The following is a 144,179-nucleotide window of genomic DNA, read 5'->3' as shown; positions in this document are numbered from 1 at the left end:
GGATCGTCACTCCTCCAGCCCCAGCCTCCTGAGGACAGGGATTGTAATGTGTGCCACCGCACTAGGCTTTAGACCCCAACTTTGGATTTGCGGTTGTAGTTTTGTTTTCTGGTTCTGCTTTAACAAACGACCACTTGGCGACTTAATGAGCAAATCTGTACTAGCTCATGGCTTGTGTGGGTTAAGAATTCAGGCACGAGTTAGCATACTGGGTTTTCTGTTCACCAGACTGAAATCAAGATGTTGACTACAGTTGTGTGGCCCAGTGGGGGTGGGGTGGGGAGGAGGGTGGGAAAGGGGGAGGAGGAGGGGGAGGGGAAGGAAGGGGGAGGGGGAGGGGAGGGGGAGGGGAAGGAGTTGGGCGGAGGGTGTCTCAGTTGGAGTGAGGCCTTTGGAACCACTGCCCAGTTCTACACTGTGGAACTGAACTGTAGCTCCTGAAAACATCAGGAGAAAAAGCACGGATCAGAACATGTGGCATTCTCTATCGGCCAAGAACCTACTTTCTGGGTTGTCACTGTGTCTGTGACTCAGGTTCCCTGGTGTCTTGGGCACACCACTAACTCAGCACAGAGGGCCCCACAGTGCCTAAGTCTAGAAGTCACAAGCAACAGTAAAGAAATGGCTGTCACAGGATGATGAATGGCTGCCCTCTGAAATTTTGATTTGATTCTGAAATGACAGAGCTGGAGTCACCAAGGCAACTCAGCCATCTTCTGGGCTGCAGAGCAGCCCCCTAGTAAATGTGGGGTCACAGCCACCAACCCTCTGGCAGCGGCTGAAACAGCATTAAAAAAAAATCTCTTCTGAGTGGTAAAAATTCTGAAAATCAGGATAATTACAACACGAGCTCGCCCTGATTGGCGTGTCTATTTATAGCCGGGAGACTCTGCAGCTCCCCAGCTCTTGCTCCCTTCCTCCCGAGCTTCCATTAGCATGAAATCCTGTGTGGCTCTTCTCTGAAGTGTGTGCATATGCTGAGTCCATGTGAGATGCCACCACGGGCACTTGTCATAAGAATTAAATCCCTCTCAAGGTTGTTTACAGCTCAGTGCCTGTCACTCTGCTCCCTGGAGCATCATGGCTGGCTGGGCGCTCTCCCCACCCCCAGCTCTGCAGAAGATTTAACTTCTTTCTTTCTTTCTTTCTTTCTTTCTTTCTTTCTTTCTTTGTTTATGTGTGTACTTACCCTCGCAGGTGCAGGATAAAAAAAAAATTGCTGTACCCAGATGTTTTGAATCTGCAGCAGCATATAACTCAGATTAAATAGAAAAATCACACAAGATACAGCAGGCGTTTCTAGAACAGTAGCCTATGGGGTATTTAATAAACCCATCATGTTTTCTTGACAATAAGACTCTCAAATATAACTTCAGGAGCAGAGGAGTTGTTTAAGGCATCGTTAGCTCAATTCATTTACAGGTGACTTTACAATTAAAGTTGTCATTTCAGAGAGGGACTCATTACACGATCCCCATTTTCACTTTGCAAATATCTTCCCGGAACAGAACAGCCTGGGAATTGGATGGAAACAAGGCCTATCACGCGGTCGCAGTTCATTACTGCATTAGTTAGACCACAGGGATCCCAGGCCAGATTGTAGCTTAGCTTGGGAACACAGCAAACATAATCCAAGCTCAAACAGCCCTCTCGCTGCTTGTCGGGATCTGCACTGATACGCAAGAGCCACGCCCCAGTCGCAGATGGATAATGCTTGCATGGATCCCCGGTTGGCTTTTCGTTCACCCTAGGCGCTAGGTTAACTCACTGAACACAGCAACTGTCAGATAAAGGGAGAGACTCTTTCAGGAGAGGAGACACAAGCTTAGAATCCTCAGGGCCGTCTGCCAGCTTCCAGAACTTATTTCCCATGACTGCACGGAGGTGGCTCAGCCCCTTCGGCAGCTAGCAGCTGTAAATATTCCCTCATAGCCAAAATCTAAGCTAGTCATCAGGCCTCTCCGATACCGCCTCCCCGCATGCTACCGTAGTAGTTTCTCTAGGGACCTGTTTAAGGGGTTAATTTTAAAGATAACCTCTCTAGCCCTTTTCTCATTAAGCAAAGACCCTCAGAAATAATGGAGAGTGAGGATTTTAAACTTCCATTTCTTTGTAGGAGGGCTGGCACCAAAAGAGGAGAGAGGCATGCTCCATTTTAACTTCAGCCTTGGTCCCTGGGCCCAGCTGGAAAAGCTGTTATCATCAGTTCTTGGCCCAGAGTTCTGCTTCTGCAAGATCAGAGCTAATTAGCATCATTTCTTACTTGTGCCTCCCAACTCTGCCAACCAGAGACCACGCAGGGATCAGATTCCCCGCGCTGAATGTTCCCTAACTGTCACAAGGCAGGTTTTCTACTTGCACTGAGACCTGAATTCTCCTAGGCATGCTAACAATAGTACACGCCCAGAATTTCGTCTAGGTATCTTCTAAAACTTCAATTAGAACTCACAGAGTGGGTTAGGAATCTACATTTTCTCAAATGGCCCCACGGGAATTATTACTTAGAGTTAGTCAGCGATGGCAGGGTGTGGAAGCACCTAGATTCCAACAAAAATCCTTCTGCCTGAAAACTGTGGACCAGATCTTGGAACAAAACCATCATATACTTTAAACTCTATTTGTATTTTTAAAATTAATTAATTATACATGTCCACTGCAGTTTTCTCTTCCTCCTCTCCTCCCAGTCCTTCCTCCTGCCCCACCCCCATCCATTCTTCAGAAAAGGGGAGGCCTCCTACTGATATCAAACAGCTCTGACATACCAAGTTGCAGCAAGATAAGGAGCATCTTCTCCTATTGAGGCTAGACAAGGCAACCCAGTAGGGGGGAAGGTCCCAAAGGCAGGCAACAGAGGTAGAGACAGCCCTTGCTTCTACTGTGAGGAGTCCCACATCGAGGCCAAACTGTACAACTGTGTACATATGTGTAGAGGGCCTAAGTCAGTCCTGTGCAGGCTCCCTGGTTGGCCTCAGTCTCCGTGAGCCCCTATGGACCAAGATTAGTTGATTCTGTGGTTTTCTTGTGGTGTCCTTGTCCCACTGACTTCTACAATCCTTTCTCCCCTTCTTCCATGGGAGTCCCCCAACTCTCCCTAATGTTTGGCTCTGGGTTTCCGAATCAGTTTCAATCAGTTACTTGGTGAAGCTTCTCTAATGATGGTTATACCCGGCTCCTGACTGCAAGGATAGCAGAGCATCATTAACAGTGTGAGGAGTGGGCTCTCCCTCACCGCATGGCTCTCAGGGAGTGGGCTCCCTCATCGCATGGCTCTCAGGGAGTAGGCTCTCTCTCCCTCACTGCATGGCTCTCAGGGGTAGGCTCTCTCACTGCATGGCTCTCAGGGAGTAGGCTCTCTCACCGCATGGCTCTCAGGGGTAGGCTCTCTCTCCCTCACCGCATGGCTCTCAGGGAGTAGGCTCTCTCACCGCATGGCTCTCAGGGAGTAGGCTCTCTCACCGCATGGCTCTCAGGGAGTAGGCTCTCTCTCCCTCACCGCATGGCTCTCAGGGAGTAGGCTCTCTCACCGCATGGCTCTCAGGGGTAGGATCTCTCTCCCTCACTGCATGGCTCTCAGGGAGTAGGCTCTCTCACCGCATGGCTCTCAGGGAGTAGGCTCTCCCTCACTGCATGGCTCTCAGGGAGTAGGCTCTCTCTCCCTCACCGCATGGCTCTCAGGGAGTAGGCTCTCTCACCGCATGGCTCTCAGGGAGTAGGCTCTCTCACCGCATGGCTCTCAGGGGTAGGATCTCTCTCCCTCACTGCATGGCTCTCAGGGAGTAGGCTCTCTCACCGCATGGCTCTCAGGGAGTAGGCTCTCCCTCACTGCATGGCTCTCAGGGAGTAGGCTCTCTCTCCCTCACCGCATGGCTCTCAGGGAGTAGGCTCTCTCACCGCATGGCTCTCAGGTCCTTCAACTGCTGCTCCGTCTTTACATCAGCACATCCTGTAGGCAGGACAAACCGTAGGTCAGAGGTTTTGTGGCTGGGCTGGAGACCCAGTTTCTCTACCAGAAGTCTTGCCTGGTTACAGGAGGTGACCAGTTCAGGCTCCACATCCCCCAATTGCTAGGATCCTTAGCTAGGGTCATTCTCATAGAGTCCTAGGAGTTTATTCTATTTTATCTCTTTGTCCAAAGTGTCCCATCAAGTATTAATTATTCCCAAGATTCAATATTCTCAAATAATATTCTCAAGGTATGAACTCTTCAAATTACAGACAAATTTTAAGAATGAAATGTTTTGTTTGATTATGTAGTTTAGGGTGACCTTGAACTTCTGGTTTTTCTGCATCTACCTTCCAAGTGCTGGGGTGACAAGCGTGAGACATCATGCCCTATGTCGAGCTGAGGATAAAACCCAGGGCTTCATGCCCGATAGGCAAGCCCTCTTCTTTCTGAGTCGTTTCCCCAGGTTTTACTATATTTATATCATTGTGTGTATATGTATGGTGTGTGTGTGTGTGTGTGTGTGTGTGTGTGTGTGTGCGCGCACCGTACATGTGTGTGCTTGTCACTTGCTCTCCATATTAGTTTTACAGTAGAGATCGCCTTCCTGAATCCCGGCTTGCCCTTGTGACTAGACTGGCTGCTCAGTACAGTCTTCTGCCTCTGTACCCCAACCCTGGGATGAAAGATAGATGTCACCGCACCCAGCTTATTCATGGATGCTGGGGACCCAACCTCAGGCTCTCACGCCTGCATAGCAAGCACATCCACCATCTTTCTAGAACTTTACTATATCTTTTTAATTTATTTTTTGCTAATTCAGTAGATCCTATCATAGGGATTTCAGACAAAGGAACCTTGTACATCAAAACCTTGTTTAAGCAGAGCTATTCACTTCCAGACAGTCTACAGGAGACTAGGCTACAACCCTATTAGACATTAAGATGGCAGGCATTAGAATGTGGACAATTCCTCACTGTGGTATGCAAATGGAGGTGGACTCAGACCAAGATGTGCCTGCTTTCCTGTCCCCAAAATACCTGCACAGCCACATACAGAGACATGCACACACCTAATTACTGGATGCAATGGCTTACGAAAACATTGAAGACCTGCTGAGACTCAGATATACTGACTTGAGAGGTTCATAGCGCAGGCACTGTGTTTCATCATGTGCTGACCAGAGTCATTTCTGCCAGAGCAATGAAAATCATGGAAGGCGTGTGCGTGTGCGTGTGTGTGTGTGCATGTGTGCGCGTGTGCACACATGCACGTGTGCAAACGTGCATGCATGTGTCTGTCTGTCTGTCTGTCTGTCTGTCTACAGCTCGCTGACTCACAGACCACAGAATAAAAGGGCCAGGGAAGCAGACAGAAGACAGAGGATCTACTTGGCAGGGATGAAAAGAGGGATAGAAGGAAATCCAGGGGGAAAGAGGCCTGTGTCTCTGAACCCGGAGTTTGCGGATTTGGCTAGTCTGGCTGGCCAGCAGGCTCCAGAGACTCAGTCATCTCTGCCTCCAAAGTTTTGAAATGACAGTGTGCACTGCCAGGCCTCTGAGGGAGTGTCGGGGATGCCCGGTCCTCATGATGTCACAGCTAGCAGTGTACTGACTGCATCGTCTTCCCAGCCCCCACATGGCCCTTTGTAAGAGACAGAGAGTATCAAGTCTTAATGAGTGAGAAAGTGTTGCTGAAGTGCTTAATCAAGGCTCCAGCTTCTTTCTCACAGCAGTTCGGTTTTTACCTCCAAACATGTGATTCTCAACCCTTCTTCCATTTCCATGTCGGAGCTGGCAAGGGCTGCGACCTGGCAAAACCATGGGAAAGGCTCGAGAGCCTGACAGTTTGAAGCGTGTTTACCTCTCACATCTGGCTGCTGCTTCCTCTTAGCTTGGCCTCACCCTTGTTCAGCACCTGCTAACCGCAGCGATGTGGTTCCTGTCTTGGCCTCCTCTGTTCTCTGACTGTTGCTGCAGTGTTCTAACCACAGCCTTGCAGCTGGGATGCCGCCATCATCCCAGGTATAGAGACGCACGGAGCTCAGTGCAGCAGGTGTCTCCCTCCCTCTTTGCTGCCTTCCCTGGGATGCTCATCACACTTCATCCGGTGCTTATGTGCGCCTCTGCACCCTGCACTGCAAACGGTTTGAGAGAGTGAAGCACCGCTCCCTATCCAGCTTTTATTTTCCTCTCACACTGACTATTGCTGCCATTGGAGGGAGGAAGGAAGAATGAATGAGTGAATGAATGAATGAATGAATGAATGAATGGAACATCTTCAGAGTTGTTTGTTAAATCTTTTAGTAACTTTCCAGTCCTCCCTGGCAACAATCATTCCTGATCATTGACTGCGAGTATCAATAAATTGAAGGACAAAGCCATGCGATCATCTCAACATGGGCAAAGAAAGCATTAGATAAAAATTAACATTTCTGTATAATAAAAAATTAGGCAGAGCAGGAAAGTAGCTCATTTAAAAAAAAGCAGGGGGGAGGATGGGGCATATTCTGTAAGTCTCATCGAATGTGGTGAAAAGCTGGACGCTTTCCCAACAAAGTTTGGAACAGATAGGGACGTCCACTTTCACTACTATGCAAAACCCAACCAGAAGTGTGAGCTAGAGAAATCAGAGAAAACACAGAAAAAAAAAGGCATCCGAGTGGGAAAAATAAGTCACCAGGTTGTCACGCAGCTGTTGACAAGACCTCGGAAACCCCAGGGAAGACCTAGAGAACGGATACATTTGGCAAAGTTGCCCATAGTGAACTATCTGGAAAGGAAATGAGGAAAGCAACCCCATTTACAATATCTGTGAAATGTGTCCAGCCTTAAACTTAACCAGTGAGGAGAAAGACGTCCACACCAAAACTACAAAAACATCAATGATTGTCAAGACCATACATGGAAAGACATCTTGTGCTCATGGGTTGGCAGAAGCAATATTATTTCAACACTCACACCACTCAAAGTAATCTATAGATTCATTGTGATCTCTGCCAAAATGCCAGCTATGTGCTTCTCAGAGCTAGAAACAGCTGCTAAAAATTTGGGGTGCATCACAAAGTACCCCAAATAATTAAAACAACTGGGGTCTGAAACAAAGAAAGTATTGTGCTAGTTGATTTCAATACTTCTAGATCATAGATGAGGAAACCGAGACCAGCCATGTGGTACTGGCATACAAACACCTGGGAGGCAGGGAAACAGGCCAGACAGCCTGGATGTAAACTCACACAGCTGCCACCTACAGATCTTCAGCAAAGGAGGAAAGGACGTACACTTTAAGAAAGTTAATTGCTTCACAGTGAGCTGAAAACATTAGATATCCACATGGGGAAGAGTGAAGTAGCCACCTATCTCTCACCATATATAAAATCACCCAAGATCGTTTTAAAGACAAGGTTAAGACCTAAATCTATGGAAGTTTCAGAAAAATCAAGGAGGGAATGTTTCAGTATATTGGAATTACTGTGGGACCAGACAGTGGTGGTGCATGCTTTTAATCCCAGCATGCCAGAGGCAGAGGCAGTTGGATCTTTGAGAGTTCAAGGCCAGCCTGGTCTTGAGTGAGTTCCAGAGCTGTTACACAGATAAAATCTGTCTCAAAAACAAAACAAACAAACAAAAAACAAGCAAAAATTGGAATGATTGTGGGACAATGGAGGTAAGATTCCATAGTCATAGACAACAAAAGAAAAACTGTACAAATGATGTTTTTTATCAAGCTAAAACACTTCTACATGGCATAGTAAGAGACAATACCTTCAGGCTATACCCTAGATAGACGGCTAATATGTAGCATGAACTGTCCTCAATAGTAAAAATAAAACCAATAATAATCTGAATAAAAAAATAAGTATAACTAGATACTTCTTAAAAGAAGATATGCAAATGACCAGTGGGTACATGAAAAACCATCTAAGTCCCGAGCCATCACAGGCCTGTAGCGCTCATCAGTGGGTGCTGGCACAGAGAGGGAAAATGGGCCCTGGTGCTCTGTTGTACAGAGTAACCATAAGTAACGACAACGTGGTGCATATTTAAAACAGAACAAAAGAAAAACATCCCTAAAGAGATACTCAGTGATTCAGGGAGCTGGCTACTCTTGCAGAGGACCCAGTTCAATTCTCACCACTCACATGGAGGCTTACAACCATGTCTAATGCCTTCTTCTGTCCACTGTGGGCACCAGGCACACCTGTGGTACACATATATACATCCAGGTAAAACACTCATTTACATAAAAATATAAAAAATTAATAAAAATAAGTTTTCATTGCAAGAGGATAAGGAGGACTTATGGAGACTGATGCTTATCCCAATTTTAATGTTGAAGCACCATGTGGTATTCCACAGACTATACCAAACTTTATGTGTCCATTAAATTAAAGCCAAGTGGTTCATGCTTGTAATCCCTGCACCCTGGAGACTGAGGCAGGAGGATCAGGAGTTTAAGGTCAGCTTTATTGGCATAGTGAGTTTGAGGCCACTCCTGGCTGTAAGAGACGCCAGTTTAAAACATACACAAAAATAAATACGTAAGTCAATAATTAGAAGAGCTCTGGATTTCCACTTGTCTAGATGTTTCCCCTTATGTGAACAGGTGACAATGTCTAAGGTGTTTCTTATCTCACCAAAACATGGCATCTTGAACATTTTCCAGGCACTTAGAATCCATTCACATAACTTCTTTGTTTACATGTTTTTTTAACAAATATGTCCATGTTACATTCTGCTATTGAATTGTAAAATTTTGTCTCTTACATGTATTACTTATAAATATTTTGCCCAGTTTGTGGGCCGATTTTTGTTTGCTTTTTTCTTTGTTTGTTTGTTTTTTTTTTAAATTTAGAGAATACTTTATTAGTTTTTGTAATCAAACCCACGTAGATAAGACCTTACATATTTAATACAATGTGTTACCCCTGTACAAATGGAAAAAACTTAAGTTCAACATTTCTAGACCAATATGGCTGTTAATTTCTGTACAGTGCCAACTCAACACAGTAAACGGGGATACTTTTTTCCAAAGTTGACAGCACAGCTAAAGTTTCAAAAAATTCAAATTATATATCTGTATATGTATATATATTTATATAAAAAGACCAATAATAGCAGTGTGTTATGCATCAACAGCAGCAACAGCTTTTCCAGGTTCTGCAGTCATCTGAACAAAACTGTAGAGACATCCAGCACACTCCATTAAAAAAAAAAAAAAGTAAAAAAACAAAACCCGAGGAAACAGCACAGTTCTGTTACTCTTGTGGTACCTGGCACCATTTTTTTTTTTTAAATTAGCTTCTCAATCATCATCTGGAAAGAAAACATTCTGAGCAACATCATTAAAAACAGCTCTGATAAAGCACGGTCACTACTACGTATCATAAAGCAGGTACAAGCTATTTTACATCCACAGAGGTATGATACAGTACAGTCCTACATCTATAATACTAGAGGATACAATTTAAAAGGCATTATTTGAGACTTGATTCTACTTTTCCAGCAGAGGGCCCAAAGGATGGTGTGACACAGCTTTGTAAAGAAACATACTCTAGACAGGATTTCCTTTCACTAGTGGCACAGTTCTAAGGATTCATTCTCTCCATGAATGTCAGCTAAGACCGTTATTAAAAAAATGAAATATCCCTAGAACAAAACCGTATAACCACCAGATTCACATGAAGATGACCTAGTGGAGACAAGCTGGACCTCACCTTACCAACAAGCTATCAAATCTGTTATGTTTAAACAGTGAGACCTCCAAGGAAGGAGATGCCAAGTAGTGCTTCAAAGCTTGGACCACAATCAAACACAGCATCCTTTTCAACAGAAGCAGAAGCTCATCTGAATATGATCAAGGATGCTGACATCAACATTTAATCATCTCCTCACTCATCCAGGAAGAGGGGGAGATCAGTTACTACTGTACTTTATTGTGTTCAACCAAATCACCATGTTACAAAAATAGCAAGCTGCCATAATAAAAAATAAGGCTCATCTATCCAGCACCAGATAGCATCATTTTACTTTCAAGCCTAGAAATTGCACACTTGTATATAAACCAACCGAAGATGAGGATTGAGAGTTCATCTTGGTGGATTTTTCCTTTGATGAATATGAAGTGTCCTTCCTTATCTTTTTTGATGACTTTTAATTGAAAATTGATTTTATTTGATATTAGAATGGCTACTCCAGCTTGCTTCTTCTGACCATTTGCTTGGAAAGTTGTTTTCCAGCCTTTCACTCTGAGGTAGTGTCTGTCTTTGTCTCTGAGGTGTGTTTCCTGTAGGCAGCAGAATGCAGGGTCCTCATTGCGTATCCAGTTTGTTAATCTATGTCTTTTTATTGGGGAGTTGAGGCCATTGATGTTGAGAGATATTAAGGAATAGTGATTATTGCTTCCTGTTATATTCATATTTGGATGTGAGGTTATGTTTGTGTGCTTTTCTTCTCTTTGTTTTGTTGCCAGGATGATTAGTTTCTTGCTTCTTCTAGGGTATAGCTTGCCTCCTTATGTTGGGCTTTACCCTTTATTATCCTTTGTAGTGCTGGATTTGTAGAAAGATATTGTGTGAATTTGGTTTTGTCATGGAATATCTTGGTTTCTCCATCTATGTTAATTGAGAGTTTTGCAGGATACAGTAACCTGGGCTGGCATTTGTGTTCTCTTAGGGTCTGTATGACATCTGTCCAGGATCTTCTGGCCTTCATAGTTTCTGGCGAAAAGTCTGGTGTGATTCTGATAGGTCTGCCTTTATATGTTACTTGACCTTTTTCCCTTACTGCTTTTAATATTCTTTCTTTATTTTGTGCGTTTGGTGTTTTGACAATTATGTGACGGGAGGTGTTTCTTTTCTGGTCCAATCTATTTGGAGTTCTGTAGGCTTCTTGTATGCCTATGGGTATCTCTTTTTTTAGGTTAGGGAAGTTTTCTTCTATGATTTTGTTGAAGATATTTACTGGTCCTTTGAGCTGAGAGTCTTCACTCTCTTCTATATCTATTATCCTTAGGTTTGATCTTCTCATTGAGTCCTGGATTTCCTGTATGTTTTGGACCAGTAGCTTTTTCTGCTTTACATTATCTTTGACAGTTGAGTCAATGATTTCTATGGAATCTTCTGCTCCCGAGATTCTCTCTTCCATCTCTTGTATTCTGTTGGTGAAGCTTGTATCTACAGCTCCTTGTCTTTTCTTTTGATTTTCTATGTCCAGGGTTGTTTCCATGTGTTCTTTCTTGATTGCTTCTATTTCCATTTTTAATTCCTTCAACTGTTTGATTGTGTTTTCCTGGAATTCTTTCAGGGATTTTTGCGATTCCTCTCTGTAGGCTTCTACTTGTTCTCTAAGGGAGTTCTTTATGTCTTTCTTGAAGTCTCCAGCATCATGATCAAATATGATTTTGAAACTAGATCTTGCTTTTCTGGTGTGTTTGGATATTCCGTGTTTGCTTTGGTGGGAGAATTGGGCTCCGATGATGCCATGTAGTCTTGGTTTCTGTTGCTTGGGTTCCTGCGCTTGCCTCTCGCCATCAGATTATCTCTAGTGTTACTTTGTTCTGCTATTTCTGACCGTGGCTAGACTGTCCTATAATCCTGTGTGTCAGGAGTGCTGTAGACCTGTTTTCCTGTTTTCTTTCAGCCAGTTATGGGGACAGAGTGTTCTGCTTTCGGGCGTGTAGTTTTTCCTCTCTACAGGTCTTCAGCTGTTCCTGTGGGCCTGTGTCTTGAGTTCACCAGGCAGGTTTCTTGCAGGGGAAAAGTTGGTCCTACCTGCGGTTCCAAGGCTCAAGTTTGCTCGTGGGGTACTGCCTAAGTCCTCTCCGCGGCGGCAGCAACCGGGAAGATCTGCGCCACTCTTTCCGGGAGTCTCCGTGCACCAGGGTTCCAGATGATGTTTGGTGTTTTCCTCTGGCGTCTGGATGTGCACAGAGTGCAGTCTCTTCTGGTTTCCCAGGCGTGTCTGCCTCTCTGAAGGTTTAGCTCTCCCTCCCACGGGATTTGGGTGCAGAGAACTGTTTATCAGGTCTGTTTCCTTCAGGTTCCGGCGGTGTCTCAGGCGCAGGGGTCCTGCCGCTCCTGGGCCCTCCCCTACGGGAACCCAGAGGCCTTATACAGTTGCCTCTTGGGCCAGGATGTGGGCAGGGGTGGGCAGTGTTGGCGGTCTCCTCCGCTCTGCAGCCTCAGGAGTGCCCACCTGATCAGGCGGTGAGGTCTCTGTTTGTTTGTTTTTTGAGACAGGGCTATTTCTTATACTTGAATTCATCTCTCTTGGGTAAAATTCTGGTTTTTCTTTTATCTTTTCTTTTTTTCTTCTCTTCTCTTCTCTTCTCTTCTCTTCCTTTTTTAAATTTTTTGAGATTCGGTCTCATTCTGTAGCCCTGGATGACCTGGAACTTGCTATGTAGACAAGGCTAGACTTGACCTCGTAGAGATCCGCCCCTGGAGTGTCTGGAATTAGAGGTGAGCATCGCCTCTCTCTCTCTCTCTCTCCTCTCTCTCTCTCTCTCCCTCCCTCTCTCTCTCTCTCTCTCTCTCTCTCTCTCTCTCTCTCTAAGATTTATTCATTTATTATATATAAGTACACTGTCACTGTCTTCAGACACACCAGAAGAGGGCATCAGATCCCATTACAGATGGTTGTGAGCCACCATGTGGTTGCTGGGATTTGAACTTAGGACCTCTGGAAGAGCAGTCAGTGTTCTTTTTTTTTTTTAATACTTTTATTTTTTAAAGATTTATTTATTTATTTATTTATTTATTTATTTATTTAATGTATATGGGTACGCTGTAGCTGTCTTCAGACACACCAGAAGAGGGCAGCAGATCCCATTACAGATGGTTGTGAGCCACCATGTGGTTGCTGGGATTTGAACTCAGGACCTCTGGAAGAGCAGTCAGTGCTCTTCACCACTGAGCCATCTCTCCAGCCCCCGCAGTCAGTGTTCTTAACCACTGAGCCATCTCTCCAGCTCCAAGCATTGCCTCTCTTGACCCAGCTTAATGTCTGAAGAAACTCAATGCAAAGCACTGGTCTTTTGGTGATCCTGCCTTATACCTGTTATCGTCATGATCACAGTACATAAAAATAAACTCTAACAGCAAAAGTTGTGACAGCCCAGAGCAGTGGGAAAGCACTTTGATATCTGACCCCAGCCCATGGCCTGGTGGAGGGGACTTTATTAGATTATTTGCTTAAGACCTCACACACACAGAATCCCTAAGACCTCTAACACACAGAATCCCTTTGTCATTTTTTAATGGTCCCCTCCAAGGAATGAGTGGTGATCGTGTTTAGTGCAGCAAATGATGCTTCTCTGATTGCTTCGCCATTCTGGTTCATTCTGACTGGGCTAGAATGAGCTCATATGCTCCAAATTACTCCGAAGCATGCATTCAAGTAAGTGAACCTTGGCACCTTTTCAGATTGATAGGTGAAAACTCAAAGGCACCTTTGTCCAGAATTGTTCCTTCACATACCAATTAATTAATAATACCTCTGTTTGAGAAAGTGGAAAAGAATCTTGTTTAATAACAGTTAAAATATGAAACTTATTTGTCTGAAGACCTGCTGTCTGGGATTTGTTGTTTTTAATTTTGGCAGTGATAATTTTTGAAAAGACAGCATGTTATGTAGCCCAGGCTGGTCTTGAACTATCTGCAGCTAATCTTGAACTATTGATCTTCTTGTCTGCTCCTCCCAAGCGCTGGGATTACAGACGTATACCGTGAAGTGCTATGGATAGGACACAAGGCCTCATGCTTGCTCCATGACTTAGGGTTTTACTGCTGTGAACAGACACCATGACCACAGCAACTCTTATAAAGACAACATTTAATTGGGGCTGGCTTACAGGTTCAGAGGTTCAGTCCAGTGTCATCAAGGTGGGAGCATGGCAGCATCCAGGCAGGCATGGTGCAGGAGCAACAGAGGGTTTAACATCTTGTTCCAAAGGCAAACAAGTCTGGCTTCCAGGGAGCTAGGATGAAGGTCTTAAATGCCACACCCACAATGACACACTTCTTCCAACAAGGCCAGCTGCTCTAATAAGGCCACACCTCCTAAGAATGCCACTCCCTGGGCCAAGCCTATTCAAACCATCACACTAGGCAAGTACTTTCCCAAGTGAGCCACACTGACAGCCCCAGATCTCTCTCTAGGAGCAGACTGTTTCCTATGGCCTTATGCCACTGTCTTATGGGTTACATTTCTAAAACACATAGCTAGACCACATTTTGAAATCTACTTGGCAATCTCTGTGCTTTCAGAAGATCCTTCTGAGGCTCCGTTTCTCCTGATCCTTCATGTTTACATTTTCTCCACCACATCAGCTTTCTCCAATTTCGTTTGCTTTTATTTGCCTGTTGGTTTGTTTGTGGTTGTTTTTTCTAAGTTGCTTGAGATTTACTTTTTCTTCCTCTACCTTTTTCAAGTTAATGAGCTACATGATTGAAAAACTTAAACCAGTCACTATTTCCTCTTTTAAAACTATTTTAAATTGATTAAGAGTTTTTTTAAATGTATATGAGGGGTTTTGCCTGCATTTATGGATGTGTACCGCTTGTATGACTGTGATCCTGGAGGCATCTGACCCCCTGGAGCTGGAGTTATGGGTGGTTGTGAACTGCCCTGTGGGTGCTGGGAACTGAATTTGGTCCTCTGCAAGAGCAGCCAGTGCTCTTAACTGCCAAGCATCTCTCCAGTGCCTCACTACATCCTCTTAATAACTTAAGACTGTTGTAGTTTAAATGCAAAATGGCCCCCGTACATTCACGTGTTTGCATATTTGGTCTGTAGCTGGTGGGCTTGCTTTGGAAGGCTGTGGAAACTGTAGGAACTGGAGACTTGTTAGAGACATGGGTCACTGTTGGTGAGCCTTAAGGCTTTACAGCTAAAATGATAATTTTTAAAGGCTTAAATAAGTTTTATTATAGTATTATCATTATTATATTTCATTGTTTGTCATTAAAATATTACTCTAATATATTAATTTATTATAGCTATTTACTCATGGGGGGATAAGGTAGGGTAGGATTTGGTACTAGACCTTTGTGGTTTCAGGCTTCTGTTGTGAAACTTAGGCTGTGTTCTCTGAAGGACAATATAAACCCCATTTGTCCCCATTTAAGGAACCCATTTGTCTCCATTTTGAGGACCAGGCCTGATTTCAAAAAAGGCCATACGGCACCAGCTTCAGGAACTAAGTCCCAGAAACTAGGTCATAAGACACTAGCGCTAGGAACAGACCATAAAATTCAGAACAAGATCATAAAAACCCCCTCCCAAAGAACAGCCTGGGGAAAACCACAAAAATGGGGAAATACCTCACAATGGGTCATCTGTACTGGGCAACCCTATTTCATCACATGATTGAATGCTTGTGACATAGAAATGTAGACCACTGATCACCTGTGACCCCCTAGCACCCACCAATGAAATTTTAGATTACCTAATCCTTCCAGAGAGTTCCTCCGGCTCCTCACAGGAAGACCTGCATGTCTTTATCTGGGGTTGCCATTTCAAAGGACGGTTGACCACTGAACGCTGGTTGTTTCTGCACAATAAACACTGTTTTTGCACACGATCTGAGTCTGCAGTCCTTCCTTCAGCAACTTCAGACACAGTTAAGGGGGAGCTACTGCCAAAGGCATCGAGGGAGCCAGAGGGAGGATTTACTCAGCACAGAATTCCTCTGGAGATAATCATTGGGCAATGGTTTTTTTTTTCTTTCTTTCTTTCTTTCTTTCTTTCTTTCTTTCTTTCTTTCTTTCTTTCTTTCTTTCTTTCTTTCTTTCTTTCTTTTTTTTTGGAGCTGGGGACTGAACCCAGGGCCTTGCACTTGCTAGGTAAGCGCTTTACCACTGAGCTAAATCCCCAGCCCCTGGGGCAATGGTTATAAACGGTGAAAATGTAGTCACCGCCACTGAATAAGCATTTGTTTAATGCATACAGTGGTAAGGTTTGTACTGTGTGTTATCACACACAAACACCACTATTCAGTTAAAAGCAAGTCTGGTTAAGGTCCTAGACTGCACCGCCAAATTCTAGGAAAAACAAGAAACCAACCAATGTCTTCATCAGTGCTATGGGGATGGAATCGTTTCACAACTTAAGAAACACAGCCAACTCCAACCAATCTGTTTTCTTCAACAATAAAAACCCATGGGAGGAAAAAGGAAGAGAAACAGGAAACTGGATTCTTAAAATTACTTACTTTTATTTTATGTGGATGAGTGTTTACCTGCATGGATGTGTGTGTGCCATGTACATGCAGTGCCCATGCAGGCCAGGAGAGTGTCAAACATCCTGGGAAAAGTTACAGGTACGTGTGAGTTGACATGTGGTGCTGGGCACAGAACCCAGATCTGTAAGAGCAGCAAGTGCTCTTAACTACTGAGCTTTCCCTCCAGTTCTGAACTATAAAACTCTTAGAAGAAAAATGTTATGATATCAGATTTGTCTATAACATCAAAAACATAGGCAATAGAAATGAAGACGGACAAATTGAACTATCAAAATTTAAATTTTGTAAACATTCAAAAATACAGAACAAAAATAAAACATTCAAAAATAAAGAACAAACCGGACCATATAATAGAAATATTTTGAATAAATTATGTGATAAAGTATTAATATTGGTAATTCAAAAGCAATAAAATAAATAGAAATTAAAACGGAATTAAATAGGCACACCCCTAAAGAAGATCTAGAAATGATCAGAAGACACTGCCGAGCATGTTCGATATCACCAATGATCGTTGGAAACTTGAGAGCACATCTTATGTCCATCAGGATAACTATGACTGAAAAAGATTCAGCATATCAACAACGGCTGAAAGATGGGAGCCACTCAAATACTCACCACTGGGCAAATGAACAAAATGTAGTAGGTGTAAACAATGGAGTCCTGTCACATGCTACGTACAGTCTTTGTGAACCTAAAGGCTTCTGTGGTGATCTGAATAAGAAGGGCCCCCAGAGAAATAACCTTGAACACACTAGTACAGGAGACATTTTCCTGAACAGAACTCCAATGGCTCAGGCTCTAATTTCAACAATTGATAAATGGGATCTCATGAAACTGCAAAGCTTCTATAAGGCAAAGGACACTGTCAACAGGACAAATCAGCAGCCTACAGCTAGGGAAAGGATTTTCACCAACCCTACATCTGACAGAGGGCTAATATCCAAAATTTACAAAGAATTCAGGAAGTTAGACACAAAAAAAAAAACCCCAAAAACCAAAAAAACAAAAAAAAAACAAACAAAAAAAAAACAAAAAACCCCCCAACAAATAACTGGATTAAAAAAATGGGATAGAGAGCTAAATAGAGAACTGTAAATAGAGGAATCTTGAATGGCCAAGAAGCACTTAAAGAAATGCTCAACATCTGTAGTCATCAGGGAAATGCAAATCAAAACAACTCTGAGGTCCACCTCACACCAGTCAGGATGGCTAAGATAAAAAACTCAGGTGACAGCAGATGCTGGTGAGGATGTGGAGCAAGAGGAACACGTCGTCATTGCTGATGGGGTGCAAGCTGGTACAACCACTTTGGAAATCAATTTGGTGGTTTCTCAGGAAACTGGGAATAGTTCTACTTCAAGACCCAGCTATACCACAGTTCATCTATACTCCTGAACATATACCCAAAAGATGCCCCATTATACCACAGGGACACTTGTTTGACTATGTTTAGAGCAGCTTTATTCATAATATGCAGAAACTGGAATCAATCTAGATGTCCCTCAACAGAAGCATGGATGGAGAAAATGCAGTATATTTACACAATGGAGTACTATTCAGCTATGAAAAATAAAGATACCATACATTTTGCAGGCAAATGGAAGGAACTTGAGAATACCATCCTGAGTGAGATATCCCAGTCCCAAAAGGACATGCCTGGTATATACTCACTTGTAAGTGGATATTAGCCATAAAATACAGGGACCACAGACCCAAAGAAGCTAATCAAGAAGGTTCAAGCGAGGAAGCTTGAATCTCACTTAGAAGGAAGAATAAAATAGTCATAAGAGGCAGGTGGAGGGAGGGAACTGACAGGGTGGGTAGAGGGGGATGGGAGTGAGGATCAGGTGTGGGGAAGGGTAGGAGAGATGGCCATGAAAATGAATGAAAATCTGCAACTGATAGGAGTCATGAGGTGGGCGAGGGCATCTCCAGGATGAGACAGAGGCCAGGATAAAGGAGGCAGCCAAGAATCAATGGGGATGACTTTAGCTGTGACTCCCGACATTGGGGATATAGAATCTGAAGAGGCCACCTTTTGTATAGTCAGCCGGGAACCCCAGTAGAGCAATAGAGACACCAACCCACCCACAAAACTTTCAACCCCAAATTTATCCTGTAAGAAATGCAGGCACAGGGGATGGAGCAGAGACTGAGGGAATGGCAACCAATAACCGGCCCAACTTGAGACCCACCCTACGGGCAAGCACTAATCCCTAACACTATTTTTTCCCCTTTTTCTTTTTTTTTGGAGCTGGGGACCGAACCCAGGGCCTTGAGCTTCCTAGGCAAGCGCTCTACCACTGAGCTAAATCCCCAACCCCAATCCCTAACACTATTAATGATACTCTGTAATGATTGTAGATAGGAGCATGTTGTTCTTTTAGAAGGGAATAAAATAGTCCTAAGAGGCACATAGAGGGAGGGAACTGGGAGGGGGAGGAATGGGTTAGGGTTAGGGTTAGGGTTAGGGTTAGGGTTAGGGTTAGGGTTAGGGATGGCTCCACCCAGCAGCTGACTCAGACAGATACAGACACCCACAGCCAAACAGTAGATGGAGCTTTGGGATTCTTATGGAAGAATAGGAGGAAGGAGGGGTCTAAAGGGATAGGAACTCCACAGGAAGAGCAACAGAGTCAACTAACCTGGACCCTTGGGGCTCTCACAGTCTGAACCACCAACCAAATATCATACATAGGCTGGACCTAGGCCTCCCAGCACATATGTAACATATGTGCAGCTTGGTCTTTATGTCAGTTCCAAACATCTGGAATGGGGGCTGTCCCAAAAGCTATAGCCTGAATGTGGGATATGTTCTTCTACTTGTGCTACCTTGTCTGGCCTCTGTGGGAGAGAGCAAGAGCACCTGGCCTCACAGAGACTTGAAGTGCCAGGGTGGGGGATATGGTGGGGTGACTCCCACCTGCTCAGAGAAGATGAGGGGAGATGGGAGGAGGACTGTGGGAGGGTATGACCTGAAGTGGGGCAGTGGGAGGGATGAACATGAATAGCTAAAAAAAAATGACCCCCATTGGCTCACATTGTTCCCAGATGGTGGATCTGTTTGGGAAGGATCCAGAGGTGTGTCCTCAAAACTCAAATTTGTCTATTAACTTAGTTGTCATGTAGTATTCCTAGCAGCCACCACAGGCCAAGACAGAAAAGCCCCCAGAGGCACCTGAGGCCCTCTGTGGTGGTCTAATTGTTAAGGGTTTCAATAACGTGACCCCAATGTGAGTTTCTGAGCTTTCACTACCTACAGATCCTGAGTCGATGCTGTGGATACAGAAAAGAAGAAGCAGCGACCCTCTGTTCTAAGTCTAGTATAACAAGAGTGACTGTGGGCATCAGAGAGAGGGCTTTCCTACTGAGGGTTGGCCAAAAGGCAACTTGAAGCAGAAAGGGTTTATTCATCGTACACTTCCACAGTACTATTCATCATTGAAGACAAGCAGGACATGTTGTAAAATATAAAAAATAAAGAAAGTATGATTGTCTTTTACCTCGGTAGGTTCGGCACGGCGGTGCCCCAAGATGTCTGCTGGATATCTTGGCGGAAACACATCCCAACTCCACAGCACACTTTGCTACACTTAAATCGCTACATGAAAGAACACACAACACAATAACCTTTGTCCCAATTGATAAGATATAATTGCCCACCTAAACATACAAAGCCCAGTACCATCCATCCCTTAAAAATATTTGTAACAACCTGTAAAGGTACAGCGTGGAATCAACGTCACCCGCCATATTCTCCTGCCACAGCTTCACCCCTCTCCTCCTGTCTCCTCCTTTCTGTTCCAGTCTCCTCCTCTTCCTTCAAACTTCTCTCCCGCCCATCCTTCCTTCTCCTCCAATGACAGGCCTCCTTCTATCCTGAACCTGCCTCACCTGTACTTTACAAATTCAATGGGGAAAGGGTTCTGGTGAAGACACCTGATTCCTGAGAATGTGACTAGGCAGCTGTCCTTGGGGCAGTGGAATTAGCATCAAATTACAGATAACTCCAGGGCAAACCACAAGGACAGGAACTCAAACAAGGCTGATGCAGAAGCCATGGAGAGGTGCTGCTTACTGGCTTGCTTCCTCTGGTTTACTCAGCTTGCTTTCTTATAGAACCTGGGAAAGGCCCATCAGCCCAGAAGCAGAACCACCCACAATGGCCTGGGTCCTTTCTCATCAATCGCTAACTAAGAAAATGCTCTCCAGCTGGATCTGACAGAGGCATTTCCCATGAGGTTCCTGCTGTTTAGATGACTCCAGCTTGTACACATTAATATAGGACCAACCTGCACCGGGGACTATCAGGTTAGGTCTTAATTTCTTTGGATTACATTGTACTGGACACTTCAAAACCACTCTGACCATAAGAACAGTTGAGTAGTTTGGCATGAACTGGGCTCAGAAAGCTTCCCATAGGGAATTATCTTTCTGGGTCAATCCTAGCTAGGCTAACGAAGCAGGCAACTCTTTTCCATTGCTCCAAGGTGTCTGTCTGTCTGTCTGTCTCTGTGAGCACCCACAAGACTGAACTGCACCAATGACCCAGTTTTGAGAATAAGAACAGCATGGATGTGGAGTCCTTCCGACTGACAGGCGTCTGCACCTCGTCTTCTCTTCCTGTCAATATGGGAAATTGGCTTGGATTATTTTCATCCCCCAAATTACTAGTACAACCTCGGGTTCAGATTAGTATTCAAGATTGCCCAAACTCTCTCTTCAGAAGGTGACAAAGGAAATTCAGGGAAAGAGGGAATATGACACTAAATGTCAGACACAAGGAAGAAACCAAACACATTGGACACATCTCCAAAGATGGCCTATGTTTGTCTCAGTTGGTGAAGTGCTTGCTTAATATGCATGGGGCCTGATGGTCCAGCCCCAGCACCACGTAAAACTGGGGTTGGTAGATCACACCTGCAATCCTGGCATTGGGAGGAGGAGGTTGGGAAGATCAGAAATTCAGCCATCTTCAGCTACACGAGTGTACTTTGGGATACACACATTCTACTGTGTAATACTTGTGATTATCCTACAGATGTATAGATGCAGATACACATACATAATATATACATACATGTGTATATATAAATAAGATGTGATATATATTTGTGTAATTATTTTTTGAAAAGCTCTAATAATTTTCAAAGTTAACTAAGCATGCAGAGTGAAAAAGTACTTCAAAATATGTTTGTGTGTGTGTGTGTGTGTGTGTGTGTGTGTGTGTTTTCTCTGATGCCTTCCACCCTGTCTGGAGTGGTCAGGTTTGAGTGGATGACTCTTGATTAGAAGCAGAGACACATGTGGCGTCAGTGTTAGGGTGAGGTGAGAATGTACTGCTGGTGTTTCCCATTCCGCCAGGCGCATCTTCTTAGTAACTATGGTGGAGCGGGGCTACACTTGACCAGCACGTACCCAGATTCACTCAACTGCTTGACTTTGTCTCTGACCTTAACACAGATGATAAACAGATACAAATCGCATATTTTGAAAATGAAGGTTGTAGAACAAAACATTACAAATTCAGCAATTATATCCATGTGTTGAGTTTATTCTTGATGCCAAATGACAAAACAGTGGCCATTGAGTGTGCATCAATCCAGACCTGGCACTTACTTACTCATGAATGCTACACTTAGTTTCCCCCCTAACTCATGAAAGGTTTATAAGCATGCAATCAGGAACACACTGAAACGTTTGTTTTTAAATATTTAGTAATTGAATGGCAAGTTTTCAAATTGTGCTAGAAAATTAAAGTCATCTTTCTCGTAACAAACCTGCATTAGAATTTCGAAGTGTTTTTCTGTTTATGTTTTTGGAATCTTTCCTTGCATGAGGATATGGGGCTCATGTAAAACAAAACTTCTCTAGAGTTTCACTTCCTCATCCCAAATGATCTGCTTGGTCATTCTTAAATTCCAATTATAAACAACATCTGATCAGGGCTGAGAGATGGCTTACTGGTTAAAAGTGCTTACTGCTCTTGCAGAGGACCTGAATTCTGCACGCAGCTAGCTTACATCCCTCCTATAACTCCAGCTCCAGAGAATCGGAATCCCTCTTCTGGACTCCATTCGGCACCTGACCTCAATGCACATATCCCCGACATACATATATACATTTAAAAATAATAAAAAGACTTTAAAACATGCACCTGACCATTTAGATAACCTTGAGGACAGTTCAGAGTTTTAAACCACGTCTTTGACAGAGTCCTAATGGGGGTTCTCAGCACGGCCAATGGCAAGAAGTAGTAAAGAGGGTTAATTTTAAAGGACAACTTTACTACCCATGAGGGTACTGCCCTTGTTATAAGGATAAACCAAGGGAATAAATTGTGAGTTCAGAAATATATATATATATATACATATATATATATATATATTGTGTGTGTGTATGTGTATTTAAAAAAATCACATATATATGACAATCAACCATTTTGAGATATACAGTCCACAGCATTTATCATTGTTAAACTTTCGCATGATTTATCTATAGAATTTCTTTTATCTCACAAAACTGAAACTTTATACCTTCTTTTGTTTGGTTGTTTTTGTTTTTGTTTTTAAGACATCGTTTCTTTGTATGATCCTGGTAGTCCTAGAACTTGCTCTGTAGATCAGGCTGGCTTTGAACTCACAGAGATTCATCTGCTTCTGTCTCCTAAGTGCTGAGATTAAAGGGGTGCACCACACTTTAAATAATGATTCCAGAGGCTGAGAAATGGCTCAGAATGTCAAGCAAGTGTTTTCTGTGTGTGAGGAACTGAGTTCAGATCCCAGGATCTGGCACAGTGCGTCTGCATGTAACCTCAGTGCTGGGTGCTGTGGAGACAGTTGGATACAGGAGGCTCACAAGTTAGTCAGCCTGGCTGAATGGGCAATCCGCAGTTTCAAAAAACAACAATGTCTCCAAAAAGGTGGTGGAAAGGGGACCAAAGAAAAACATTGTGATGTAAACTTTTGGCTTCCCTGCTTGCCTGTATGGATAGGTGTGCTCACAGACACAGGTTTTAATCACACAAAATTAATGTTCCTTATTAATCTTTTTCCTAAGCTTCTTGACACTGCCATTTTTACATACTCCCTCTGTGAATTTTAATACTTCGTACAGACTCATAGAATATCTGTATCTTTGTGACTGACTGTCTTAATTACTATCCTTTTGCTGTGAGGAGACACCAGAACCAAGGCTACTTTTAAAAGAAAGCACTTAATTGCAGGCTTGCTTACAGTTTCAGAGTTAGTCCGTAATCATCATGGTGGGGAGCAGGGTGGCAGGCGGGCATCGCATGACATTGCAGCAGGAGCCCAGAGCTTACATCCTGATTCACAGGCAGAGGGAGAGAGGGAAAGAGGGAGGGAGGGAGGGAGAGGAGAGAGGGGAGAGGACAGGAGAGGAGAGGAGAGGAGGGAGAGAGAAGGGAGAGAGAGAGAGAGAGAGAGAGAGACAGAGACAGAGACAGAGACAGAGAGAGACAGAGAGAGACAGAGAGACAGAGAGAGAGAGAGGCAGAGAGACAGAGAGAGACTGGATTTGTTGTAGGCTTTTGAAACCTTGAAGTCTGCTCCCAGTGATACACCTCCAAGGCCACAACCCCTGATCCTTTGTAAACACTTTTATCACCTGGGAACCAAGCATTCAAATATGTGAACTCTGCCTCTTCCTCCCACTCCCATTCCCACTTTTTTTTTTGAGATAGGTTTTCTCTGTATAACAGCCTTGGCTGGCCTAGAACTCAATTTGTACTCCAGGCTAGCTTCGAACTCACAGGGATCAGCCAGGATTAAAGGCATGTGCTACCAGGCCCAGCAGTATGGGAATTATTTTCATTCAAACCACCACCCTGACTTATCTCACTGAGCATATTATCTTCAAGAGTCATCCATGTTGCAGCATGCATCAACATTTTCTTTGTCTTAAATTTAACTTTTAACAAAAAAGAAAAAGAAAAAGAAAAAAAAGAAAAAGCAATCCTATTGCAGGTGATGGAGAGATGGCTTATGGTTGTGTTCACTGTCCATGTAGAATTCTAGAGTTTGGTTCTGAGCATCCCTGTGTTCATTACCCATGACTCCAGCTCCAGGACATCCAGTGCTCTCTTCCACCCTTTGTGTACACAGCACTCATGCACATACATGCACATGCACACAAATGTGCACACAAATGTGCATGAGCTCAGCACATAACGAACAATCAAACAGATCACACGTTGAGGTAAAATGAATACATACCAAGAGAACAATGTTGACAACCTAGTGAGGTTGAAGGTGTTCACCCCTGAAACCACCTCTGCAGCCAATGTTGCTGTCTTTGTTGGGGTAATTAGTGTGTATGTGCTAAGCATATGTCCTAGAAAATACATTTAAATTTACAACTTGGAGTTGCTAGCTAGAAGTGCTATTCTGTGCAGGTGTTTACTCTCTTAGGCATCCAAATTCTAGCCTTTTCTGGAACTTTATGCAACTTTAGCAGTATCAGCACATTTTGGCATCTTTCTACCCATCTGGGAACGACATGTCTTCTCTGTGTTCCTACAAACTACTTTATTTTAGATTCCTGGTACAGGCTGTGTGTCCCTTAACTGAAATGCTTGGGATACAGAAAGTTTTCAAAATATTGTTATAAGCTTGAGATGCCTGGAAGATGAGACTAAAGTCCCTATATGAAAACCATTTATTTATTTATTTTTGAAAACCATTTATTTTATACACACACACACACACACTGATTGGCTGGAGAGAATTTTATACACATATCTATCTATCTATCTATCTATCTATCTATCTATCTATCTATCTATCTATCTATCTATCTAATCTCAAACATTGTATAGGAGGCTGTTTATCCTTTGGAAGTGCTCAGAGAACCATGCTGTGAGCTTCTCTTTTGTAACCGGAGGTGAGGTGTGAGACTACCCATTCATCTGAAGCGGCCTATCAGCTCACACTTGATTGTAGGCCATTTTGGACTTCAGACTTTCAGATTAGTGGGGTTCCATTTGCATTCTCTCTCTCTCTCTCTCTCTCTCTCTCTCTCTCTCTCTCTCTCTCTCTCCCTCCCTCCCTCCCTCCCTCCCTCCCTCCCCCACCTCTCCTTTCTTTCTTTCTTTTTTTTTTTTTTTTGGTTCTTTTTTTTTTTTTCCGGAGCTGGGGACGGAACCCAGGGCCTTGCGCTTCCTAGGCAAGCGCTCTACCACTGAGCTAAATCCCCAACCCTCCACCTCTCCTTTCTTTTGAGGTGTAATGGATCAAAACCAGGGTCTATCACACTCTATGTAGTTGGTGCTCTGACTAATGTCAACTCAGAAGTGAGTACATACCATACGTGTCTTTCTAGCTCTGGGTTATCTCACTCAGGTATTCTCAAATTTCATCTATTTGCCTGCAAAAATGCATGGTGTCTTTGAATAGTACTCCATTTGTTTGATATACCACGTTTTCTTCATCCATTCTTCAGTTGAAGGACATTTAGCTTGTTTCCAGTTTCTGGCTACTATGAATAAAGTTGTTATGAACATAGTTGGACAAGTGTCTCTGTGGTATAGTAGGACATCTTTTGGGTATATGCCTAGGAGTGGTATAGCTGAGTCTTGAGGTAGGACTATTCCCAGTTTCCTGAGAAACCATCAAATTGGTTTCCAAAGTGGTTGTACAAGTTTGCACATCCACCAGTAATGGAGGAGTGTTCCCCTTGCTCCACATCTTTGCCAGCATGTGCTGTCACTGAATATTTTTTATCTTAGCCATTCTGACAGGTTTAAGATAGAAGCTCAGCGTTATTTTGATCTTCATTTCCCTGATGACTAAGGATGTTGAACATCCTTTAAGTGCTTCTTGGCCATTCAAGATTCCTGTATTGAGAATTCTCTGTTTAGCCCTGTATCCCATTTTTAAATTAGGTTATTTGGTTTTTGGTGTCTAACTTCTTTCTAATTTTTTGGATATTTGTCCTCTGTTATATGGAGAACCAAATGACAGTGTCCTTTGCCTTACAGAGGCTTTTCAGTTTCATGAAATCCCATTTATCAGTTGTTGAAATTAGAGAATGAGCCATTGGTGTTCTGTCCTGTACACTTTTTATTTATTCTTATTTTTATTTTTTTATATTTCTTTACTTATATCTCAAATATTATTCCCTTTCTCGGTTTCCTGTCCATAAGCTCCCATTCCCTCCCCTCCCCCTCCCCATATGGGTAATCCCCCCATACATCCCCCTTAATTCCCCCTCCCCCATATTCCCCTGCACTGGAGGTTCAGTCTTGGCAGAACCAAGGGCTTCCCCTTCCACTGGTGCCCCAACAAGGCTATTCTCTGCTACATATGCAGTTGGAGCCCTGGGTCAGTCCATGTATAGTCTTTCGGTAGTGGTTTATCCCTGGAAGCTCTGGTTGGTTGGCATTGTTGTTCTTATGGGGCTGCAAGCTCCTTCAACTCTTTCAATCCTTCCTCTAATTCCCCCCAAGGGGATCCTGTTCTCAGTTCGGTGGTTTGCTGCTAGCATTGACCTCTGTATTGGACATGCTCTGGATGTGTCTCTCAGGAGAGATCTATATCCCGTCCCTTTCAGCATGTGTTTTTTAGCTTCATCAACCTTACCTAGTTTTGGTGGCTGTATGTAGATGGGCCACATGTGGGGCAGGCTCTGAATGGCCTTTCCTTCATTCTCTGCTCCAAACTTGGCCTCCATATCCCCTCCTATGAATATTTTTGTTTCCCCTTTTAAGGAGTGAAGCATCCGTACTTTGGTTATCCTTCTTCTTGAGCTTCTTGTGGTCTGTGAATTGTATCTTGTGTTGGAATTTTGATGGGAATTGTTTTGAATCTGGAGATTGCTTTTGGTAAGATGGCCATTTTCACTATGCTAATCCTACCAATCCATGAGCATGGGAGATCTTTCCATCTTTTGATATCTTCCTCAATTTCCTTCTTCAGAGACTTAAGTTCTTGTCGTACAGGTCTTTCACTTGATTGGTTAGAGTTACACCAAGATAGTTTACATTATTTATGGCTAAAGGGTGTTGTTTCCCTAATTTCTTTCTCAGCCTGTTTATTGTTTGTATAAGGGAGGGCCACTGATATTTTCAAGTTAATTTTGTATCCAGACATTTCTATGAAGGTATTTATCAGCTGTAGGAGTTCTCTGGTAGAATTTTTGGGGTCACTTATCTATACTATCATCTGAGAATAGCAATACATTGAATTCTTCCTTTCTAATTTGTATGCCCTTGATCTCCTTTAGTTGTCTTACTGCTCTAACTAGAACTTCAAGCACTATATTGAATAATAGGGAGAGTGGCCAGCTTTGTCTTGCCTCTGATTTTAGTGGAATTGCTTTAAATTTCTCTTCATTTATTTTGATGTTGGCTATTGGCTTGCTGTGTATTGCTTTTATTCTGTTTAGGTATGTGCCTTGTATCCCTGATCTTTCCAAGACTTTTAAAATGAAAGGGTGTTAGATTTGTCAAAGGCTTTTAAAGCATCTAATTAGATGATCATGTGTGGTTTTTTTCTTTCAGCTTTGTTTATATGGTGGATTATGTTAATGTATTTTTGTATATTGATCTACTCCTGCATTGTGTATTCTTTCCCTTCTGGGAGGATCTGCTGACAGCATTTATGTGTGTTATTTGAGTTCTCTACTCTTTAGACCTGCAGGTTTACTAAAAGTATATTGTTTTGATGCCTGTAATTCTAGTATTTTCTAAAATTAGGGAGTATAATTCTTCTAGCTTTGTTCTTGCCCCAAACTGACATGACAATCTAGAAATGTCTATGCTTCTACAGAATTCTAAATGCTGTTTTTGCTCTATTTTTTAGTTGGCTCTATTTTTTTAGTTGGAATTTGGCTAGGGATTTTATTAAAATCTTGTTCAGGGAGCATGTAGGTTTTGACAGCATTAATTCTTAAAAAGTGACACAAACAGGATATCTTTCCAGTTATTTGTGTTTGAAGGCTGCAGATGTAGCCTGAAATGTTACTGTATGATTGATTCTAAAATGCAAATACCCAGAACAGAAAACAAATCTGTAGCATGGTGGTTTCCAAGATTGAGGGAAGTGGGTAATGGGGAGAAGCTGCTTAATTGGCAAGATGGTTTTACTCTGGCTGGAAAGGTTTGGGAACCAGAGGTAGAGTTGCACAACACTGTAAACACACTATGTGCTATTTTCACTGCTCACCTTAAAATGCTTGACTTCCCATTATATGGTTTCATCTTAAAATTTATTTCTTAAAATTAAAAATTTTGTGTATGTATATGTGAATGTCATCAAAGGTGAGAAGCATGGAATTCCTTGGAGCTAGAGTTACAGGCAATTGTAAACCACCCGACATGAAATTTAGAGATGTCACGCCCCCTGCAAGGGCAGTATACACGCTTGATCACTAAGCAAGCCATTTCCTCAGCTTCCACCTTAACAAACTGTGAATGCCACCCACGTTGTCGTGAGACAGACCTGAACCTGCAGAGGGTTCATAAGCAATGCTACCTCAAAAGAATAATGATGTGTCACCACTTAAAGATTGCTGCTTCATTGTGCCTGGTTCATTATCTCAGAGTGATGAAGGAGCACACCTGATTAGCTGTCAAAATCAAATGCTCACACATTAATTCAAGGGAGCTGGTGAGGCAAGTGTTCTGTTTTTTTTTTCCATACATATATAGAAAGACAGGCCTCATAGGTCAAAAACATTACTAAACAGATGCCTTTTTCTCCAGAAGAGTAAATATGTGTTCCATGTCTGAGGACCTGATTTGATTCCTAGCACCCACATGATGCAGCTTACCACCTGTAAATTCAAACTTTGTGGATCTCATCATGGATCAGATGCTCCTCTTCTGGCATCTGAGAACACAGACACACATGCTCACACTTAATGTTTTTTTCCTAAACTTAGAAACAGACGTTTTAGCTGAAAAGGCACATGGCATTGTAATAATCTAGTAAAGATGTTTGTAATCCCTCTTTAAAGCGTGTAACACATATAAGCCTGTTTTATAGTTAATAAAATTGTATGGACTTGAAGTAACAGGTGTGTGTGTGTGTGTGTGTGTGTGTGTGTGTGTGTGTGTGTGTGCGCGCGCGCGCGCATGCGGTGTTAAGTCCAAGCATGCTATGTTTGTATGTGTAGGTGCTGCCTATGTGTGGGAGGTCAAAGACCTCTCAACTGAGCCCAGAGCTTGTGGATCTGGCTAGTCTAACTAGCCAACTCACTCTGGGGGTCCCATCTCTGTCACTACGTGCTGAGTGCTGGAACTACAGGACGCTGTCACACCTGCCATGCATGTATGTAGGTGCTGGAAATCTGTATTCTGATCTTTGTCCTTGTGCAGCAGATGCGGAGCCTCAGGGAACAGAAACGGGAATAGAAATAACGTTAACCACAAAAATAACTATTTTAACAGACAGCTATAAAAGTGCAATGATGTATCTTTAAATTGCACACTTACTTTTCTGAGTGTAAAATTATAGGCTAACCTCTCCCATATTGCTATTTATAGAAGGACATACCAGGAGGCATTTGTTTAAAACTTCGGGCTGTTATTCTGGAGGCAGATTCTTACTATGGAGTCAGGCTGCCTGGAACTTGATCCTCCTGCTTCGGCATCCTAGGAGTTAGCACTATAATGCCTGTGCTATCATGCTTAAGCATGGCTCGTTCAGACATCTTTGATTCCAATACGTATAAACTACTGTGAAATGATAAATGAAACTGTAATTAATCACCAATAAGAGATATCTGGAAAAAAAAGCTTTTTAATAGAGAATATTTAGTTCTAGCAATCGTAGGTGTGTTAAAAACACCAGCTTTAGAACAAGGTCAAGTTAGGCCCATGTTCTGGCATTGTGATCCTATGCAGTAACTGCTGGGGTATTGTTTTCTTTTTTTTTTTTGGTTCTTTTTTTTCGGAGCTGGGGACCGAACCCAGGGCCTTGCGCTTCCTAGGCAAGCGCTCTACCACTGAGCTAAATCCCCAACCCCTGTTTTCTTTACTTTTGTGTGTACAGCTAAGGTTAAAAAAAACAAAAAACAAAAAACATGCACCCAACATGCTGCTGTAAATAAAATTATACAAACAGGTTCAGTAGTTACATATTCCACACTGCTGTTTTCATGCTACAAAGCACACAGACCTCAGTATTCACTGTGGGCAGGTCTGCTCTGGACTGCTCACTACTGCGCAGAGGCTGGCTCTGTGTATCTGAATTGTTAGTTCCTGACTCAGGAGGCAGTACGAAGACTATGTAAGAAGGAAGCCTGCACACCGCTAGGCGCAAGGCTTCTTTCCCTGTTGTCCATCCCTGCTACTTCTCTTTCTGGGCAAGGCAACTAAGAGTCCAGCACCAGCTCCTTCTTACGCAGGGCAAGCACAAACAGCTCACTCATCAGTGACTTTGAATGTGGTAATGGATACAGCAGCAAACTTTACAAAGCCCAAGGAATTGGATACTTTGGAGACATTTTGATCTGAGGGTTTTGTCCACGTGTTTTATAGCATAAGAAAACAGGCTTGTCAGGAAACTGAGTGCTCCTGAGAACTTGGTCCTCCTCACACAGGTAAACATTGTCTAACCCCAGGCTCACAGGTTTATAACGTTATAAAACATTTTTTGTGTGCCAGATTTGTGTTACAACTAGTCTTCGGTGAAGGAAAGATGAAAAAACCATCTCTTCAAATATTCAAGTAAACAATTCTACTTTTCCTGTTCAACCTATTTAAATTGATGAGGAATACTATTGTTTCTCTTGACATGTAAGAATTACTCTCTGTGTTAGCTGTGTGTCCCTTGTATTTTCAGTTCAGTCTGTTAGTAAAGCACACAGCAGAGCTCGCTGTACAAAGAACAACTGCCTAAGCACCAAATAGGCTGACCAAGCATGGATCTGAATATAAAATTATTCAAAGACAGGTTTTTATTGCAAATATTTGCTCAAAAACTACTATATACAACAGAATTTTAACAGGCCTTGAAAACATTTAACATTCAATTAAACAGTTTCAAAGAATTCAAAGTACATTTTAAGAATTAAAAATGCAGCATTTAAAATAAAACTTTATTAGTACTTAAAAGCAAATTATTGTTATATTCACTTCTATATCTAAAAAAATCAACTTAGTAGCTGACTTACGGATAAATTAGGCTAATTCCCACCCCCCCTCTTGTTTTTGAACATATGCTTTAGGGTCCCATTAGAAGTCTCTACTTTTACAATTGAGGACGTCCCTTAACATAGTTGAGTACATGCGAAGGCATGTTTTTAGTTCAATTCCTTTTGCCTACATTCTACCATACTTTGGTTTGGTTTCCAGACCATTTTTATGGGTCTACTGCTAAAAATCATTGAAACAATATTAAAAGCATAGTAGCTATTTAAGAGTTTCAATAACAGATTTCTACTTTATACAACTAGTCCATGGGGACTGGGGTGGGGTTCTGCACAGCTTATACACTGACTAAAAGCACAAATATAAACTTATATTTTCATAATTTCACTTTCACTGAAAGTTTAATAAAGGTAAGCTGACAGCCTGGCAGGCTAACACTTGCATGGAGGCGCACAGATTCTAAAATTCTGTTTGCATGCTTCTGACAGATTGGAATGTTATATTAAGTCCAAACTTAATTTTCATATTCATCCAAGTTCTTAACAGGCCAATTTAGCACTCTAAGCATGCTTTATTACCAGGATCATAGTAAAAACAAAGCCTTTATTAACAGTAACAATTGATTGGCAGTTCAAAGGTATTTTCAAAAAAATACATGGTTTTAAATCTCTTCCTTTAAGTTTACTAAAAGGAATATTCAGATGATGAGGACTTTAAGTTTAGTACTAATGAAAGTTTGAAAAGTCTGATGAGCATAGCTATCTTATAATAATTTCATATTGGTAAACAAGATTTTATCAAAAAGTGCTAAGAGACCCTTGGATGACAAACTTAGTTTTCACTAAAGTTCTGTTCAGGTTTTTAAAAACGTGGAAATCCATACTAACCATGCTGTTACTGGTAAACTGATTTAATAAGATTGAACGTACAGATGAAGTGTATGACGGACCTCTCTCGACCTCCCACTGCTGACCTCTAGCACAGCACTCCTGAGCTCACCGGACAGTTCTAAGTGCTTTCTGTTGGGAATGAAACATGGAATGCCTTGTCGTTCAGCTTCCTTCCTGTCCGCCTGCCAGGTCTGCTGCTGACTCTGCTCTACGAGGGCTACTTCCTCCAGGACTGCCACCTGTCCCACCAGATACTGCGTCACTGGTGCTGGCTGAAGGGTCTTCACCACTATGGCAGACCTCTGTGGCTTCAAACTCCAGGACTTCTGATGGCGTCAAAGGTTCCAAACGAACGCTGTCTTGCTCACTAGCATCAGAATTCACAGATTCAGGTTCCTCCCCCTGCCTCAGACACTGACCAAGGCCAACACCTTCCGGTGTTAGCTGTAAATCCTGACTAATCTCTGAAGACAACTCAGCTTCAGTGGGACTGTGCTCTTTACTCTGATCATCTGTGCTTTCTGAACTTTGGTCCCTCTTCAGCTCCATTTCCTGACAGGTGTGATGTGCTTGCTCTTCCTTTTCCATATTATCTGTTCCAACCTCTGGACCACGACTCAAGACGTCATTAGAGGTGCGTACGTCTTCTGTGTCTGAAGCGGTCACATTTCTTTCACGGTTTGCTGCTGCTGCAGCTTCACATACACTTGCATCACGCCCAGTGTCGTCTTCTGATGGAGGAGCTTTATCCTGCTTACTGAAAACAAAGCCGCTTATTAACCACTCATAAAATGATGCAACCCAAATAAAGGAATACTCAGGTAGAACATGTCAGAGACTTGACTACCCAAACAGATAAGTCCCTGAGCCCTGGCTATTCTGTTACAACTTGGAGAGGGCTAAGGCAAAACTGTTGGAGCCACAAATAAAAAGGAACCTGAACCCTGAGCGCCTACCAGCTGCTTCTGGCTGTCTCTATCCCAGACAACTGTTGTTGTCTGAGTGAAGCTCTGCCTGTGTCTGGATCAAGTTAAGCGTCCCTAATATTCAGTAAAGTTCCTAACAATCAATCTATGGAAAAGTCTAATTTCTTTTATGTTTTATGTACTCTATGCTTAGATGTCTTTCCTATATAAAATCAAATCAGAAGTTCCCAAGCATTTTCCTGATTTTTGATAATCTCATAAACTTGAAAACATATGAAAGGAATGCATATGTATGAGTGATGTTTATTTTCATACAGATTTAGGTGTATGCACACATATTTCTCTGACCCTGGTATGTAAACTGGAATAACTGAATGAATCATAAAATGGTGGAGCCACTTATATAGATTTAAGGATGATTATTTTAACAAAAACAAATCACCACACATTCCTATTTATAATAGTTAATCTATCCAGAATTTGAACACTTTTTTTCTCAATGTGCTGAGTGACTACCCAGTGAGGGTATCAGGTGTCATCCACTCTGAGACCACTGAAAATACAAAGCAATTTCTCTGCAATTTACTTTGCTCTATTGATCTGCATTTAGACCAATCTTGGGGCAATACTGTTAGTTTCCAACTAAACCCCACTGAAAATTTCAACTAAATCATTGATTACATAGAAAAAAGTCATGTGAAAAATGGTCTCTCATGAAAGCTAGCTTAATGTTTGCTTGTCTCCATCCATGTCTCATTTATGTTGCTACTGTGAAAGACATTTTTGTGGGCTGGAGAGATGGTTCAGCGGTTAAGAGCGCTGACTGCTCTTCCAGAGGTCGTGAGTTCAATTCCCAGCAACCACATGGTGGCTCACAACCATCTGTAATGGGATCTGATGCCCTCTTCTGATGTGTCTGAAAGACAGCTACAGTATAGTCATATAAATAAAATAAATCTTAAAAAAAAAAGACCCTTTTGTCCATGTATCAGACAATCATTTTTGTTCAGATCACATTTGACAGACTACTGAGTAATATACAGATGATGCGTTTATTTTCCTACTGCTTAGGTGACATTTTGTTCAACCTCATTGCTCAGAACTCTAGGATAAAGATGTAAGGAGGCTAGATTATTTTACTAGTAAAAACCAAAAACATCTTGATACAGTCTCAACACTTTACTTTTGTTTGTGGGGTAGGTTGTTATTCTCAACAGATTAGCAAATAGCGTACTATAAAATATAAAGATAAAAATAAGAAAATTACATAATTTAATTGTCCAATCCCATAATCTGTAGTATCCTATAACTGTTTTCATTTAATAGAGAAAATTGCCAGCTGTCAGTGAAATATAATTTAGGTCAAATATTAATTTGTTTCATTAAATTAATCAAGAGTCTTATTTTTCCCTTATTCTTACCTTTCAGAATGTGATGCTCCTGGTTCTCTTTCAGCTGTACTATGTCTTGCTGTTTCCTGAAACAATAACACTTTTACACTCACGGTATTATTATTATTATTATTATTATTATTATTATTATTAAGTGTTATCCTGGATAGAAGCAACTTAAGTGTACAAGCTAATACACCAAAGGAACAAAAAATGAATTTTTCAATCTTATTTTCAGTCTGAAGTGTACAGTAGAACAGACATTTTTTCAAACCCATAACATTTTCAGTACACCAAAAAGTTTTGAATTAAAGTCAAGAAGCAGTACCCAACTTTATTAAGAACTATTTCCCAGCTGAAGGTAGTGCCTTACATCTTTAATTCCAGCACTTGGGAGGTAGAGACGGACAGATCTCTGAGTGCAAGGCCAGCCTGGTCTACATACTGAGTTCCAGATCACTAAAGACCACAAAGTAAGATGTTGCCTATTTTCCTTACCAAGGTTTTCAAATGTGGAAGTTATTCAAGCAGAAAACTAGTTGAAACTTGAATATAAATAACAAGATACCAACCCCCAGAATCTTACCCATATTGCAGATACTAAGGAAAAAAAACACTTGAAATTTTTATTTCATATTTAAGAATTATGTGAATTCTTCCACTGTCAAGCCACATGTATGAAAAGACAGATATATTGAAGAAATATTTTGCTCATTTCAAATGTTGAGTGTGAGAAAGGAATATTGAAAAACCTCCTTCTAGTGGGAGCGGTTCAGCAGTCCTTGACAACTACCAGCCTCCAAGCACATACGCTGCATGGAGTGTACTAAGAATTACATTGAGTTTCATTTAGTCCACACAATGGATCACAACTGATGTCCGTACAACTGAGAAGTAGAGAGAGCACAAAGTCCAAGTGATACAGCACACAGAGAACTTGCTCATAACCCCAGCAGACTGACTCAAGCCTGTGACACGAATCACACTATTTATGTCCTTATTTACCCAATTCTGCTAAAAAAATTATACCTGAGAATTAAGCAATTTCACTCATAAAAAAACCAAAAAACCAAATACCAACCATGCTTATTAGTAAAGACATGTCAGCAAAGTTGTAGAAGCTGGCACATGGCTGGGATAGTGAGGGCTCAGCAGGATGGTGGAAGTGACAGCGATGCCATGGGAGGGCAATGAGGGGGTGAGTCGATCCGGACAGGGGACTCAGATGCGAGGCTTTGAGAGAAACCTGGTCTAACGCTGAGCATGTAAAAGGCAAAACTGATGCACAGTAACTGTTGGGAATCTAACTGCTCCTTCTCCAACTCACAAAAGGTTAGGTTCCTTCCCTTACCACAGAGGTAAACAGTCAGCTCTTTGAACTATCTAATCAAGACTACGTGAGGACCAAAAACAGCAAAGAACAACATGAGGGACTGGATTTCTCTTTGTAAACACTAATCAGTCCCCAAACACCCCTCCCTGTAAAGACTGTGTTGAGTGTGTGAAATCTCTTCATAAAATCCTTCACCTCAGCATTAGCACACCGGATTTCACTACAGCAAAGTCTAAATAATATCCATGCAAACTGTGAAGGTTGCATGCACACAAATTCAGTAGGTAAATTCACATTAAATTCATGTCAGGAGGTCTCAAATTTGATTTACAGACACCCGGGGAATCCATGTTAGATTTCAGGAATTAAGTGAAGTCATAATTCTTAGTATAATATAAGACTAGCGAGGAATAAAAATGCTGGCAACATAACACAAATCAAGACAAAAGCACCCACACTATACCAGCAGTTAGTGTATTCTCCAGTACCAAGCACAAGCAGAACTAATTATTTATTATTATTATTATTATTAATTATTATACTAAGGATCAGCCCAGGACTATGTGCAATGTACGTCTTCGGTTTCAGTCTTTGAACTCATGTCTTATCAATATTCTGTGCATATAATTAAAGCAGTTGGGAGGCAGAGGCAGGTGCATCTCTGTGAGTTTAAGGTCAGTTTTGGTTTACAAAGTGAGAATTTCAGGACAGCCAGGGCTACCCAGAGAAACTTTGCCTCAAAAACAAAACAAAACAAACAAACCAAACCAAAAGGCACCTTTCTTAGGTACAACCTACATGTGACTCCATAAATGACTAGTAGATTTTACTCTGAAAAGAGGAAGAGGCAAAACATTGGGGATTAAAGATGGCTGGCTGAAGTGCTAGAAACACAAAAACTACATAAGCAACAAAAGCAAGCAGACCTCTAGCACGTCCCTCCCAGGGAAGGAAGTAGAGGCTAACTGTACAAAGACAGCAGGCAGGCCACTTGCTGAAGACGGATAGTCCTAGCCAAAGGAGAAGCCTACATCTTAAATCTGGTAAGAAATTTTAGTAGGAAAATAACTCTTCCTGTATGGCAGGACCAGAACTGGAAAAGAAATCCGTTTTACAAAAGCCCCGTATTACACCACAATATACTATCTTGAGAAGGAACCTGTTTGCGCCTGAGCTATTTCTGGAAACCAAAAAGCAAGGGAGAATCCCAAGTCAGGGTGCCTGGAGACGCTAACACAGAGAAGAAGATGCAAGATGACGAACACACTAAGCAGTTTAGGCAGCAGGTAATTCATGATAGGAAGGTCCAATGGTCAGTGACCACTTGTATGACAATTTGGGGACTTAGGATCACTGGGGGGAGATAGATGACAGCCCTCAGCCTGAAGTTGGCAGATAGCTCAGACTCTGGAGAGGCCTCCTTGCAATGTGAGATCTGATGCTAGCAAGAATGAGAAACTTAAGCCTCCTCCTTCCTATCTCCAGGGTGATCCACTGCTAGGCAGGCTCTGAAACTGTTTGGTTCCCTCAGATCTCTTTGGCATAGATTAGTTTTTTTCCGCTACTCTTTGATGCCCTTGAGAAAATTCTTCAATTTGAATGCTTATCCTCAAAGGCATACAAACTGAAAGGTATTGGGAGCAAGTAAGAACCTGTCTAACCTTCAGTCCACAGAACCAAGATGTGGCTAACAGCGATTCCTAGTACACAAAGAAAATTTAGCACTAGGAGACACGGAGCCCAGGGCAGAACACACATGCACCATATGTTGAGATCAGAGGACATTTTGCAGAAGTTTGTCCTATAGGCTTGGTGCCAAGTGCCCTTACCTGCTAGCCACCTTGCTAGCCTGTGCCATTTTATTTTCTATTAGTTACTGGTGGGATAGTCATTGGCTTTAATTGTTTTAAATTCTATTTCCATGTCTTGTTTTGTTGCCTACTAAGGCAGTTTGTTTATTCTGTAGTACTATAGACTGAGCCCTCAGAGAGAAGGCTGCCTACTTCTAAGTAAACTAGGACACATAAGCTACAACTCAGAAACACAAGAGAAGTTAAAGAGCAAGGCAACTTTAGAAATGAAAATAGGATAAAACAAGAAGCACAGTGCAGCTTATCACAAATAGACTAGATGAAGTAGAGAAAAGGACAGCAGGGACAGAACAAGACTGAGGAAATATCGCAATCAGATGTCAATAAAAGAGAATGCAAACAAAAACAATAACCAAACTTTAACTCTGGGACATGATGAAGAGACCAAACCCAAGAATCCATAGGTTAGAAGTAACTGAGAAATAAACAAGATCCAGAAACCTATTCAGTGAATTTATAGCAGAGAAACCCCCAAATGGAGCAAAAGATCTTGTCTTGTGTCACACTGAGGGTGGAATGCTGGGCTGGAGGGATGCCCAAACACTGCATCTGCTCTGAGCTATCTCACATGGCTGCTATCATTGCTTTACACAGAGAAACTGTCAATTTTCCTAGTAAGAAAATAATTCTTCAAAAATTATTTAACATCTTTTTCAAGTTTCATTTGTAACAGGTCAATTATATTAATAAATAAAAATTGCATTTATTATATAACTACTATCTACACTTACTATATTAAAACTCAACAAAGATTTGTAGTTACATGAACGTTTCTGCTTGAGTAGCACTACTACGGATTGAAGCTAAGATTAAGGAGAACAGCCTGCCAGCCTCTCTTCTCTCATGACTGAACAAGGAGCATCAGAGGAGAATGTCAAATGTAAGTGGGGGTCTTTCATTATCTGCCCCACAAAGGCAGGAAATACAAGATTAAACAAGATTCCATCTTTAAAACTTTCAGATTATGTTCATCATGAATTATTCTGCATTTACTGTTGATGCTTTAAAATACTGAACTAAAATAGTAAATTTAACTTATTAAAATTTTGAGACTTCACCTCTTTAATTTTGTAGCCCAGAGGTGAAGGCCTCATTTGGCTTACTCTAATTTTATTCCTGTGGAATGATGGGCATAGAGGAACAGAAGACAGAGGAGGTGGTCTAAGTAAGTAGAAATTTAATTACCGTAACAGTTAGTCACAGTGTCATAATATACCTATCAAAATACACAGTAAATGAAAAGTATGGAGCACGAGGAATGGGAGAAATTGCTTGGCAGTTGCAACTGTTTGCTGCTCTTGCAGGACTGGAGTTCTGATCTCAGCACCCACAGCAGGTGGCTCTTAAACACACTTACAACTAACTTCAGGATATCTGACGCTGCCTCCTGGTCTCTATGGGTACCTGCACACACAGGTGCACACAGGCACAAACACAAACAACATAAAACGTAACAAAAGGTTCAATATGCATATAACGTTTAAGTATACTTAAGAAATCTGATTTGTGTATTTAAAAAGTGGCTTCCCTGACACCAAAAGCAGGGAAATCAAATAAATATGACTTTGATGATTTATTCTAGCTAATAATGTTAACAGGAAAGAATAAAGGGGAGATGCTATTGGTATTGGATTTGAGCCTCATCAGTAAACCCGAAGTCCCATAGAAAGAACCTGTTTCTCTCAGGATTTCTCATTAGCTATGAGAAAACCCAAACTGAATTCAGTCCCTGACTAGACAGACCCAAGTTCCATGTGAATGGCCTAAACCAGAAAAAGATATGCATTAGACATACTGTTCTCTTCAGACCTACACAAAATATCTTCCAACCAAATACTTAACTGAAAAACAAGAAGGGCAGGGTGCATACTGTTAGATGACAAAGAGCTAGACTCAGCACAATACAGAAACAGGGATTATCAGAGGGACAAAGTTTACTTTTGGGCCTGTGCACATTCATGGATGAAGGTTTAGATGTATGAGCATGTGTGTGGAGGCAGGTGCCAACATCAAGTGTTTTCCTCAGATACTCTCTACCTTATTTTTTGAAACAGGGTCTTATATGGGACCTGGAGTTTACTGATGAGGCTCAAATCAAGTCCCAGGGATGTCTCCCTCATGCTGAGATTGGAAATGTGTGTTACCACGACTGGCTCTTTATGTAGCTGCTGGGAACTGAACTCTAAACCTCATGCATGCCTGACAAACACCACCAGCTGAGCTATCTTCCAAGTGCTTGAGACAGAAAAATATATTAATTCGAGGTTACTTTTTATATGTGTGAATATTTTGCCTGCATTTATGTATGTGCACCACATGCATGTGCAGTATTCACAGAGGTCAAAAAAGGGGGTTGCATATCCTGGAACTAGAGTTACAGATGGTTGTGAGCTGCCAGGTAGGTGCTAGGACCCAAACCCAGGTCCTCTATAAGAACAAGTAAGTGTCTTTAAGTGCTGAGCCATCTCTTTACCCACCCACCATCTTAAAATTTTTTGAATATTTAATATATGTGTATGGGTGTTTTGCCTGATTGTATGTCTATGTACCATGTGCATGTCTGGTATCCACAGAGGCCAGAAGAGGACATCAGATTCCCTTAAACTGGAGCTACAGATGGCTATAAGACAACATGTGTCTGCTAGAAATTGAACCTCAGGTCTTTCCAAGAGCATTTCTTAAGAAGAGCTGAGCCATCTCTCCAGCCCAAAAAGGTTATTAAATTACTACAATTAATTGGTTAAATACTTTAGCATGCATGAGCAGAATGTAAATTTCAGTAGTGAATCAAAAGTGATAATCAGAAAACAATTTAAACACTAAAGCTTTTATAGCTAAAAGTGCATTCATTGATGGGCTTGTCAGTATACTGGCAAAACTGAAAGCCCAGTTGCACCATTTGAGTGGTCAGGACAGAGAATATCCAAACTGAAAAACAAAGAAAATAAAAATTAGAAGAATGAATGAGTTGGGTACTGGAAACAAGCACAAGGCTTAAAAGGGCTGACATCAATTGCTTTAAGAGAAATAAAACCGAAAGCTAGCAGATAAGAAAGAGTCAGTTGAAAAATACCAATTATCATAAGTATAAAAATAACTGAAGATACCAATAGATCAACACACAAATAAGAAAAAGCATCTTCTGACTTAAGAACATCAAGTTCTAACAGGTCACAAATGAAGATGAAATCTTGAGGGGAAACCAAAGAAAAATATCCAAGTAGAAATACAGAGATGATGATCAGACATCTTGTCAAGAACTTTAAACAACTGAAGAAAATGATAAAACTCTCCTTCCAGAAATCTATATCCAACATAACTATCTTCCAAAATGAACACATTTTTAAATAAAAACAACAAAAAGCTGCATAACATGAGTTTTCTCTTTAATTCAAAGAGAAAAACAAAAAGCTTTAAAAATAAAAAGCATTAAAAATAGCAAAATAAAAACATACAATCAACTTCTACATTTTCATTAACTCTAAAAGATTAACCACATAAAGCACAAAATTGCATTCTCTGTCTTTATAAAGTATAAAAATATAAAACAAGAACGAGAGGGGTACATTTTCACTTCAAGAGCAAAAGAAGAGACATCACTGTGCATCCCCCAGGGATTTAAAAGGACAAACAGAAACACCACAGCAACATTATATTCAAAATAGTTCAGCATCTTAGGTTAAAAATGGGCAGATTTCTTAAAAAACCTCAACCAATGAAATTCATTCAAGAAGAAACCAATTTGAAAATCCAACATCCAATAAAGAAGCACATTTGTACTTAAATTAAAAACCTTTTAAACTAAAAAACACTTTCTATGGTTAAAAAAAAAATGGTGTTAAAACAAATGTTCAATCTGACTCTCTTCACTCTAATGACTAAGTGGCCAAAAAATTAAAGGATTAAAAACAAACCACTATTAAGAAAGCAGAGGGAAGCTCAAACCTACTCTAGATGGCCAGGAAGATCTACCAGGCTGTCTAGCAAGTGATGCTTACATGACGATTCTAGGTTTCTAGTCATACTGAAAATAACACATACACTAAATACTTGTATTCTGTTTGTTATATTCTTTGCTAATTTAAATGTCCCAAGATATTAAGCCAAGTGGAAGTACTAATGTGTAAGGTTTTACTGAGGTTGGAATTTAACTCACAAATTTATCATCACTCAACCGTTTAACTAAGCAATAGACAAATCAAAATATGTGATTTCTTTATCAAAACAAAAACCTGACAATTTTACTTTAAATGAGACTTCTTCAGTCTGAATTTTTTTCATACTACAAACAGCAATAATTGTTACTGACATTCATTTGCAATTGAAATTTTTGAAAAATTGTGGCAACAATTCTTTCAAATAAAAAAAATTATGAAGTTATGAAATAAACAAACTTTACCTTAGACACAGATTCTTGTCCCTTAGTGGGAGCTTCAGTTTTTAATCTTAAAAACAAAATAAGTATTGATTATTTTATATTATATTTACAATTATAAAATATGAAATAGGTTTTTGGCATGCTTAATTAAAATGTAAAGCTAAAGCAATGTACAGTCTATAGTAGAACTGACTGATGCTGCAAATACTTGATGTAAAAATAAAGCACTGATGACAAACAGCAGGCTGAATGGCTGTGCTAAAGGAATGAGCGACTGCACTTCAGGACAGGACCTGGCTCAGGGATAGTCTGCTTGCTGAGCCGTGGTATAATCCCCAGAACATGGAAAAGATGTATTTCCTTCCTGTCTAAGAACAGCAGAATCTAAGAAAGAATCTTTTGCTAAGTTAGTTACAAAAATAAAAAACATATATTAGAAAATCAACTTCCAAGAAATACTTTTAAGTATGGAAAGCAACCAAAAGACCTATATGTACAATTTACACTAGTTTTTACTGATCTCATGACATAAAAAAATAAAGGGATTACTTTGATCTATTGCAAAACTCAGTGTGACAGACCTACTGCAATACACATACAATAACTTATTCTGAAGGCAGAAAAAAAAAAAAAGAAAATAATTTTGAGGGTAAATCCTCATAAAAACCACCATTCAAAAGACATTTTAAAAATTCTTGACTGTTAAAAAAATTGTAATTTTAACAAAGACATGACATTTCCATATCTTTTTTAAAAAACCAATATAAAGTAAAATATAAAAGCAAAATTATTAAAAGGATCTTTGTGTTAGAAACTCTTGAGGAGTAAATAATTAAATTTGATTTTAAAATGCATATGTAGGTAACCTGAGCTGATATACATTATAAAGAGTTAAGTCATTTATAATTATATAAAGACTAAAGTTATATAATATTTAGAATATAAATATTATAGAATATTATAAATATTATAGAATATTTAATTATAATATTATAGAAAATAAAAATTTATTATATAAAAATATAGAATATTTAATATATTATAATATTATAAATATTGTAGAATATTGTATAATATAATATAAAGAATATTTAACATAAAGCAATTACAACAAATTCCATGCACAAAAATGAAGGTATCTAAGAACCATCAACTACCCTGATGGCCTTTCCCATGGTTAGTCAACAAAACATAGAATATTAGCATACGCCCTTCTTTTTAAGAATACAATTTAAAAATCAGGATATATGGAGATGGTTATAGCTAAGTGCTAAAGAATCTGTTTCACATACAGAAAATTCTGCACTTAACCCATAGTGCTACCACCAAAAAGGAGAGAAAGCTATAATTGTTAATGCTTTCTAGATATTAGCAAAGAACTGTAGAAATTATCTATAATTTACTTATTAGATAAAAGTGTAACAAAATGGATAATTTTTGTTGAAATACCATGCTAGAAGTATACTATAATAATTTATAATTAGCTTAAAATTGAAAAAGGAAAATTCACACAAAGAAATTGAAACACTTTACTTTTGGGCATTAAGATTTTTTAATTGTATAATGATACACATATGCAAATTATACAGTATAACTTCACTGCTTTAATGAAGTACATAGGAAAAACTTAAAAACTTTAAGATTATATATAAATAAGAAAACAGTTGCCTGAAAAAGCAAAAACATTTAAGTTTTGAAATTAAATATTTGTCTAGTGTAAGACTTTCATTCTAAGCATTTAAACATCTTAAACTTAGTATGAAAAACTGCAACAAGCTGTTGCATCAAGAAAGTATTTAAAAATATTAAGATTTTCCATTCTACTCTACTATAGACAATCCTAGCAAGCACCACTGTTAATCACCTTGTCTACAGCCTTTCATCTGGTCGGAGTGAGGCCTCAATGTGTCTGCGACTCACGGCTGGAGTGACATTCACTGCTCTCCATCTTACTAGCTAAGAGACTAGGAAACTAGTAAAACAACTTGCTCTAAGAGGCTTATATCTCACACCTGCTTTGTGCATTTACCATACTAGCAGTCTCTTTATAGGACAAAAATTCAATAATCATTAGGATTCAGAAAAACAATTTTAAAATAGATTAGAAATGTTTACCGTAAATTCCATAATTATAAGCTTATCAATGAAAAGTATACTATGATTTTATAACAACAAAGCATATGTTAAGATTCATAAACTTAAATACACATACTATTTTATTACTCATACTTATGGAAAAGAAAAAGAATTATTACCTAAATTAAATATATTAAAGATACTTGCTGAAATAGTTGTAATTTGAGATGTAGTCACTTTCCTAAGCTCAAAGTTCTGACCTAATGACCTGTTACTAGCCAATTACATGGCTCAACTGTAAGTGAGTACTGTGTTTTTTTAACAAAATGTAGTGTACTATTCCAAACAAACACAAAGATTTCACTCCAAAGATCAGAAGTGTTAATTTCAACATGATTTGAAAATAAGTAATTATTATTACTATTTCCTCATGGAAACCTGCTAAAATAGATCTCTGATAAATTTCTATAGGTTAGGGCTGGAGAGATGGCTCAGCAGTTAAGAGCACTGGTTGTTTTTCCAGAGGTCCTGAGTTCAATTCCCAGTAATCACATGGTGGCTCACAACCAACTACAATGGGATCAGATGCCCTCTTCTGGTGTGTCTGAAGATAGCTAGTGTACTCACATACATAAAATGACTGAAAAACAATTTCTATAGGTTAACCCCCTTTTCTGTACAGTTTCAATGAAATGCATGGATCATTTTTTGCAGATTGTGTGCGCAACACAAGTCTACACATGATGTGAACACTGTGTTCAATTATAGTATAATCTAATTATACTATATAGTATATAGTATAGTATAGTATAGTATAGTATAGTATAGTATAATTTTATATTATAAACATGCTGAGGCAAGGGAAGGGACCTACAAGGACAAAAATACTCAAGTTCATTTTAGGTGTCCCACATTCTAGTTTTATAAATGTAAATTTCAATGGAAGGAATTTTGCTCAAAGAGGGCTGTGGAGATGGCTCAGTGGGTAAGGTGCTTTTGCCCAAGCATGAGAGAACTGAACTCAGATTCCAAACAAGTTAGAAGCAAAGAGCAATACACCTCAGTAGTAATGTGAACCACTTCAGATAGGACTAAAAAGGACAGCAGCAGACTATGAAAGACGAGTGAACTCAAGAATATCCTTCTGACTATTTTCTCTGTGATATGTCAACAGATTGATGGATAGACTAGATGCCTTAGCTAGACATTTACCATATTGTACATGAACTGTGTGCTAAGAATTCTTGTCCAAAGAATCAGGCTCTCCTCTTGAGGAGGTCATTGTCAAGGATCGCTATTGAAATAAATATTTCGGAAAGAAACATCTATATGGTACAATGGCTTCTTAAAGGCACAAGCCACCATAATCAGGAGACAAGAAAGGGACAGCAGAGAGCACAATGAAACTTGGCTCTTCAGGAGGAATAGAGGTTAGCAAAGAAACGCTAACCCAAAACAGAAGGGAAAAATATTAAATAAAAATGCTGTGAAACACAATAGCAGTGATACGACTGAAGCAGTACAGACTCAGCTGCCAGAAACATATGAGCAGAAAGAACATAAGTAAAACAGTAGTCACTCACTTCAGGGAAGACCATGACGGTTAAATGTCCAAACTAAACCTAAAAGTTTACAACACAACAAGTAAATTGGAAACAAGAAAATTTGTCTACCAGATGAAGATATATGAGGAGAAAGAAACACAATCCACAAATAAAAGTCTGCCTGGACTAGTCAAAACAACGTCAGAGACATTAATTAACTAAACAAGAATCTCAGCGGGTATGGGCGGTTTCTGCAGATGATAAGTCAGTTTACAGCACAGGGAGAGACGCCTGCAGAACCATAATGTGTAGGCACCAACCACTCCCCGCATTGTTTCTATCCAGGCAACTTTGGAATCAACACCCAGTACAAGATGCTCCTATTTTTCTTAGTTTTCCAATCAGCTGATAATTAAATTCAGAGATACAGTATATTGCAATGGAGTCCAAAGATTTCACTATATGACTGCCCTTATCGTACAGTGAGAGAATCTGTGGCCTAAAACATTAAAGTGAGAAAGCTGCAAAGCCACAGAAGCAGATTAAGCACACGGCCTGCACAGCACACTCCTACTGAACTGATTCTCAACAGTTCCTTTTCCTGTTAATTAGGCTCTCTTATTACGTCAGGAAAGAGGAAATTTTCTCTGCATCGAAGTGTTTTTGACCCTAAAACATGAGGGTGACTGTCAGGTTAATCTTGCTAAAAGACTTTGACTCTTTGCTCTAATGTTTTGTTGCCATGTATCAGAAATGATGCCCTACACACGGGTGGGGAGGCTCAGAGATTATTGTCCCAGTGCTATAAATGTTTCACTTATCACTTGCCCTTCTGTTGGAAGAGAAGCTGGGTCTTATCCAGTTCTTGGCTAATCAACTAAGGCAGGAAGAATTGCACCTAAAATCATAGATACAACCAAAGAAACAACAATACATAGCAGTTTTACTTCTAAGATAGATTGTCAAAACTAAAATTGAGATTATCTACTTAACAGTTACAGGACCTATGGCAAAGTATTCGGCTTCTAACGCTAGACCATCACCTCAGCTATCCAGTAGGCTGGGAACATGGGTCAGTGGTCAGTCACTTTCTCTAACATGTGCTGGGCTAGAGGCTCAGTGGTAGGGGTATGACTCTAGTACTTGACTAGAAAAAAGGCTGGACAGGTAGCCAGCATATTCCAAACTCTAGGTTTGACCTCTAGCACAGAAATAAATACATGTTAAGGAGCAGAAATATCATTTTAGATTTTTTTTTAAAGTGACAGATAAGGAACAAACAAAATGTGCACAAAAATATAACAAAAATTAGACTACCAACACACACACACACACACACACACACACACACACACACACACACACACACACTCACTCTCTCTCTCTCTCTCTTTCTCTCTCTACGGAATCCCATTCTTGATTTATCACCTATAATGAAGTCCTGTATCAGAAGGCTGAAAGAATGTCCTTATCAATGGATCAATGGATCATCTAGCTTTAGATGATCAAATCAAACCCTCATGTTGAGATGAATAGATCATTTCATACTATAGATAAAAGGCTAGTCTTAGGGAAGATCAATCAAAATCAATGGTAGAGACTGGTAGATTGCCTAAAATGGATTAACTATAAGAAAATTAATTTATCTTTCCATTTCACTTGGTCTTTCACTCTTCCCTGCTCATTACAGTAAGCCATGGAAAAAGTCTAAGCTGACAGAAACCATTTTAGCTTCATGCACATTTCATACCTATCACATGAAATTTCCCATAAAGCCCTAAGATCTAGTATTTCATACCACAGTCACCATAGAGAGGTTCACAGAAGGACAGAACCCCAAATGAATGTGTCACAAATCAGCCTAGCTTTCTTTTTATCCCATCCTAATTTAGGGATATGAAATAAATATGACATTTAGACTCCACAACTTAGATTATGACAAGGTCTAGAAATTCACCTCCAACTGAGGTCAGAAATTAACAAGAAACAATGAACTAGGTCCTTACATACTATTCAACACACTCAAAGATTCAGTGAGTGCTTTTATTTATATTTTCAAATGTAAGGTTTAAGAAAAAAGTTGCCTCCAACAATAAAAGTTTATTTACTATTTCACACATAAAAATGACTACTGATTTAGTTGACAGTGGTGTAAAAAATGGCATTTCACTTTGGATTTCTTTTGATGCAGTATTATACAAAAGTCATATGGAATCAGCTGATTATGTATCCCTGTGAGGAACATGATTTCGGTGTAGACTACCTGTTTTACTGTTCTGGCCCCCTTTTCTATATTACCTTAGGGACACAGACCATACTCTTCAATAATATTTACAATTCCAATTCCTGGCAATCTTGTGTATAAAAGATGGGTAACTAGTATCAGTGTCATGAGGATACAGGAAGTTACCTGCATTGGATCACGAAACAGCTACTGAGTACCACTGATGCTAAGCATAAAAGTCAGTACTCAGTATTGAAAAATTAGATGGAGGAATTCAAGAAAACTCAGTTTGATTTTCATTTCTCTCTACTAGTCTCTATTTTTTTTCATATTTTCTCTATTTTCCCCTCCATCTTTATTAACTTGGATATTTCTTATTTACATTTCGATTGTTATCCCCTTTCCCAGTTTCCGGGCCAACATCCCCCTAACCCCTCCCCTTCCCCTTCTCTATGGGTGTTCCCCTCCCCATCCTCCCCCCATTACCGCCCTCCCCTCAACAATCACATTCACTGGGGGTTCAGTCTTGGCAGGACCAAGGACTTCCCCTTCCACTGGTGCTCTTAGTAGGCTATTCATTGCTACCTATGAGGTTGGAGCCCAGGGTCAGTCCATGTATAGTCTTTAGGTATTGGCTTAGTCCCTGGAAGTCCTGGTTGGTTGGCATTGTTGTTCATATGGGGTCTCGAGCCCCTTCAAGCTCTTTCAGTCCTTTCCCTGATTCCTTCAACGGGGGTCCTGTTCTCAGTTCAGTGGTTTGCTGCTGGCATTTGCCTATGTATTTACTGTATTCTGGCTGTGTCTCTCAGGAGAGATCTACATTCGGTTCCTGTCAGCCTGCACTTCTTTGCTTCATCCATCTTATCTAGTTTGGTGACAGTAAATGTATGGGCCACATGTGGGGCAGGCTCTGAATGGGTGTTCCTTCAGCCTCTGTTCTAAACTTTGCCTCCCTATTCCCTCCCAAGGGTATTCTTGTTCCCCTTTTAAAGAAGGAGTGGAGCATTCACATTTTGGTCATCCTTCTTGAGTTTCATGTGTTCTGTGCATCTAGGGTAATTCAAGCATTTGGGCTACTATCCACTTAACAATGAGTGCATACCATGTGTGTTTTTCTGTGATTGGGTTACCTCACTCAGGATGATATTTTCCAGTTCCATCCATTTGCCTATGAATTTCGTAAAGTCATTGTTTTTGATAGCTGAGTAGTATTCCATTGTTCTACTAGTCTTTAAATTCAAGGGGTTAATAAAGAATAATAAATGTATTTATAACTATAAATGCATTTTGCATAATTTAACTCTATAAAACAAAGACAATTTTCAACCTAATTTACCACAGCAGTATGAAAGTGGGGTCTTTGCTTAGCAAAGGTTTGGTAATCAAACAGAGAACGAAGTAAACACTGAAAACTATTTCAAAAGGTATTTCATAGGATATTTTATTCAGTGAACTAGACTCTCTTCATAAGCTTGAGCTATAAATAACGTATTTATCATGGATTCTCCTGTCATGAAGAAGGCTAAAGACTTCCTTCCTTTTTCCTTTTTTGAGGAAGAATCTTACTATGTAGTCCTGTATTGCTGGAACTCACTAAGTAGACAACGCTGGCCTCAAACTCACAGGTCTGCCTGCCTGTCTCCCAAGTGCTAGGATTAAAAGCATGCACCACCACACTGGGTAAGAATGATCCTTCCAGTCTCATTTTTCAGCATGGACAAGCATCTCAGAAAATAAAATAATAATTGGCGTCAGCTCTGTTTTATACAGTGAGTCTATATAGCCACACTAGAGAACACAGGATGAGGAGACAGAGAAAAGGGGAAACAACAGCAATTTCATGGCTGAGTTCAATGTGCCCTAAAACTAGAGAAACATGTGCTACTTTTGAAGATTACTTCTGTATTCTATAGAATAAAGATACTGCTAACCTGTACGATTATACATTCAAAAGCTTGGGTTAGATATGCAGCTACAGAGTTTTGGAAATGCCTACTTGATGTCAACTAATAAAAAGGTCTTAAAGGAAGAAAATGTCAACTCAAAAGCACTAATGTCCTTCTAAGCAGACAGTTCTGTACTAGTTTTCATTAAGGCAGAACTGGTCTATAGTCATCAGATAAAGCGGAATCATGCTCACTCTGGCTTTAGAAAACTGTACAATATCTACTTAAAGTACTGTGATGCTCATTACCCAGTAGCTGAGAAGAGTATATTGTAGCACTGAACTGTAAGTCAAAAGTACAGATGGACTGTCACTAAAACTCTCAGCCATGAGATTCCACAGACATCCAGTCAGCAGGGTCTCCTGTCATCAAGAAATAACAGCAACAGCAGCAGCAGCAGCAGAAGAAGCACAAACAGCAGCAGCAGAGGTAGCCGTGGCAACAATGTACATTTACTAAGTGGCTAATTTCTCCAGTACCAAATAATTAAATGTTAAGGTATATTTTTTGAATTAGTGACATGACCCACTGGTTTCCATACATGGTTTCTATTTGTTTATAGCTGTCCTATAAAGAATTACTGTTTTTTTTAGTGATGAGAAACCTGAGGCTTAGCGAGGGTTAAATTTTACTGAAGCTACAGACTATTTAACTAGGATCCATGCCTATGCCTGTCTGCTTTATTTCAGGCATGCATTCCTTCATAGCACCATCCATCACAGTGATGCAGATAAACAGATTTTCAGTGTGGAAGATTAAGATCGCTAGGATATCATATTTCAAAGGTACAGAAAGGAACAGTAAGCCTCTCTAGCTAGTCAAATACCAATCTGGTAAGAGTAGGGCTTTAGAAGGATCTCAAAATCGCAAGTGCATTGGAAGTATGAGATGGGTCATAAAGTAGTCAAGTACAAGGAAGTAAAAAGTAGTGGAAAATTGTGATTAAAATTTAAATATCTAAAATGAACCTAGAACATAAATATTTCCTCAAAATATAATACAGTGCACTTAAATACCAAAGTCTAATGGTATGACTAATATTCTACAACACTAACTTTGTATACAGGTTTAAAAAAGAGAATTAGAAGCAAAAGTTTTTGAAATGATATGGGTGGGCTAGAATAAAAAATGGGTTAAAAATCAGGGAGATTCATTTTCAGTAAAATGAGGGCTGACCTAAAACCATGGGTGTTGACTTAACAATAGTAATTATCACATGGTCCCTTTCATACTGTCTCCTGCTATGTATGTTCAGAGACCATAAGCAATTCCTTTAATTCCTTCAATCTCTGTAAACAGGTTCTTCCGTGATTTACACTGTGAGGATGAGGAATTGGGGTAGAGGTCAGGTAACTAACCAGAGCCACTTACATTTAGAAAAAAAAGTAGGAACTCCAAACTCTACAATCTACTAAAATGCTTTCATAGAAGCAGTTTAAGTGTCTGAGAAAGTTTAATGTGGTTCTAGGTGTCAAATCAGGAAGCCATTTAGGGAAGAAGTAGAACTTTATAAAATAAAAAAATTAAAGAAAAATTTAAATATATGGTATAAAGTCTAGAATGATAAGTCTCAAAGGGATGTTAAGGTAACCATGATCTTGCATAAAAGCATCCTTTGTGCCTAAAGAGGCAGAAAAAGCTGATAATTGGTTTGCCTCTGTTATGCACTACTTTGATTTTATAAATACAAGGATATCATATTTTTCTAATAAATGGGAGCACACACATGTACTTGCTAACACTTAATTATATACTATACCTTATATGCAATTCAGGAGCATTTTCTAGGAATCTGAAGCTAACTACTTATATGATTTATTTTTTTAGATCCAATTAAGAAAAATGATATATTTATATATTAGGATTTTACATGATTTATTAGATTTTAATAATAAATAATAAAAATTTAGAGATTAATATGAAATAAATATTGAAAGTAGGTCAATATTCCTTAAGACATTCATATATAGAATTAAAAACATCCCATTAATGAATTCTTCCTACCTTTCTCGTTCATTACTTTCTGAGATAAGCTGTCACTGTGTAGATCTACACCGCCTTGAACTCATTATATAGTTGGCCTGGAACTCAGGGAGATCTATTTGTCTTTTTCTTCCAAGTGCTGGGACTAAGAGTGTGTGCCACCACACAAAGCTAACTTTAACTTGTATTTCCTTGATTTGACCCTAGAAAGATATTCCCTCAGACAATATATAAATTTTGGAGATTAATTAAACAATACAGATATGGAGCCTGTCACCTTTTATTTGTATATACGAGGATACCATTTATTAGAGTACATACAGCATTAAACTGGTCCAAATAAAGTGGGCATTTAGTTTCTCAATGTTCATCGAGCATTTGTTGGTATTTTTGGGAAGAGTGATATGTCAGACTCTGAATCCAACTCCTCTTAAGGAAAAAAAAAAGACCCTTAGGCATAAGCAGGCGAGTGCCCAGACCCGCATTGGGTCTTTACTCGAATGTCGTCTCTCAGTAGGGTCTTTTCTGATCACCAAAAATAAAATGGTACCCCACCCTTCTAAATCCTACTTTGTATTTATTCCTTTTTCCTACTTCATATTTTTTCTAATATTGACCACACTCTAGCATGTGGTTTACTTTACTTTTAAATGTCTGTTTTATCACTCCAGTGTAAATTCTGTAAGGACAGCAATTCCAGGCTATGTCTTCTAAGCACATAGAACAGAGCCAGGCATAAAGTACATGTTCAATAAATAATATGAATGAAAAATGAGGTCCAAGAGATATGATGCTACTCCAAAAAAGTTAAGAGTCCAAAGACATACAAATTTCAAAGGGGCAATGGATTCAAAGTATACAAACTATATAATTATTCCTCTGTAACTCAAAAGCTCATAGGCATGATGGCTTTATGTGACCAGTCCATAAACTGATTTTTAAACTTAATGGTAAATACAGGTTAGACTTATATATCAAGACTGTTTCATTTAAAATAAAATTTAAAAAAATGAATAAAAACAAGAAAGAAAACAAGCAAATACAGAAGCGAACTTGGTCACATTTTAAACCCAGTTCTGTGAAACAGCGGCAGGATGTACACATTCAAGTGTGACCAAGGGGGCAGACTCTCTAATCTCAGAATGAACAGAGAACTGATGTTAACAATGGAAAAACAAACAACCAAACAAACTTTTTTTCCTGGTTAACTTTTAAAATAAATTATAAAGTACAGAAAATTGTAAAGACCAGTGTATCAAGTTCACTAAAAGTATCAAGCTGTTATGAAGGATTTTAGAAATTCTTTCAGATATAGTCCAAAATTGTTAAGAAGTTTAAAACTAATGGATTTAACCTCTTTTTTTCTTGTTAATTGCAAGGAACACAAAACAAAACAAAACCAAAAAAACCAAGAAGTGATCATCTGAAAATGGCTTTATCTATGCCCCAAAAGCAGAAATGAAGTTGTGATAATGGGGTGGGTAAATAAATATTTTTAAGATGCAAGAAACATAGGATTAAACTCTAACTTCAGAGACTGCTGACCTGACTGTTAAGATCATAAAAAGCACTTTGTTCATCTCCAAAATTCTAGAATCAGTGCTGCAAGAACAGAGGCCTTCTCGTTGGGCTGAGGAGAACACAGATGTCCTAAATGGATGTATTCTCAATAGACATGTCAATCAACCTGACACCTTACAGCAGTTGAGCAATGTTCCTACATACAGGATAAAATATAGTTTTATAAAAAACTATTCATTACAAAATAATTTCTGAAACAAAGATCTATTAAAATAATAGATCAAAATAATTTATTTGTATTTAATGTAGCTAACAAAAAAGTGACAAGTTTAATATGTAAGTAGGAGCTAGAATATTATTGGTTACATTGTATATCTAATATTATTTTTACCCAAAGAAGTATTAATGACTCATTAGAGCTTCCATGTCAATTAAATGTTACTTTAAAACTTGTTTTTAGAATCTCCAAGAAGTCTCATCAGTTTGTTATACCCGAAAATTCACAATTACATAGATTAATAGTCCTCAAATAGAGACAGAGGACATAATGGTGTAAGCAACACCTAAATTTAAAAGCTACAAACAGGTAGCCTACGTGAACTCTTGAGATTCTTGACAAAAATGAAACAAACATTAAAGTGTTAAAAAATAGAAAAACCAGACATCAATAATTCAGAGAACAGAAGATGAAGCTATCAGATGTAAAATTTAAAAATATAAGAATCTGAGAATTTTATTAAAATTATAGTTAATATCGGACATTTTATATTGAATGACAGTAAAAACAACTGCATTTTTAGAACATGTCAATGAAAACTGTTGTCTGAGAACTAGACACAAGCCATTATCTCTCAGTAACCAGGGTGTCTAGATGTCCTGGACTGCCTTTGTGCTTGAAGAACATTTAAGAGCAGCAGCCAAAATGACTAAATCTTAATTTGGGTATCAAAGCATTGATTTGATGGGCTTTTCTTGTTCACAACTGCCCATAAGCTTAAGAAATAAGAGCCAAAGCCACCAATGGAAACTAAGCTTAGTTTTGTGGGCCTTGAAGCTGTTTCTGGACAGATCAGCCTCAGCCTGATGGGAGGCCAGAATCTAGAGGAAGGTCCCATAGTCAGTTCACTCTCATTCCTGGGAAAGAGAAAACAGGCAGCACTTGTGTCCATCGAAGGGGACACTGTCCAGGTACACCCTGGACATGTTTTGAAATCTCTGAGCTGCTTCTGCATCTGAAAAATAAGAAAAATAGCACAATGACAGACAACAAATGAGGAAAAAGACAACCATCTGGCCTAAAAACACAAGGCATAAGGTATGAAGAGAGAAGACAAACAAACAGATAAACAGCTTTAGTATTTGGTATATATTACTTTGTAGGCAAGAACAGCAGAAAAAACAAATTATTTTAAGCAAAGACCACAGTAATAAAAGTTATTTTTAGAGAGACAAGTGGAGGCAAGGAAAAGGTATGTTAAGACACGTGACTCTGACACAAAGATGAGGCAGAACAGGAATCGAGACGCATGCGCAAGCTGAAATGAGCCCTGGTATCATGGACTTGTGTGACTGCCTATGTGTAAGTAACATCTCAGAACTTTGAATTTAGGAAAATCCAACTTCTCTTGCACCAAGTCATGAGCTTCACAGAGCAGGAACCTATTTCAACAAGCAGCTTAAAAATAAAAACAAGACCAGTATTTTCACTTTTATTAAAGGCACACTTAATGCAATCGTGCTAAAATCCACCGAAGAAAAATTCAGTTAATAAATATTACACTTACTCAGAAAGACGTTCAGAAGTTGGGATACAAACAGAAACTGAAATCAGAAGAAAAGTTTCATATTTACATAAGCATATGAACAATGATTAGTGAAATAAGATGACTTAGTAAAGAAACCATATTTTGGCTTTCCAAAAATAACGATTAATACAAAATATCTGAAACAGCAGTTATGTATACGTACCTTTCTCTACTAGAACTTGGCAAGTATGAGTTTCATGTTGACTTAAGTGTGTGGCCATATTATCTAAGCCAGAAACGTCAGTTAGGAAATCACAATTAAGGCACACTAGAGAAATGCCCCTATTTAAAAAAGAAAGAAAGAAAAGGTTTTTCATTTTTTATAAACTATACTTAGGTTCAATACTCTTTTTTCATGTTTTGTGTTATAACTTTACCGCTTTGCTATAAAAGTTGAAAATGGCATAGCCATGTCTAAATTATGTACATAAAATATTTATGTTTCAAAGACAAGGGAAAAGCTTAGCAGTAGAGCACAACCTAGAATACTTCATTCCTAGTACTTCCTCCCCAAAGAGTAATGTTTTAAGAACATTCACTCCTTGTGTCCGTTGAAAAAAGCAAGGAGTCAAACACTGGTCTTAGTTCTGCCATGAGCTTGCATTAATGTAGGCAAGCCACAATGTTCCTCTGCCATTAAAAAGTGAGGCTATGGCATTCATTTACTTCATATATACTCAATAAGGCTCTCTTTATATACCACACCGCTAGGTGTTATGAACATAAGGGTGATCAAATGACAAGTATAGTCCGCATTCCAATGGAATCTACAGTCAAGGCTTTCATGTAGTCAAAGAATCTGAACAATGTAAAGGTTCCAAAGATGGATCACATGACAGCTACAATCAGTACATGCTAGTGTTAAGGCTCTCATCACAAATGGTGCTGTCCTAATGCTGAATTACATAAAGTAGCTAATAACATGCTGGAATCTGCACGCCCGAGTATCTCAACAAGGCAGCATCACTAATTAGTCCCTCTGCCTGTCTGCCAGGGGGTAAACTACTTTTTTCCAAAGCTTGATTGCAGTAGTTCTTAAATGAAATATGTGATAATTACAAATTTTAAATTTATAATCAAATTTCTTGATTTTGAAAATGTGAAGGTTTCAAATGTTACATTTGGGACTTTAATAGGGAAAGTTCGTATGCTGGAGAAAAGGTAAAAAAAATTCAGGTCCAGAGAAAGGAAGACGTACTGAGGTATGTCAATCTAAAGAAGACTAAAGTAGGTTCCAATGACTTTGTTTCTCTTATTAGTTCTGGCTGCAATTCTTTGAGGGGACTGTAGGAGTCTTTAGAATCTCTTTAACAAATTATTTTTCTTAGGGTTAAAAAAAATTGTCATGCAATGTGAGCATTGCTATTGTCATATTAACAACAAAATATGCATGTTTGAAGTTCACCCCAGCACGATGTTTTATAAATATGAGAAATTAGCAAGGCATGGCCACGCAAGCCTTTAGTCTCAGCCCTTAAGAGACAGACGCAGGTGCATCTGAATGTGAGGTCAGTGTGGTCTTCAAAGCAAGTTCCAGAATAGCCATCACTACAGAGAAACCCTGTCTTGGAAAACAAATAAACTAAAATTTAGAGTAAAAGAATGTGAAAGTAGGGGCAGGAGAGATAGCTCAGCAAGAATACTGGTTGCTCTTCTGGAGGATCTAGATTAAATACCTAATACCCATATGGAATATGGAGGCTCACAACCACCTATAAAACCCGTTTCAAAGCCGCAGACAGCATCTTCTGCCAACTACATGCATCAAGCATGAAACACGGTACATGTATGATATATAGGAGGGTAAAATATCCATACACATAACAAAGTACTAATTTTTTGGATGTGATAATTACAAATTTTAAATTTATAATCAAAATTAGGCTATCTCATACTATCTCCCCCTGAAACTCTAACATACTGTGTATTTCTACCTAAAGCTGTATAAGTAAAGCAAACTAAAAGTTCCCAAATAAGTTTCCTCTTGGCTAGTCTTTTTTTTTAATGTCATTTCACCTGATTCTGAGGCTCCAACTAGTCTCTGATTTTCTGCTTTCTTAAAACAGTTGCTATTAAGCACTTCACAATAACAGTAGTAGAGTACTCTTTATATAGCTGGTTTCAGACTATCTCATCATCTCATCTAAATCTTACAATAATTGAAAGTAGATGCTATAGTTAGCATCCCTTTAGCTACAATGAGCTTAATTACTCTACTAAAGACAAACCTTGTAAGGGTCAGAATTAGGTTTGAAATAAAGTCCATATCCAGTGCATTAATTCATATTCTCACAAGATTAGTCCTAACTACTTGATAGTTCCAAGCTATGTGGCTGATTCACCTACAACACTCAGCTCATATAAAAGATGAACACAACCTCCTTCAGTATTTTAGTAAGAAAAGACTATATGTTGACCTAAACCATTCCAGTGGCTTATATGTACTTCAAAACTGAAGTAGGTAGATGACATAGTTTCTACAAGTGCAAGCATTAGCTAAGCAGAGATGCTGACCTATGTTCAACCCCCAGAAACCACAACAGAAGGAAAGAATCAACTTCTATAGGCTGTCCTATGAAATCTACATATGTGCTACAGCATGGGGACACATGTAAACACACACAATAACACATAATAAAAACCTTATAACATTATTTACATCCTATTAATCATAGAAGACTGCAATATTCAAATATTTGAAGGCTTTATTTTTGTCATGTATTGTCAATGGTCATGTATTTCATCTGGGCCCCAACTGTCACTACTACAGTGAATGTACCATGAGTACTATGACATACCTCTCATATACAATGATAGTAACACGACCCTGTAACACCTAGTCAGAAGCAACCAATTGGCACACTGTCATTAGTTAAACTAAAAAAGTCACAGCAAGCCACAATGAAAGGATTTTGTATATGTTAAAATGTCTACAATGTCACTTCTTGGCCTTATGGCTAAGATCACATATAGAATGCCTGAAATAAAAAAACAAGTAACACACACTAGAAAAGATGCAGAAATTCCTACACAGTACAAGTGAGTATGCAAAATCATGGCACTACGATGAAAAATAGTCATTCAGTATCTTACAGGAATAACAGGGAGTTAGAATTCAACCAAGCAAACTTAATCTTAATTACATACAAAAGAGAAATATATGTTTGTAAAAAATAGTAATAAAGATGTTCATAGCAGCATTATTTATTTTGACCTCAAAATTAAAATTATCAAAATGGATAAACTATAGTATTTGCATAAAGTAAAACATAGTATTAATCAATTTAAATAAGTTATAATACCATTACTCATCATAGATGAGCCATAGGCAGTGACTAAGGAACACATAGAATATCATCCCATTTATTCTCAAAACACTCAAAATGGGCTGCTCTATATGCATGGGTGGGGGCGGGGGCGGGGGTAGGAAAGGAAGTGGGAATGATTACTAATAAATGGAATTATTTTTTTAAGTACAGAAAATGTACACATACTATGATGACTGATGCACAACTGAACATACTAAAACTTACCAAGATTACATTTTAAAGACAATAAAGAACACAGTGTGTATAATTGTTAATCCTGATTACTAATCAAAGGGATTTAAGAAACGAACCTCCCTCATGTCTGTGAGGAAGTTTCTAGGCTGACTGAGCAGGGAAGACCCAGTCTAAAGGTAAGTATACCAGTCTACACGTTGGGAGTCTTGGACAGAATATAAAAACAGAAAGGGAGCTAAGTGACAGAATTCATGACTCTGCTTCCTGAGTACTGACACAATGTGACCAGGCAAGTGACTTCCCAACCACAACAGAGTACCCTTGAATTGAGCCAAAATAAACTCTTCTTCCTTCCTAAAGTTATGTGTCATTTACTTATAGCAACAAAAAAAGTAACCAACACATTATGTGTATTCTAGCTCAATAAAGATATCACACGAGAAAAATATAAATTATAACTTTTTTACAATTTTGAAAGATTTTACAAAAATCACTTTTTTACCTGAGATTTTCTGAATGCTTCTTAAATATACAATATCTTTTACTTGGACGGTTACTGTGAAAGCTGGAAAGATAAAAATGATATGCATTTAACACAATACTTTAAGTGGACAGCAAATCACAATGATTTATAAAAACATTTAAAGTCTATACTTAAGTTTCGTTTTAAAACAAAATATAAGGATGAGAATATTTTCATTTCTATTTAATTCATTATAATCCTCCACTTCCTTCTAAAAAAGGGATCAAAAATAGGGCTAAGGAGGCCTCTCACCTCAACCTGTGAGTAGCTGGAACTAAAAGTATGTACCACCGTCTGTGATTGTATCCTTCCATTGTTTTGTTATAAATTTATTTATGTATATGAACATTTTGTCTATATGTATGTCTGTGCACCAATGTGTGTGTGTGTGTTGTGTACATGGTGCCCATAGAGGTCAGAAGAAGACACTAAGTCCCCTGGAACAGAAGTTACACTGGTTGTAAACTGTCACATGAATCCTAATATTCTGAAAGTCTTATCTTTTTTTATATTCTCTATTGACATCTATTTCCCTAAGCATATTCATGATCAATACCTCATCATTACATAAAAAGTACAAACAATTAAAATAAATTTTTATCTATTAAGTATCAAAAACAAATTTAAAATTCTGCTAATGATATATATTCACTATAATATGAATGTAGTCTTAGCATGCTTACATAAATGGGAAGGGATTTAAATGATTTAAATTAATTTCAAAAATTCAAATGATACAGAAGTAATTATTTCTTGAGCTAAAGGTAACAGTTTACATGTTTAAAGTCTTTTAATACAAATGTTTGAGATTATCAGCAGCAGTTTTAAAACAAAATGAAAATAAGGAGTCTTAAATTAAAACAATGCCTCCCTCAGCATAGAACAGAAAAAGTCACTTTTAGCCATATGATCATAGGTTATATACTCCCTTTTAAGTTATATTAGAAAGCCAGGGCTGGGCTAGCAGTTATTTCTAAAAGGGAAGTCACACACAACAGTATTTGCATCACTTCAGAATATTTAGAAATGTGACGTCTCAGATTAACATGAACCCACTGAATACATTTCTGGCAGTGGGGTTTTATAATGCAAGCCCAGGTAAATGATTATATTTAACACAGAAAAATGATTACTATGGCTAGCTGCAAATTAAGAAAATACTCTCCAAAGGTTTCATACTCTCAGGAGTTCAAATGTTATTTCTTCAACTTGAAAGTATTAGTAAACAATTAATATGTATACATAAAATGGTATCACAAGAATAAAGACGTTGCAACCAACAAGAAGTTGAGAAGACTCAAAATTATTTGTATATATAATTGTTTCCTTTGAAGAATCAGTCTACAACTGTCTGATTCCATAAAATACATGAATCAAATACTACCTTAAAGATAAAATTTTATTTTTCTTCAAACAAGAATACCATTTTTGCTTTATTACTTTACAAGGAAAGTAAGACTAAAATTACACTTTAAAGTCTTAGAAAGTCTTAAGTTCTTAGAATTTAATGAAAATGAAGATACAACATTGACAAACGTTTGGGACACAATGAAAGCGGTACTAAGAGGAAAACTCATAGCCCTGAGTGCCTGCAAAAAGAAACAGGAGAGGGCATATGTCAGCACTTTGACAGCACACCTAAAAGCTCTAGAACAAAAATAAATAAACCCAAGAGGAGTCGAAGGCAGGAAATAATCAAACTCAGCGCTGAAATCAACCAAGTAGAAAGAAAAAGGACTATACAAAGAATCAACAGAACCAAAAGCTGGTTCTTTCAGAAAATCAACAAGATAGATAAACTCTTAGCCAGACTAACCAGAGGACACAGAGAGTGTATCCAAATTAACAAAATCAGAAAGGAAAAGGGAGAAATAACAACAGAATCTGAGAAAATTAAAAAAATCATCAGATCCTACTACAAAAGCCTATATTCAACAAAACTGGAAAATCTGGAGGAAGTGGACAATTTTCTAGGCAGATACAAGGTACCAAAGTTAAATCAGTTAACAAATAAACCAACTAAACAACCCCATAACTCCTAAAGAAATAGAAGCAGTTATTAAAGGTCTCCCAACCTAAAAGAGCCCAGGTCCAGATGGGTTTAGTGCAGAATTCTATCAGACCCTCATAAAAGACCTCATACCAATACCATCCAAACTATTCCACAAAATAGAAACAGATGAAGCACTACCAAGTTTCTTCTACGAAGCTACAATTACTCTTATACCTAAACCACACAAAGACCCAACAACGAAAGAGAACTTCAGACCAATTTCCCTTATGAATATTGACGAAAAAATATTCAATAAAATTCTTGCAAACCGAATCCAAGAACACATCAAAACAATCATCCATCATCAGTAAGTAGGCTTCATTCCAGGGATGGAGGGATGGTTTAATATACGAAAATCCATCAATGTAATCCACTATATAAACAAACTCAAAGATAAGAGCCACATGATCATTTCATTAGATGCTGAGAAAACATTTGACAAAATTCAACACCCTTTCATGATAAAAGTCCTAGAAAGATCAGGAATTCAAGGCCCATATCTAAACATAGTAAAAGCAATGTACACCAAACCGTAGCTAACTAACATCAAACTAAATGGAGAGAAACTTGAATCAATCCCACTAAAATCAGGGACTAGACAAGACTGCCCACTCTCTCCCTACTTATTCAATATAGTATGAGAAGTCCCAGCCAGAGCAATCAGACAATGAAAGGAGGTCAAAGGGATACAAATTGGAAGGGAAGAAATCAAAATATCACTATATGCAGATGATATGATAGTGTACTTAAGCAGCCCCAAAAGTTCCACCAGAGAACTACTTAACCTGATAAACAGCTTCAGCAAAATGTCGGGGTATAAAATTAACTCAAATAAATCAGTAGCCTTCCTCTACTCAAAGGATGAACAGGCTAAGAAAGAAATTAGGGAAATGACAATAGTTCACAATAGTCCCAAATAATATAAAATATCTTTGTGTGACTTTAACCAAGCAAGTGAAAAATTTGTATGACAAGAACTTCAAGTCTCTGAAGAAAGAAATTGAGGAAGCTCTCAGAAGATGGAAAGATCTTCCATGCTCATGGATTGGCAGGATTAATATAGTAAAGATGGTCATTTTGCCAAAAGCAATCTACAGATTCAATGCAACCCCCATCAAAATTCCTACTCAATTCTTTACAGAGATACAAAGAGCAATTGGCAAATTCATCTGGAATAAAAAAAACCCAGGGTAGTGAAAACTATACTCAACAATAAAAGAACTTCTGGCGGAATCATCATCCCTGACTTGAAGCAGTTTTACAGAGCAATAGTATGCAACTATATGGTATGGTATTAGTACAGGCAGGCAGATAGATCAGTGGAACAGAATTGAAGACCCAGAAATTAACCCACACACCTATGGTCACTTGATCTTTGACCAAGGAGCTAAAACCATCCAATGGAAGATAGCATTTTCAACAAAGGGTGCTGGCTGAACTGGAGGTCAGCATGTAGAAGAATGCAAATCGATCCATGCTTATCATCCAAGCTTAAGCTTAATACAAAGCTTAAGTCCAAGTACATCAAGGACCTCCACATCAAACCAGATACACTCAAACTAATAGAAGAAAAAGTGGTGAAAAGTCTCGAACACATGGGCACTGGGGAAGACTCCTTGAACAAAACACCAATGGCTTATGTTCTAAGATCAAGAATCTACAAATGGGACCTCATAAAACTACAAAGCTTCTGTAAGGCAAATGACAATTAGGACAAAACAGCAACCAACAGATTGGGAAAAGATCTTTACCAATCCTACAACTGATAGAGGGCTAATATCCAAAATATACAAAGAACTCAAGAATTTAGACTCTGGACAGCCAAATAACCCTGTTAAAAAATGGGGTACAGAGTTAAACAAAACATTCTCATGTCGGTGCCCCAGCTGAGGATTATCGAATGGCCAAAAAGCACCTAAAGAAATGTTCAACATCCTTAGTCATCAGGGAAATGCAAATCAAAACAACCCTGAGATTCCACCTCCCACCAGTCAGAATGGCTAATATCAAAAACTCAGGTGACAGCAGATGCTGGTGAGGATGTGGAAAAAGAGGAACACTCCTCCATTGTTGGTGGGACTGCAGACTGGTACAACCACCTGGGAATCAGTTTGGTGGTTCCAAAGAAAATTGGACATTTCACTACCTGAGGACCCAGCTATACCTCTCCTGGGCATATACCCAAAAGACGCTCCAACATAAAACAAAGACACATGCTCCACACTGTTCATAGAAGCCTTATTTATTTATTTATTTAGGTTCTTTTTTTTGGAGCTGGGGACCGAACCCAGGGCCTTGCGCTTCATAGGCAAGCGCTCTACCACTGAGCTAAATCCCCAACCCCAGAAGCCTTATTTATAATAGTCAGAAGTTGGAAAGAACCCAGAGGCCCTTCAACAGAGGAATGGATTCAAAAAAATGTGGTAAATCTACACAATGGAATATTACTCAGCTGTCAAAAACAATGACTTCATGAAATTCATAGGCAAATGGAATGAACTAGAAAATATCATCCTGAGTGAGGTAACCCAATCACAGAAAAGCACACTTGGTATGCACTCATTGATAAGTGGATATTAGCCCAAAAGTTCGAATTACCCAAGATGCAATCCACAGATAACAGAAAGCAAGAAGGATGACCAAAATGTGGATGCTCCCACTCCTTCTTAAAAGGGGGAAAAATATCCATAGGAGGGTATATGGAAGCAAAGTTTAGAGCAGCTACTGAAGGAATGGCCATTCAGAGCCTGCCCCACATGTGGCCCACAGCCACCAAAACTAGTTAAGATGGATGAAGATAAAAAATGCATGCTGAGGGGTTGGGGATTTAGCTCAGTGGTAGAGCGCTTGCCTAGCAAGCTCAAGGCCCTGGGTTCAGTCCTCAGCTCCAAAAAAAAAAAAAGCTGAAAGGGACTGGATATAGATCTCTCCTGAGAGACACATCCAGAGCATGTCCAATACAAAGGTCAATGCTAGCGCAGCAAACCACTGAACTGAGAACAGGACCCCCCTGGGGGTACTTAGAGTTAGTATTGAAAGAATTGAAGGAGACTGCAACCCCATAAAAACAACAATGCCAACCAATCAGAGCTTCAAGGGACTAAACCACTACCGAAAGACTGTACATGGACTGACCCAGGGCTCCAACTGCGTATGTAGCAGAGAATAGCCTTGTTGGGGCACCAGTGGAAGGGGACGCCCTTGGTCCTGCTGAGGTTGGACCCCCAGTGCAGGGGAATATGTGTGGGGCAGTAAGGGGAACATATGGGGAGAATACCCGTATGGGGGAGGGGGAGGGAATGAAGGCTTATGCACAGGAAAGTGGAATTTGAAATTTAAGTAAAGTTGCAATGTAAGAAAAGAAATATATCTAATAAAAAGATATTGAAGTCAACTTATCTGACCCCTAGTTATAAATAAAGGAATTTATATTGCTTTTGTATTATCTAGATTTGAAGCACAAATTCTACAATTTTGCATATTGAAAAAAGGCAATTAAGCCAGATGTAATGACATACACCTGTAATTCTAGTACTTGGCAGGCTGAGACATGAGAATTTTAAATTGTAGTCATGGGGGCTACACAGTGAAACACCTGTTTTAAATAAAAAGTTAAAAAAAAGAAAACATGCTGAGATAAAAGAAATCAGGTGTGGAACTAATCTTCCTAACATAACAGCCTTAAAGAAATATACAAAGAAAGAGAGGAGGAGGAGAGGCCAAGAAATTATGGCAGGACAATGGAGGCTGACGTAAAGATCTCGCTCTGTGTATTTACAGGTTGTTATCAATGTTCTTAAGCGATGGATGGTACTGAGCTTTGTATGTTTAAGTGGGCAATTATATCTTATCAATTGGATCTAAGATTATTGTGTTGTGTGTTTTTATGTGAGGGTTTGAGTGTACGAAAGTGTGTGGCGGCTGGAGACGATGGGCTGCCGCGGCAGAGTTGGAATGTGTTTCCTCAGAGATATCAAGTAGATATCTTGGGTCACCGCAGTGCAGACCCAGCGAGATAAAAGACAATACATTTTTATTTTTTATATTTTTACAACAACAGATGGCGAACCAATGTAATGGGCAAGAATCCACTAGTAATCCTAAGAGTTGAGAGAAAAGTTTTTATTTTCTAAGAGGAGGCCAGCGCCATGTTCAATCATGTGATATCTCAAGGGCGGGAATTCAAACAAAGAAACGGAAGCAGCCTGGGCTGGCAGGCTGTGTGATAAGTAATGGCAGCTCTGAGAGTTAGAGATTAAACGCTGCATTTTAAAGAAATTTGTTTAGAAAGTCTTTCAGGATACTCATATTATTTTTAATGGGAATTTTGGGTTTTAATCCTAGTTAGACAAGCTACTTCTTAATGACAGGTATTATTAAAAGGTGATTAAGTTTGTTTTTAGAAAGAAGAGAGTAAAGAGATTACCTGAATCAGGTGGGGATTTACATCCATTGTTCAGAACTCAGATAGGGAAAAATTAGTCACTAACTCCAAGTAGAGAGTTGTGATAAATGTCTGTAACACCAGGCAGAGTGAATGCAGAAATATAATATAGAAGTTATTAAGGTTAAAGAAAAATCTATGACTCCGGGTAGAGAGCTTGACAGATTGAGATATTTTGGGCTAAAGTCCTGGTTTGATACGTTGCTTATTGATATTAGAATTGATAAAATGTGTTTAGTTTGTTTTATGAATTACCCCACTAAAGGCCATATGGCTTGTTGATGCTTTTGATATTTACCACAATAGGAAGCTCGAATCTCTTAAACGTCGGTTCCACGGGAATTTTGGGTTCATCTCCTGATATCAGAGTACAAAAGCCTTATCAGACTCATTGTTTAGCTTGCTTCCTTTTTTAAAAAATTGTTTAATCTTCACAATGGGTGTGACTTTGAGTTTTATGGTTATATTATTACTCTGGGAGAGAGTGCAAGATACAAGCTTTTCTGGTTACAGACTAAGGAACACAATATTTTGGGAGAAAGATTTTGTCTTTGTGTTTTTAAAAAGTGTGATTTGGCACTGGAAACCTCACAGAGTCATATTGATCAGATTTGATAGAGGTAGACCTCCTGAAAAAATTGATTCAGGAGAATCAAACAGGATATCTCGATTCTAAACTTTTGTTTTGAGAGTTGTATTTTGCAGAATGTGCCTACTTGGATTCCTGGTCTCAAGAACTCTCAGCTGGGTCCAGTCAGGACACATTGACTACAGCATTTGCTTCATTCTTCCTACCCACTTACCCCCAAGGATATCTCAACGTCCATGTACAGCTTGAAGAAGTTATGGAGGAGTCGTCGCCCCAATTCCCTGGACTTTTGGGAGGCTGGAAGTCATTATTCTAAAGTTGTTTTTATGAGGAATTTAAAATTGGTTGTAATTTAACAGGGAGGAATTAGCTAGATTGAGTTGTATGGTCATAATCTCATTTGGTAACTAAGCTAAAATCATATCTTTGCTTTGATATAGAATTTATTTGTTAAAAGAGTTTAAAAGTACAAGGTTTAGAGCCAGTCCTTCTAATAATGTCATTACAAACTTCTCAATTGATTACACCTGTGAGTTAAGGGCCAACTAGCAAATTCACGGCTCTGACTTTGTGAGAATACTTTCAAGACAATATTAAGATATAAAGACAACAGTCCAGATTGTCTTATATAGATAGTTGGTTTTCAAAAACATCAGGAATCCACAAAATTTGAGATTTAAAGTCATTTATCTTTTGTTGAGACCTATCTGCTCCTAACAGTTCCCCTTTGGCAGATTTAACGAAGAATTTGAACATCTCTACCTCTAGCCTCTTTGTGGCTAGGCAGCCACTGCACAAAACTGCCTGTTTAATCTGCAGACTATGCTGCCTAGAAAAGGAAAATTATGCAGAATAGTTAACCAGAAGGCTGAAGACTTGCGCTCACATGTTGCTAACAGGGGGCTGTGCTAGTGGAGATTTGTCTCTACAACCTCTCAGTTCTGAAAGCCATGTTAGGCTTCCTATGTGTATAGATATTTGGTCCTTCTCAGATTTCTGACGGGGTTGAAGACTGATCATAGTTTCATAGCCTATCAGGCTGTTTAACTCTGGAAATACATATTTTATTAGGTAGTTATCAGATAGTATACAAGCTAGCCAAGATATAATATAGATTTTAAGCCTTTCTTAAGCTGGAATGGATAACTAAATGTTCTGTTTAACTGATACAGTGTTGGACTGGGTGTTAGATATATTTTGTGCTTTTAATTACAAAATAATAATAGTTGTGCTCAGCTTATATTTGAGAGAAAAGTTTGTTTTTTTTTTTTAATTAGACAAAAAGGGTGAAATGTGGGATGATGTCACAGGTGAGGCAGGTACAAGATAGAAGGAGGCCTGTCATTGGATGAGAGGGAAGGATGGGCGGGAGAGAAGCTTGAAGGAAGAGGAGGAGACTGGAACAAAGAGGAAGAGAGGAGAAGGAGAGGCTGAGAAGCTGTGGCAGGACAATGGAGGCTGATGTAAAGATCTCGCTCTGTGTATTTACAGGTTGTTATCAATGTTCTTAAGGGATGGATGGTACCGAGCTTTGTATGTTAAAGTGGGCAATTATATCTTATCAATTGGATCTAAAAAAGAAAAAGAAGGAAATATACAAAGTCTTCGTGGAATTCCAATAACAAAGGGACTGAATGGCCCCTCTGATAAAAACCGTAAAACTTAACAAGTTGAGGAAGAAACCTGAAAACTTTGGATGCTGATAAACTGGAAAAATTAATATTGTGAAATGGTCATTTTGCCAAAAGAAACATCCACATTTAATTAAATTTCAATAAAGATTCCAATACCATTCTTCCAAGAAACAAACAAACAAAAAAAACCTCCAAACACAGAAAAACAAACAAACAAAAACAATATTAAGCTACCTTTGGAAGCACAAATAAACGATCAAGAAGGAATATTCCTTTTTCTTTTTCACTCAGTAGGTTAATTTAAAAAGAAAAAAAATGGGCATGAAGCTAGAAAGTGGGCATGAGGGGGACGTCTGAGAGGGACTGGAAGTGACAGAAAATGTAGAAATGTACTATGTACATGTATGAAATTCTCAAAAATAAGAATAAATTATATATGTGTAATACATATTCCTCAAAGTCTAGCCAGTCATGTCAGTATATGCCTCTAATCCCAACTCTGATGAGGCAGATGAATATTCTTTAAAAATAAAAATCCACGGTGCTTGTTTCTCTGCAAAGGACCCGGGCTTAGTTTTCCAGCACCCAAATAGGCAGCGTAGAACTAATTGCCTATAACTCTAGCTCCAGAGGATTCAACACCCTCTTCTGATCTCCACCAGCACCCATACACATGTGGTGTACACTCAAGACAGACAGACTGATAGGCAGACAGAAAATCTTAAAGACATATTTTTTTTAAAAATCTACCCTTGAGGAACGTGTTCAATAAGATCAATAACAACAACTCCAGTAGTAATAATAATAACCACATGTGGCTCAAGAGAATTACTCTATCATAGATCAAATGATGGCTACCCAATACAGAATAAATGCATTATTGGCAAGAACTCCAAAGTGGCATCACAGCACTCTCTGTAATGGAAGCACATACAGCTTCAGATATGGGCAGACAGATGGCTGAGAAATAGATGGTTTCAGAGAAAGACGGGGAAAAGGAAACAAACCCAATAAAGTTCCCAGCATCACTGAAAATCCTCAAGTCTCTTTGACTGATTTGAAGGGAATGACAGTCATGTGAATACAGAGATTTGTCAGTTAAGTATATTTAAGAGGGCGTCAGATCACACTATAGATGGTTGTGAGCCACCATGTGGTTGCTGGGAATTGAACTCAGGACCTCTGGAAGAGCAGCTGGTGCTCTTAACCGCTGAGCCATCTCTCTCCGGTTAAGTATATTTAAAACATTTACATTTATGTTTCAAAAAACCATTTTTGGGGAAAAATAAATCCAAAGAAATACTCCTCTAACAAATTTATTTTAATTTCATTGGCTTAATAAACATTTCATACAGTAATTTCTGCTTTGTTATAACAGAAAGCAAGGCTTCAAATACAATTTGTTTTCAAAACAAAGGCTTCTTCAATTATAATAGGCAAAACGTGGAGCTCATCTTACCTCATCATATGATTTACATAGGCTTTGCTACAGCTAGTGTTATATCTGCAAAAACTACAGTGGACATATGTAGGAAAATGGTTTGCAAAATCTTTTACTTCAGAAGAACACTCAATACACTCGTGAACACCCCGACGTAACCTTGTGGAGATATAAAAAAGATATTTTGAAACAAAAATAGTTCAGAGGGATATTATTAAATATCATGTTGCTATGTTTGAGTTTAAACCACGAATATGTATCAGAAGTAAGGCATTACCTTAAGTTTCTTAGTGCTGTGTTCACTTTACTTTTTTTATTACTATTAGACAATGTGCTTTGTTTCTTCTGCATATTGGAGACTTTTGACCTGTTTTTAGATTTACTTCCATTAGACTTGATCTCATTAGTTTTACTGGGATCAGATATGGTTGTATTTGGTGTACTTGTATTCAGTTTCACGTGATTTTTAGCAGTTACATTTTCAGTCCTTGGAGGTGAGAGCTGGAGGGTAGAAGTGCTTGCACTGATAGAAGGTGTAACTGAAGATCCCGATTGAAGAGGTGCAACGGAAGCTCGAATAGTAACCTTTAAAAATGAAGAAAAACATTTCCTTAAAAAATTAATCACTGTATAAAATAATGTGAATATTAAGTGGTTTTTTAAGAAGCACAGATAAAGTAACTGGGTGTGGTCATCTATTTTAAACATTCGACCAATTAAATGAATTAGCTCAGTTAAAGTACCAGTTGATATCATAATCAGTTATATGTTAACATTGTTATTAATAAGATTAATAGAAATTATATGAATATAAGATCACATTTCAGTTATATTTATGCTCTGATATGACTAAAAGTTATTCCCACAGAGTCCAAATCATAAGTAATAAAGACTATAACTTTAAAGTTATAGTATCAAATAAGTATCTATAGCAAGAATGATTGTTCTCTCTGGAGCACAAGGCCTAGGATTTATGCAAGTGGTTGTATCAATTCATTATACTTTAAGAAGAACATGACACTTAGGTCTTTAAAAAAAGTCTTTAAAATAACTAGTAAGGTTTATTATTTATGGTTCTGAAATGTAAAATATTTTGTCACATCTGTTGGTTGATGATGAAAATGTAGCTACCTACTAACATTTTCATTAATCATTTGATCATATTCCCCCCCACATCTGAGGAATAGCCAATAATGACGTCTGACTAACTCGTATGCCTATGTAATGTGCAAAAACATCTGACCAAGAATCAAAAAAACCTGAAGTTAAATTTGTCTTCCTAGCTACAAAAGTAACTGAATCATAAGCCTCTTCAAATCTATTACATAGAATACTGACTTTACTAAATAATTTACTGCTGTATGAATTAAGACTATATGAAAAAGTACACTTAGAATTATGCCATTCTAAGGTGCTAGAAAAACATTTAGTATCATTAATATTATTACTACTAACATAGGAAGAAATGAGAGAGGACTGCACTGCTTACATTAATATTCTGCATGTGTAGTCCCAGCATGAAATGAATGGGTTGCAGGGAAGGATGCTGGCTAGCTCCTCTTGCTCTAAGTCTTCAGAGCATGGTTTTATATTATTTAGTCAATGCAAATAAAAGACATACCCACATTCAAAGGTAAGTACCCAAAGGCAAATATAAATGTTTTGGGGATTGTTTCAGTTTGGATTATCCATGCCTCTGTTTCCCTCCACTGGAGCAAATATTCAAGAGCTGACTGTATATAAAGAAGTCAGAGAAAACAGATGTACATAAGGCAAAAAGGGAACAGTAAATTACAATCATCAATTTACAGTCAGACAAGTGTTTGCTCACAATGCTGTCCAGCAGCAAAATTTGCTTCGTTGAGAGTAGACTCAGCAATAACAACTTCAACAAACTTCTGGGAACCTGTAGCATTAGGCACTCTAAAAAAGCTGGAGGTACAGAGATAAATGAAAGAATAATTCCTGATATCAAATAGCTTAGCATATAGCTTTTAAAACTAATATATACTCTACTAACTAGAAAAGTCCAAATACCCATACAGAATTGAAATATCCCACTGACCAACAGAATAGTTTAATTGCACTTTTTATGAAGGAATACATCTAACACTGAACTTAAAACATGATTTGATGTCTTTCTTTCTAAAAAAAAAAAAAAAAAGTAAAATCTAAAATTAGTCTTAACGAAACTCAGAAGTCATTTTCTAACATATTTCGTTCCATAATGAAACTAGGCAGAAGCTGGTTCTACAAATGACAGAACAACATGCATTTGAACGTACTTTTGTTCCAGGGGGCAGTCCTTCTAGTTGCTTGGGTTTTACAAATGTTCGGTGATGTTGAGTCTTGTGATCCATTTTCTCTTTGCATGTCAAAAATTGCAGTCTGCATTTGGTGCAACGATGTATTCCCTTTTTCTAATAGAAAAAAAGGAAAATAATTTCTATACCCACGAATCCTAAATTCTGAATTTAATTTTAATGGTAATATAGTTAAAAAAAAAAACCCCAAGATCAAAGAATCATCTCATTTTTAAAACATTTATGGGTACTGGACCCCAAGATAATCTGCTATGAGGTAATCAAACATGAAAGTTTTGAGAGTTGAAGAAATGATGGGAGGTTAAGAGCACTAGCTGCTCTTCCAGAGGACCTGGGTGTAATTACCAGTACCTAAATGGTAGCTAATGATTTTAACTCCAGTTCCAGGGGAACCTCTTCTGGCCTCTGCAGGCAGCACATGCATGCATGTGGTGCATAGACATACGTGAAGCAAAACAACCATAAAAGAGAAATTTTTAAAACAAACAAAATTATGAAAGTTTTATAAACAGGTTCTAATGAGAATCTAAAATATATTTTAGTTATAAAGTCAAGCACTTAAAGACCTTGTACTGTTAACATTAGTTATACTATGTTTTTATGTAGAAAAAAATGTTATTTGTATGTTGGAGAGATGTTTCAGCAGTTAAGTGGTCATAGTGCTCTTCCAGAGGACACAAATTCAATTCTTATTATGTACATATAACCACATATATATTTTTATATTTAAATGTTATTTTACAATTGTTGCTGTTTCCCATTGCTCAATAAGTGGATAAAATGATCTCTCTAAAACAAAATAAATTTTAACTAGACATGTCAAAAGAAACAAAACCAGTGTTATTCAATAAACTTCTTGTAATGAGAAAATACTCTATCGTTGTGCTGTCCAACATGGTTGCCATTAGTCACCCATGATTATTGTAATTTTTATTACACACTATATAATTGTCCCAAATTATCATACTGCATGCCTCAAAGTGTAAAACTGTTACATGTGAGCAGAGTACTCGAGGGATGACATAGTAGTTAAAAGCACTGAACCCAAGTTCAATTTCCAGCACTCATATGGTGGTACACGACCATCTCTACCTCCAGTTCCAGGCGGCCCAACAGAAGCATTTTTGTGGCCACTATAGGCACCAGGCACACACATGGTGTACAGACTTAGATACAGACAAAACATCCACAGTTTTTAAATCTTTAAAAAAATATTTTAAAAGAACGGACAACAGTTCCAATGCTCAAAGCAGCATGTAGTAAGATCACATAGCTTTGGCTTCATCTTAAGGTTAGTTTATAAGCATGGCACATTAGACTGTCTTCACAAATGCAAGCAATACAAATCCATTTGTATACTCAAAGTGGATGAAATAAAATAGAAAATGTGGCTAAGAATCAGAAATTCAACAGGCTGCTAAGACAGTTCATATGACTTTGTTGACCAGACATGTTTTTCTCTATAACTAACATCTCAGCCCATAACTTTAAATACCAAATACTCATGTATTACCTTGGGGTTTACATGAGCAGGCAGGCAGTCTCTCAAGTGTCTGTCTCTGTCTTTGTCTGTCTGTTTCTGCCTCTATTGTGGGTCAAAATGTGAGCTCTTAGGTGTTCCAACCAACAAGCCTGCTGCTTGCTTCCTATGCTATTCTTCCATCATGGACTCAACTCTCTCTCTGAAACTGTAAGTCCAATTAAACACTTTGTAAGTTGCCTTGGTCAGTGTGTTTTATCACAGCAATAAGAATCCTTGATGTCGAGCTGTAGATACAAGCTTCACCAACAGAATACAAGAGATGGAAGAGAGAATCTCGGGAGCAGAAGATTCCATAGAAATCATTGACTCAACTGTCAAAGATAATGTAAAGCGGAAAAAGCTACTGGTCCAAAACATACAGGAAATCCAGGACTCAATGAGAAGATCAAACCTAAGGATAATAGGTATAGAAGAGAGTGAAGACTCCCAGCTCAAAGGACCAGTAAATATCTTCAACAAAATCATAGAAGAAAACTTCCCTAACCTAAAAAAAGAGATACCCATAGGCATACAAGAAGCCTACAGAACTCCAAATAGATTGGACCAGAAAAGAAACACCTCCCGTCACATAATTGTCAAAACACCAAACGCACAAAATAAAGAAAGAATATTAAAAGCAGTAAGGGAAAAAGGTCAAGTAACATATAAAGGCAGACCTATCAGAATCACACCAGACTTTTCGCCAGAAACTATGAAGGCCAGAAGATCCTGGACAGATGTCATACAGACCCTAAGAGAACACAAATGCCAGCCCAGGTTACTGTATCCTGCAAAACTCTCAATTAACATAGATGGAGAAACCAAGATATTCCATGACAAAACCAAATTCACACAATATCTTTCTACAAATCCAGCACTACAAAGGATAATAAAGGGTAAAGCCCAACATAAGGAGGCAAGCTATACCCTAGAAGAAGCAAGAAACTAATCGTCTTGGCAACAAAACAAGGAGAATGAAAGCACACAAACATAACCTCACATCCAAATATGAATATAACAGGAAGCAATAATCACTATTCCTTAATATCTCTCAATATCAATGGCCTCAACTCCCCAATAAAAAGACATAGATTAACAAACTGGATACGCAATGAGGACCCTGCATTCTGCTGCCTACAGGAAACACACCTCAGAGACAAAGACAGACACTACCTCAGAGTGAAAGGCTGGAAAACAACTTTCCAAGCAAATGGTCAGAAGAAGCAAGCTGGAGTAGCCATTCTAATATCAAATAAAATCAATTTTCAATTAAAAGTCATCAAAAAAGATAAGGAAGGACACTTCATATTCATCAAAGGAAAAATCCACCAAGATGAACTCTCAATCCTCATCTTCGGTTGGTTTATATACAAGTGTGCAATTTCTAGGCTTGAAAGTAAAATGATGCTATCTGGTGCTGGATAGAGGAGCCTTATTTTTTATTATGGCAGCTTGCTATTTTTGTAATATGGTGATTTGGTTGAACACATTAAAGTACAGTAGTAACTGATCTCCCCCTCTTCCTGGATGAGTGAGGAGATGATTAAATGTTGATGTCAGCATCCATGAGCATATTCAGATGAGCTTCTGCTTCTGTTGAAAAGGATGCTGTGTTTGATTGTGGTCCAAGCTTTGAAGCACTACTTGGCATCTCCTTCCTTGGAGGTCTCACTGTTTAAACATAACAGATTTGATAGCTTGTTGGTAAGGTGAGGTCCAGCTTGTCTCCACTAGGTCATCTTCATGTGAATCCGGTGGTTATACGGTTTTGTTCTAGGGATATTTCATTTTTTTTAATAACGGTTTTAGCTGACATTCATGGAGAGAATGAATCCTTAGAAGTGTGCCACTAGTGAAAGGAAATCCTGTCTAGAGTATGTTTCTTTACAAAGCTGTGTCACACCATCCTTTGGGCCCTCTGCTGGAAAAGTAGAATCAAGTCTCAAATAATGCCTTTTACATTGTATCCTCTAGTATTATAGATGTAGGACAGTACTGTATCATACCTCTGTGGATGTAAAATAGCTTGTACCTGCTTTATGATACGTAGTAGTGACCGTGCTTTATCAGAGCTGTTTTTAATGATGTTGCTCAGAATGTTTTCTTTCCAGATGATGATTGAGAAGCTAATTTAAAAAAAAATGGTGCCAGGTACCACAAGAGTAACAGAACTGTGCTGTTTTCTCGGGTTTTGTTTTTTTACTTTTTTTTTTTAATGGAGTGTGCTGGATGTCTCTACAGTTTTGTTCAGATGACTGCAGAACCTGGAAAAGCTGTTGCTGCTGTTGATGCATAACACACTGCTATTATTGGTCTTTTTATATAAATATAAATATATATATACAGATATATAATTTGAATTTTTTGAAACTTTACCTGTGCTGTCAACTTTCGAAAAAAGTATCCCCGTTTACTGTGTTGAGTTGGCACTGTACAGAAATTAACAGCCATATTGGTCTAGAAATGTTGAACTTAAGTTTTTTCCATTTGTACAAGGGTAACACACTGTATTAAATATGTAAGGTCTTATATACGTGGGTTTGATTACAAAAACTAATAAAGTATTCTCTAAATAAAAAAAAAAAAGAATCCTTGATGTCTAATATATTTTTCAAATTGGCATGAAGAAAAATGAACTTTGAGTTTTATGTCTACTTTCTTCTTTCACTCTCTCAATTCTGGTCTTCCTTTGGTCTTTTCTGTAGTTTAGAACATGATAACATTCTTGTAACTCCTTAAGACAAAAATGGTTTTGCCCTCGTACCCCACATATTAATAAAACCTGTCAAACACATTTTCCTCTTGTTTTTATCAGCAATAATCACTACTACACTGGTCCTCATTGTGATCAATTTTTAAAATTTTCTTCCACTTGTGTCCTTTGTTCTCTGTGATCTTTTCTTCCCACAAAATGAAGAGTTGAAGACCAATCTAGGTCACATGAGCTCCTCTTTCAAAAAAAAAGCAGTTATATAAACTGTGTTGTCAGTTCTAAAATCAGCTGTCATGGAGGCTAGAGAGATGGCATGGTGGATGAGAATCAGAAACTATCTAACATCCTGTATATACCTATAGTCCCAGCTGGACCATGCAGAGATAGAAGAATCCCCTGGGCTTGCTAGCTTCCAGTCTAGCTGAGAAAGCCTCAGTTCTACGGAAATACCCACCTCAAAGGAATATACAGAGTGACAGAGGAAAACAGACAACGCCCTTTTCTTGCCTCTGTGCAAATATAACACACACACACACACACACACACACACACACACACAGAGAAATATTAATATCACCTAATATAATACAATCTTCTCAAGAAAAAAATCACATCTTAGATCCTCAAAAATATTAAAGACACAGAGATAACTGTCCTTAGAATCTAACAGTATATTAGTAATGTAAATCTAGTTTCAAGTTTATCATCTCTCCTACTTATGATTTCCAGTTTTTCATAAACATACAAGTTGTAAATACACTGAAGGATTCTTTATCCTTCTAATTAACAGCTTGTTCCCTATTTGTTGCTGTCTATCCCACAAACAAACAAACGAAGCTGAAACTTGTGGCAAACTTAATAAATTACATAGCTGTGGCCAATATACCTCGATTATCACTCATTCCTCTATCTGTATCTCACGCTAGAATAAGAGACTTCTTTATATGCGCTCTCCTTTTTGATGATGTCTTCAAATTGAAACTAAAGATGAAACCGAGTGTGAATAGTGTCTCCTGAGCTCTGCTTGTAAAGATTCAATAATAGCTATTTCTCAGACAAAGGGTCTGCTGGCCGAGTAAACTGTGGAAGGATGCACTACGTTCTTTTCCTAAGTTCTGAGAAATTCTACATTAAAGCATAAAACTCTTTAAGTTTTGTAAGCCTGGTATTTATCAAATATACCAGTACCAAATTTTGAGGGAAAATCCTATGAAAAACCAGTGGAACAATGTTTAAGGAGATTCCGGATTGGATCCTGCTGGAGTTGTTCAAGGATCTATAGAATCACACTCACAATACAGTGGACCCAAACTTATTGGAAAACTCTACTTTCATGTTCTAACAATTAAAAATACAAGTTAGCCAGAAGGTGGTGGTACAAATCTTTAATCCCAGCCTTGGGAAGCAGAGGCAGATGTGTATCTCTGAGTTCAAAGCCAGCCTGGCCTACAGAGCAAGTTCTAGGGCAGCCAGGACTACACAGAGAAACCCTGTTTTCGAAAAATTAAAAACCAAACAAAAAACCCCGTAAGTTAATTTCCTGATTAATTAAACATGACACACAAGTATGTTACAATGGGAAATATCTGGTGCACAGACACGATAAGGTACAAATGCACTGAGCTTTTCAGTGAGTTGGCAAAACCTGACACCACCATCAGATCCAGTGTGGACATGGAAGGAAGGGTTTCTGATTCCAACAAAAGCACTGCTACTGAGACAGGGGTCAGTGACGCAGCACATTTCAGCTCAAAGGCTGGTTTAATTGTTCTAAAAGAACCAATAAGCATCACATTAGAAATGCCAGGAAGATTCAACAACTATTAATGAGTTCCAGCAGTTACCTAGCTAAGCTAGCAAAAGTCATTCAGAAAACAAGCTGAGCTCTGGCCAAACTCAAATACTGCCTGAACACTTGTTTGCTGTGTCATGTAACTATGAAACGTTGATCGAGGTCAATAATGACAACATGTCTTATAATACCAGGGGTTTGGACAGCAGGGGAAAACCCAGGACAAAGAGGAAAACAAGACTATGAAATTCTCTATCTTGATTCTCTCTCAGTTCAAACTCATTTTTTTTCATGTTCTCTTGGGAGGGTACTTCAAAATCATTCCCATGTTTGCCAAGACCTGAAAGTGTTCAATCTTCCCATATCCTATGATTTCTATTTCTTGCCATCTTTAAGACTTGTCAACTGTTTATAGACTAAGTATCACTAGAAAGAAGTAAGAAGTGGAAATTTCACAAGTGATTCAGTACATACTTCATATGTGGATTAACTCCACTCCCTTTGAAAACGAAACAATATTCTGAGTGATAATCAGAATAACATGAAAAAATGAGAATTATTAATCTCACCTGATGCTTCATGTAATGATGCATATAGGGTGTGGCAATTTTAATAACTTTGAGGCAGAATGGACATAGCAAATTCTTAGTGTTTTCATGCGATGTTCTAAAATGAGACTCTACCTCAGAAAATAATGATGATCTGTAATTGCAAACCTAGAAATAAAAAGGTTATGTTTAAATGGAAACTTTGTAACTGATTTGCAACTACAAGTTAACAATGTTGGATCATCTCTTAGGTTATATATACTATCAATCCAGCTCTGATGCCTATACATGCAAGAAGGTCACTAATGTAGACACCAAAAACAGAAAAAGGTGATCCTTCAAAGCTAAAGACTGCTTCCCAAAAGATAATAGGTACCTTTATTTTTTATCACATTCTTTATCACCCCATCCTATCTTGAATTCTGAAACTTTAGAACCTTCTGTTATATAAAATACTTTATTTCTATATGAAACAGCACTGTCCATCAGATTATAAATACTGCCTCTAAACTATTACCATGGGCATTCATCTTTCTCTTGCTTTTCTACTCCTTCAAATTGAAGAAATATGTGTCCCAAAGCACTTGACAGGGCTCTGCATAACTAAGCATTCGTACCTTGGTCATATGGCTATAGTATTGGGTCTAGGGTAAAGTAAATACAATCTATTTTTCAGTCAGGGCTCTTCTCTTTTTAGTGCTTAGGAGCAAACAGCAGCTTCTGAGTCAAATGGAGTTCACTGACTCCTCCTCATATAATGTAGGAGTTGTGCTAAGAGACTTTACACTAGTAAATTAAATAGAAGGGATTTTGATTTTAGTTACCATTTTTACCTAAATGGCAAAAACAAAACAAACACCACCAATATATTTCACTACACATGGAAATTATATAAATTAAAAATCTGAGATCCATAGAGTTTTATGTGAACACAGATACTTTCATTTAATCCCTTGCTATGATTGCTGACTTGCCACCATGGGAGAGTTGACTAGCTGTGATAGAGACTGCAATATCTCTAAAAATAAATGCTTACTGTTTGATCCTTAAAAAGTAAAGCTGCTAACAACTTATCTAATACCTACAAATCTTAACACAAAAACAGTAACAGTTAATAACACTATAAAACATGATTTACCTGACAGATGTATGGCATTTCACCAGGTTTATGATTATCCTTCATATGTTGTAAAAGAATCTGTTCAGTTTCAAATGACAGCTCACAGATTTTACAAATGGCTATAGATGGAAGGAAGAAAGTTACTACAAAATCTTTTTTTTTTTTCCTTTTCTTTTTTTCGGAGCTGGGAACCGAACCCAGGGCCTTGAGCTTGCTAGGCAAGCGCTCTACCACTGAACTAAATCCCCAACCCCACAAAATCTTAATATATAAATAATGAAGGCTCATTTTGGCTAACAGTGTCAACAAGACAGAAGTGGCAGTATTAGAGGTGGTGAGCAGTCACACATATACACAACTCAGTGCAATTCCTCTTTTAGCACTACCACAAAGGTATGTTGGCCATCCTATAGTCTCAGTACCAAATAACCTGCCTGAGCTCATGTAGCTTCTATACCCAGACACACATCTGGGATTTGAACTGAAGCTTAGAGTAAGCTAGTTTTTGCAATTTTACCCCCCAAATCTACTTGTTCTTATTTCTGTAACAGTTTTCTTAAGATCTGCTCAGTCTCATTAGACCCTGCAATGCAGTGTAACTCACTGGAGAACTCGTGAGGCGTGTGGGTGCTCTCGATGTGGCACTGCAGCTGAAAGGGTGTGGGGAACTGCCTGTAGCAGTGCTGGCAGGTGGTGTGCTTTTCCCAGCTCTCACTGCTCTGTTTCTCAAGCTCTAAATGGTGTTTCATGTGGTTCATAAACCTGTAAATGGAACAGGTGGAAAGATTCAAATTAAAAACTCAAAGAAAATCCCACCAATATCTGAACTCACCATTTAAAAAAAAAGTGAATGATTACTCAACATTTAGAGTCCTTCTCTAGGAAAGTGCATGGCCTAAATAATGACCCAAAATGGCTAAATAGACACTTCTTTCTATCTTTGTTTCAAAGGTCACTACTTTCTGATGACTGTTTTTAGATAAAATAATTCTTCTTTGTTGTATAAAGTACTATATACATTTTAAAATTCAATATTGAAAGAGAAAGCTTTCAGCAAAAGTAGTGAGAGTCATGGGAGAAATTCTTTAAGACCCTGAAGATACACAATAAATTCTAGCTGCTAGTATTTTTACTTGTATCTTTGTTTTTAAGTGCATATAATAGCAGTTTTAATGCTTACAAGAACTTTTTATTTTATGATACTGTTTATTGTTAGCATAAACTTTTCATATTAACTTGCAGACTGTGCCCTTCTTAAGGCAATCTCCATGTTTTTAGTTTTACACTTTGCTATTTCACCATCCCTACAAAGTTTCTTATGAGCAGAACTATGACCCTTAGTAAAAGCGAGGTATAAATGGGAATGCATATTGTAAAAAGCTTACTGAAGCTTTTGGCTGATATAAAAAGTAGTATTATTGATCAAAAGAATTTTTAGACTGGGTCAATAAAATTAATAAATTAATGAAATCATTCTTGGAGGCTTCAAAAGAAATAAGTATGAAACTATATGAAAATGTTATCAATCCAGAGAACAGACATTGTCTGTGACGTCTATCTTCTTTTTCCTATCTCTAAAGAACAGTATTCCCTCAAAGCAAATTGTAATATACTTTGAATTATCCTTTTTCTCCGTTTGGTTTTAACATGAGATCTACAAAACATAGAAAACAACTTACAGAAAAAAGTTTTGGTTAAATATTTACATATAAGAAAATAGCACGAGCCAATAAATTGTGAGCTCACCCCTTAAAGCACTAAAGTATATTTATATAATGTATTAATTAGCTAGTTGATTTCTCTCAATGTTTCCATGAGACATAATTAGAATGCATAGTTCTCAAGATAATATATGGGTACTTCTTACAATGACCTGTTTTTAGTGATATCTAATAGGGGAGGAAACAGTAATGAAAAACTTGTAGGAGAAGTCAAATGGAAATCTTGAAATGTTTTGTACCATTATCTAAATTATAAACATCTGCGAGGCCAGGAATAGCTGCACACACTTGTCCTAGTACTTCGTACTCAAAGAAGGCAGAACTCTGAGTTTTGTTTGGGCCTGCCAAGTCTGAATAGTGAGATCTTACCTCAAAAACAAAGCAAAATAACAACAACAACAAAAAAAAATTGCTTTTCCAAATTTTACTGACAAAATACCTTATCTTTAATTCCTTTCTCCCAAGCTATTTACCATTAAGGGCACATTTCCCAAGTAATTGCTTTCAATGTTCCGTTTCTATGTTACTAAGGGTAATAGGCTTAAATTTTCTAAATATTCTAATAATATAAACAAATGGAACTAATATCCTAAAATGATCCCTAGAAAAAGTTATTTTTCTTTCTTTTTTTTTTTTTAAAGATTTATTTATTTAATTTATGAGTACACTGTCACTGTCTTCAGACACATCAGAAGAGGGCACCAGATCCCATTTCAGATGGTTGTGAGCCACCATGTGGTTGCTGGGAATTGAACTCAGGCCCTCTGGAAGAGCAGTTAGTGCTCTTAACCCCTGAGCCATCTCTCCAGCCCGAAAAAGTTATTTTTCATGTTGAATATTAAATGGGCTAATCTTAAAAGTAAAAGACAAAAAAACATTTTTTGCTAAAATAAATTGCAGTATGTTTATTTAACAAGAAATTTAACAAAAACTGTGAGACCCACTTGTACACATCTAACCTGTCTCCTGATTGAATCTTAGCATATTGAGAATGTGGACCTGGGTGGTAGAGGGTCTACTCAATGCTGCTTCAGTATTACGTCCAAAACACACTGCTACTAGGAGCGTTAGTTCCTGAAGGAGTAAAGTAGTATAAGAGCCCTGAAATTGCTTTTCTAGAATGACAAGAATGCACGCTTTCATTGAAATAAATTAAAAATACATATTTACATACCTAATATTATTTTTGAGGACTTTCAAGCAACTGAAGCACTTAAAGGTTGTATGAGTCTTCTGTTCTTCCTGGACATCTCCTTCATATTTTCCATAGTAAAAGTCATTAACTAACATTATCAATTTTCCTTTTTCTGAATCAAGAGTCTTAGCTTCATTTGCTGAATTTAAATTGTCAGTTTTAGTCAATCCCAAAAAGTTATTTATCATGTCTGGACAGCAATACTAGAAGAGAATGAAAAAAAAAGATACCTTATTTATTACAAAATAACAGCAAAACCAATTATGTTTTCAACTACTGCCAAACCATGTATAACTATTCTTATAAGATATCTGGAAGAATAGTGAAAGCTATTCTGAAATATTCTGAAAAGTTTAGAAAAGTAAACATTCTTTTAAAAGTAGACTATTTGTTTAGTGTATGTGCTATGTATGGGTGTGAATGCCACAGTGCACTTGTGGAGGTCAGAGGACAACCTGCGGACGTCGGCTCTTTCCTTCCACCACGTGGGTTCCAGGGATTGAACTCAAGTCGTCGGGTTTGGCGGCAAGCACCTTTAACAGCTGAGCCATCTCGCCAGCCCATAAACATTATCTTAACAAAACAAAAATTTAAAAAGAGATGAAAAAAGCCTTAAGACTAGGATTTGGCTATTTAAACTTTTCCCATGCAATTTATCTGCTTAGATACATGTTTAATAGTCATTTGTTTCTTAACCAAAAATCATTCATTGCATTACCATGTCAACAATACAGGAAAAAAGTGTTACATGCTTTGATGTATCAGGTTATATGAAAACTTCCTAAGTTGGTTAGAACTAGACTTTTACACAGCTAAACTGCCACTCTAGACTCATAGTACTAAAAAATGTTTGGGACATGAAGATAAATGCAGTTAGTATATCTTGGAATCCTGAACGTTAAAAATATTTGAAGAAGACATTTACTTCTAAGCAATAAAAGTAAAGTTGTCACAAAACTAGTTGCAATATATTTTCCACATGAGCTTTCTAAAATCAAGATATAGCTAACTTTATTATACATAATTTTGAGTTGTAGGATTTTTTTAATGAGTTTTTCTTTGAGGGCAAACCTAGAAAAATCTCTATCAGAAAATCTGTAAGCGTTCTAGACTGCGTCAGACCACCTTGAACTGCAGTTTCTACAAGGGAAGGCTTGAAAGATATTTGTTTTTTAACAACAAACCCAGGTAATACTTTTGTAACATTAACGCTTAAGTGTGCTAAATCAGCATTTGAAATAGAACACAATTACTCCATGCTATAATTACAGCATCCACTTCCTCTTCTGCCACATGTGACTCTTTGGATCATTATCATTCATGAAACACTCAGTATAATGTGAGGAGCTAGGCTTGTGATAGAAGATTGATCTACAAGCATCTTCTGCAGGGTCACATTATTCCCACTTCATTTCACTGTCAGCTTTTATCCTTTATATTGCATGTGTTACTGTGTATGTGTGGATACACATGCATATGCACGTTCATGTAAATGCAGTTGTGCACATATGGATGTAAGCACATACACATGCACATTTATATGAAGGCCAGATATCCTGTTTTAGTCAATCCCAAAAGGTTATTTATCATGTCAGGACAACAATACTAGAAGAGAATGAAACTCAGTGTCATTCCTAAAGAACCATCCACCTAGCTAGGACCAATAGGCACGAACCATCACGTGGACCTTTTAAAATGTGAGTTCTGGAGATTCAAGTACTCTTGAAAGAAACTGATTGCTAGAATTATCTTTTCAATTTCTAAATCTACAAATGTAAAAACATAAAAAAAAAAAAAACCAACCAACCAAATCCCCAAAACAAACAAAACAAAACCACATTTAAAATATATCTAGAAGTAGGAAAAATACTGAATAAAAGTGATTCACAAGAGAGGAACTAACTTATATTTACAAGTTAAAGTTGTACCCATAAGTGTATTTGCTGGGAACAGTAGTTTACACCTTTAATCTCAACACTCAGAAGGCAGAGGCAGAGGCACTAGTTCCTGTGAGTTTAAGGCCAGCCTGGTCACTGAATTTCAGGTCAGCCGTAGCTGTGGCTACATAGTGAAATCTTGTTTTGAAGGAAAGAAAAAGGTAAAAAAAAAGAAAGTAAGTATATTAGTATCCTAATAAAATGATCTTTTCCCCTGGGATAGAATGGAACCACTACCAAAATAATAATAATATTAAAAAAAAAAAGCAGAGGTAAGAAAAGGCTTTGTTACTCATGTTTCTGTATTTTCCTTCTTGGAGACAGTGCTGGTCTGTAATTTGCTAAGTAGACCATCTGCCCTTGAACTCAGAGATTTGCCCGCTTTAGCCCGAGTCCTGGGATAAAAGGCCCAGGCTTATTTCTTGACTTTTCTGAGTTACATGTAACATCTATGAACTCAAAATTAGAAAAACAAAATGAAGCTATTTCTAAAGACTTTTATAAGACTAATAGAAATAATGCTATTTTTAATTTTAAGGAAAAGAGGCATTGTGTGGAATAAACCTACTATACCACACTGTAGAAAATCACTCAGGAGCTGTGGCTGTAATTCAGTGGTAGAGCACTTGCCCAGCAGCAAATGGGCCTGGGTTAAATCAGAGAAAGATAGGTGTTGGGAGGGAGACTTAGAAGAAAGAAATTATTTAAAATATATGTATTAAGTATGTGTATCGAAGGACAGGACTAACCTTATTTAAAACCCCCCCAAAAGGGAAAATCACAACAATCTCAGGAAAATTGGAATTTATAAAATTCTTTAATTCAGTCTTCCAATTAATAATGGTCATTATTGATTTTATAGGTAAATGTTAGACCTGGCTATCAGGAGAAACCATGCCATGTTATACTTGGTTTGTGATTATTCTCCTGAAGCTATAAAGTGACCTATGGAAGAGGTAGGTTTAAGTCCTCAAGAAATATCTACTTTACTATTTATAAGAGTTAAAGGCTTCACAAACATGCTCATAAACTATAATATACATAACAAATAATCAACTAAATGCTGTTTTATTTTCATACACACAAAAGGATCAGTTTTAAAAGTAGTACAAAAGCCTTGTTCGTAATACCTCTTTAATAATATTTTAGCTTTAGACCCTTAATTAAAAACAGATTTAAAAAATGGCAAAAAAACACGGAACAGTAAATGGAGTAAGGGACCACTTCTGAGGGAAATCAAAATATCCTAACACATTCAAAAGGCAAGAAGAACAACTTGAGAAACAAGGATTAAGTTTAGATTGAGGTTTTATATAAAGATAATAAGCTACAGAGGGCACAACTACATAGGATCCAAAACCAACAGAACAACTGCTGGGCCACATAACCATTTTTATTAAAAGATTTGTTTTTATTTTATGTGTGTTCCCTACATTTCTGTATGTGCACATGTGTATAGTGCCCAAGAGGCCAGTTAGAGTGTCAGGCTACCCTGGAACCTGAGTTACACACAGCTATGAGCATCCATGTAAGTGGTAGGAACCAGATCCAGGTCCTCTGAAAGAGAAGCAAGTGCTTTAACCACTTACCTATCTCTCCGGCTCCTAAATCTTTTCGGTGGAGGGGAGGGGAGAATTGGCATTTTCATAAAAATGAAGTTGAACATGATGTGGCTCATGTTTATATTGGGTAATGATCAAGTAACAGTAATTACTACGTCCGCTATCTTAAGTTTCATCCTTTATTAGTACATTCACAAAGCCTCTCCTCTTTTTGATACACAATGTGTTCTTTAGATTATATTCATCTTACAGTGTTGTGTTCTTATAGAACATAAGGAACTTACTTCCTATGTATAACATAATGCTGAGGGTTAGCCTCTCCAAACCCTTCTTCCTTAACCTCCTCAATCTCAAGTAAACTACTTCACCTTCTGAGATAATTTTTTTAGATCATGTAGTACTTGCCTTTCTGTGCCTGAAAAATTGCCCCATGATTCTGAACTGCTGTTTTTATCTTCCCTGCCTTCCTGACATTGGGAGTGGGAACAAGGAGATTACAGAACAATTTTATAAAGGCATAGCAGAGCACAATAAAAGCTAATATTTGAAGGAGTGTTACCTAAACTTTGTATTTCACACATACTTTGAAATTTTCTTCAAACCTAAACTGAAAGCTTCCTACAATAAAAACTCTATACTAATTTATGATAATGGAAACTATTCTGGATTTATCAAAACAATTATTTCATATGAAAATCATGAACATTTGAAGTTTATGTCTGAATACTGATAATGTATATAATTTATTTTCATTATCTAGTGTGGAATTCACATATTAACATATATATAAACTATAGAATTTTTAAGTCATAAAAGATTGAATTCACAAAGAGGTTTTACAAATCAGAATATGATTTAATCAATATATTATTGTGTTTAAAATCAGAATACAATAAACACATACTGTAAATATATGAACTACGGAATTTTACTATCATACAGAATCATTTTGAATATAAATTTTTACCTAAGCTCTACGGATTTATCCAATATAAGAAGATTTCATTCCTAACTTACTAAGTCAAACAATCATTTACTATAAATCAGTCATTAATATTTTTACGGATTTTCAAACTTTCAAAATTAGATTTTGGAAGAGATTTACCGTCATGTGATTTTTCAGAGGATCCAAAAGATTGAAGTGAATATTACACTTGGGACATGCTCTTGGAAAAGTTGTTCCATTTTTAGATTGATTTGATGAGCAATTTGTACCTAAAATAAATTCAGATCAACTATGAAATAAAATGCATCATTTTTCAGGGTTTTTTGCTTTTTTTTAACAAATTATTTTTAAATATTACTGGGTACACACACATGTATGTACATGTCATATTTGCATTGGTGCCCATGGGTGCCAGAAGAGAATGTTAATGTTAGGTCCCGAGCTGGACTTAACTAGTAGTTGAGAGCCACTCCCTGTGGGTGCTAGGAATCAAACTCATGTTCTCTGAAAAAGTTTTAAGTATTCTTAACCAATAAGCCATATTTCTCCTGCCTTCCAAATCAGCACTTTTTAACTTATATAACCACTACTCGTTTCTTAATTTGTAACTATTTGCAAAACTTTAAATACTTCAGAAATTTCTTCTTTTTAGACCAGAGTTTTTACCTTGTGATGGCACCACTTGGAGAGACATCACTGATGGAGACTTTTCTGAAGAGACTACAGAAGAGGCATCTGTTCCAGAAATATTTTCATTGGGTTTAGGCTTTTTTGGGTTAACACTGCTTATGTCAGAACCAGAAGGACGTTTTGATAAAAAAGAAGTTTCATTCAAACCTAAAATGATTTAAACAGTGGGAAAAAGATTTTAAAACATTATAAAAATACTACTCATACATTAAGTCTAAATATGTGAGAACTAAAATATATGACATAATTGAACTATGCTCTATCAATGATAAAAATTAACCGATAGTGTTGGGTATGGTGGCGCACACCTTTAGTTCCAGTGTTTAGGAGGCAGAGACAGACAGCTTTGTGAATCTCAGGCCAGCCTTGGTCTATCTAACCAGTTCTAAACCAGCCAGGAAAAGCTACAGAGTAAGACTCTGTCTCAAACAAAACAAAGGAATTAAATGTTATAAATTTAGAGAGTATAAGGGAATAGCATAAAATCTATTAAGAACATTCTCGATATGGCTTGAAAAAATAATGAAACTAAAGATATTCTGAAGTTCCTAAAAACCGTTTTATCTTCAGATGCTTAAATACATTCAAGATCTAACAACATTTATATGCACACATGCACAATAATTTGTTCCAAACACATAAATCCTTTTAAATTTCTTTCTTTTTTTCCCCTTCAAGCCAGAGTTTCTTAGTGCAGGCCTGGGTGTACTGGAACTCACTTTGTAGACCAGGCTGGCCATGAATTCATATATCTGCCTGACTCTCTGCAGCTTGACTGCTGGGGTAAAGGTGTGCATCACCATGCCTGGCTAAAACTACTTAAAATGCCTAATGTGATGTTAGTCCTTTCCTGCCTAACAATGTGATCTCTTCCAGGCTTGTGATGCTACACACTTACTGCTTTGTACCAAGTAGAAACTTCTATGCCTGAATAATATTTGACTCACTCAAATGAGAGGGTACATAAAAGAAGGAGTTGTGTCTCATTTTGTCTTTTTTTTTTTTTTTTTTTTTCCCGGAGCTGAGGACCGAACCCAGGGCCTTTGCGTTCTACCACTGAGCTAAATCCCCAACCCCAGTTGTGTCTCATTTTAGGGGATATATTAAGGAATGTCTGACAAAGAAACTCTACCATTTGAGTTACTAGACTTCTGCATGAATCTTTCTTTACATAGAGATCTCATTATTAAAACTAATTTTCCTTTTGAAAAAAATCACCATAAAGCTAAAGAATTAAGCCTTAGAGTATCAGCAACAGAAAAACAAACTCCTTTTTAAAAATAACACTTAAGGATAATTTGTACAAAGGATTCACAAACTACACATTAAATAGAGCCATCTATACACTAGATGTAGAAGCATTATTAGAGAAATCCTAGGCATTTAAGTAAGATAGCAAAGTTAAAAACCAGATTTAGTCTGTTTATGTATTTGTATTTAATTTCTGTAACATTATCATACCTTATTTTACAAGTTACTTTAAGATCAAACAACATATTCAAAGTACCTTAAAATATTCGGTATGTAGAAAACAGTAATTAATAACAATTATCATTAATAACAAAACATTTGATATTTTAACATGCTTTAAAGGGTAAAAATTATTCAAACAGAGTTGTCTATCATTTTTTTGCCAAGAGAATAAAATTCTATTTCATCTTTAAAGACAAAGTTATAATTTTTTCCTTGTTTTCAAAACACTCAGTCAGAGACAGATACACTGCAGGTACATGAAAAAGATCTTTGGTGGTGCAATCTCATTAACATGTTTATGTTACTTGGAAAACAAAAGGGTGATAGCATTTTGAATTAAGCAACCAATTATAAAATAGACTGGATGGCAAATATAGACTTCTTTAATGTAAGAATTTTACATGAGAAATCTCAACACTAAATAAAACCACTCTGCATTCTTTCCAATCTCTTTTACATTTATTTACTTATCTGTATGCATGAGTATGCACAATGCATGGTATTTGAGTGGAACTCAGAGAACTACTTATGAGAGTCTGTTCTCTCCTTTCACTGTGAAGTCAGTCTCCAGGGATGAAACTCAGGTTGTGAAACTTGGAAGTAAATCTTTTTCCTGAATAAATCATAACAACTAGCTGCATGTATTTTAAATTCTGTCCCTTTATCAGTTTTGTTAGGCTTATACTACTCTCTATCCCCAAATGGTCCTAATGCTGCCAGTAAAAAATCCTAATTTCTTTCAAGGTCAAAATTAAAATCCCATAATCTCCATAGACAGTAGTAGTCTGTCAATCTTGTTACTAAATAAACAGCACTGACGGACACAGGTATTTATTATCAAGTCCTTTGAACCTTATAAATGGATTTTCATACTTCACTTATCTTATGTGGACATCAAAAAAGCCCCGGGGGAACTAGAGAAAGAGTCAAAATGATATCTTCAGGTGCCTTGCTCCAGGGGTGGAGAACTGACTGAATTACACAAAAATATTAATAGCCCCATCTCTTAATAATACAAAAAAATTTAAAGTATGAAGGCCAGTTGATCTGATAAAGACTAAACATTCTTAAGAGCAGAGGTTCAAACCTACAACTTCCTAGTTATCCCACTTAATGAAGTTTCACTCACTGTAGTAGAAAGCTGAGAGGGAGAATAGGAGTCTTTATTGTTTCTTTCTTCCCAGAAGTTTCAAGACTGCAGACTTTTCCTATGAGTAAAGTCTATGAGCTTCCTAATGCCAGACTTAATACAAATATTTTTTCTCCATTTCTTTTCGCTTGTACCTATTTTATTAACAAGATATTAGTAAACATTTTAGTAAACTATGTATGTAAGTGACATTCAGAGACGTGTTTATCAAATAAGGTATTTTTAAAATGGAAAAGTACTTTAAGCTATAATGAAAAAAATTACAGGAAAGTCTGGTAAACACCTCATTAATCTATTTAGTTAACAATCTAAACATTCCAAATGTTTTGTACATCTTAATTTCAACCTATATATTCAAATACTTGAATATATACAAATTGCTAGTGTTCAAAATATTACCTTTCCTTATTTCAAGGAATTTTCACTAAGACAAAATTCCTCCATGGTATGCTAATGTGTTTTAGATTCATGAAGCATATCTACCATATGAACTAAAGGAACTCTAAAAGGTAAATTCCATTAATCCTCTATGTCTAATTCACTGATACCTGATTGTATGTTTTGAGACACAGTCCTACTATGTAGTATAGTAATTCCAAGGATGGCCTTGAAATTATTACATTCTCCAGGTGAAAATCAAACTGACAATAATCTTCTCCCACAGCCTCTCAAACGCTGAGATTCTAGGTGTACACCATCACATTCAAGAACCACTTCTTTAAATTATCTTTTAATTATGATAGGAAGGGAGGGTTTGGTAGATACACACATGCCACAACATACATGTGGAGGTTAGAGGACAACTTTCTAGGAGTTGGTGCTTTCATTCCATTCTGTGGGTCCCAGGGTTAGAACTTAGGCCACTATGCTTGAAACTAAGTGGTTTTGACTGTGAGTTGTGTCACTCATCTAACAAGTATTTCTTTACTGTGGCCACCGTATAGCATCACAAACCATACTTAACTAGATACTGAAATCACTTACTGAGCAAGAAAGACACAAACCTAATTAAGAATTCAATTATAACCATACACTTTTTTATACTAGTGATCATAGAAACTAATTTTTCTTAACAATGTTTATAGTTATCGAAAGCCTTCTCTAATTCACTGATGGTTTTAAGCATTTTAAAGTTGGATCCACAGGAAAAAAGAGTACAAGGTGGTTTAATGAAGATTTTAAATAAAACTGCCTCAAAAAAGATACTCAAAAACTATTTACAGGAGTCCATGTTAATATATACTAATACTTTAACACAAATATGTGGATTTCAAAACAGAAACTTAATTCCGTATGATTGTCCATCATTTCTTTTAACAATTTTAAGGAAAAAAAGTAACAAAACAAACCTGCAATAGAAAGTGTTGGTCCCCCTTGGTAATGTGACAATCCTGTATCCTGGGTCAAGTCAAACAGTAACTCTGAAGGGTTACTAGATAGAACTCGTGGTGAATTTGTTACATAACCCTGTTAAATTTGAAGAAAGAATATTGCATTTATTGGCCATATAACTACTGTTTTACACTTATGTATAAGAGCAATTTAACAGTCTATCTGTATCATTAAGATAAACTTTTTATGTTTGATGATTCAATTAATAACAAGTTAAAAACATAAAAGTAATTACTAGCTAGACAAAATTATCATCTGTTAAAATTGAAAGAAAGAGAATAGGGCTTGTTTGTTCCTATCTGCCTAAATAAAACTGACCACCTAATGTGGGCAGCAAATTTCAATCCAATATTTTAAACGTAAAAGAAATGCAAATTTATTTTATATCTGTAAGACCAATACTAGCTTACAGGTTCTAAAATTGCAGTATTATCATCAATAAGCAAATGACAGAAATCAGTAAAAACTGCACAACGAAAACACAGTGAATCCTAATCCCAAGTAATAATGTAGAAAGTGAATGATTTTATATAAAATGAATTTTTAAACCATCTGTTTTGGAGAACCTTATAACTATGTAGTCAAAAAGAAAAATAACGTACTCCTTACTTTTCTATTGTCCCACAGAAACCTATGCTAAACCAAGGAAGGTCAAACGTCATAAGGCAAAAATCAAAGTAACTTGGCCCTTGACGTGAACAGTGCCAATCAGAAAGGGATTTATACCTCAGTCAGTGTGTCTGCTTCAGGAGACCTGCAGCTCAAAAATTTTTAGCCAAGCTAACAGAAGATCTCAAGAGCATGGTGAAAAATATGAAATGGACTATACTGCGGTTAAGAACAGAGCAATTTAAGTTTTATGTAACTGTATGCATATTCAGTATCATTATGAAGTGGTCAATACAACTGAAAATATAGGCTCTAAAATTATATATCAAGTATACTAGTGCGCGCACGCGCATACACACACACACACACACACACACACACACACTCTCCAACATTATATATAAGGAACAATCACTGTGTAAAGCAAGCTCTGAGTGATTTCTGAACCTTCAACCTGTTAAAATGCGTAATCCACAGGTTTTTAAGTTAAGCAGTGCTTAAAAATAAATTGATCCACCCCTCCAAAAAAAAAAAAAACCAAAAAGACAAAATTTAAAAAAACAAAAAAAACAAAAACCAAAGGCAGACAGTGTTACACGTCTGTGATCCTATCACTCAGGAGATGGAAACAGAAAATCTGCCTTATCTATAGAGCAAGCTCAAGGCCTGCCCAAGCAACCCTAGCTCAAAACGTGCTTTTAAAAAATTGTATATATATAATATATATATGACCCAACCCTTTTGTCAACTTACTGAGCACAAGAATGCAAATTAAAATATTTAACAATTAAATAGGCATTATTTAAAATAATGTCTACTACAAATAAATTTACTCACAATGTTTAACTGCTAGAATCATGAACAAGAGATATGTGTTACTCCAGAACTATGAATAAGTTAAGAATAATTGCAAGGTGGAATGCAAGGTAGAAAAACTGCTCAAATTTTAATGATGAATCTAAAGTTTGGTTAACACTGTTATGTAACAGGTAAGATGCTAACATGAGGGAACCTGGATGGGAAATATCAGACCTCTTTTCTATAAGACTAATATTACTTTGAATATGGTTTAAAAAAGGATAATGTTCACTCTAGGTTATATATTGCTATGATTTTGAATAACAACTTTACCTGTAGCTATCAAAATCTCTAAAGGGTCCTTTATTCTACTTTCAGGAATTTTTGGTTATAAAAAGTTTAATGGAGAATTACTGATAACAGCCAAAAATTAAAACCCATTTTACAATAATAAAGAGCTAAATCCATGAGCTATTATATAACCATTACCATCAAGTTTTTAAAAAGTAGCCCATGTTCCTCAAAGGTTATTAGTGAAAAAAGTGTAGAGGGCTGACTTACACAATCTAACCCTCCTGTCATGCACACTGAACTCTTTTCTAAGCTCCTCTCAGATATGTGTATCACAGAAACATAAAGGTTTTGTTTTGCGCTTATAAATTAAAGTGTAATTAAGAATTTCATTTTGTACTACCTTTACTGACAATGAGATTGTTATAAAGTCTTAGGAACAATTTTTAATCTTAAGCAACACCACACTTAGAATTTGAGATGGACATGGGCATCTGAACCTTAAGATGTAAAGAAAGAAAATTATTAATTTCATGAACTAACAGTAACCAAGTACAATCTTCATTGAAGTAAACACTTTCTCCAAATATTTGTACTTTTAAATACTCACTTGTGCTGTCAAAAAAACAAAGATGCTCTTTAACAAAACTAATTAAGTTAATCCTGTTAAACACACCCCAAAAAGCAACTTAAGTACCCACAGTACTAAAAAAGGTTACTCATTAGTCAGCAAATAACTAGCTACAAAGAATTTTCAAATAGAGAATTTTTTATATCTTTTGCAAGTTCAAAATAATTAAAAAATGAACTACCTGAAAACTGTCTGTTAAATGCACCAGTAAGAGTAAAGAAGACATGATAACAGAATTAGAATAACCTACATTCATTTAACCACTTAGCCTTGGGCAAGTTACTTCTGAGCTTCAAATCATTCATCTTTCAAACTAAAATAGCCACATTGTATATATTAACTTCACTTGTTCTCCACATAGTGTATCAAATAGTTATCACAGTGGTATTAATAAAGACAATATACCTTCTAGTTCTATAGATTGGTAGGCTAAAGTTAGGTGGTTGAGGAAGGCTCTCAATACAGCATCTTTTATTACTGATGGTGTTGAAACTATAATCCAAGTCTAAATAATAACATAAAATTCATGGTCATTAGCCATCATTATATTAACTTTACCAATGATATTAATGATAATATAGTCAAATCCCTGACGGAAAAAGGTGTTGGGATACAAAGATATTCCATAAAAAATTAAACATGCAAAAACATAACATAAAAATGTCAAACTATTAGTTATAATTTACTAAAACTAATTAAAGTAATAATTTACTAAAGCCAGTAGCCTTCAACATTCAGAGAGAAAGCCTCTTAAATAAGACAATTCCTTCCAGAATAAAAGTCTGTGATTTTAGCTTTGATCACACAGATTTAACTATATGACTCCTAAGCTCCCATACAAACCAATTGGCAAATCTGCTCTTTTCCAGCAAGGTTCCAGGATTTAAAACCATCAACTGAGGTGTTTTTACGGTCGCAGAAATAAAATATTCTTAGTTGAAAAGATTTTACTTTCTAACTTTTATAAAAGCTGAAATGCCATCCCTTTGCTACTTTCTTCCTAAGATTATGAGCTTTGTATAACTACATTAGCGACCTTGTCCTCTCCAGTTTTCTCCCTAAATGCCAAACAACTACTAACAAATAGAAAAAAATAAATGAGATAATTGTAACTAATTCTTGTAAGAACATAAGAAAAAGCCTTTGGAAATCTAGAGGATACAAAGACTGTTTTTTGTCAAACAAGAACTATTTTAAGGAAATTTACTACTCACTAAATCAGTGCTAACCTAACTTTCCAGTTTCAAGATGATTTTACACATTTAAAAATAACTAAACCTCCAAATACTTTTTATATTGTTTACTTGTTGATATTTACCAAACTAGAAAATGAAGCAGCAAAATATTAAATATTACTTTATTTTTAAATTATATTAAATCCATTATGGATCAGCATGAAATTAGTCTTATTTTGTATCTTTGTAATTTTTATTTTCATTTTGGGAGCCAGAGTCTTAGGATTCCCAAGTTAGCCTCAAACTCACCAATTGGCCAAGGATGGGCCTAACACCTGATCCTCCTGCTTCTACCTCACCAAGTGTTGGAATTAGTTGTACGTGCCTAAACCCAGAAATCTGTGGGAACTGGGCAAGCTATCTTCCCTAATAAACAAATTCTAAGCCAAATTCTCAAAAAGAGAATAGAGACTCGTGACAATATGTAATTGAGAGAAAGAGCATTTAGCAGTATGAATAACCACTGTGGATATATTACTCTGATCTTATCAAAACTCATAAGCCAGTACTTTCTTAAAGGTGGATCACTATGAAATCTGTAAGCTTCTGGTACCCTGTCCCATTGAAATCCTTAGCCCACAGTACACTAAGTATTTATTCACAGACATTTCAGTAACACATACTTTGGTTATTTGCAAACTATTGGTTTCACTGAACTATCCCAAATATTAAAAAAATTCACAATACATCATCAAAAATTCTATTTATTTATACTACCCATTAAGGAAGTCTTGAAATACTATGAAGCAACCAAGATCAATATGGCAGAGTAAAGCTTTCCAACACTTTGATTTTTGCTTGATAGATCAAATTTTATCATTGATAAGAAAGAACACTACTATCAGCTGTTTTCCATTAGGTGATGAAGGGGCAGGTGTACCCTGTTCTATTTTGAGGAAATCTGTACCAAATCTTAGGATTGAATAACAAGAGCATTCTAAAGTGGATCCCATGGTACCATCTAATAATATTCATACCCTCTGTGATTCCCTTTCTTTTAATGTGGGTGACAGCTGAGTTGATTCTTAACAATATGACAGGGTAAAGATGGCAAGCTATATAGCATCATTTTATGAACATGACTGTTTCCTAAAAATAATAAAATCAAGCCTGTCTTCATGGCACACACCTTTAATCCTAGCACTTTCGAGGCAGAGTCAGACAAATCGCTGACTTCAAGGTGAACCTGGTCTACAAATCAAGTTCCAGGACAGCCAGGGCTGTTACAGAGAAACCCTGTCTTGAACCATTACTACCCCACCTTCCAAACAAGAGAGATTAATAAGAACTCTCCCTTAGCCCTGGCTAAGTCCATGGAGGCACACAATTTTAATCCTAGCACTTGGGAGTGGGAGGCAGAGGCAGAGGCAGAGGCAGAGGGGCAGAGGGGCAGAGGCAGAGGCAGGCAGATCTGACTTTGATGTAGAATTGGATTCCAGGACAACCAGGGCTATATGGAGAAACTCTGCCTTTAAGCAAAGAAAAAAGAAAAGAAAAAAAAAGAACTCTCCTAACTTTCAGGAGGCAAGCAGTCATTTTGGGAAGACCCAACTGGCAAGGAATTAAGTCAAAAGCCAAAAGGATACCGAGACTCAGTCTGACCCCTTAGGGAACTAAATGGTACCAACAACTATCTGGACTTGGGAGATATTTTCCAGTAGTGCTTTAGATGAGATTGCTTGAGGATCATATCTTAAATGGTGGTACTGGCAGAACCTAAAGCAGAGGATCTAGTTAAGCTATGATCTGCCTCTTAATAACAGAAACAATAAGACTTTAGGATAATTAATATATATTGTTTTATATCACATAGTTTATGGCAATAATGATAAGAAGAAATAATATACCACCGCTTATCAGCCATAATTTCAAGCATAAATATGTTCAACTAAAATGCAACAGGTGGAGCTGGAGAGATGGCTCAGTGGATAAAAACGCTTCCAGTAGGTTCCGAGTTCAAATCCCAGTAACCACATTGCGGCTCACAATCATCTGTAATAAGATCTGATGTACTCTTCTGTTGTGTCTGAGACAGCTACAGTGTACTTATAATAAATAAATCTTAAAAAAATTGCAACAGGTATTTCAGCTTATTAACCATGCTTATTATCCTAAACATAATCATCAAGACTATTTCAGACACAGAAGTGCTTTATGTACACTACCTATTTCACCACACAGAATATTTAAAAAGACACAGTCAAGGGTATACTAACAAAATAACATTAATGGAAGATTATATTTAATATATTGCAAAATGTCATTGAGGAACTTCTTGTAACTGGAGTATTTCATTGGGAATGCATGGCTGAGTGGCTACCCTGCAAACTCTGGTACAGACTGACACACAGAAAGCCATCAGTAGCTTGCTCAACACTGTTCTTGTGTCATCAATGCAAAGGTCAAACAGTGAGAAAGAAATTGTTTTCAATTATCTTCGCAATGGTGTTGAATCAATGGTGTTGAACCCAAACATACCACCCTGAGAATGCTAAACTGGGGCAGTCTTTCCATTTTTCAAATTAGACACTCATATACAAGATATATAACTGTGTATGTGTGTATATATACTTATATTTATTATGGATTAGCCTACACTGAGCTCTGAGACCCACCTAGCTATAGATCTGAGTGAATTATTTAATCACTGTAAACCTTAGTATTTATTCAACTATGCAATGGGAGAAGTAGCAATCCCTATATCATAGGTATATTTAAAAACTATGAGATTCACTTATGTAGAGCATTTAGCACAAATATTTTGTCTATTACTAGTTTAAAAAAACTGTAATTATTACCACTATCTATTACTTTTCACTAAGGATTTTTAAATAAAGTATGAAGGTAAATTTCTCAGAATAAAACACTACTATCAAAGCTTCTCAATAATTTCCAAATTTAAAATACCTGGCCCAGTTTGAAAGCATAAATATTTTGCTATCATGTGACATTCACTATAATCCTATTCACATTTTGACAGTATTAGTTTTCAAAGCTATACCTAATCAGTTTAAGCATATTCCCCAACTTACTGAAGGGTGGGATACTAATTCGCGTCATACAGATGGTAACCTTTTCTCATACCGATTATGCTACCAACTAGATGACTACTTGTTGATAATGTAGAATTTTAATTGGGTATTGTTAATATTCCCTGAGCTGACTATGTAGTTTCAAAAACACTTACAGGTTTAGAAAATGGCTGAACAATAACAGAGCTATCAGAAGATCTAGATTCAGGATGAAAATTTACTGGCAAGGCAGCCACAGGATTTGATGCTGAATTCGGGCAGCGTTGACTTGTAGGCTTGAATGAAGCAGTAAAACCTGTATTTTAAAATTACACAACACATTGAATGCATTTCCACATAATAAACTTTGTCAAAATATTTTAGTTTACAAGTAGTATAATAATATTGTACCTCGATTAAGTATACCATTCTTTATTCCTCTTGAATGAGAGCTCGGGTTAACTCTGTTCAAAATATCTAAAAAAAAAAAAAAAAACAAAAAAACAAAAAAAAACACTTTAAATTTATTTGAATGCAATATATACTGAGATATTAAAACTTATGAACTGAAAACAGATATTAGAGGGAATGTTATCACTAAATTGAAAATAGTTTATAACATTGTCTTTAAAGAATAAGCACAATTTTTCTCATTGTAACTAAATGTTCAAAAGTCAGAAGTATATTGATAAACCCAAGTGCATAAGCAAAAAAAAAAAATTTCTTCAAGGGAAAGAAATTTTGTTCCCATAAAATCTTCTAAAAGCATATTTAAATATGGTTGCATTGTGTTGAAGTCTACACCTTCCTTGGTATGGTGAAAGAACTGTATGTATGTATTTGGGTTCTGACTTAAAATTAAACAGTGACCCAGCCCCCAGATTCTATTCATAGCTCTAAAAGCCCTAAGATTATATAAAGGGGAATCTCTATGGACTATATCATTACCTCTGTTCCAAAAGGTTATATAAGTTACAGACTAAATTGAATCTAAGGTTTACCAGACTATCTTACACATTAAGAGAATTCTGATCTACCACATCACAAGTCAAGACTGGCATGACTTTGCAGGATTGGTTTGAAGTTCTTACTCTTACAGACATATGAATATGTAAAGTTATTAGTTCTTACTCTTGCAGACATATGAATATGTAAAGTTATTAACATCTAGCTTACTCAGTAACCAAACTAAACTCTGAGTGAAGATTTGCTTAAATTTGCTTATTCAGAAAAAGTTAAAAGATGCACTGAAATTCATATACAAAAAAATCCATTTTTCTTCATGATAGAAAAGAACTAGATGTCACTAAATAATTGCATAAAGGTACGCATCATGGTTATTTTTCAGAGCCGAGCGATGACTCGGTAGTTAAGAGTATTTGCTATTCTTACAGAGGACACAGTTCAATTCCTACCACTCACATAGTGTCTCACAACCACCTGTAAAGTAAGGGTGAGGAAATACAATACCCTCTTCTGGCATCTCTGGGCACTAGGAACTCATTGAATACTTACAGATGTGCATTCATATATACCTAACTAAATACCTACTTTTAAAATAGTTACAAATTTTCAGTAATGTTAATGCAGTGCTTACAAATTAAGTAATACAGCAGGCTAATTTAAAAAAAAAAGAAGCAACTCAACTTAGTATTATTTTCAATCAGAAAACCAAAATTAATATTCAAGCTATCAAATAACTATTAATATACTACTTTAGTAGTTGTGATCTATAAAAGACAAGTTCTTAAAGATTTAATTCACATTTCCTATGTTGAAATTCCTTATGGCCTCCATATAAAACAGTAACGCAATTATTTCAACTTTTCATCTTCACAATTCAGAAAACATCTGGGGTCAATCTCTTTCTTATAGAATTATTTTTTAAAAAAATATAATTGTTATAATTGAGTATAACAGTCATTTATAATCAATATAAATTAAACTTGAATCTTGTCATGTTTTCAACAAGAGATTTTAAATAATAATTTTGCAATATAATTGAAGTATAAGATAATTAATACTGAGGAAATAAGAAGTAAGACCATTCTGGTATTGTATGCACACTATCATATTAAACTCATTTTACAATCCAAATAATATCCCAGTTAGCAGCCCATGAGAAATTACCTATTTACAACAGAATACTGACATTTCACTTGGTTAAATTACTCTCTATATAATAAAACTATATATAAATGCCATTCCAATCTTACAGGCAAGAAAAGCAAGAAGGCTTTCAGAAAATTTCTAGTTAACCGAGATAAATAAAAAAAAAACTACTATGCTTAATACATTAACATTTTTGATAGGGCTGGAGAGATGGCTCAGCGGTTAAGAGCACTGACTGCTCTTCCAGAGGTCATGAGTTCAATTCCCAGCAACCACATGGTGGCTCTCAACCATCTATAATGAGATCTGGTGCCCTCTTCTGGCCTGCAGTCACATATGCAGGCAGAATGCTGTACATAAAATAAATAAATCTTAAAAAAAAAAGATTTATTTAACATTTTTGATAAATATCATTAAAATGAGAAAGAATATTTTTATAAATGAGATTTGAAGACTGTATTTTTTTTTCAATTGAGACCAGGTCTCACTATATAGCCTAGGCTGGCCTGGGACCCACAGAAATTCACCTGCTTCTGCCTCCCTAGTGTCTCCTTAGTACTGTAAATAAAAGTGTGTGCTACCACACCTGGCTCCAACTGAAATATTTTTGAGTAGACAGCTTACTGTATATCAGTCTTCTTACCTTAACAATGTAACAATGTTAGGTCCAAGCACTCTGACTGACAGCTAATGCACTCAATTTCAGTGCATCTTTTAACTTTTCTCATTAACTTCTTATGGTGGAATAAGAACATTTGACAACAATTCTAAAAATAACATTTTCAAACTGCCTACATTCAAAGTAAATGCTTACTTGAAATAGCTGGTTTTGAACTTGCTATCTCTGCTACGAAGATGGGCTCATCATCATCATCCTCTTCAACTTCTTTCACTTTCTTCTGCCATGGTTCTAGCTCCTCCTCTTCACATTCCATAAAGAGTTCTGCCATTTTTAAATTATCTAATTTTTAAAAGAAGCAACTTTCTTTTAATTAAGGTATTTGTTATTTGCAGCATATTAGAAATCTACTTTAATAATCCTAATAACAATTTCTAACTTGGTATTTGTGATGAGTACACGATAGCAACAATAAGAAACTGAGATCTTGCTCTCTAAGTCATTAACTAATATACTTGAGACAGATAATGGCTATTTAGAGCAGATAGAAAATGCAGTCAAGGTACAACCATTCTGGAAATCAGTCTGGAGGTTCCTCAGAAAATTGGACATTGAACTACCCGAGGACCCAGCTATACCTCTCTTGGGCATATACCCAAAAGATGCCCCAACATATAAAAAAAACACGTGCTCCACTATGTTCATAGCAGCCTTATTTATAATAGCCAGAAGCTGGAAAGAACCCAGATGCCCTTCAACAGATGAATGGATACAGAAAATGTGGTACATCTACACAATGGAATACTACTCAGCTATCAAAAACAATGACTTTATGAAATTCATAGGCAAATGGTTGGAACTGGAAAAATCATCCTGAGTAAGGTAACCCAATCACAGAAAAACACACATGGTATGCACTCATTGATAAGTGGCTATTAGCCCAAATGCTTGAATTACCCTAGATGCATAGAACAAATGAAACTCAAGACGGATGATCAAAATGTAAATGCTTCACTCCTTCTTTAAAAGGGGAACAAGAATACCCTTGGCAGGGAAGGGAGAGGCAAAGATTAAAACAGAGACTGAAGGAACACCCATTCAGAGCCTGCCCCACATGTGGCCCATACATATACAGCCACCCAATTAGACAAGATGGATGAAGCAAAGAAGTGCAGGCTGACAGGAACCGAATGTAGATCTCTCCTGAGAGACACAGCCAGAATACAGCAAATACAGAGGCAAATGCCAGCAGCAAACCACTGAACTGAGAACAGGACCCCCATTGAAGGAATCAGAGAAAGAACTGGAAGAGCTTGAAGGGGCTCGAGACCCCATATGAACAACAATGCCAAGCAACCAGAGCTTCCAGGGACTAAGCCACTACCTAAAGACTATACATGGACTGACCCTGGACTCTGACCTCATAGGTAGCAATGAATATCCTAGTAAGAGCACCAGTGGAAGGGGAAGCCCTTGGTCCTGCTAAGACTGAACCCCCAGTGAACGTGATTGTTGGGGGGAGGGCGGCAATGGGGGGAGGATGGGGAGGGGAACACCCATAAAGAAGGGGAGGGGGAGGGGTTAGGGGGATGTTGGCCTGGAAACCGGGAAAGGGAATAACACTCGAAATGTAAATAAGAAATACCCAAGTTAATAAAAAAAAAAGAAAAAAAAGAAAAAAAGAAAATGCAGTAAAAAATGTATACATTTAACTCTGAAAAAAAGGATTATATCCTATCTATTGTCTTTAAAGGGAGGGAGGGTTAAAAGAAGCCACAGATGAAAATACAAATTAGAATAAACTAGTCTTAGAAATGGAAAATGCAGAGTAAAAAAAAAGGTGGGGGGAGTTCGATTTGGTATGAGAGGAAAATGTAAGAAAGGAGTGAGGCTTATCTCAAATAGAGCAAATTACACATTTCTCCCTAAAGAAATCGATCAAAGCAAGGCATGCAGAAAAACTACTGAGAAATTCCGATTAGGCATCACTCTCTTAAATGTAGATGAAACAATAAACACCAGGGATTTTAGGAAGAAAAAGTTTCTATATAAAAGATAAAAAGATAGCAAAACAAATTAAAAGGATTCTAAGAAAGAGGTAGAGTAGAGAAAAGAAACGGGTATATCAGACATCAAAGAGTCAAAGTCTGAACAGGATAAAACTGAAATGGCTCAGTAGATAAAGGCATTTGCTGCTGAGCCTCATGATCTGAGCTCAATCCTCAAGACCCACTTGGTGGGAAAGAACTAAGTCCCACCAACTGTCCTCTGATCTCCCTCCCCAAATACCTTGACACATATATATGTGTACGCACGCGCACACATGCACATATGCACACGCAGAGCATAATGAACAAAGAGTAACACCTAAGGTGCACAAGCCAGAAGAGAGTAAGTCAGTAAGTAGGTCTAGAGTAAGTAAGTAGGATGGATGCAGGATACAGCATGTTAGGAGGACTTCTCTAGGAAACCAAAGATTAAAAATTAACTTTAAGATCACCTCTCAGGCCCAGGAGTGTTGTAGTGGTGGTGGTGCATGCCTTTAATTCCAGCAACTGGGAGACAGTTAAGTGGAACTCTGGAGTTCAAGGTTCTGGTTTACTATGCGAGTTCCAGGACAGATAGCCAAGGCTAACAAAGAAACCCTGTCTTGGGCAGGGGAGAAAAATTAAAAAACAAAACAAAGCAATAAAACGGGTTGGAACGGTCGCTCAGCAGTTAAGAGAAAGTACTACTCTTACAGATGGTCCACTCTATCTGGCAACTTCCTTTGAAATTTGTGAGCACTTGCACTTACACATGAACTTAAGTAACCCCCATTACACATAATTAAAAACAATAAAATAAATACACATATAAAAAGAGAGCTAAAACAAGGACTAGAGACACGGTTCAAAAGTTAAGCGCACTTACTGCTCTTCTGGAGAACCCAAGTTCTTCTATTCCCAACACCCATACTGGGTGGCTCACAATCCCCTGTAACTCCAGCTCCAATTCAATTCAATGCCCCCTTCTAGTAGTCTCTACCAGCACTGCTTTATGAAACTGGCAAGGCCAATTAAAGCCTTTCAGACTGTTTGAGTCTTTAATTACATGCATTTATAATTCAGGCTATAAAGGAGAAAGAAGAAATGCAAGAAGAGAGGGAGGCAGACAAAGAAGGAAAACAGTGTTAAGGGCCTCAACTAATATAACCATGTATATGACCAGCTATGTACATGAACATTAGTGGCACTTGTCCAGACATGAAGATAGTAAGACTACAAAAGATATTATCTGAAGTTCTATTTTAAACAATATCTTTATCATTTCTAAGTATTATTTCCTATTATACTAAAGAGTGCAATTTCTATTTTTTACTCAAAATTAGGACAACATTCTATCATGTTCTTAACAATATGGCCACAAATTTAATATGACCATTTATAAGAGGCCCAGAGCTTCTATCTTAAAACACAGAAGACGGGGTTGGGGATTTAGCTCAGTGGTAGAGCGCTTGCCTAGGAAGCGCAAGGCCCTGGGTTTGGTCCCCAGCACCGAAAAAAAAGAACCAAAAAAACCCAAAAAAACCAAAACAAACAAACAAACAAAAAAAAAAACCACAGAAGACATTAAGCTTAGCAATACTTTAATCCTGACTTTCTAGCTTCAAGAATTGTCCAAAAATAAAATTTTACCAAATGAAACCATCTAGTCTGTGATTTATTATGACAACCCAAGTAAAATAATATAGTATACAGCACACACATACACACATGCATGTATGCTCACACATACACAGACTCTGCTGTTGTTAATATATGAAAGACTATTAAGAAAAAGCTCTAAATCTTTTATAATTTTAATAAATGCTTATACAAGCATAGAAGAAATCTATATGATAATATATGCCAAACTGATAAACTATTAACATAAACAGTTAATAGAGATAAAATACTTCATGCCAGTTCATTTGTTACCTCAATAGTTCTATGGTTCTAAGATGTTCCCTATCTCTCACCCTCTATCATAAGTGGAATTATACACCACCTGCACATGAGCATCAGTTACTGAAGTAACATTTACCTTTTGGTTGAAAGGAACTGTCACCCATCAAGTTGTAGATCTGACTTTCTATACGTTGTCACCTAAGTATTGACATATGACATCAGTCAATTTTGAGTCATTTTAACTACAAATAAACCTGAAACTAAATTCTTGATAGAGGAGTTGAGGAGATAACATTGAGGTAAGAACATTTGTTTAACAAACAAGAAGACCTCACTTTGAATCCTAGCACATACATAAAAAGTAGTGGCCTTTAGCCTCAGTGTTGTAGGGACAAAGACAGTTCCATCCCAGTAGCTTGCTAGCTAGGCACTCTAGCCAAAACAGTGAGCTTCAGGCTCCGCGAAACACAGTTTGCATGAAGGGAGCAAAGCTGAGGGACAGGACAGGAAACCCTGTCTTTCTCGAACATCTGCCCAAACACACAGATGCACGTGCCTGCACTCACACACCAAAAACAAATACATAAAAGAAATTCTTGGATCAAATTTAAATATTTAAACTTACCATGTGACCACAAAAATCAGCAAGTTGTATCTCAGTTTGCCTTTCTAGAAAATAAAGATATCTACCATTAGGGCAGATGATATTAATGTATGTACATTTATATTTACCCTTTTTATAAAATAATCGGTTTATTCCTTAAGAATTCCAAATATCAGAAACAAAACTGTGATTATATCAAGTATTTCCTATTTCAGTAAATCTGACAAGTAAATAAAATAAAAATAATTATTTGTGACAAACGTGAAACATATCTATAATCTAGGTACTTGGGAGGCTGAGGCAAGAGGATCACAGGTTTAATACTTAGACTAAACAGGGAGAAATTGTCTCAAACAAATAAACAACAACATATAAATATATATTAATATATAAGTAACAGCAAAAAATTCCTCATAATGCACTGCTTTAGTAAATGTCACTGCCCAAATGCTAAATGATACTAATGTTGCCTATTCAAACTCAAAAATATCACTATTTCTATAATAAAACACAACTTTGACTTTATCAACTAACGAAAAAGAAAGCTCATCAGATTAATTCACTTAAGATAAGAGGTATTCCTAGTCAGCTAAGAGTAAGGTAATATGTTAAATTTTAGGTGAAAATAAAGATAGGTAAATAGCTTCCAATTAACCACACTTATAACTCATTGGTTCTCAATAAAAGTTACAATAAACATTACCAAAAGTTCACAATTGGCCAGGCATAATGGCACATGGGGCTGAGGCAAAAAGAATATCAACAAGTTCAAGGGCACACTGGGTTACATAATAAACTACAACTGGCTTTGGAGCAAGCCTGAAGACTTGAACTTGATTTCTGGAACTCACATGACCAAAAAAAACAAAACAAAACAAAACAAAAAACCCAAAAAAAACAAAAACAAAGACCTCATTCATGCAAGTTGTCTGCTACCTCCACCACATGTGTGCACAGGCATACACACACATAATAAATAAATAAATGAATTAATTAATTAACTAATATAAAAAGAAGTTAAGACTTCAAAAGTTATCTTTTGTACATTGAGAATAATATAAATTTATTTTATTAAATGTTTTAGCTTTTGTATAAATAAGATTAAATTATGCCTTAAAGGTTTCAATTGGTAACCAATGAAAAATTTAAATACCTGTAATCTCTTATTAATGTTTGGCAACTTTGAAATTCTAGAATAAAGAGAAGCTTAGGGGTAGAACGTTGGCCTACCACTCAGGAGGCAGTGGATACAATCCCCAATACTAAAAAACAAACAAACAAAAACAAAACAAAAAAGCCAAATCTCTTTACTATGAAAAATTGCCCAAAAAATGAGTTAAGAAAACTGAATTTATTGTAGCTGAGAATGAAGCTTGAGAGTAGAGTGCAAACTTAGCATATTCAAGACCTTGTGCTTGACTTCCCGCATCCTCCTTTCCTTTCAGCTTTTAATAGTAAGATAAACTTTGAAGTCACTACATTTCAATATAGTTTCAGACCACCAAGATGCCTCAGTGAGTAGAGAACTAGGCTATGTAATCCTGGCAACCTGATTTAAAGTGTAGAACTCAAGGTAGAGACAACTGACTCTAGAAAGTTGTCCTCTGATCTCTACATGCATACTATGTCATACACACATCACACACACAAACACACTTAACAAAGCAAAAAATAGTATCAGTTTTAATTTTTTAAGTAAACCAAAATCAGCAAATACCATTTTAAAAAGATTATACATTTGGGGATCTTAGCAGTGACAAGCAAACAGATGAGAGGAAAAGTTGGGACTCAGTCTTGACAGAATACATATATACAATTATGTACTATACATAATACTTGACAAGACAATAAACAACGATGTTGATGCTTTGTACATTAATACATGGGTTTTTTAAGTTATTAGTTTAGAATGCTCTATTTTCTATTTTTTTTTAAAGCTTTCTGTGAATGAAACAACATTCCATGTTAGGCCACCAGCAGCTATACACATCCTTTATTAACCAAATCTTTTGCCTGCATGGAGAAGTCACACCAAATGACTGATCCAAGTAATAAAGCAGTCTAGACAAGTTTCTCAGAATGATGCTACAGTCATTGTACTTTCAATTCTATTGAGAAAGAAGAGGGTGATTTGGTCACTGTAGCTCAAGAGTGACTGAGACAATTATAAATCAAATATGGCAGTACACACCTATAATCGCACTACTTGGAAGGCTGAGGCAGAGGGATTTTAAATTCAATGCCAAACCTGAGCTACCAAAGGCCCTGTCTCAAAAACAAACTGTTATCCTCTTTAACTGTACAATTTAATTCTTAATGTCAAGCTTCAGCACAACTACTTCCATTCATTACATTTTACTACAAATTATTATAACTTCTAGTTATAAAATCATTATAATTATTACACAATTATAATTGTGCTAATTAAAACATTATTTTGCCAAGCAGCAATAGTCCAGGCTTTTAATCCCAGCACTCGGGAGGCAGAGCCGAGTGGATCTTTTTGAGTTCCAGGACAGTCAGGGCTGTTTGTTACACAGAGAAACTCTCTTAAAACAAAACAAAAAGCAGACAAACAAGCAAACCAAAGCCCCATTATTTATTTAATGCTCAAATCATACTGTCATGAAAAGTGAGTTACAGAGACAGGTAAGTAAGTACCTTCTCTAAAGAAACACAACTAAGTGATGGATCAAATATTCAGGGTTGGGAAGACTGCTCAGTGGTTAAAGTATGTGTCTTGCTGAATCAGGTGGACCTGAGTTCCAATCCCCAAAGCCCATACCAGTAATTCTGAGTAAGCTGACCACGAGTACTAGACAAGGTACTATCAGTGAGCTCTTGGTTTGATTGGGAGACCCTGCCTCAGAAATAAGGCAATGTAGAAGATTTCCAACATCAGCTCTAGCTCTTGTTCTCCCTTGCCCTTCCCCTCTTCCTCCTTTGTCCCTTCTCTCCCCGCCCCCAACACCCCCCCCCTTCCCTCCACGTGCTCATGGCCGGCCTCTACTCCTTCCTCTTCTACTCTTATCTCTCTCTCATCCCTCTCCCTTGTCTCATCTTCACATTAAAACTTCTCCATGTGGGGGGAAAAAAAGATTCCCAACATTAAATTCAGGCCTACACACACCTTGAGTACATATAAAACCTCACATGCACATACAAAAATACAATAACATTCAAGCCCATTCATTTGAAAAGCCAGCACTATTTCAATATTCATTAGGAATAAAGGACCAAGGGAAGAGGCAGATTTCACCTAATATAGCAAAAGATTTTTAAAAAATGAATTGTAAAGAATATACATCATCAAGTTGCAAAAAAAAAAAAGGGGGGGGGATTTTAACCAGCATGAAATATGGAATTGAAATTGTCACTTTCAAGATTCACTCAAGGACCATGCCAATCCTAATCTAATACAGGAATATTAACTTTCAGCCTAAACTGATGGATGAGGAAGGATTTTCATTTGTTCATTTTTTTTAAGGCCATATCTAGGACTTAAACATTATGGTTATCAAGCTACTACATTCATTTTTTTTTTCTAGAAGCTTCGAGGTAAAATATAATGAATGAAGAAGTTAGGCTGAAATCCAATACTATACCTAAATCTATTCAAAATTAGTAAATTCCTGGTGGGGAAGAAAATAGAACTAATTCATTCAAAATAGGTAAATTCCTGGTAGGGAAGAAAGAGTACTAATTCATAATCTTTTTTTTGTTAAAGATTTATTCATTTATTATATATAAGTACACTGTAGCTGTCTTCAGATACACCAGAAGAGGGCATTGGATCTCTTTACAGATGGTTGTGAGCCACCATGTGGTTGCTGGGAATTGAACTCAGGACCTCTGGAAGAGTAGTCGGGTGCTCTTAACCGCTGAGCCATCTCTCCAGCCCACTAATTCATAATCTTAAGTAACCAATACAAATTTCACTTTAGCAAAGCTGTGTGATGGTTTAAATTAGAACTTGAAAAGAACAGAGGCAAACCAGAGGATTCCTACATAGAGCATGTGGCTAGGGTTAATGCTTTATTAAACACTGTTCAGAATGTAAGCTTCCTAAGTCTTGTTGCAAGTACCACCTACGAGTTGGGAGTTGGAGTACTGAGTAAAACTGTTAGCTGTTAAGCCCTTAGAATGACAATCATAAGACTCTTCATTTCTCTACTGCCAGCCAAGCAGCTTCTTCTTGTTGTTAACTACTAAGGCTGTTCTGAGAACTGTGATTATGAACTTGAATCTCTCTGAATAAACTACTGGGGGTGGGGGAGCAGGGTTTGCAGGGAGGAGAGGAGGGAGGGAAAACTGCATTCTGCATGTATAATAAATAAAATTTATGAAAAGAGAAGAGAAACTATTCTAGCTATTAGAAACTATTCTAATCAAGGTTTCAATGCTGCTGAAGCTACATCGGCTTCATATCATGACTTGTTCCAGTTCTAACTACCCCAGATAACCTGCACTAGATTTAGAACGTTCATTCAAAAAAGAGGAACCTCACTGAGCACATTCTGCAGTTTCCTAACTTGGGACAGGAAATGTACTACTCCTGTAATTCAATAGAAAGCCTACCATTAGTGCAACATGAGGCTTGTGCCTGGTGAAACTAGCATCCATGCATAAGCAGGACAATATTTGGTAAAATTACAATCTGAGCCGAAGCATGCTATGCCCTTTTTGTAACTATATAAGCAGGTTATGTCTTAGTTCAACATGCTGATCTGGAAGATGTACTCTGCCTTCTATGTACTTTGCCTAACCTAATACAGGTATTGTCATATTAGACCCAATTTTTTTTTCTTTTTAATAATCTACTTTATCAAGAGTAGATCAGGATGGGTTAGTAACACTATGAACAGAAAAAACTCCAGGCTTCTAGTTCCAGGCAGTGGGACATCAAAAGCAACAGCTAGAAGGTAACAGTTCCAAATAGTGGCCAAGTTCAGAGACTGAGGAAACAAAAGGGACTGAAGGAGCACTGAGAGAGTAAGTGATGGGCAGCAATGAGTAAGACTATAGAAGGCAAGCAAGAATCAGTTGCTAGAAGTCAAGGGAGAGAATCTCAGTAGCTACAAGTGTCACACAAAGCTGCCAAGAGTTAAGAGCTGAAGGTTTAACCAGGTGTGATAGCACATGCCTTTAATTCCAGCACAGAGGCAGGCGGAACTCTGAGATTAAGGCAGGCTTGGTCTACAGAGTAAGTTCCAGGTCAGTCAGGTTTACACAGGGAAAAACCAATCTCAAAAAACCCACATCAGGCCCCCGCCCAAAGCTGAACCAGTCCCACAGCTCTCTGTACCCAAATTCTGTGGGGTTGAGAGCTGGACTCTTGGAAGTGGGGACAATCCTGAGAGTTTAGGGGAGACCACCACCTCTGTTCATATTCCTGGCCCAAGAGGAACCTGCCTAGTGCCTTCTGGATACAGGAATCAAGGAGCAGTCAGGGGCAGGAACCTCCCAGTTTCTGCCTGTGCCCAGAGCTGAAAGCCAGTCAGTCACTAGGAGCACTGACACACCTGAGAGCAGAGGTAAGACCAACTCTTCTGTTCCAAGCAACCTGCCTGGAGGCTTCAGGACATACAAACCTAGGACCAGCTCCCTGTTCCCAGATCCAGCTGAAAGAAAACAGGTCTATAGGAGTGCTGACACACAGGTCTATAGGAGGGTTCAGCCACTGTCAGAGACAGCAAGACCAACTAACACCAGAGACAACCTGATGGTGAGAGGCAAGCATGGGAATCTAAACAACACAAACCATGACTACTTGGCATCATCAGAGCCCAGTTCTCCCACCAAAGCAAATACTGGATATTCAAACACACTGGAAAGGCAAAATTTGGATTAAAAAAAATCATATCTCATGATGATAATAGAGGACTTTAAGAAGGACATAAATAACTTCCTTAAAGAAATACAGGACAACACAGGTAAACAGGTAAAAGCCCTTAAAGAGGAAACATAAAAATCCCTTAAAGAATTAAAGGAAAACAAAACCAAACAGGTGAAGGAATTGAACAAAACCATCCAGGATTTAAAATTGGAAATAGAAACAATAAAGAAATCATAAAGGGAGACAACCCTGGAGATAGAAAACCCAGGAAAGAGATCAGGAGTCATAGATGCAAGCATCAAAAACAGAATACAAGAGATAAAAGAGAGAATTGCAGAGGGAGAAGATACCATAAAAAACATAGACACAACTGTCAAAGATAATGTAAAATGCACAAAAGCTCCTAACCCAAAACATCCAGGAAATCCAGGACACAATGAGAAGATCAAACCTAAGGATAATAGGTATAGAAGAGAGTGAAGACTCCCAACATAAAGAGCCAGTAAATGTCTTCAACAAAATTATAGAAGAAAACTTCCCTGACCTAAAGAAAGAGATAACCATAAACATACAAGAAGCCTACCGAACTCCAAATAGATTGGACCAGAAAAGAAATTCCTTCTGTTACACAATGGTCAAAACACCAAACAAAGAAAGAATATTAAAAGCAGTAAGGGGAAAAGATCAAGTAACATATAAAGGCAGACCTCTCAGAATTACACCAGACTTATCACCAGAAATTATGATCCTGGGCAGTTGTCATACGGACACTAAGAACACAAATACCAGCCCAGGCTACTATATCCAGCAAAACTCTCAACATAGATAAGAGAAACCAAGATATTCCATGACAAAACCAAATTTACAAAATACCCTGCCACAAAACCAGCCCTACAAAGGATAATACATGGAAAACTCCAACACAAGGAGAGAAACTACACCCTAGAAAAAGCAAGATACTAATCTCATTGCAACAAAATCCAAAGAAAGCCACACAAACATAATTCCACCTCTAACAACAAAAATAACAGGAAACAACAATCACTATTCCTTAATATCTCTTAACATCAATGGACTCAATTCCCCAATAAGAAGACATAGACTAACAGACTGGATATGTAAACAGGACCCAGCATTTTACTTCATACAGGAAACACATCTCAGTGACAAAGATAGACACTACCTCAGAGTAAAAAGCTGGAAAACAATTTTCCAAGCAAATGGTCTCAAGAAACAAGCTGGAGTAGCCATTCTAATATGAAATAAAATACTTTTAACAGATTTAAATACTTTAAAACAGATTTAACAGATAACTATAGAACATTTCATCCTAAAACAAAAGAATATACCTTCTTCCCAGTACTTCATGGTACCTTCTCAAAAATTGACCATTTAATCGGCCACAAAACAGGCCTCAATGGATACAAGAAGATTGAAATAATTCCATGCATCCTATCAGATCACCACAGACTAAGGCTGGTATACAGTAACAACAAAAATGACAGAAAGCCCACATACAAATGGAAGCCGAACAACACTCTACTCAATGACAATTTTGTCAAGGAAGAAATAAAGAAATTAAAGACTTTTTAGAATTTAATGAAAATGAAGGTACAACATACCCAAACTTATGAGACCCAATGAAAGCAGTGCTAACAGGAAAACACATAGCTCTGAGTGTCTCCAAAAAGAAACTTCAGAGAGCATGTCAGCAGCTTGACAGCACACCTAAAAGCTCTTGAACAAAAAGAAGCAAATACACCCAAGAGGAGCAGATGGCAGGAAATAATCAATCTCCTGAAATCAACCAAGTAGAAACAAAAAGAACTATACAAAGAATCAATAAAACCAGGAACTGGTTCTTTGAGAAAATCAACAAGATAGATAAACCCTTAGCCAGACTAACCAGAGGGCACAGAGAGATTATCCAAATTAATAAAATCAGAAATGAAAGGTAGACATAACAACAGAATCTGAGGAAATTCAAAAATCATCAGGTCCTACTACAAAAGCCTATATTCAACAAAAATGGAAAATCTGGATGAAATGGATAATTTTCTAGACAGATACCAGGTACCAAAGTTAAATCAAGATAAACCATCTAAACAACCCCATAACTCCTAAAGAAATAGAAGCAGTTATTAAAAGTCTTCCAACCAAAAAAGCCCAGGACCAGATGGGTTTAGTGCATAGAAGACTTAATACCAATCTGTCCAAACTATTCCACAAAATAGAAACAGAAAGGACACTACTCAATTCCTTTTATGAAGTCACAATTATGCTTATACCTAAGGCACACAAAGACTGAACAAAGAAAGAGAACTTCAGATCAATTTCCCTTATGAATATCGATGCAAAAATACTCAATAAAATTCTCACAAACCAAATCCAAGAACACATCAAAAGGATCATCCATCATGATCAAGTAAGCTTCATCCCAGGAATGCAGGGATGGTTCAATATACAGAAATCCATCAACATAATCCACTATGTAAACAAACTCAAAGGGAGGAGAAACCCCACATGATCATTTCATTAGATGCTGAGAAAACATTTGACAAAATTTAACACCCCTTCATGACAAAAGTCTTGAAAGATCAGGAATTCAAGGCCCATACCTAAACATAGTGAAAAGCAACGTACAGCAAACCAGTTGCTAACATTAAACTAAATGGAGAGAAACTTGAAGCAATCCCACAAGTACTTCAATTGCTATGACTTCCATTTGCTCCTAGAGATTTTCAAACAAGAAAGGTAGATTTGCTGACTTAAAATGAAACATACATTTTGTGTGCATGTGCACACTCGTGCCCACGCTCGATGATGCATCACAACACAGGTGGAGATAAGAAGGCAACATGAAGTATCAGTTCTCTCCAACCACCATGTTGGTCCCAGGAATCAAACGCACTGAGCCATCTCACCACAGGATTTAAACAGAATCAAACTCATTCCATTTTACATGATCCTACAGAAGTATACTTTTACACATTAAAACACATTGTGGGATCTTACTGATTTTTATTTTTCCTACATGTTGAAATATTTTGCTACTTCCACCATTCTAGGTTACCACTGCCCATCAATTCAATCTTACCTATCCTGAAAAAAAAAAAAAAAAAAAAAAAAGAAAGAAAATTGAATAACTCAACTGCCTAGAAAAAGGACACAGTTGTGAAATAATTCTGACCAATACAAATCTTTCACTTTTTCAGTTTTCTTACGGTTTTCACAAAATGTTACACTGACTTGCAACAGATATAGAAAACTGACATGATCATTCTCATATATGTGTCAGAAACTCAAACATTTGTTCTATTCATACATAGATTCAGCACCAAGAGGACTGTGAATTAAACTTTTAAAAGTAAAGTTAGAAAAAGAAACAGTACAAACTTCATTCATATTCTCATGCCAAAGAATTCATAGAAATTGAAACTCACAGAAGTGGCTAAATTTGGAAATTTGTGTATCATTTTAATAGAAACAATCACTGAAAATGATTTGAAAAGAGTAAATCACTGAGGCATATGGTTTCATAAGTCTCACATTTCAGAACTTGGGAGACAAGGTCATTCCTGGCTATAGCACCGGTACCAGGCCAGCCTAAGCTACATAAGATTCTTTCAAACAAAAAACAAAAAGAATAAAACACTGGAAGATGAATAGAGTGAAAAAACTACGTTAGTAAGGTATTTGTACAAATTAACCTCTTTCAGATATAGAAGTGAAATTCAAGTTTTGTCCTCCTGATGCAGGAGAAAGCAGAACTTTTCCTGCATCTGTTGGTTCTCAATTGCCTTCAATTCAAAGTATTCTTTACACTTGTTAAGTTTCAAACCTGGGACAAGTGACTCAGGTGCCTATTTAAATATCAAAACAGGCCTGGACTTCAGGTTCTCCCAGCATCCCTCAGTCCCTATGTTATAGGGTAGGCTGACATACTCCCTCTACCCTGAGTGTTCTAGTCCAGGGGTGGGCTGCCCTTCCCCCATAGGTTCTACCCTATATAATCCAGATAGTTTGGTTACCTGTCACTTTTGTACCTTTGCCGCCTGGTTGCTATACTTGGTTCCCTTCCCTGCCCTTCTCCACACTAGGCTCAGGGGCATGACCACTCTGAACTCTCCCAGATGTGTCTGCCTCTGGCTCTGCTCACCCACATATCTGTAATAAACTTTTTCCTCTTCTATACTTAGCAGCAGTCATGTCCTTTCCTTTTAATGTTTTCATTTGACGTCAGAGTGACATTTTTTTGTGATGTTATGTCCTTATTTTCATCTGCTTTTAAGTTTTACTGAACGTAATTAAATTTTTAGATTTTTTTTCCCTGTTTGCCTACAACAGGAAGAATTGACAATGTACAACCAGACAAAGCAAATGAATGAAGAGATAGCAGCACATCAGAATCCTTACAAAGGGACCCCAGAGGGTTCAGATGAGGTATCCAAGATAAACTGTCTCAAACAATCAATGTGTAAGTAATATCTGGTTCTGTTTTTGAAGAAAGAATACAGTACTCTCATTCCAATCTAAACGGTAACAACTATTTCTCCTAATGTAATCAGAAGTGACAGAATCCTTTGGAGAAAACTGTGAAGACTTAAACTGAAATCTAAACAGTTTAATAGAGGTTATATAATCTGTTATAATCTGACTCTCACACAAAATATGTTTAGTTTCTTTCAAAATAAAATTGAAAAGTTAACCAGGTGGTAGTGCAAAACTGCAATCCTAATACTCAGGATAGGCTACATAGCAAGATCTTCTTCTAGTTAGAGGCCAGACTGAACTTGTCTCAAAGACAAAACAAAACAGAAACTGCTTTGCAGAAATGAACCAAAAGTCTAAACATACAGTTTTTAATATGTCACTATACAATTCAAACTATTGCTTCAATCATGATTTAAAACATTCTGAAGCTGAGCATACTGGTACACACTTATAATCCCAGTATTCAGAAGGCTGAAGCAAGATCATAACTTTGAGGCCAGCCTGAGCTACACAGTAAAACCCAATCTCCAAAGGAAGAAGGGGGAAAAATAGGTGGGGGGGAAAGGTAGTTTAGTCCGTCAAAAAAAGGGGGAAGGGAGAGGGGAAGCAATTCAATATTATACAGTTTATTTGAATATTTTATAAATTTCTCATATTTCTAAAGTTACTTTTGAAGTAAATAACAATGTTGCCAACCAATAATAAATGTCCTGTCACCTAAAACTGTTTTAATGTAAAAAAGCAATTAATATTGAAAAGTTGTATTGCTATAAATTATCTATTAAATTAAACATGTGTTATTCTTTTACTCTTTTCTTCTACAAAACATAATGTTGAGAAGAAAAACACTGGACTGAAGGAGTGACGTGCTTAAGCCAGTGAGAAGTGAGAAGTGAGATACCAAGATTTACAATTTGACTACCTTATGACTCATCATGGCTCACTACTGCTACAAAAGTCCAAATTGTCAAAGGCAGAATGTTTTCCAAGTTTCCAACTGTTCTCTAGACCTTACCCCAGGATAGACAACAATTCCAAAGGTTTTTGTTTGAGACAAGGCTTCACTATACCACCCTGCTGGCCTAGTCTACATAGGAAGATCCACTTGCCTCTGCTTCCCAGAGTGTTGGGATTAAAAAATGCCCCCACCAGATTGGCCAATTACAAATTGATTAAACTGAGCATATTCTATTCTCCAAAACTGCTCCTTTTCTTCCTAATTTCAGTCATTCCTAGAGTGGAATCTATTTTATCAGAGATGAAGGTAAATTCATACTAAGCATTAAAACTATGCCAGATTGCATACTAATTGCAAAAGGAAAAATTTCAATAGTCAACATTTTAACTAAGAGACTAAAGCTAGAATTACTAATAGTATTTCTCCCCACATTTTATAATATGAAGTATTCTAGATGATTTATGAAATATTGTAAAAAAATATATTAAGCCTGAATGTATTCAAGCCTTTTAGTTCTAACTATGTACTACATGCTTTTCAACAAATATTCTTATTTTTCTTGGGTGTGATGATGGTATTGTGTTATACTAGTATAGAGAAAATGGCCTTTATCTTTTATTTACTATATCCAGTACTTAGAAGTGAATGGTCACATCTTCAACAAACACTCACATATTCATCAGACTGAGACAAAGCAAAATGTTTACAAATACACTAGGTGGTAGGCATCGGAATATGTTATATTCAACTCCCCAATATAATTGGGAAAAAATGATCACTAATAACATCTAAAGATAACAAATGATCCAGAAATTAGGGTCTAAAGGAATGGCAAACCGAATTTCTTAATTGTGGAGAATTTCTTACATGTGCTGGTCTATGCCTCCTTGCCTATTCTCAGGAACCTCTGTGCAATGAAAATGGAGCATATAATAATGAGGTAAACACTGAATGAGGAGTCATAAAACTCAAGGTTCTGTAACTGGCCCTGGTAGCCAAATGTTCTCATTGTCATTTCTGAGGCTGACTTTCAAAACAGCTCTGCCAACAAGAACCTCTCTGAATATACATTGACGCCAATGACACACAAACATACCAACTCAAGGATGGTTTTAGTGCAGATGTTGGACTATCAAAAGAACAAGGTCCTCAAACCCAGTCCCTTCAACCTTCCAATTATTTACATCCAAACAGCCTGAGTTGGTACAGTCATCTCTCAAAGCAAGATACCATACAGATGCCAAGACAAGGCTTTTGTACTTTCAAACTCTACTTCACTAATGTGAGTTTATGGTTAAGGGGACTAAAAGACGTCCAAGTATTTAGATGATTCAGTCCAAACTTGAAAATAAAGACAAATGTTTAAGTATGGTAGCCTATAAAAAAAAAAAAAATCTTCGTAAAGCCAAAGTGTCCAAGCTCGCAGCAGGTTAACGTCCATTTTTCCCTCTAGCATATTTCTTTCCTAATGGGTTACAACTGCAGGTGAGTCGTGAAAACACCATCTTCTTGTGCAGGCTAAAACCTCAGTGCGATCACTCGTTTGTGGTTTATTAAGTGAAACCTGCAAAGCTCAGCTGGAAAACCTGTCAAGACTCCATTCTCCTCAAAGCCCTTCTCTAGTAGACAATAGCGGGACTCCTATGGCAGAGTGGGGACATTCCTTTGACATGAAAGGTGGATAGAAAGGAGCGGTCGTCTAGCAAAAGGCAGGGTTTCCGTGACTGTTATTGTGAACGCCATTGGGGTTCAGCTCTTGCGTGAAGAATGGAGTGGGTTGTGTTGTGAGCTCGGGTCTCACACACCGGTGGACAAGGTACAAAGGACCGAGGGGAGTCGTCCCCTGAGAGCACAGCCGGGCTGAGGAGAAAGCGACGGGCGGGCCTGCGCGGCGGCGAGGCGACGCAACGAGGCCAGGCAAAGGCTGAGCGGCCTGTACTGTGGGCCGCCGCGCAGCCGGCCGCCTCGCCTCGTCGCGCCCGGATCCCTCCCGCGCCAGGCCGGGCAAGATGGCGGGCCAGGCCCACGCGCAGCCGGCCCCTGCTCGGCCCGGGCGCTCTCGCCGACGCGCCACGGCCCGAGACCCCCACCCTGCGCCCCCGGAGTGCGGCGGCGCGGCCGCGCGGGAGGGCCTTCGCGGGCGGGCGGGCGGGCGGCCGCGCGGGGCGGGGGACGCTTACCGTGAGCGGAGCGGCTCGGCCTGACTGGAGCCCTGAGGAGGAGGAGAAAGAGGAGGAGGCGAGGGAGGAGCGCGGGCTGTACGCCGCAACCGCTGCGGCTCCCATCGCGGAGCGGGCTGCCGGGCGCCGCGATGGGGGAGGGGGGCGTCGCGAGCCACGGCGCGTTGCCTCATGGGTAAGCTCCGGGTCGGCCTCGCGCGTCCGCGCTCCCAGCCTTCCCGCCAACGCGGGAGACAAGCGCGGGCATGTGCACCGTGTTGCGGGCCCTCGAAGGCCCAGGCCAGTCGTGCCCTGGCAGCGGGCGAAGCCACGTGGACTGGGCTGAGCTAGGCCATGGTGCTCATCTGCCATCGCAGGCCTAGAACTGTAGGCATGCAGCAGTGAGTTCCGGCCTTCGGTGTGCGAGGGTTAAAGGGCATGGAAGAGTGAACCTGTGAGGAAAAGGAATTCAGTTTCCATAATGTTACCACATTGTTTTTTGAAAGTACGTTTTTGCTTGGGTATCTTTTTCATTCCTGTTGTATGAATAGTAACCTGTAAATGGAAGCGGGAAAAAAAAATGGCCGATGTATTTATAAGAATACTTTGGGGCTGGAGAGATGGCTCAGTGGTTAAGAGCATTGACTGCTCTTCCAAAGGTCCTGAGTTCAAATCCCAGCAACCACATGGTGACTCACAACCATCTGTAATAGGATCTCACGCCTTTTCTGGTGGTGAGGACAGCAACAGTGTACTCACATACATAAGATAAATAAATAAATCTTTAAAAAAAAAAGTTGTCTCTAGGTCAAACTCACCTGCCTGTTTAGACGGTAGCTATGAAGATTCATGTTTCTCTTAAAAAAAAAAAAAAAAAAAGAATACTTTGTAGGTTGGATCTGTAAGGAAACTGTCTCCATGCTATGTCCAAAATGTAGATGGACATTTGTGTGTTTGAACGATGTCAGATTTTGAAAAAAAAAAAACACTAATAACAATAACAATAAAATGGGGACTAGAGAGATGTGAAATGAGTAAGGGCCCTTGTTGTTTTCCTAGAGGGCCGTGATTTGGTTCGCAGCACCCCATGGCTGCCCATAACTACAGTTCCAGGGGTTCTGACGCCCTCTTCTGGCCTCAGTAGGCACCAGACCACTAAAGTAGTACATAGGCGTGGATACACATAAATTCAAATACTATGAGGGTGTCATTAACCACCTTCTACCAAGTAGCCTGTGTGTCTATAGGTATCAAGCTGTTGCCAATCACAGCTTCTTTTATTCCAGCCTTAATTATTAACACAATACATTTCACACATTGTGAGTGGGTACAAAAGGTTTGAAGAGACCAGCAGATTTCAGAGGACAAAAGCAGAAAGCTGATATATATGTCGTTGCAGGTACTCAGGGAAGGAGGCCCTTAGAGCTGGGGCTGCAGAACGGACTTCAGAGGCCTAGAAGCAGGAGAGGTGCAAGATCCATCAGAACAAGAGAGGGGTAACACAGCAGGTGGGTTAAGTCCAGCAGTGTGAATTGTTAGGAGCTGTCTTCCTGTCGATTTCTTGAAAGAGACACCATGTGGTCAGGTGAGAGGTTAGCAATGCAGTCACCATCTCAGTGTTAAGCACCTCTATTAGTTCTCTAGAGTAACTGAACATATAGAATGAATCTATGTGCATAGAAAGGGGGCTTATTAGAATGACTTACAGCAACAATGGCTGACTATGGACAGAAATTCCAAGGGTGCAGTAATTGCTCAGTCCAGCTGGATGTTTCAGTTGGTCTTCAAGATATCCTGGAATTCAAGGGGTTGGGGATTTGGCTCAGTGGTAGAGCGCTTGCCTAGCAAGCACGAGGCCCTGGGTTCGGTCCCCAGCTCCGGAAAAAAAAAAAAAAAAGATATCCTGGAATTCTAAAGGAGTAGGTGTTGTTTCCCTAATTGGTTCTTGATTGTGTCAATAAAAAGGCAGAAGCTAATTGCTGGGCAAAAGGAAAAAGTCGGGACTTCTGGGTCCTAGGAGAAGAGAAAGGTTGCAGGGAAAGAGGAATTTGGACCAGGCTTTGGAATGAAGAGGAAGCTGCAGTTGTGTAGGTCTTGAGCTACTTGGCGTTTGTAGCCTCCACTTGGAGGGAGCTGGCTGATAGAATTAGAGCAGGAATTTCTTCACCCAGCCATTGAGTTATCTGGATAGTTGTAAAATAATAAAACTGTCTAGCGTTTTCTATCCCTGGAGCTAAGGTGGGCAAGAGGAGAAAGAGGGCAGCTGGAGTGGTTGGTGGTGGCTTGTCGAAGCTAGCTGGGAGGGGCTGGGGGAGCGATTGCAGCTACCAGGAAAAACAGCCCACTGACAGTTAGCAGAGCTGAGTGAGACTGGCAGTGGCCAAACATAGAACTAAACCAGGAGAGGTCTGAGTGCAGGCAATGCCCCGGGCAAGGAGGTAATGAGTTTTTAAAATTACACGCAACAAGTAGGCCTTAATGCAAGTAAAGGGATGGAATTTCTAGCAAGGTGAGGGTATGTATAAGCCCCCCTGCCTCAGTGGGGTGGCTGTGGTGCACACCTTTAATCCCAGCACTCAATCAGGAGGTATAAGCAGGTAGATCTCCAAGTCTGAGGCCAACCTGGTCTACATCTTGAGTTTCAGGACATCCAGCACGTCACAGAGAAACCTTGTCTCGAAAAACCAAAAGGTAAAAATAAATAATAAATTCAAAATTCTTGCCTCTCACATATTTAATTTCCACTCCTGTTAGTCAAACACCGGATCTTACAAACCTGTCTTGCTATTTTGATTAAGTCTTTTCTACAGCTCCAAACTTTTTGTAGGTATTCCTCATTAATGTAGCCAGCATGCTGATTACCTTTCCAGATTAATCTTCCCAAGAAACAACATTTGAATGATTTTGATTGCTGCATCCTTAAAACTCCTTTTTGGCTGATAGCAGCAGTAGCAATGGGGACATAATCAGATAAGATGTGACTTTTCACTTTGCCTCAGAAAAGAATTTCAGGGTGAGCCAGTACATAAAAAAATTGGAGTTTATTAGGAAGGAGTTTCATACATATTCCAATATAGGGTTAAAAGAGAGGGGAAGACTTAGGAAAGTTAGCATGAATGTTGGAAATAACATAATAGCAAGCACAAGAGACTAGTGAAAAAGAAGAAGCAGTTTCAAACATTCAGTTAGAGAGAAGGCCAAAAATGACCACTGGAGTACTGATTTGGCACAAGATGGCAGTTTTAAAAATCTTCCTATCATGAAAAACTCCTGTTCTTCTATAACCCTGAACTTTCACTCCTCCCAAATTCCCCATCTCCTTGGCCTAGGACACAAAGCCTCATCCAGTGAACAGTTTGAAGCTTAGACTGCACACCTCCAATCTGGTTCAATCAGAAACTTTTCTAACACAGTTCTTCCTAGCCAGCCATAAGTATGAAAGGAAAGTCCTACTGAAAATGGACTATAACAATCTATTTCTTACAGTAGTGTATATTATGAGTGCCATGCACCAATGCCAGGAAAGGACGTTTTCACTGGACGCCAGGAGGTTGAAGAGAATTCAGAAAGTTGCAGGTAGATAAGGTATGACTTATTTACCAATACACAGTCTCTAGGCATCAAGCACTCAACCACACAAAAGCATACATGGACCAAACACAGGCTAACACACACATAGAGAGACATATATAAGCAGACTACTACAGGTAGGCTAGCCTAGGCAAAAGCCAATACACGCGCACACACACACACACACACACACACACACACACACACACACACACACACACACAGGCATTCTGCCAAGAATAGTTATGACAGATTACATCACTTAGCCACTGTTTACTTTTGGGTTCCCCTACATCCGATATGACTCATCTTGTGCTGACTCATTACCACCCACACCAAACACCCCTTGCCAAAGTCTAGCATTAGCCATTTTGGTCCTTGCTGAATATGTATACCACTGCTATGTTGTGTAAACACAAACTGGTCTGTACAGTCCTCTCTGTTCCTAACACATAGACAAGAACAAAAGCTTAGACTTTTTGTTTTGTTTTGTTTTGTTAGCCTTGGCTGTTGAGGAACTCATTCTGTAGACCAGCTGGCCTTAGAACCTAGAGATCCACCTGCCTCTGTCTCGAAAATGCTGGGATTAAAGGTGTGCACCACTACCACCCCACAAATTTAGGCTTCGTAAGGAAGTCACAATTCAGTCTTTACTGAAGCCATATGTACCACGTTTAGCTAAGCAACATCTCAGGAGCTTGCTAAGGGACCTTTTCATTCTATGGGATCACAGTTGATAAGATAAAACCCTAGGTCACCTAGTTTGTAGGGGAAGTTCAAAAATGTTACCATAAACAAAAGATTAAACTTGTTTGTGAAATATCAGAAAATCCCTAGGAAAGGAGTGCACCCATACTTGAAGGTCACATGCAATTAGGCCTTTCCTATGGTTCTTTCGTACTTTCCTAATTTGAAAATAGCTATTTTGGGGACTGTCGGGGAGGAGAGCTTCAAGACAGCTTTTTTTGTTTTTTTTGTTTGTTTGTTTTTGTTTTTTTTTCCTTTTCTTTTTTTCGGGGCTGGGTACTGAACCCAGGACCTTGCGCTTCCTAGGCAAGCGCTCTACCACTGAGCCAAATCCCAACCCCACTTTTTTTGTTTTTGTTTCATTTTATTTTTTGTTTTAAGTTGTCCTGGAACTCTGTCTGTAGAGCAGGCTGGCCTTGAACTCTGCCTGCCTCTGCCTCCGACATGCTAGGTTTAAGGGCATGCACCCCAACTGCCTGGCCTGAAAACGTCATTATATAAGGGAAAAGTTGTATTTGTAATTGACAGTCTTCACAGAAAATGTTGTTGATTTTGTGGAATTTTTGATTCTTTTTTTTTTTTCCTTTTCTTTTTTTAGGAGCTGGGGACAGAACCCAGGGCCTTGCGCCTGCTAGGCAAGCGCTCTACCACTGAGCTAAATCCCCAAGCCCCGGAATTTTTGATTCTTGGTTGGTGAGAAACTTCAGTAGACTCTGGAGTCCTTTTCCCTCCCATGCTCCATATCTGGCTTCACTAGAATACTGACCTGTCTCTGCTCTCTTGACTCACTCTCCACACCTCCCTATTGTTTCTTAGAGCTTTGCTTCCACTAACCGATAATGAATGTTTCATACCTCTCTTACATGCTGTGTATTCAACTCTGGGGACACTCATAGTACTCACTTTCCTTATGTGAGGTCATGCTGGACACCAACCCCTTATTGATTGTAATGGATAGCATTTTCCAGCTTCCATCCAACAATACTTTTGTCTTTGCCCATGCAGTTTGGAGGCAGAATTAATTCTATCCTCCCAAACAGCTCCAAATTGGTCCCTGTAGGGCTTGAAGTGAGTATTAACTACCAGGAGACTTCCCAAGTGAGACACAAGAACAGAGTTCAATGCAAACACAAGAGGCTTATTTTCCAGTGAGTCGGGGTCGACCTTCAATCAGCTCCTCATGGGGAGTGACTAGAAGGTAACCCTGAGAGGTTATAACAAGCAGTTTTTATACTTCTTAGAGGTACAGGTTACATCAGCAAGGTTACAGTATGTTTTATTGGCTTAGCATATTGACCTTTGAATCTATTGGCTAGCAAGCATATGACATACATTCAGACTTTACCTGGACCAGAGGGTCAGGTGACTATCAGTACATTCTGCAGTTTTTCAAGAATGTCCCTGCTCCTCCAAAGAACTGTGGGTGGAGAATGGAACATGGCCTAGCCTTGACCCAAGGCAGGAAGCTGGTACTTGCCCTAATTTTGACCTGAGGCGTGGGTGTAAGGCTGGCAAAAGCCCCTAGGGTCCTTTACAGGAACCCCATAACCTTCCTACTTTCTACCAGGTCAAGCTTCTTATTAGCTCTTACACTTCAGTAAGAACTAGGGTCCTTCATTTCCCCCCTTTTCTTGTACAAGCTTCAATCTTGGAGCTATGCTCAGGAGAGATTCTGGTGACTAACTCATTTTTTAGGTCCTGTCCTCAGGGTCTCATATTGTCGGTGCAGGACCAACAGCTGTACTACACCTATTTTCTCTTTTATGAAGGCTATAAACTTGTTCAATATGCAGGGTCTACAGGTCAACAATAGCAGACAATAATAGCAGAACAATTAAAGGTCTTAACAAGGTGGATGAGAGTGGTTAGCCAAGGGGACAAGTTAAACCAAGCTTCAAACCAGTCTTTTTTTTTTCTTTTTTTCAGAGCTGGGGACCGAACCCAGGGCCTTGCGCTTGCTAGGCAAGCACTCTACCACTGAGCTAAATCCCCAACCCTTCAAACCAGTCTTGACTGTTCTCTCTCTTCTGTTTGGCTAGCCCTTCTCTTGTCTTGGCCATCATATTGAAAGGAAAATTATACAGATTTAAGGTTTAAAAATATGAAGTTAAAAGAATAAGTTTCAAAATTCACAGACTCAGGGCTAAACACTGTAAAAAGCAAGTCCAGGCAGCCCCGCCCGGACTGGACTAACAGACCATAAAGATAAAGAAAAGGAATGCAGGAACCAGCCCAAGCTATCAAGACTCTCATAAACCATTTGGCAGGAGGGCACCTCCCCCAGCTTACTCAGAGCCACACTTTAACCAGATGTCCCTCAAACCCTGATAAGCCCCTGGCTTCTAAAATCCTGAACACCCCAGTCAGCACGTACTCTTCTGCTGTGTTGTGATCTCACTGCTATGTTTAAATGAGCCAATCACTTACAGCTGCACCAAAAATTAGCCGTCACTGTTTGAATTAGCCAATTGTGTGTAACCGCGCCAAACCCCCTAGCCTTCCCTATATAAACCCCTGACTTTTGAGCTTCGGGGATGACACCTCTGTCTCCTGCGCAGGATACGTGTCGGCCCGGAGATCTCCGTAATAGATCTCTGTAATAAACCTCACCTTTGCTTATTACATCCAAAATGGTCTCTCTGTGTCTGGGGTCCGCGATTTCCTAAGACTTAAATAAGGGTCTCTCTTTGGGGATCTTTCATTTGGGGGCTCGTCCGGGATCGTGTTTCCTTGGGCGCGCCATCCTGAGACTCGAGCTAGGTTTTTTCAATATCACAATTTGTACAACCTGGGTCCTCAAGTTTTTCTGTTTAGCCATCACTTTGGTTCTTTGCCTTTCTGAGTGAATCTGATTACTGAGTTATAGGTAGTGAAAGAATAAAAAATACAGCCAAAAAGTGAGAAGTTTAAAAATGCAACCTCACCCCTAAGAAGCCCTAAATACCTCAAATTCCAGACCCTGCCCTCTACCTGTAAGTCAAAGGTCACATTTCTTGAGCCTGCTCTCCCAGGAACTAAATAAAAGGACTTAAAATAAGGTCCTTAGATATGCGATTCCAGACCTAGTAAAGATAACAGAAAGCTTCTTCCAGGAACTAGCTGACAATAAAGTTAGATTAAAATCTTAAAGAACAATCTTGAGAAACATGGAGTTTCTCCTTGTGATTTTTCACTGATATTCTTGTGATTTTCCAATGACACCACCCCTGCCCACTTGAGTTATGGCTTCTTCCTTTAAATACCCTTTCTCCCAGCCTCTCGGGGTCAAGTCCTGTGCCCCTGCGTGGGATATGAGTCTTGACCCCAGTGCACTGGTTCCTATCAATAAACCTCATGTTTATTACAGCAAGGACGGTCTCACGTGAGTTCTTGGGGGGGTCGTATCATCCCGAGACTTGAGTGAGGGTCTCCCCACTCTGGGGGTCTTTCAGTAGCATTTGCACAGAAGGTATCTCAATACCCTCGGTTCCCCTGGTAGGGCCCCTCAGTATTATAAAGTTTTACTGTGATCAAGTCCCAAGAGGAGTTCCAGTAGGTGTCTCCTGTAGTCTCACATCCCCAGACATTGCAATAAAACTGGTCTGGACCCCCACATCGGTGAACTTCTGCCAGATTTCTTCCATAGAGGGTAAATGTAACTGGGGGGTCTCCTGCAAGTGACACCTCTGTGTGGGGAATGCACATTTTATCTCCCCCCTCATCCCAGAGCCCGCTTTCTCCCACATGGGCAGTTTGCTTCCTCCAGCACTCCCGTCATGGATGGGGATGCCCCACGAGCCAGGTCCTTCTGCCAGATGACACAGGTCAAAAATGAGGTTGGGCCACCAGGTGTTGAGGGGGTTGGAGGCAGTCAGGGAGGCAACCTCATCTCCAGTTCCAGTGGAAACCACACTCCAGGTTTGACAGACCAGCACATGGGGGCAGCAGGAGTCCCCAGGGAGTGGGGCATCTGCAGGTTTCACATGAGATGCATGTACCAGGGCTGCAATGCATACACCAGGCCTGCAATACTGTCTACCTTTAGGACTGTACGAGTGGTTAACTGTACCAGGAAGGGTCCCTTCCACTGGGGTTCCAGCAAATATCCCCGATGCCTCTGGATGTAAACCCAGTCACCAGTTTGGAAAGGGTGAGGGGTCTTTGAGTTCCTGGAGCATATAAGGCAGACATTTTGGGACAAATCTCATGTTGTCTTGACTGAAAGGCTTGGAGCCTCAAGAAGAGGTTCCTATCAGTGAGTTTGGATACCTCTAGGGAGGGCCCAGTGAACACCAAGGGAGTTGAGGTACCAAACAGGATATCAAAAGGGGTCAGGTTAAGATGGTAGGGGTTGTTCTGGGCTAGGAAAAGGGCCAGGGGAAGGAGCACCACCCATTCAGCACCAGTCTCCAAGGTCAATTTAATTAAGATCTATTTTAGGTTTCTGTTCATTCTCTCTACCTGCCCTGAGCTCTGGGGACAGTATGCACAATGGAGCTTCCAATTAGTCCCCAATATCTTTGCCAATTCCTGACTTACCTTAGAAACAAAAGCAGGACCATTTTCCCATTACCTTGGGCATTCTGAACCTCGGGAAAATTTCTTCTAACATTTTCTTGGCTACCATAGTAGTTGTTTCCTGCTTGGTAGGGAAAGCCTCAACCCATCGAGAGAAAGTATCTATAATCACTAGGAGGTATTTGTAACCATATTTTCCTGACTTAACTTCTATGAAACCAACCTCCCAATATACATACCACAGGTTGTTCTTTCTTAGGTCTCTTGCCCTGTTTGCTCTTGGTTGCATAAGCATTTATTTGCTGACATACCTAACACTGATCTACTGTCTCTCTGGCTAAAAACCTAAGGTCTATTACATATACCTTAACTGCGTAGATGAGCTTCTTATGCCCTAAATGAGTCCATTTGTACATTTGGCAAAGTGAGTCGATTACAGCCTGGTCAATCGATGGTGCCCCCATGTCTGAGGGTACATTCTTTCTGGCTTCCTGCATTATCCTCTCTCACTCTCTGGTCATGAAGAACACTCTCATGAGTTTTGGATATCATCCCAGGAGGGCTGATGAGTAAATAAAACAGTCTGAGATTAATCAGCCCCTTGGTGTTATCTGAAAAGAAGGGTGTTGGGCCTTCCAGTTGTACAAGTGGGCTGAAAAGAAAGGCTAATATTGCATGGCCTGATTGCCATCTTCATCTATGGGCCTGTAGGCTCAGAGGGGGAGGACTACTGTTGTATCGGGTGAAGTGGCCCTTTTGCTCTGGGTCTCCATGGCCTTTCCCCCTTGCTTGGGGCTGGAAGATGGGGGTTAAAGGGATGCTGGATGAGGGCTCAAGGGAGATCCTTGAGGAGTGGCCATGGGAACTGGGACCATGGTCAGAGGTGGTAAGGGGGTGGAAGATCCGTCAGCAGCAGATCCGCTGTGGAAGACTCCTGGAGGATGTTCTTTACAGACTTGTTGGTCTCTACAGGGTTCTTTTCCTTCATGGCCAGGACCTGTAAAAGTCTTGGAGACAGAAAAGCTTAATAGCTCTTACACTTCAGTAAGAACTATCATCCTTTACTCCTTCCTGGGAGTCTAATGTGCTTTAAATTGGACCTGTGAGCTCACTAGGGAATCTCCCTCTTGGTAAATGGTAGACTCCTGCAAGATGGACTTCTGCAGAATAAAACATTCTTTGCTTTTGCATACTATTTGAGTCCGGGGTATCATTCTTCTTCTAATCAGAGAATCTTACATTAGGTTATCTCCACTGCTAGAGAAATGAGCTAATTCAAGCCAGATTAGATTTTATTAAAGCCAGGTTTATTGAGAAGCTGCTCTCTGGTGGGTGAGTTCACTATCCCTAAGGACCAAGGACAGGGAAGTCTCCATGGGGAAAGGGAGGGTTAGGGGAGGTAGGGTACTCACAAGTGCTCAGAAAAAGAAGAGAGGAAAGGAGAGGAGAAGAGAGGAGAGGAGGGGAAAAGAGAGGAGAGGAGAGAGCAAAATGTTTGATTTATGTAGGGGAAGGGCAGCCCAACCCCTGGGCTGGAAAGTTCAGGGTTAGGGGCAGGGTATGCCAGGTAGGGACTGAGGGATTCTGGGAGAACCTGGAGGCTAAGTCTGCTTATGTGCCTCAGTCTGTTGTGCCCTCTCTGAAACCAAATTCTAGATTGTCTTACTGGTCCTCGTTTCAGTGTACCTCAGTGGTTTTCAACCTTCCTAAAGATATGACCCTTTAATACAGTTCCTTACTTTGTGGTGACCACCAGCCATAAAATTGTATTCGTTGCTACTTCACAACTGTACATTGGGTACTGTTATGAATTGTAATGTAAATATCTGATAGGATATCTGATGTGTGAGCCTCAAAGGAACCCAGGGGTTGAGAACTGCTGTCTTGCTCCAGCAAGTAATGAGCAGAGCATTGCTACTGCTTTCAATGGAAAGTTGTTTTGTTTTTTGTTTTTTTTTCCAGAGATGCTAACTTCCATTTCACGATGTTGCTTCACCCTTCAGGCTGCAGGTCCTCCTGCTGAACTGAAAGAGTCAGGGTTGGGGTCTATCTAAGGCCAGTGGGAAAGTCCACCGTGAACCTCCAAGCTCAAAGACCCCTCCCTTCTAGGGAGTAGGTAGCTCCTGTAGCAACTGCAAGCAAAACGGTCAAACAAATTCACCTGTAACTTGCAACAGACCTCTCCTTGATTCCCACCTACCCCCCCAGCCCCCCGCCACAACCCGGGAAAGTCCAGAACGATCCACTGATCACGAGTCAGCTTGGAGTTCACTGTGATACCCTACCTAGTTACCAATTGTTTGAATTCTGCCCCAATTGTTTGCAAGGTATGTAACTCCCTGTCAGAGTCTGCTCGGGGTCGTCTCCCCTTGAAGTGGGAGGACGTCGACATGCCAGAATTAAAACTATTCTTGCTATTGCATCAAGCACTGTCTCTGTGAGTCTCATTCAAGAGGTCCTGGAAGAAGAAGTTCAATTCAGACCTCACAGAACAAAGGGTCCATTCAATAAGGCTTTGTTCTCCTGGAAGGATAATGACTTACCTCTCTGTCTTCAGCCTGAAGGAGAGTAAGAAACATTAAGCATTAGAGTTTATCTGCCTCTGTCAAACACTATAAAACTTTTCAAATTCAAATATTTTCATCTTTCTCACCTAGTAAAACCTTTATGCAAATGTTTGAATTTTCTCTCACCTGCTAAAACCTTTGTTTACACTAAGGACCCACTGCATTCTCCTAACTGGAGTGACTTCAACAGCAAACTCTTTCTGCTCTCTTTCATTCCCTTATCCCCAATTCTTTTAAAACTAATCAATCATGAAGACTGGAATGTTGCACTGCAGCCGGTGGGAAAAAGACAGTTACCACTTGGGTTACAATGTAAAGCACCTTCTGATCAGAGGTCAAGTCTCACCTGCTGAGACACTTAGATTGGAGGAGTAGAGGTCATTCTTAATGCTGAATAGAAAGTCTGCATTGCACCCCAACAACTGACTGGGGAACTTGCCCTAATCATGGGGCCCCTGGCCTCACCATTCTTTGTCTTTTATGCACAAACTATATCCTGATAACCAAGAACAGTTAGTAAGAAGTGAGATTACAGAAGCCAAAAGGCAAGGTTAGTACATTTAGGGATCCTGGAAATGTGGAATAGGTCCTTGATGGATAAGGTCTTTGTTCCTGTTGTGGCAGTGGCTGAGGCCTATGTGCCGGGTTTTAGGATCAGAATGGCTGCTCTAAGGTCTCAGGACCTGTTGTAGGTGTCTGTTTCTTTTGGACTCTCTAATTCTAACAGGAGGATGAGATAGGCTTGACAGATACTCCTTAAATAGTTAAAAAGCTCACCCACAGAGAGGTAAGCAGTTGATCCAAAATAAATAAGGTGCTAGGTCTTTTTCTAAATGTAGTGCCTGTGCATATGAATGAGAAGGTCATGCTCTTTAACAAAAGCAGTTTCTGTGTGCCTGCTTCAGTCAGACTGAAGCCACATTTCTTCCAGTCACATATCTTGTTTCAGAGTACATAAATTGACAACATGAATGCTCCATGGCACAGTTAAGGAGAAGATAAGAGAGAGAGAGAGAGAGAGAGAGAGAGAGAGAGAGAGAGAGATGCCAGAGGCACCTCTAAGAGTCCAGAGCAAAGAGAGAAAGACTGAACACGACCAGTGGACTGGACCTGACCAAGGTTGTCTTTGAGATATAAGATAGAGAACAGAGAAAGCATAGTAGCAGTAGCAGGAGCTCAGCAGAGAGGACAGAGAATAGCAGGGTCGAATGGAGGATTAGTAATGAGCTAGAGGGAGAGAGAAGAGGGGAGGAGGTGAGAGGGGCTTCTCTTTCCATGCTTCTATGGACTTTGAAATGTGTAACGGACACTTGCAATCCTGAAGGATCCTGGAGACCAGCATGAACTTTGATATGCTAACAGGCAGCACACATAGCCATTTGTCCCTTTGTCTGGGTGGGGGGGGGGGGATTAGGGGTGGGAGGGAGTGGGAGGGGTGTAAGGGACATTTCCTTTTGGTGGATGGGAACAGGTTTCACAAGTTGCTGAGGAATGCTGGCTTTTCTCTGACTGCCAGAAATCCTCCTATAGTCCGGGTTAAGATCATTGGACAACTTTTTGGAGTTTGAAGAATTGGAGTTTTCTATGGATCAGAGGTCTATGAGCATGAAGCTCAGGACTCTTGCCTGGATGCAAGTAAAAGAGAACCCCCTCCTTCTCTGGATAGTGTAGTATTAGACTATGAATACAGGAAGCATCGTAATCCTTGTTTATTCTGCCACTGAAGAGAGACAACTGATAAGAAAGCTAGCAAAGAAAGCAGGGAGGGCTGGAAAGATCAATGGTAATGAGAGGATACCAATTCCAGAGACTATCCTAAACCTCAAGCTCTAACCCCCACCTGAACTCCTTGTTCTCACTGAACTGTTTTAATCATGTGACTTAATCAATACACATGTTGGTAAGGTGAATGCTGTGGTGTTGGCTAGAGTTCTTTGTTATATGAATTAAACTCCCCCTGCTGTTCAGACTAAAGAATTCCAAGAGAAGTTGCTGAGGCATAGCTTACAGGCCAGTCCACTAGGCTCTTCCCAGGGACTCAGCAACAGCTTACATCATCATCCACCAGGTGTGGGCTGCATATAAAAGGACTGCCCTCCACTACTGGGTGCTCACTTTCTCTGTTCCTACGTGTTCGTTTTCTCTCTCTCTCTCTCTCTCTCTCTCTCTCTCTCTGTGTGTGTGTGTGTGTGTGTGTGTGTGTGTGTGTGTGTGTACTCGTGCTTGTCTACTCATCTGCCTGCCTCTACCTCTTCTCCAGGTCTCTAGGTCCTCACCCCCCCTCCCAGTAAACCCCCTTTATACCAGATCTGTTGCATGGTGTAGTTACTCAGCGACATTCCTTGGCATGGAAACAACAGGTACCCCCTCATGAGCTCCTGAAATCTTTTATTTATCTAAAAATGGAACCTTTCAAAATAATCCCACACAATCCAGTTGTGAGTTCCTTCCAGAGAGCAACTAGAAAGGGTTGGCACCTGTTCTCAGAGACCATGAGAACTATAACCACATAAGCAGATATCATGACAAAACCTTCATTATTGCCTCTGTTCTCCAAAGGGCCAGCATATCCTCCTACACATTGTTTATCTCCTATAAGTACCAGTTTGCACCCCACCTCTAAGTTGCTTTCCCATTTGTTCTCTCCCTCCCCTTTAGGGTACTAAGCTCCAAATGCTAAGGACCCTATAACTTTAATTTTTTCAAAACCTGTTTTTAATGATGGTTTTAAAAACTTTAACCTCCCTTTTAGCCCACCACCCACCAGTGGTAGTGGAAAAGAAAGGATACTGGTGTGGGGGTGAGTGGGCCTGCTTAGAAAGGGTTCTTTGGAACAATTCCTGTCATTGCTAGGAAATGGAAAGTTAAGTTTGGCAGCTCGATTCACTCACAAACATTTTACAGATATATCAGCAGTCCAGTTCAGTACATTTGGGATAGGAAACATGAATCAGCAGTGGTGGTACTACCTAGCAGAGACAGCTAGGCCTCAGTTTTGCACTAGTCAACAGGATAGGCCCAGAGGGTCACCAGGAGAAGTTCTCAGCTGTGCCTCTCTCAGCAAAGTGACGATCAGCTAAGACATGAGACCAACAAGCATTGCACAGCTAGCTCTACAAGCAAGTCTATTTCAGTCTCTGTCACTGTCCATGGAGTCCTTTTATACTTCCTCCAAACATAATGTGTCCTCTATGGGTTTTGCCTCAGCACCTGTCTTGCCTCAGCACATGTGTCTATCTCAACTAATATCATTGTACCTATCAGCCTGAATGCATGGAAGCAGCAAGAAACTGCAGGACACCACCAGGAGGTTTTTTTTTTTTTTTTTTGGCACATTTCTCTCTATGGAGCAAACAATACAAATCCCAACAAATGGAACTTACCCACACAGTGTAAGGCAGACCAATACATATATGTCATTAGCAAAGCATCCTTCATTATGTGTCCTTTCATGTGCTTACTTTAACAGAACATTCTTTCTCCTGTTTTTGCTTCAGCTAAGCGTTCCTTCATGTGTTTGCCCCAAGAAAACATCATCCAACCAATTTTCCAATGAGCCCTTACATTTCTACTTCAGAATATCATTGAATCAAAGCTGCTCTGGCAAGGGATCACATCCAAAGACCTTCTATGATACAGGCAGAATGCAGACGTATCCTAGATTACAGTATGATCTGGCTAGAAAACAGACACTCCCTTAGTATACATTAATCCCTAAACAATGAAGTTAAGGCTAGTTTGTAGAAGAAAGTAGCATGTTAATGGTGTGTATTGCTGCCATGGACTTTGGTGCCCAGCCCAAGTCATGTATTCACAAAGCTTGGGTACGGCTCTCATTTCATCCCTTCATCTGAGGAAATAAAAGTGACATTTTCACACATGTCTTAGATATGTTAGTTGGTGGTTGCTAATCTGCCGGAATAATGCTCATCCCCTCAATCACAGAACCTAAGAGGGTAAAGAAAAAATGTTTCCTTTCAACAAAGCCACCTTGAGTTGTCAGTGACTGAAAAGCAAAGACAATGAAGCATATTGACTATCTTATTTTCCTCCTTTCATCCATGAAACACATTCCCTATCATTCTTGGATCCATTGTATGCCTTATGAGTCTTTGTAGCTAATGAAATATAGAGATCATCCAACACAAGCCAATTTAGAGTTCCTGCTTGTTTTTAGTATATAGCCAGAATATAAAGGCTGGGGAGCTAAGTGGATGACAGCAACACAAGGTGGAAGGTCATTAGGTCTCTGAATGATTACACTGAGCACATCACTGCGCTTACCTTCAGTGGCCTGAGTAGAGTAGAGCAAAGAATAATCATTTATTGACTGAGATTTAAGAGTTGTTAGTTATTAAAACTATAATTACTAATCCTGGTAAATAATAAAAGTGGTGATCTGCTGTACACACACACACACACACACACACAGAGAGAGACACACACAGACACACAAACACACACACACACTAAACATGGCATAACAGTTCACTTATCATAATGCTGATGTAGCAGACTGGGCAACTGAAAACTGGTATTAAGCAATAGCTAAACTGTTACTTTTTACCTCAGAACACAGATAACCATCTTGATAAACATAACTCCAGGATGGGATTTGTAAGGGTGGGAATGGGAGGAGGGGAGTGAAAGGTGAAGTGGAAGTTTTTGAATACGTCAGGTGATACACACTCACATGTTGTTTTGCTGAGGCAAGATCAGTGGGAGGACAGGTGATGTCTGGAGAAAGTATAAATAAGAGTCAATGAACACTGATGGTGCACCTGCATAGCTAGCTTTGCAACGCTGTGTTAGTCTCTTGTCTTTATCTTTGCTGGTCTTCATTTTGTTGAGAGAGGCATGGTAGAATACTTTGGGCATCCTGGCTGGTCTGGTTGCTCCTGCTGATTTGTGCCAATTCAGTGGAGGCCTGGAGGTTTCTGTTGGATCATGACATCTCTGCTGATTTGTTTGCTATTCTGATACTACTGAACTGGACTGTTGGTATCCTGACAAACAGATTGAAATTGCCCTGAAGGAACTACATCTAAACAGTTCCACATTCCCTAGTCCTGTTTATCATCTTTTCTCCCCTACTTTTGGGTAGTGGGGCTAGAAGTGGGGGTCAAAGGGTTTAAAAACCCTTATTAAAAATAGGTTTTAAAAATAATCAAAGCCTACAGAGGGTACTGTGATTGGAATATAATGCAAATAAAAATAAATCATTTACTGAAAAAATACATTATAACTCCAAAGAAAAACTCAGACTAGCAGATATTGGAACATACATATATTGGAATTGAAACACAGAAGACTAGCCTACCCCTTGAATAAGGTTTAAACCAAATTTGTGAAACATTCCATATTAAAAAAAACATGTTTGGGGAACATGTATATAGATATAGATATAGATAGATATACATAGATATAGATATATACATATATGTAGAAATAGATAGATAAATAGATAGATATAGGTGTGTGTGTGTGTGTGTGTGTGTGTGTGTGTATGTGTGTCCATGTCTGGAGGCCAGAGAATAATACCACACATGAAATCTCACAATCAGCTACAACACTAATTCCAGAGGATTCAGTGCTCTCTTCTGGCCTCCAAATGCATTGCACACCTGTGGCACATAGACTTGCTGGAAAAATATTCAAGCACATAAAATAAAAATAAACAAATCTTTTAAAAGACAGAATCAAAGCTATGCCTACATCCTGCTTCTCTTGGAAATACATCATTCCCAAAGCAGTGCAGATACTAAATTATAAATGAGTCCCTGTTTTCTATTTCTTAGGAGAGCAAGCTGTTTGTGGATATTTTTGACAAGAGTCTTCACATAGAGATAGATTTTTAGTGTATCAGAGAAATGGGTGACTGTAATTTGCAGTTATTTCTCCTTAGTGTTACTTTCAACCAAGCATTGAGAAAATACTGAACAGCTCTGAATTTGAAATTCACATACATATACACAACACACACACACACACACACACACACACAGAGAAAGAGAGAGAGAGAGAGAGAGAGAGAGAGAGAGAGAGAGAGAGAGAGAGAGAGAAATCTAGGAAACAAAGATTCATTGTTGTTAATTGAACACAGCTCCGCATGTCTTGATAATCAACAAAACTGGAGGTAGCTACTGAATTTTAAAACATGCAAAAAACTAACTGGATAGAAAATCACTCCACCTGGTGCTTGGAGTATTGCCAGAGAAATCAATGCTAGGAATAAGAATGAGGTTGTCTTCAGAAAGTAATTTATATTCCGCTGTAAACTACAAATGGGCTGCCAATGTTCCAGAGTTTAATACCATAAATCATAGCAGCAGTTATTTAGCCTAGAAAATACTATATTTCACCATCACACTTCCCCTAAAATCTGCATGCCAAAGTATCCATGGGGAATCAAGATATTAATTTCTTATTTTGGAGTAGTCCACCTAAAACCCTGTAGGCTTAGATTTTTTTCAAGACCTATTTTATTTGGAGTTCTTAAACTCTTCAACTTCCCTTCTAACCCACCAACCAGAGGTAGGGGAAAAAGAAGGTTAAGGAAAAGGGGCTTGTGGCCATGTTTAGTAGTAGTTCTTTGGGAGCAATTCCACTCTTCATTGTTACAATACCAGCTGTCCAGTTCAATAGCAAAAACCAAACATGAGTCAGTACCAGCAACTCAATCCAGAAGAAACTGTGAGACACTGCTGAATGAGCAGAAGTCTGCAGAAGCAGCAGGAAGCAGCCAGAATACCTCGAGAAGTTCTTTGGCATGCTTCTCTCTATGAAGTCACAACAAGCAAAGATCAGTGAAGACCAGTGAAGCGTTGCAAGGTGAACCAACACAAAAGTCTCTTCTCACAGGGTATGGGGTTATATTCTTATTCTTTTTAAACATCATGTGCCCTCTCAAGTGTCTACTCCACCAAAGCAGCATATGCCCTCACAAGATAGCTGCCAGAAAACATCACGTGTTTATTCTCAGCAAAACATCCTCTCACAAAAGAGTTTCCAGAAAAACATCACGGGGTTGGGGATTTGGCTCAGTGGCAGAGCGCTTGCCTAGGAAGCGCAAGGCCCTGGGTTCGGTCCCCAGCTCCGAAAAAAAGAACCAAAAAACAAAAAAAAAACAAAAAAACAAAACAAAACAAAACATCACATGACACAACTAAGCCTCCAAGAGCTCAGAAATTTCCACTTCATATTCCCCTTTCTGTTAAAAAAAAAAGACAGTATCTTTTTCTCTAACATTAACAATCTACTTACAAAAGAAATAATACAAACTGTCTTCTCACAATTGCTTCCTGTTGAATTGGGGCAAAGAATTCCAGTTTTACCCCTGCTCTGAAATGGTTAATCTTAAAACAGCTAGCTGTAGCTGAAGGACCCTAGTTCTTACTGAAGTGTAAGAGCTATTAAGAAGCTTGACCTGATAGAAAGTGGGTAGGTTATGGGGTTCCTGTGAAGGACCCTAGGGGCTTTTGCCAGCTTTACACCCACTGCTTCAGGTCAAGATTAGGGCAAGTACCAACTTCCTACCTCTCAGATCAAAGCTAGGCCAAGTTCCATTTTCCACCCACAATTCTCAGGAAGAGAAGGGATATTCTTGAAAAACTGCAGAATGTACTGATAGTCACTTGACTCTCTGGTCCCAGGTAGAGTTCGAATACATGCTTGTTAGCCAATAGATTCAAAGGTCAATATGCTTAGTCAATAAATTTAAACTGTAATCTTGCTGATATAACCTGTACCCTTAAAAAGTACAAAAACTGCTTGTTATAGCCATTCGGGGTCACCTTCTAGTCACTTGCCACAAGGGGCTGATTGAGGGTCAACCCCGACGCGCTGGAAAAATAAATCTCTTGCATTTGCATCGAACTCTATTCTCATGTCTCACCAGGTGTGTGTGTGTGTGTGTGTGTGTGTGTGTGTGTGTGTGTGTGTGTGTGTGTCTCCTGGTAGTTAAGACTCACTTCGATACTTACATAGCATTTATTGTCCAGTCTCTGTGTTATCCCATCTCTATGTTGTCTGTCAAGTCCATGTGTTTCCAGTCTTAGTGTTATCTGTCCAGTCTCTGTGTTGTCTGTCCAGTCTTGGTGTTGTCCAGTTTCTGTGTTGACCAAGCCAGATCAGTAAGTCAATGGGTTCTCCTGTAGTTGGGGTTGGGGAGCAAGGATTAAAAAGAAAAAGACAGGGGCTGGAGAGATGGCTCAGCGGTTGAGAGCACTGACTGTTCTTCCCGAGGTCCTGAGTTCAAATCCCAGCAACCACATGGTGGCTTACAACCATCTATAATGAGATCTGATGCCCTCTTCTGGTGTGTCTGAAGACAGTTATAGTGTACTTACACATAAAATAAATAAATAAATATTTAAAAAAAAAAAGAAAAAAAAAAAAAAGAAAAAGACAATTAGACAACACTGTAGCATGACCCCAGACAGTTCTGAGGCTGAAGTCAGTTTTTTTTCCCATTCTGCTTTTATACCATTTTAATTACATGCAAATAATAAGGTCAGTTTTAGGTTAAGGAAAAAACAAGGCACTAAACACAAATAGTCAAGGGACAAGAAAGGCAATAAACGAAGTTGCATGATCACTGTTCTTAGGGGCTTATCAGGATGACCAAGATATCTGAGCCTATATTCCTGTCCTAGGCCAAAGTTAAATTTTTGCCCTAAGCTTGGTTCTTTGCGAGCCCCAAATCAGATTCCTGCCTGAATTAACTTCCCTGTCCTGGCCCAATGTCAAATTCCTGCCAAGTTTCTAGAAGTGGCCGAAAAAGCTCTCCAAACCGTGTGAACAATCGAACTAGCCCTTTTGAAGTTGATTTGCATGCACATTTTGGAGAAACCAGTAACTGAGACAGCCTGTGAGCATGAATCACCTAGGCTATTTGCTCTGTGAAGACATTTTTATCTCAGCTGATAAGAGGTTTCCTCCTGATCAGATCTAATCTTTATAAGTTTTGTTGGTAGCCATATTTTTTTAATTCCCTGTAGACATATAAATATAACCACATCCCCATCTTAAAACTATTGCAGGTTTCCATTCTAATGTCAACACATCCTTATAGTATATAGGATGACCTAGTTCCTCAGTTTTGTTTTTCCCAATAACCCAGTGTCTCTCTGTTGCTATTGCTCCTTTTTCACTAACATTAAGAAAATTTAGAGTTACAAAAGCACTATTTAGTCTGTCCCCGACAGGTTTTACTCTCCCTTTTTGTTTAATAAGCATCTCTTTTATGACTCGATGAAGTGGAAACATAATTTCTTTGGAAAATCAAATGATGTTCTGTTGGGGCACATAAGTGATAAGGATGTTTTGCTGGAGCTGACACAGGTGAAAGGAAGTTTTGATATAGCAAACATGTGAAAGGACCTATGATGGAGTATAAATATGACCAACAGACAGTGGGAGACAAGCACTGAGCATTGGTTTGGTTTGGTTTGCTCTGCCTTGCTACTCTTCACTAACGGCATGCATGTATTGGGTTGTCTTACATAGTGTTGTTGAGTTCAACTTGTGCTAATGCTGGCATTGAAATGCTCGCCTAGGAACTGCTCGTGAGGTTCCTGTGGCAGCCTGCCACTTCTACAGCCTCTACTCAGGCTGGTTTCATGTGTGGTGTCTGCCTGCCTAGAGGACTGGTCTGCAGCTGCTGAATCGTATTTGATGTTTGCTACAGGACTAAACTGCTGCCAAAGAAGATTGTGCTCACCGCCAAAGAGCTATTGCTGAACAGGTCCACTTCCCCTATATCCTAATAACTTTTCTCTTCCACCACCTCTGCTCAATGGTGGGCTAAAGGAGACAAGGAGCCCTTATTAAAAGTAGGGTGTAAAAATTTTATGTCTATACTATTATTGGCTCTCTCTATAACTGCTTGTCCTGTGGGATCATTTGGTATATCAGTAGAATGCTTTATATTGTAATATGCAAAGAATTGGTTCATCTTATCAGATGCATATACAGGAGCATTATCAGTCTTAATTTGTGCAGATATCCCTGTAATTGCCATTATTTCCAGTAAGTATGTAATTATAAAATTAGCCTTTTCAGAACTTAAAGTTGTTGCCCATTGAAACACTTAATATATGTCAATGGTATGGTGTATATACTTTCGTTTTTCAAATTCTGCAAAATGAAAAATGTCTATCTGCCAGATGTAATTTCTTTTGGTACCCCTAGGATTATGACCATCAGGTAATGGAGTTTGGTTCTATAGAGAACAGATAAGACATTTTATTATTATTATTACTTTGGTGTGTTGCAAAGTGATAGAGATTTTTTCTTTAAATATTTCCCATTAATATAAGGTTTCTCATGAAGTTTTGAGACTTCTAACACATTTCCTATTAGTAATTGGTCAATTTTGTCATTTCCTTGAACTAATGGACCTGGCACACCTGTATGACACTGAATATGACTAATATGTAATAGATGGCTTCTACTTCTGAAGGCTTGTTGCAATTGTGTAAGTAATAAAGTTAATTCTGAGTTATCAGGAACATATTTAGCTGTCTCCATATGCAAAAATCAACTCTTTCTGCATATAAAGAATCAGTAATTATATAGGAGATTCAGAATGATCTAATACCATATGGATTGCATACAATTCTGATTTTTTTTACCTGAGGTATGTGAACTTTTGACCACCTTGCTTATTTTGTCTGACTTATAACCTGCCATCCCTGTCTTATTTGCATCAATACAGAATGTTGATGTCTCTGGAATTGATATCTATTTACAATACATGGAAGAATCCAATTAGTCCTTTTTATAAACTATATATATTTGTTTTTCAGATATTTGTTATTAATCTTGCCCATATTGTTCCTATAAGCTCTTTGCCAATCTTCATTGATCACCCATAATGACATAATCCCAGCACTTTTAAGAGGTACTAATATTTCAGCCAGATCTGTTCCGACAATTGGCATAGTCTTATTCTACCTTTTATAATTAATTTGGAAATCCTTTCTATATATGTCTTCAATTTTTTACTTTGTTTATGAGCTAAGAAAATCCATTCCATAATACTATCTTCACTTTGCATAATGAACCAAGTAGGAGAAAGAGTTGAAGCTAAAATGACCAGATTACAATCAAGTTTAGGATTGATTCAATCCATATATGCCTCATGCAGTCTTTGTTCTACAAGAAATAACTCTTTTTCTGTTTCAGCTGTTAGTCATATTGGACTGTTTAAATCTGAATCTCCTTTTAATGTTTGAAACAAATAACTTAAATGTACTTAATACAGTTATAGGCCTCAACCAGTTAATATCTCCCGTTAATTTTTGAAAATTGTTATGAGTTTGATATTGGTCCCTACAGTTTGTCATTTTGCATTTCTGCCTTGCAGTTGGGGTATTGGAATGCTGCAGATGTGACTCACAAACACAGTCGTGTTAGGCTGTTCCTTTCTTACCCCTGGCTTTTTGGATTGCTGACACGCCAATCAGGGAAGGTGAAACAATCTAAGATAGGGGTTCAACTTGTGTTTCTCTGGGTGAGAAACAGCAGGGGCTAGGATTGAGGCTGGGATTCTCAAACTCCTCTGCACCCAGACGCTGCTGGGAACTGTAAGGAGTTGGGAACAGTGGGCCTGAGATAAGCCCAAGACGAGGAGAATCCAACTTTATCTCTGAGTAAGTTGCAGAAGTATGGAGGGCTGGTAGAGGATTCTTCCACTGGAGACTTAGGCCTTGATCTGTATGATGAAGGGCCCACCCTCACCCCCGTGGTAGTCATTGAAGAAAAGGACAGTCCTTGTTTGTCCAAACTGTTTTATTTTGATAGATGAGGATACATTTGCCTTACTCAGGGTAAAACAGAGATTAAATACTTTTTACAGGAAGGGATACCCAGGAAGGGAAGCTCATTGGCAAAAAATTTAAGGCCTATCTGGCTGGCTCACAGAGAGGCTACATGACTGGTTGTCACAGTCCTATTAGTGGGATGCCATGGTCATATACTTAGTTTCTCTATGTCTCTGTTTAGTTTATGTTTCCATGATCTGTCCATTGATTAGAGTGGAGTGTTGAAATCTCCTATTATTGTGTGAGGTGCAATGTGTGCTTTGAGCTTCAGTAAGGTTCCTTTTATGAATGTAGGTGTCATTGCATTTGAAGCATAGATATTCAGGATTGAGAGTTCATCTCGGTGGGTTTTTCTTTGATGGATATGAAATGTCCTTCCTTATCTTTTTTGATAACTTTTGGTTAAAAGTATTTTATTTCATATTAGAATGGCTACTCTAGCTTGTTTCTTGGGACCATTTGCTTGGAAAATTGTTTTCCAGCCTTTTACTCTGAGGTAGTGTCTATCTTTGTCACTGAGATGTGTTTCCTGTATGAAGCAAAATGCTGGGTCCTGTTTACATATATAGTCTGTTAGTCTATGCCTTCTTATTGGGGAATTGAGTCCATTGATGTTAAGAGATATTAAGGAATAGTGCTTATTTCCTGTTATTTTTGTTGTTAGAGGTGGAATTATGTTTGTGTGGCTTTCTTTGGATTTCGTTGCAGTGAGATTAGTTTCTTGCTTTTTCTTTCTTTTTTTTTTTTTTTTTTGGTTCTTTTTTTCGGAGCTGGGGACCGAACCCAGGGCCTTGCGCTTCCTAGGTAAGTGCTCTACCACTGAGCTAAATCCCCAGCCCCCTCTTGCTTTTTCTAGGGTGTAGTTTCTCTCCTTGTGTTGGAGTTTTCCATGTATTATCCTTTGTAGGGCTGGTTTTGTGGAAGGGTATTTTGTTTTTTGGTTTTTGTTTTTTTTAGATTTATTTATTTACTATATATAAGTACACTGTAGCTGTCTTCAGATGCACCAGAAGAGGGCATCAGATACCATTACAGATGGTTGTGAACCACCATGTGGTTGCTGGGAATTGAACTCAGGACCTCTGAATGAGCAGTCGGTGCTCTTAACCACTGAGCCATCTCTCCAGCCCGGAAGGGTATTTCGTAACTTTGGTTTTGTCATGGAATATCTTGGTCTCTCCATCTATGTTAATTGAGAGTTTTGCTGGATATAGTAGCCTGTGCTGGTATTTGTGTTCTTCGTGTCTGTATGACATCTTCCCAGGATCTTCTGCCTATCATAGTCTTTGCTGATAAGTCTGGTGCAGTTCCATGAGGTGTACCTTTATATGTTACTTGACCTTTTCCCCTTTCCTGCTTTTAATATTCTTTCTTTGAATTGTGCATTTGGTGTTTTGACCATTATGTGACGGGAGGAATTTCTTTTCTGGTCCAATCTATTTGGAGTTCGGTAGGCTTCTTGTATGTTCGTGGGCATCTCTTTCTTTAGGTTAGGGAAGTTTTCTTCTATAATCTTGTCGAAGACATTTACTAGCCCTTTAAGTTGGGAATCTTCTATCTTTTCTATATCATCCTCATGTTTGAGCTTCTCATTGTTTCCTGGATTTCCTAGATGTTTTGGGTTAAGAGCTTCTTGCATTTTACACTGTCTTTGACAGTTGTATCAATGTTTTCTATGGTATCTACTTCCCTTGAGAGTCTTTCTTCTATCTCTTGTATTCTGTTGGTAATGCTTGCACCTGTAACTCCTGATCTCTTTCCTAGGTTTTCTATCTCCAGGTTTCTCTCCCTTTGTGATTTCTGTTATTGTTTCTATTTCCATTTTTAGATCCTGGATGGGTTTGTTCAATTCCTTTACCTGTTTGGTTGTGTTTTTCCTGTTTGTTTTTGTTTCCTCTTTAAGGTCTTTCACCTGTTTACCTGTGTTGTCCTGTATTCTTTAAGGTAGTTATTTATGTTCTTCTTAAAGTCCTCTAACATCATCATGAGTTATGATTTTAAAGCAAAATCTTGCTTTTCTGGTGTGTTCCAGTATCCAGGGCTTGTTGTGGTGGGGGAACTGGGTTCTGATGATGCTAAGTGGACTTGGTTTCTATTGCTTATGTTTTTGCCCTTGCCTCTTGCTATCTGCTTATCTCTTGTGTTAGCTGGTCTTGCTGTCTCTGACAGTGGCTTGACTGTCCTGTAAGGCTGTGTGTCAATGTAAGGCTCGAAGTGAGTCTT

At 38.5% G+C, this 144,179-nt stretch overlaps 1 protein-coding gene and 1 long non-coding RNA gene across 16 annotated transcripts; one reads left to right on the top strand and one right to left on the bottom strand.

Annotated features, from left to right (window-relative positions):
* Positions 1 to 31,088: 31,088 nt before the first annotated feature.
* Positions 31,089 to 120,175, bottom strand: Zfp280d (zinc finger protein 280D). Of its 15 annotated transcripts, none has more exons than XM_017595665.3 (23): positions 118,772 to 118,905; positions 105,325 to 105,368; positions 104,836 to 104,897; positions 103,271 to 103,419; positions 100,966 to 101,112; positions 98,451 to 98,516; positions 98,216 to 98,355; positions 91,422 to 91,539; positions 87,426 to 87,596; positions 86,919 to 87,028; positions 82,294 to 82,517; positions 80,003 to 80,160; positions 79,417 to 79,517; positions 78,300 to 78,446; positions 71,665 to 71,799; positions 69,657 to 69,964; positions 69,398 to 69,538; positions 59,198 to 59,260; positions 55,356 to 55,474; positions 55,172 to 55,208; positions 42,115 to 42,160; positions 34,542 to 34,597; positions 31,089 to 32,951 (listed from the first exon to the last, which is right to left on the bottom strand). In XM_017595665.3, exons 5-23 carry the CDS (start codon positions 101,099 to 101,101, stop codon positions 32,357 to 32,359), a joined length of 2,871 nt encoding a protein of 956 aa, XP_017451154.1. In that variant the 5' UTR covers positions 101,102 to 101,112; positions 103,271 to 103,419; positions 104,836 to 104,897; positions 105,325 to 105,368; positions 118,772 to 118,905; the 3' UTR covers positions 31,089 to 32,356. The 15 variants fall into 15 exon arrangements, with proteins under 15 accessions (XP_017451154.1, XP_017451155.1, XP_017451153.1 ...); XM_017595666.3 differs by having other exon boundaries at positions 103,271 to 103,415; XM_017595664.3 differs by lacking the exon at positions 103,271 to 103,419 and having other exon boundaries at positions 118,772 to 120,175.
* LOC102546620 (uncharacterized) lies at positions 119,110 to 120,746 on the top strand. The gene is made up of 2 exons (XR_001839451.3): positions 119,110 to 119,255; positions 120,150 to 120,746. It is a non-coding gene; the product is annotated as an uncharacterized LOC102546620 (long non-coding RNA).
* The last annotated feature ends 23,433 nt before the right edge of the window (positions 120,747 to 144,179 follow it).

Source organism: Rattus norvegicus, chromosome 8 (assembly GCF_036323735.1).
Source record: "Rattus norvegicus strain BN/NHsdMcwi chromosome 8, GRCr8, whole genome shotgun sequence".
Taxonomy (NCBI): domain Eukaryota; kingdom Metazoa; phylum Chordata; class Mammalia; order Rodentia; family Muridae; genus Rattus; species Rattus norvegicus.
This window is presented reverse-complemented; position numbering and strand designations above follow the sequence as displayed.

Excerpts from the sequence above, each read along its gene's own strand:
- Zfp280d (XM_017595664.3), bottom strand. The coding sequence starts at position 104,863 with ATGGGTGACAGTTCCTTTCAACCAAAAG. Across the intron at positions 91,540-98,215 it reads TTCAGCCATTTTCTAAACCT|GGTTATGTAACAAATTCACC; the intron begins GTAAGTGTTTTT and ends CAAATTTAACAG. Across the intron at positions 55,209-55,355 it reads CCAAGTTCTAGTAGAGAAAG|TTTCTGTTTGTATCCCAACT; the intron begins GTACGTATACAT and ends TTCTGATTTCAG.